The sequence below is a fragment of the Uloborus diversus genome, chromosome 9 (genome assembly GCF_026930045.1).
Source record: "Uloborus diversus isolate 005 chromosome 9, Udiv.v.3.1, whole genome shotgun sequence".
NCBI lineage: Eukaryota > Metazoa > Arthropoda > Arachnida > Araneae > Uloboridae > Uloborus > Uloborus diversus.
The window spans coordinates 82216171-82360349 of record NC_072739.1 but is presented as its reverse complement, the minus strand read 5'-3'; positions in this window follow the sequence as shown (position 1 = coordinate 82360349).

Here is a 144179-nt window from a genome sequence, read left to right as displayed (position 1 = left end):
CGCGTTTCGCTTCTAAACTTTAAAAAAATGCTATAGGATAAATCCATTATACATGCTGCATTCTTTTTTGAAGTCGCCTAAAAAACACATGCTGTGCTGTTTACTGTTAAATAGATAACATATACGATGCGACAAAAAATATATAAAAAATAATATTTCTCCTAAAACCAAAAATTTATCTATAAAGTATTATTACCTAAGTAAAAACCAAAAAAAAAAAAAAAAAACTCAATGAAGCATATCCAGGGTTAAATTAATTAGGGTTTAATAACTTAGTTCACCGTTAAATTTAGCAATTTTTTTCAAACAAAGAATTTTAATTGTTATTTCAGCTGCAGAGTAGCACCAACATATAAGGGATAAGAAAGAAAAGTAAAATAACATTTATGTTGTTCTCTTTGTTAATACACTTTGTCTACTTTGTTAATTTTTTCGCGAGCAAACAAAAAGAGATCGAAAATTGAGGCCTGCATCTAACCACAACGAGCCCATGCAGGCTCAGATTACTCATACGACCAACCATAGCCCAACTTACGGGCGCAGCTACAACACCCACCTTTTATTTCTTTTCAACGTCCCATTAAAAAAAAACCCACTAGAATACAGAGCACGAGTAGATTAATTCAGCTAGAACTTATTGCACCCTGTTCGCTGAGCAGAAAAAAGAGAGGGCCCTAGCAGTGGCACAGCGGAAAAATTTTCATTAGGGGGTGGGGGGTTGATATGACAGTTTTTGAAACTAAAGGCCGAAAAGGCCTTTGCATTTAGTCCCTGACATGTGTGTTCAGACATTATAAGTTTAATTTTTATGGGGAGGGGGTTCCGACCCCTTATTCGTCTTGGTTTAGTCACTGATGCTCTGGATCCGTCCAGATTGCAGGGCTTTAGTCCTTACTGGCGTGAATAAATTGGTAAAGCCTCAGGCCAATATTGTATCATTAGGGTGTGCTCCCTATCCGTAATATTTATTCTGAGCATTTTCCTTTTGAAAAAAGATCAAGTTTTTAGTGACAGGTTCGAAAGTTGCAGTTGATGTATTGAAATATTAAGAGAATAATCCTTTCAGAATCCCTAAACAACGTTTTCCGGACTTCAAATTCGAAAAAATTCCGCCTCCTCCTCCACCCAAACTCTTTTCCTAATGCTATTATCAAAGATTACCTAAAAATAGGACTTTCAAGATTCCAACTGCAAATACATTTCGTAGTTTACGAGATAATCCCCCCCCCTCACCAAAAATATCCGAAGATAGTCTAAAATTGCATTTTTAACGAGCTTACCAAAAAAAAAAAAATGCAATCATTTAAAATTAAAGTACTGTTTTTAGTTCCAAATACAATGAGTGTATTTCAAATTATCTTTTTCATTCGGAGGATCGCATCCCAGACAAACATAATAGTAATAAGTATATTAGATTTAGCTAAATACGAATGGGCAATAGAAGTATTTAATTGTTACATTTCATCTCAAAAAATAGGCAACAAACCGAAAATTAAGAATAACTCAAACTAGTATGTTGTGGCCATCACGAAACTTTCTTCTATACCTTCCTTATGAACTCGAATCCCTCCCCATGCTTGAATTATTGTTGCATTTATAAAACTATTTTCGTTCGCACAAAAAAAAAGAAAAAATCAGCCCCCCCCCCCATGGAGCGATTGGAACCAAAATTGAACCAACGCCTGTTTACAAATAGGTTCACCCGTTCACATTTATTCCAAATTTCATCCAGAACGTAGCATTACTTCTTGAGATATGGCACTCGCAATGGAAAAAAACGAACGTTCGATTGCGTCATCCCCTTTTCAGCTATTGACGTCAAAATAGAATCAGCTCTTATACCCTCTAAGGGCTACTTGTCGATAAATTTTTGTTTGATTCTGTTCATTTTAGATACAGCAGTCACAATTGACGACAAAAATGTTCTATAGCTCAACCCCGTTTGAGCTATTAACAACAAAATTGAATAAGCACCTGCACCTGTTAGGGGCAACATATGGACCAAATGTTGTTTGATTCCGCCTGTTACTTCCTGGAGAATAGTAGGCACGCATAACTCAAGAAACGTCCCATTGCTCCATCCCCCTTGGAGGAATTCGCGCCAGAAACCAATGGGCACAAGTTCACATAGAGGCACATACGTGTACCAAATTTCGTTCGATTTCATGCGGTAGTTTTTGCTGTAGAGCGGCCACAAAAAACTGGTCACACACATACGGACACACACGGACACACGCACACACACAGACAGACAGACGTTTTCCGAAAATGGTCGAAATGGACTCAGCACACCTCAAAACGTTCGAACCCGTCAAAATTCGAAAATTTGCATGAATCCAATACTTTCTTCTATATATTGGATATAGAAGAAAGTAAAAAGAATAAAGATTACATTAACAGCATTTGCCCATGCACCTTTCAGTAAAAAGAAAATCAGTTATGTAGTTTATATAATTACTCGTATGCAAGCATGGCCGAGAAATGCGGCAGACATAAAAACAGACTTCCAACAGTTGCTATTTTGTCTTTTGCGTTGGATGTTACATTTGTTTGGTGCTCATTTCTTTGTTCCAAATTTGTTAAAATGAGTCTGCATCTGAAGTAGCGTAGGTCATGGACCCTACTATTAATGTTTACAATTATATACGTTTTTTAGCACCAGTTAGGGACATTATTGTTCACACTATTGTTTATTTGAAAACTAATTGTTGTTTTCCTTTGTTGCTTTGCATGGTATCGCCGCTTCTTCTGTTCAACAACCTGTGAGAATTTCATTGCCTTTCTACAAATTGTTTTCATTTTATAACCATGTTTGTATTTGTTGTATATATTTCGAGATAGAGTGTAAGATGAAAAATGTAGTTAATAAAGGCGTGCCAAAAAATTTGAATGATGATCATACCCACGTGTAAACTTTTTTTATGGATCCCTTTTCTTGCTTTAAAACGAAAAGAAAAATAAATTTTCACTTTTGTTTACATAAAAACAGCGAATGACTAGTAGTTATGAATTTTTAACTTTAAAAAAATGAAGAAATCCTAGAAACATTAAAATTAATGTTTTTGTTTTCTTTCTGAGCGTTGAAATCTTCAGAATTGTTAAACACGCTTTAGTACCATCTACTAACACGTTTCAGAATAATATTAATACGTGTAGTTCTTCAGAAGTTTTTTAAAGGAAATAAATAAATTACGCTGATAAACGAATAAAAGTAAAGGTTTGTGAAAGTAATTTTGCATTTATTGTATATACATTTACAATAAATGAACATTTGAATCATATGAAGTCTCAGAATCTTGTTTGTTACTTTTAACATTGTCTTTTATCTTACCTCTTATATTTTTCTACAAATTACTTTTGATTGGCTGCCATAATAATACTAAATTATTTTTTTTAAAGATCATATCCCTAAATGTCATTGACTTTCTTGTAACGATAAATAAATGCGTAAAAAATCCATTACCCTAAAACCAGATATGCTTGAACAGTAGCTGATACTTTTGCATTGAGTACTTTAAAATAATGTAAGGCAAAATTGGGAATTTTCGACAATGCATAGAGGATCTTACACCAATTACCACTAATATGTCAAAAAATACTGAATAGTAAATAGTCACGTGCTTAACGTCGAAATTGATTTGACGGCTCCAATACATTTAATATAATTTTTAGAATTTTTATTCACTCGTAGGCTTGTCGTGAAATATTTTCCTCATTACAAAAACCTTCATTTCAAAAACAAACTTTTACTAGGTCCTCAGCGCCCAAATTTTATTAATTGACGTTAGATTTTCAACTGTTACAATTGTGCAGTTTTAAACAAGATTGCTAAGTCGGAGTAAAAAAGACCAACTCCGACTCCTGTATTTTAAAGCCTCCGACTTCAGATTTTGCTAATTTACCCAAAATTAGTCCAACTCTGAATCAGCCGCACTGGCAAAGCTACAGAATCGAGAGAAAAATGACCGACTCTGACACAGCCTCTGACTTCCGGCTCCCACGATTCTGACTTCTCAGCCCTGGTTTCAACTGCAGTCACTCTTTAGACTAATATAGACTTCTCTTTAGAGAAATATTAAATATTAAACATATTAGATGAATAATTACCCTAACTTTTCGATTCAACAGAAGACCTCTTATCATACTTGAACTACAAAGTGTTGTGATATAATAATGCTTATAATCGTAATCAGGGCATTGTGATTGAAATTAGGTAACTCCTAAGTGATTTGTGTGACTCTAAACAATCAAAGTTTTAATTACTGGGAGACTAGTAACATTCAATTTCAACTTGCGTAGTTTAATCCGAGTTTATGGAATCTTGTTGAAATTGCTAAGTATAAGAGATATGGAATGTAAAATGGTTATGTCATTTATGTGGAACGGGTAATCGTCTTACTAACTGGCTATGTTGCTTTAAAATGATACTTTGAAGTTCATAGTTAATATTTCAGTATTATACTCATGATAAGCTTAAATGAAAGAACAGTTGTTGAAACGTGCAAAATATTTTAGTCTTTTATTTAGGACCTTCGTCACCTAGATCATTCTAACTGGTTGAAAAGTGAGATTCGGACTTTTTTTTTTGTGCAAGCATGATTACGTACTGATCTCACTTTACACAGTAAACGTGGTTTAATTTTTTCGTCTTTGCGATTGATAGATACTAGTCGCGTGATCTTTTTAAATTTCATTAATAACTTACATAAATAAACACACAACTTTGAGTCATATGTTAAATTTCTTCAGAATTTCAGTTCTATTTTTCGACACATTTTTTTTTTCTGTCAACAACTCTTCAAGGAGTTTTGAAAAATTAAGCAACTTTGAAACTGGAGTAGGAAATTTACTCCATAGCTGTAAAGCAAAACGCTACAATGTCCGAGCTGTCCATAGCTGTAGAGCAAAATGCTACCATGTCCGAGCCGATAGACGACGTCAGAAGTAAAAATGGGGTAACGCTATAGATTCTAATACAGGTAAACTTTCACCAATTTATCTTTTCCACATTTAAACATACAACATTACATTATGGCTCAAGAAATTTGTAAAGTTTTAACTTTTATTTTTTGTGGCCTAATTTTTGCTAGTAATCCAAAATAAAGTTTGCAGAGGCAGTGGTTACGGAAGACAAAGAAATGTATTAACAGGCAGAAGCATCGAAAAACATACACTTGACATGATAGTGCATTAGAATACAAAATACTACCATGTCCGAGCCGAGAGATGACAGAAGTTCGGCATCCCAATGCGGCTATAAGAATTAGTGATGTGCCGGATCGTTAAAAAAGTAGATCCGCGGATACGGATACGGATCATTAGTGTCAAGATCGGCGGATACGGATACGGACCTCAATTTTTTTTTCTCAATTCAACTATTCAAGTGTAAAATTTATTACGGAAGGTATTCCCGTCACTATAATAACACTTTCTTCAAAAAATGTCATCTACGGCGAAACTATAATAAAGACTATGATTTACTGTTTGAAGAAATCTCAGTTAAAATTGATGGAGAGTTGGAAGGAACGGGTCAGCGCAGCATTAATGCTTAAATAGAATGTGAAAAATTATTTCTTGCTTGCTCGGTAGATGTAGGATACAGGAGCAAGAATGTAAAGCTGCTACTGGATAGGCTAGAAATAATTTTTCGCATTTTATTTCAGCATAAATTCAGCGCTGACCCATTTCACCCAAATTGCTCCGACCGACGGAGTAACAGAGCCGGGAACACCTTTACAAACAGTAAATAGAGACTTTTGTCTCACTTTTCTTGAAGGAAGCCGGGAAAAACCAAAATGAAGAAAAACAGAAACCCCAAATCGATAACAAAAACTAATATTAAACTAAAAATTAAAAAAAAAAAAAAACATGTCTCAGAGGGCCGTTGGCTTCTGAAATGACACCTTATAATTTAAATAGGGAATAAAACCTAATTTTAATGGAATTTAAGGGTCTTTTATTTAAATATTTAAAAAATTTTAGAATAGAAAAGATCCGTTTAAGATCCGTCAAAAAAGTAACGGATACGGATACAGATCTTTATTTTTCCTCGGATATCCGCTGATACGGATATCCGGAACATCACTAATAAGAACAGTTCTCACATTTCTCCAGAGGAAGACAGGGTTTAACATTGCTGCTCTACAATCTTCATTTGACGGAGTTTTCATAACTAACTAGATGTTTTGGAACACCTGTGGTTTCAAGATTTTTTGAAAACTTGCCATGACCACACTCCGTAACTCTGCCTGACATAATAACTGCACCCATTTCTTACTGTACAATAGTTTTTTTTTTTCGATAACTGCTTCTTAGTCATGATAGATTTTTAAAAATATTGCGATTTATCAGCGTTCTTTCTGTATGATAATAAGCATGAGTTATAAATCTCAAAAGATAAGCTAAAATTTACGCAAAATTGTAACTTTATTTCTACTTTCTCAATTATATCTTTTTTTCTTGAAGCATCATTTGGAATCTTAAAGCTGCTGAGCATTTATAGAGGAAATTTCAAAAATGCAGGAGAAAATCATGTTCTAGAAACTTGTTACTTTATGAGGTTAAAGGGATCTCAGTACTTTTTCTTTGTTGCCGAACATACGAAAACAGCTGTTTTCAATTTTTTTTATCTTATTAAGGAAACATTTTGGCAAGTTGAATTTTTTATGACTACAAATACATACATGAATGTATAATGTAGTAGTACCTTCAAATTGGTTTTTTTCATTCAAAGTAATTAAGACTATGATGCAACACGTAATACGATTTTCTTCCAAATCGCAAAAAGTTAATATTTTGCTCCGTGCAGGATTCAGAGTTAAATAATGGGCTTATATTTTCCTAAATTAGCTTAAACTACAGCCAAGTGTCACAGTAAGATGCTATACACCTTTTTTCGAGCTCATAAAGTGGTAAATATTTTTTATAGCAATAAATATTAAAATTTAGTATAAAAATTATAATTGTGATGTAAAACCTATCCTTAAAAAATATTTTTCTTCTAGATTTACTTAAAATGATTTATAAGTCCTAGAATACGTCCCAAAAAATCTGTACACAAAATCTCAGTACAATATAACAATAATTTGTTCAAATATGATGCAAGTAATAAGAAGTTTTAAGTTTTGAGGAAAACGCTTTTAAAGTCAAAATTCACAATGGTCCTAAATATAAACAGCACCTACAATTTTATTAAAAACTTCGGAAGTATTTTGACGCTTATTGAAAGTTTGGTATCAAACTATTTAGAAAATTAGGGACAATAACATATATTTATTTTCAAAACATCAGATTTTTTGAGGTTGAATAGTCCTGAGACCCCATAGAAATCAGTAATATCATTCCTTATTTCTGAAAACATTCATCTTTATCTTCTTTACTGATAATAAAGCTGAAAGTCTCTCTGTCCGGAGGATCTCTGGATGTCTGGATCTCTGTGATGCACATAGCGCCTAGACCGTTCGGCCGATTTTCATTAAATTTGGCACAAAGTTAGTTTGTAGCATGGGGGTGTGCACCTCGCGAAGCGATTTTTTGAAAATTCGATTTTGTTCCTTTTCTATTCCAATTTTAAGAACATTTTCCCGAGCAAAATTATCATAAGATGAACGAGTAAATTACCAAGTTATCATAACGTGGAACCGTAATAAAGGCAAGTCAATTGGCGAGAAATTCACCATACATTATTTGTAAATATACAGGCGAACGAAAAGACCTTTTAAATTTCTACTACGGGCAGAGCCGTGCGGGTACCATTAGTAAGAGATAAAATCGGCATCAGTTATTGTTTGTTTTTTCGAGCAATCGCGATTGCTTATTGCTTTCGTTTGACTGTTTTTGGCGTCCTAAGATTTTATTTTCCAACCGCCACCCTCCGCACCATCACCGTCGACCGGCTCCTCACGATGCTGCTCCTATAGCGGAAGCCGTCTCCAGGTTGCATCCATGTTCTAACACACGCGCATACATACACAACTACACACACACACGCACACATCCACACACATACACCTACACACACAAACACATACACACACGCATACATACACCTACACTTACATACACACAAAAACATACACACACCTACCCACACATTCATGCCTGCACACAGACACAAACAAATATGCCTACACACACATACACATACCCCCCCCACACACACATTCATAGACACAACTACCCACACACTTATGCCAGCACACAGACACAAACGCACATGCCTACACACACATACACATAACCCTACACACAAACACACATACCCCAACACATAAATACACATACACACATACCCCCCACACACACTCGTAATTGCGAAAAACATAATTTGAACTCAAGATGTCAAAATTCAAATTTTTTTTTTCTTTTTTCCACGTTACTTCTTCAGTTTCTGATTTGATTGATTGATTCATTCATTGACCACACACGAGCAAAATATCATTGAGTCAAAAATGCAAAAATCCAGTTTTGTTTTTGTGCATCACAAAACGTTTCACTATGTTTTTCAATTGTATAATTTTTGGATTTATTTCTTTACTTCTGACATTTTCAGATTACTATCAAGCACGCCCATACCATTAATAGTCACTCAGAAACACTAATATAACACACTGGACTTACGAAATAAAAAAAGAAGAAAGCTTTAATGATATGCTTACGGCAAGAAATTGACAAAGAAATATTCAATTCCGTTTATCACTAATGATTAGCATTATTTGAATATCAGTGGAAGTTTTCATTAGATCTAAATGGTTTCATGTAATGACAGAATCGTTTGATTACTTATTCAATGTCTTTTTATTTTCTTGATAGTCAAATTTGCATGATAAATTTTCTACTATTATTTGCTTTTCGTATTAACTATTATTATAATTGTTCCTGCTTTTGGTTAGTTGGTGGGACAAGATTTTAATTGTTTTGAAAAGCAAAAACGGAAAATAGTAATTAGGAAGTTTTTCTTTTATTTAAGTCATTAGTTTAAAAGCTTTTCTCACCATGTACTTGTTTTCTTTTTGAATTTATGCTATTAGTTCGCACTTATATATATATATATATATATATATTTCAACTGAACTTTGACCCAATTCCTGTGATCAGATCCTTTTGAACTTTGGTTTGTAACCTCAGACCCGATGACAATGCAACGTTCTTTAATCAAATTCATCAATTAACCATTTATTATTAGCTTGTTTTATTTTTAGTCAACATTTTTGTGTCGTTACTCTAATAAGAGGTCGAAAAAATGCTCTAACAAATTGGAATTAAATATCCATAAGAAACTCTTATATTTCTGCATCAGAAAAAAATGTTCCAACGTTCCAAGGTAATTATAACGTGAATTATAATTGTTTTTAACAAATGTCTTTCCAAAATGCAGGTGAGTCTTAAATTGAAAGTTTATTTTGTTGATCACGGTCTTTGTTGAACAATGCTTTTGTTAAAATGTTTCTCAATTTTTTAAGCAATATAAATGTTAGGGTGGGCCACCGTATTATGGGGAAAAAATATTATTGATTTTATTTAATTAATAAAAAGTAACTGAAATAAACTTTTTCCATTTTTACTTTAAGTAGGAGTTGACTTACATTTTTTAACATTACGTGTTATTAAGAGCATTACGTAACATCCATTTTAATCTGATACAACTTCGTTTAACCTATCAATTATTTGCTTTTCTTGTCATGTTTGGTGATTTTTTGGAAAAAAATATTCAAGGGTAAATTTTTAGCTATTTTAAAACCTTGTGAGCGATAATTACCCAACTTTTTTATAGCTTTGAACAGTTATTTCTGAAATTTTAAAAACTTTCGCTTTTTGTGTGAATAATTTAAAGAAATCTATGAGAAATCAAAACAGGAATAATTTCACATCAGACATTAATATTTAAATCACGCACACTCAAAAGATGTCCAAATATATACCTCGGTTCATTAAAAATCTTCGAAATCGTTGAAGATAGAAATATTGCCATTAATAAATGACAAAACAGGTAAAATTTGGTAACAAAATTTATAATAAAACTGGTAACAATTCCAATGATTTTTTTTTTTTTTTTGAAATAGCGGCAAATTTTAACTGAACAAAGTTTAAAAAAATACTTTTAAATTGTTTGAAATCAAACAATATTATTTTATTGGTAATGAATGTAAAAATACATCTTTTTTTTTGTGTTCAAATCAAACGTTACTCAACTTTGATCACTTTAGCAAAGATTCATCAGTACTCACGAACGATTAAATTATAAGTGGGAAAGAGTAACAATTGGTGTAATATGTATTGTAACAGTAACAAATGACGCCAAATAACACAAAACATAAGGAACAAAATGACCCAAGAAAATCTCAGAATATAAGAGATTTTGACGCATGTATCTTTAAAATTTAGAATTTTATATTTCCGAAATTATGTAATACAATTTTAGGAAATGGGTACAAATTAGCAAACAGAACAAAATCTTCAAATTAATGTACAAATTTCAGTAATATTTTTTAAAAGTATTTCCCTATTAAAACGATATTGAAAAGATATAATTTATAGCACAGCTATTTCTATAAACTCATGAATGTTAATATTTAAAAAAAAATAAATTAAATAACTGATTTCCAAATTGTATCTGTATTGCTATAGCAAAGTTCTATAACCTGTCACGAACGATTAAAGTATAAAAACTCATAACATTTATTTCGTTTCTAAAACTATGCTTCTAATTTGAGCTACTTTTATCTTTTCTTTGCCTAATTTTCAAATCATCCAGCAGGTTCTTGTATCCATTTCCAAGATTCTTTTGAATACAACACCGTACATTAACTGCCAATCCTCCAACAAGTTCAAAGCATTCATTTATGCAAATCAACGACCATTAAGCTCTAGCTTCAGTACGGTAGAAAAAAAAATGCCCCCTCCAAGAACTGCTACAAGATGTCCATTTATGTTGCAATAAAGGTAACGGATTGAAGTTGGGGAAAAACATTTTATCGCACGAAGAGCATCACACCAGAAGCCAGTACTTAAAGAACGTCAGAATATCAAGTACCTGCGATGTACCAGATTTGGAGAGAAATCGAGATAACAACAGCAATCTTGCAATGGGTGCACCATTTTATTTTATTTTGATGATTCGTGGTGTAATTTTTTGGGCTAGCTCTGTGTTTTGCACGCGTTTTTCGATGAGGAAAAGGTTGAGGTAGAAATGGTATTTGAGATTTTCACTTGATAGCTGTGTCTAGTTCTCGGCTTTGCGTGTGGGTGTGCAATAGGTGTCTCCGACTATCTTAAGAAAATAACCGCGCATGGTTCTTGAATTTCACGAAAGAGTTATGGAAAGATCAAATCTGCTTTGTGGAAAAGGAATTCCACTTTGCTAAACATACGATTTTATGACGGTTTTAATTTGTGAAGCTAGAATGAACGTGGAAGTTGTCTCGTGTTTTAGATTGCTCGAAGGTAAAATATTGAATCCAAAAATAATCCTGGTAGAATAAGCTACCAAATTTATTATTGTTTTAACTGAAATTCGTGAAGATTAAAATTACAGCATTAACAGTTAAACTGCTCATCATTATATTTTTTGTAATTTCTTTTTAATTTTTAGGAACCCAGTTCAGATGAGAGAGAAATATTAACAGCGGACGTTGTGAACAAAAAGCACAACGACACTTCTAAATAAGTTGTTTCGCGGAGTTTGTAAATTATGGATACAGACATTAAAATGAAAGATTTTTTCCGATTTTGGGAGTTGATTTTATTTTGTAAAATATATTAATTGATATCTTATTCTAGAGAATATGGTAGCGGCATTTTTAACCTTTCTTAGTCTTTAACACATGTTCATAGCATAGTGGTTAGCATGGAGAACATCGGATCAAAAAGCAACAGGTCAAATTAAATGGTTGGCATGGATAACATCGAATCAAAAGGAAACAGTTCATACAATATTGGTTAGCACGGATAACATCGGATCAAAAAGCAACATTTCATACCATGTATTGGTTAGCACGGATAACATCGAACCAAATTCTATGCAGTGTTTACATTTCATTTTATTTCCAAAAAAAAAAAAAAAATCACTCTAAACAAGCGGCACTTCCGTTGCATAGATTTCTTTATTCAAAACAAGTATAGCTTGTTTGGAATATGCAAAAATACTGCTGATAATTCTTTCAAAATTAGTTTACCATCAGAAAGCGCAGATTCAGTGGGGGTCATGGCACCCCTTAAAGCTATCAAAGATAGCCTAAAACAACCTTTAGGAGTTTAATTGACCGGGGAATGGTTCCAGAACCCTTATTCTGATTTGCGTTGTCGTATTTTAATAACGACCCCTCTAAAAAACCAGAAGTTGGATCTGCCCTTGACAGACTTGACTTGAAAATGATATTAATACAATCATAAATTCAAACACGATTTAATAAGAAATAATTACTGAATACTTCTACATTCCGTAAACAGAGTATACATGACTTTTTAAAGAGTACTTTTGCTTTAATTTATCAAATAATTGTAGCATGGAAGTTCTGAATCAATTTTGACCATCAGCGAATGAAAAAGCAGTACTCACCAGCAGCAAATCTCTGATAAAGAGTTTATCAATGTATAAGAACGGTGCCACGTAATTACCGCAGAATTGTCAAGATTTTTTTGGAACTGTGAAACAAACAAATATCTATAACCTCAACAACTGCAGCCGAGATCACCGGGGGACCCAGAACTTAATTTTTTGGAGGGGGATTATCCTCAATTTATCGAATGAAACACTAAATTTTACCGAATGTTAAAATACGAGAAATATCTAACGAGAAAAAACGTAAGATATCACCATAAAAAGTTTCAAGTATATTGCATCCAAATTTGCCGAAAACTCTGACGAAATTTGCCGAATAACGATATTTTTCTTAGGTCACAGTGACCTCCCTTGACCTCTCACCGGGACGTCCTTGCAGACCACTTTTCTGGTTAAAACATGCATCTGACGTCAATCGTAGATGTCGAACAGGTACCAAAAAAAAGAAAAAAGGTTTCCATTTTAGGTTTTTTTGGGTGATATTATCCTATTACAAATTTTCTGAGAAAGGCGAATAATTGAAATTTGCTTAACAATGCAACGTGCTAAATGTACTTGAGGAGAGAGAAAAAGCAAATGCCCCCCCCCCCCCCTCCCATCCTCCAAGCATCGAGAGATACTAGGAAAGGGATCAGGAAGATCCGCAATCGGATAAATTACCCGCATTCAGTCGGAATGATGCTTGGCATCATTGAATAATCTGATTTCGACCAAAGGGCTCGAATTCTGCTCAAAGAAGAAAGGTTTACTTACGGGTGTGTCTTTTCGTCTGCTTTTTGGAGGGGACGTGTAGAAATTGAACCCGTAAACAGGTAGCTCGGGGGTCATTGACCCTTCAGACTTTTTTGTGAAAGTTAATTGTAAAACGTTTCGTTTATTTGTCCTAACAAATGATAAATTTATAAGCATGTCTTTTAGTATTTCACGTTAGTCCAAACGCATCAGACCTGTATTCATGAAACTTGGGGCAAAACTACTTCGTTTCGCCATGCTGTGCCCATTTGCAAGATTTTTCTAAATATTGAATTCGAAACATTTTTTTTTTTTAATCGAGAAACAAAATAAATTTGCCAATATGCAGTGGAAGAGATTCTTTTTTCAATTTTTAAATCCTTAAAAAAGAAAAGAAATGAGAAACAAAACCACTGAATGAAACTGATTCGCAGTCTCATAGCGATTAAAAAACAATTGCGATGATTTTTAGTCATTCAAGATTTAAAACGTCAATAATTTATAATATAATTTAAAAACTAATTCATAGTTTAACTTTATTTAAATTATTGATAGATGAGAAGGTATACGTTTCGATGAATCTTCCTTGTCTGTATTTTGAGTTTAATCATAAAAGTTAGTTTAAAAATTTGTTTTAAAAAACAAGTTAATTGTTATAAATTTTTTATGTAATTTTAAACATAATTAATAGTATTTATGATTTAAAAAAATATTTAATTCAAACAATAGTGTATATAAATGTAATGTACCATAGTTAATAATAGTTATATTTTTTTAGCTGACTAACTCGAGTTTTATCCTTATATATAATAGCGAATTCACTGATCGAGTAACACTCTGACGGCATCAACAATAGAACTCGCGCCATAGCATGATAATTTGAAAATATTTTTAGGAAACGTTTGGCATGCAGGGAAATGCTTTATTTTGACAACGCTTAAATGGATCCGGTAACTTAACTGTGTTACTGGTAAGACTGTCATTTTAGGAGAGCAAAGAACGAAAAAGGGGTCAACAATCAACGCTGTCTACTGGAGTTCAGTGTTAATCCAATGGAGTTATGGTTAAATTTTCAACTATTAAGGTATCACCAAACAAGCAATTGCTTCATTCAAATGTAGAAGCAATTTTCACCCGTCATACCTTGACAGGTGGTTTTCTACTTTAAAAATAATTAAACTCGTAATCTACAGTTAATATTTTTGAAGTGTTGTCAATTTTTAAAACTTAAATGCTTTGAACTGATCGTTTTAAGTGAGTTGTAACAGAAAAAAGTAATAATAATAACAACTCATTTCCAAAGACGTCAATGCCATTATTTACTTTAAAATTTCTTTTCTTTTGACTTATCAGTTGTGAACTATACAAATTTGACACGCTGATCAACATAAATAAATGAAGTTTTTAAAAGCTACTCTTTAATGGGTATGTTTGAAGGATAATAAACAACATGATTGATCGCTCGTAATATACATTAACTTCAGAGCAACTTAAAAATATTCTATAAAATGAAAAATATGAAAAATTTGTGAAGTTGGTTTTTTTTTTAGTTACTAACTGACTTAAGTTACTTTTTGAGAGAAGAATGAGTGCTACGTTAAATGGAATATGTTCATACTTGCAGCGTCAGTATTTTTATATTTTGATTTTGAATTTATGAATTCAATATCTTTAAAATCAAACAAGACATGAGGTTGAATTGTTTGGCTACGTTATTTCTTTTGAATAGTTTTAATTGATAAACAAAAGAAAAAAAAGTAGAAGACTTCTCGATTAGTTTGAATTAACCAAATAATGAAAACGAAAGCGAAGTACTCTTTTCTTATTAAACATTTCCCACTTTTCAATGTAAATAATTCAACAAAATGATTTACTAAAGAGTCAATAGGGAAGACAACATGAATCAATTTTTTTTCTAGACTTAACAGCTTACATACAAGTTTCAATTTTCGTTAATTTGTGGTGTTATTTTGAAAAATTTTTTCTTTAGAAAAATCAAATCCAGTTTTTATCGTTTTAAAAATTCACCTATATAGTTTTAAAATTAGTGTACTTCTTTAAAGATGAAAATAATAATAGTAAAAAAGTAATAATAGTAGCAGTAGTAAAAAAATAATAGTAATAATAGTAAAAAAATAATAATAGTAATAATAATACTAAAATACTAATAGTAGTAATAATAATTAAAAGCAGTAATATTAATAATAGTAATAATAAATGTACTAATAATAATTAATAGTAATGGTAACAATAATAGTAATAATAATCATAATAGTAATAATAGTAACTAATAATCATAATAGTAATAATAATGATAAAAATAATAATAGTTATAATATTAATAGTACTAATTATTACTATTATTACTATATTATTACAAAACAACTGAAAAAAAAACCCAACTGGCTTGGGACTTTTCCGCGCCCTAAAACCAAATCCGAAATTTAATATTGATCATGTAGCTGAATAATTAGCTATTTCTTTGTCAAAGTTTTAAATAAATAAATAAATAAAAATGGGTAAAACCCAGAATGAGGATATGTTGCAATTGTTTTAAATCCCATTTGAAGCTGAAGCTAAGTAAACTGGTTGCCCATTTCCGAGGGGAAAAAAGAATGCAGAAAGAAAAAAAAAAATCTCTCATTTGATAAATACACATTTCAAATGGTCCCCCAAGGTGCTTTTTACCCATGGCCTTTATTTTGGACAGTTGAACACAATGATATTTCTTTAATGTTGAGCCCAAATTGCTCGACGACTTCCATTTAGGCCAATTCTAGTTTCGAAGATAATAATCAGTTACTGAAAGTTGGTGTTCTTTAGCAATATTCGTGGCCCAAGTAAAGTGCTCTTGTCCAGGACGGAATACCGGAAGAATTATTCCATTTTTACGACAAAAAGTTTATGAATAAAAGGGTTAAAAGAGTAATCATCACTGTTCTGTACCCATGTCAGAAAAGAGAAATTGCTTGTCAACAAAAGATGGCAGGGATGTCTAGTCGAGAGGTTAAGAGCTCCTGTGGAGTTAATACGGTAGTCTATTTAGAATGTGCACTCCTAAGGCACACACAAAATGCACGTAAAACGTACAGGTTGGCGAATGTATTGCCGCTTTCGACGGCAACCCCATTGCTTTACAGATACGAGGTGAATAGACTAACCAAATACATACATTTAGCTTTTATATGTGGCTTGATGGGATACAGTCATTACAGGCATTGTGTTGGTTTAACAATAGGGAGCTTGCTTAAGGGGCGCATCATTTGAACTTGTCTGCATTTTTTTTTTTTTTTTAAGTCTACATAAGGAGAGAGTGTTAATTAGCACAATAAGTAGCAACAAGAACAGTCGATACGTAGTTCGGGTTGCAGGGTACCGAATCTTCAATGTGAGAAATGAACCTATGACGGGTGAGAACAGATAAGACAAAGTTTCTATTAAATGTCTTTTCGTTAAAAAAAATCCATTCATATTACATGATAAAAAGTGACGAAATACATCATCAGCTCGAGCGCCTTGAACTTGAATTCTTGGGAGGGCAAAAATCTCAATTTGCGGAATAGAACTTCAAATTTTGCCAAATGATGAAATTTTGCTAAATGAAACTCCAAATTTCGACGAATAATGATGATTTTCCGAATAGAACTCCAAATTTTACTGAATGATGGTAATTTTGCCGAATCGTCAGACAAAGTTTGCCGAATGAGGAAATTTTTTGGAGGTCACAGCGGCCTCCCGCGAATTCTCAACAGGGCACTCCTGATTATCAGGCATGTTTTCATCCATTATCTCCCCCTTTTTTGCATTTAAAAGAAAGTTCTTTGTGGCCCTGAAACATGTGCATGCATTACTTGTTTCTATTTGTGCAACGTTGTTGGTCACGTGTTTAATTTATCGCACAAAAGTAAACGATTTTTTAGAAACATAAAATAGTTGCATATCTATAAAAATGCCATGTACGTGAACACAGTCAAAACACTGACAATTATTTAGCAAACTACCCTATCTTTAAAATCTAACCCATGCTCTGGAAGAATAATTAATACATACATAAAAAACATCTCCCTCAGTTATATATATAAAAAAAGAAATAAAACTTAAGACGCTTACAAAATATGACAAGCTTACTGAATCAAAGCGCGAGATTGTTTTTCAACGTTGAGAATAAACCCATGACATGCTGTGTTTACGAAACGAAAATATGAAACAGCTTAACAATGCGCTGCGGAAAGTTGAACGCATATCACGGATACAAACTCATGAAGACAGACAGCTGAATAACAATAGCAGTGACGGGTGCAAAATAACATCTGAGAGCCCTTGCACCCTTTGGCTGAGAGCAAAAAAATGTTTTGTAACAAGAGAAGCAGATGAAAAATATCGAACATTTCAAACTAAAATGTGATTAATATTCACAGCAAGTACGCGTGTGTTTCTTTTAACGGCGAGTTTTGTGTTTTATTTATTGTTCTGTTTGTTTTAATGCATGGGAATATTTCACCCTTGATAAAATGTTTAAAGCTTATGCATGTTGTTCTACTTTTTAAAGATTTTTTGACACAGGCGGCTCGTATGAGGGGAACCAACTTAAACTACCCCCCACTACCAAGAAAACAGAGCCCCTTGCTTCTTCCCTTTTTACTTCCTTTTACAAAAAAGGAAGTATTGCATTCGCGAAAAATATTTCACTCAAAAAGCGGCCTTAATTTCCATTTTGCTCGCACCTTTATGAATATCGAGTGTTTTTTTCAAACCCGACCACACGTGGATATATGCCTAAGAAAGCATAGATAACCGAAGTATCCATTTTGACGATTCCCAAATTAATTACAACGAGTTTTCTCGTGACTTCCGTATGTATGTGTGTAGGTGTGCATGTAGATATGTGCGTATGTATCTCGCATAACTCAAATATTTCGCCAACCTTTGGTCGCCACGTTTTGTCGCCAACTTGGAGACAAACTTGCGTTTTTTTTTTTTAAAGATCTGGTTTCAGTTTTGCCATGTTTAGAGAGTTAACCATAGAATCACATTGAAACTGTCAATATTGGGGAAATTTATCTGTATAAAACGTTTTTTTTTGCTTCGGTTTCTCAACAAACTTGGGGTGAAAATATTTAAAGTGTTACTTTACTTACTCCGAGGCACTATTTATCGTTAAATAAGAGTAAAAGGAAGCCATGTGATGCACAAATCAGCTCGTTTATGTTCAAAATTAACGATCGATTAAAATGCGACAATGTTAATAAATTCACGAACTAAAAAAAAATGAAGACTTGACCAAACAAGTGCGACTTTTTTGTATTTTTCTCATGTTTTCATATTACCAGAATTACAATAAAATTTTGAATTTTGAGATCCGTCCTGATTTTTGAAGTCATGTCCCGAAGTTTTAGAGAAGGTTATTAAAGAATACTATAAAAACCCAAATGTATAGCCCAATTCACCAACCCCCCCCCTCAAAAAGTCAGCTTTAGGGGCGCAGCACACGAAATTTATCTACTCCCGTATCTCTTTGACCCTACATTTTATTGGCACCAAAGCCACCCACGTTTTATATAAATTGAAGTATAATTTACTATTTACGTAAATTTAGCAGCTTTTTATTATAATTAGTCGGAAATATGTCTAAGGGTTTTTGAATGCTTGAAAATATTCCTTGGAATTTTTAGAGCAGTGAAATTTATTTTGGAGGAGAGAAATGCATGAAGACAGAGAAGATCATAATGTTAATCTGTTCCATACAAAAACTAAGTTTCTAAAATTAAAATAGGAGATGAAATGGAAAGAGAACGTACTTGTGTGATCTTCAACATTTAATGTGTTTGAAATTATATATTAAAAAAAAAATACATTCAGATGCAACACTTTAAAAGAGCCCTAAATATTTTCCGCTCTATATTTCACGATGCTAAATTTTTGTTTAAAATGCAAACCGTAGCAAAAAGCATGTCTACAATTTGGGGTGTATTTCCGATTGTCAACGCTTGTAGAGGAATTGGAAATATCTCAGATAGCTATAACCAATACTTCTCTAGAAACCATTCTCAACATGTTAAAAGTACTTAAATATATGCCATTAAACTTTTTATGAATACAATGAGGCAAAAGTGAGACTAGAAATGAAATGGAATGGAATGCAAGGCCCTGGAGTGGAACTACTTATTACTATTATCAGCAGCCATATTTTAAGGACTAATTCCTATACAGGAAGAAACTTTTGCGCATTATTTATTGACTTCTTTTAAGCATTAATGATTTTTATACTATAGTTAAAGTAAAGATAATCATTAACTGAAATTACTCTTTTGATGTTGTAGGAACATTTTGGTACAATTTTGAAGTTTAGCAAATTTTTGCGGCCAGTTTATGCAATTATGCACTCTGTAAGCAGTTTGTCACTTATTTTAGTCAAAACATTTCTTTGGGTTGATATCTATGCGTAGATATTGACAACCACAGCAACAAATCGTTACAACCGGATACGTCTCCACAGATGTTTCCGTCGATTCCCGAGTTTCATTTTCAGAATGTGAACAAACTTTTCAGAAGTCAATAATTAAATAAAACTAAAACAAAACATAACGCAGGTACATTGGTCAATCGTGATTAATTTCATTATTCATTACTTCGTTGCGTTCACTAAATTTCAATTCGTGGTGAATAACAGAACATAACGATCATATATATGTTTGTATGAATTCACCGATCCAAATTGTTATGATCGGTCAACTTTTTTATACAAATTCGGATAAAGTGGAGGGCACGAGATCAAATGAGTAAAGTATCTTCTTTCTGCTGAGAATACTGAGAAATGATTCAATTGGTCACTTGTGATTGTTTTGGTAGAAAGTTCTGATCTAAGCGACTATGACTGAGGACTGATTGCGACGATCCAACCGGTTCGTAACGAAACTTTCTCAGAATGTGCAGGTATAGTAGGGATCTGGTAAGACGAGGGTCCAAGCATGAGAATGTTTAATTCTTCTTGGCGAGTTAAATGAAAAGGGGAAGTATTATTGTCTCGCAATCGAATAGTAATAACTAATACTACTATAAGACTACTCAACTTAGATGAGTCAATAACCCTACCCCATTTCGTTGGTATGTTTCCCAAGAAGAAGTAAACATTTTAAAGGTGAGGCATCATCATACTGGAGCGGTGTTACAATCAGGTCTTTGCGGGGGGTCATTTTGACAACCTATATATAGTGGAAAAGTGATAATTGAACAGTAATAGATAAAATATTGTTGAATATATCCACAAAATTTTGGAGGTTTTCTCACTTAATAAAAATAGAAGAATATAGAAGATATTAGCTGGTACCCGGAAACAGTTTAGGTTTCAAAAGTGTTTCTGTCTACACCTACACAGCTTAAAAGTTAGTTTCTACTGTACAACAGAAGTCTTTTTCCTGTTTATCCATTCACAAATATTATTCTTCTCACCATTTACGCCTTTAATGAACCCACAAATAATATGAGTACATGGAAAAACAGTCTGAGGGAGTTTGCATGGATCACGATTCCTGATTGCACTGATTCCCTATTGCTCTGATGGTTGTGATACGTTGTTTTCCGTTACGTGACGCATGTAGCAAATGCTATAAAGATGCCAGTCGCGGTAGCATTAAAACTTTGAAGTCATTGTCATAAGGTGTTTTTGGGACCAATGGTTATGCCAGAGCGTAATATGGAAGTTTGCAAGCAATTTTTAAGCACACTCAGAATAAATTCCTCTTCAAGAAGCTTCTTTAACTCTGGAAGTGCCAGAATGTAACATATATGTTGCAGGGCAATTTCAAAACACAATCGGAATGAATTCCTCTTCAACAAACGTCCTTAATTCTGGAATTGCCAGCGAGCTGCTTAAAAATTTCACCCAATTTTAAGGCACATTCGGAATGGATTCCTCTTCAAGAAACTTCTATAATTCTGGAAGAGCACAACTCCAATTGATGCCAAGGACACCTAACTCGTCAGATCCTATTTTCGTAGAATGGCAATTCCACTGCTAGAAAACCACTGCTTCGAAACATAAAAGAATTTTGTAAGTGCTTATTACATATAATAGTACATTTTTCCTCAGGCCATTCCCAAGTTGTAACAGGGAGAGTTTTAGCCTTTATGAGTACCAAGGATTGGCGTGATAGGTAGTTGTCATGTTTTGGATTTTGGTACATTTCGCAACTGTATTGTTTTAACAAGTAAAAATACACAAACAAAGTTTGCATAGTAAATTTAATAAAATTTGGAACAAAAATGAAATCCAGTTTTATGTCAACAGCTAATGAACAAAAAATGATTTTATAGCAATGGTTTGAGAGCACGATGAAAACGTACCATGTACTTTGCTATGAATTCCTGTCACGATGAATTGAAGCTTTTAACTCTTGTCATCACTAACTGACGCTGCAATAAAATGACGTACAGCAATTTTAAACGTGAACAATTGATGTCACAAAAGGCTATTGACTATAATAAGTGGATGTTTGATGAATGGCTGTGATAAATTTATCAAGAAACACCAACAACCATTCATATTTGAGACACTATTCCGGACGGCAACTTACCATTTTATTATTGCAATCATCAAACTCTTCAGTTTGCGGAAGCATATCAGCAATTGCAGAACCAAATCCAGTTTCCATTTCAGAACATGTGGATTTCAAGAAACTAGATCCAACAAATTAGTAGAAGTTCAAAACGTCAAATGCTCAACCATCTTAACGCAAATCAACCCTGGAAGACATCTGTAATAATTGCTCACCAACTTAACCAACTCTCCTCAATTCGCATTCAGGACAGAAGTACAGAATTGCAGCACAAAGCAAATGTCTTACGCTTCGCCATTTGATTATTCACGGTGATGAAGTCACACGTGACGTTGCTCCCCGTTCCGCATACTGATGACTTACAGCTTTGAAGTCTGCCGTTCGCTTTTGTTTCATTTTCGGTTATCTCTTATCACTCGAAAGCGGCTTATTTTATGATGGTAAAATGTTTTGACACCCAGGAATTTGTCCATTCAATAGAATACACAGGACATTCCGTGAAACTCTTGAATAGGAAGAGATAGGTGATATTTATTTTAGACGCCTTTGAGTGTAATAGAAAACAATATCCCTCCCCATTAGCAATATTTTATGGCCAAGAAGTGTCAAAATTAATTTCCCTAACGAGAAAAGGACTGCATTGACCTTTGCTATTGTAAGGGATGCATTGACTTTAATTGCTAAGGGAAATGGATACGGGATACATTTACTTTTGTGATAACGAGACGTAGAATAAAATTGAGAAGAGTCATTCGAAACTTTTTGTATTACTCATAAATTCGAACATTAACCCTTTGAGAGCCCAGAAATATGCGGAAAACATATAAGATGGACTAAATAGTTTTTTAAGATAGAAAATCGGGATTACAAAAAAATGGAAAAGCAAAACAAAGACCAATTGTTGAAAATTTTAGTTAATAATTCAAATTAGCCCCGCCTTTCATTAGTACCTCCACTAAACCAGCAAGTTAACATACTATCCGTTGATTGCTTCGAATACTTTTCTGATTAGAGTCCGATTAGTATCATTGACCTAAACATAAATTTAACCAACTATTTATTGGTTTAAAACAGCACTAATTTAACTGGACATATTATGGATCTGATAACAATTAATCTGAACTTGGGTGAGTTCAACTGAACTTATGAAGAACATTATTGTACTGGTATACAATCCGAAAATATCGTAGTACGTTATTAGCAAAGAAACCGGTCTTCTGCTCTATTTTAGAAAATACAGCAACGATTCTATTTATAGAAGCAGAACGATTCTATAAATAGAATCGTTGAACTATATTCGTTCGTCTATTATTGTTCACCTTATTTGAGTCAAACTATACCTTGGCTTCCAAACAAACATTAATAATTAAAATCAATGCTATCTAAGCGGTACTCAACGGCACCGAAGATTTGAAGAAATATCTTCTTTTTTTTCTATCTCTTTCAATTAGGGCTACGTTAGGCTATGTAACCCATTGCAGACTCAGACGATCCCCCCGACACAGTATTACACTGTTAAAAATTTTCCGGAAAATTTACGGTAATTGTTACTGGCATCCATGTTGCCAGTAACTATTACCGTAAAAATCAAATGTTACTGTAAAATTTTACGGTTTCCTCGGTAGGCCACAGCAACCAGTTGGCGCTGGGATCGCTTATTTCTCCGGTATAAATTACCGTAAAAATCAGCGATGCGTCGGCGATGCAATTTTACAGTAACAATTACCAGAAAATCTTCCTGAATTTTTAACAGTGTAGTCTTTCATGTGTGAAACTATTGATTCGCAGATGCCGATGGCACACATAATTTTGACGCCATTTCCACTAGATGAAGGCACCTGGGCTCTCTTCGATGCGAAACTGCACTAGGAATTTAATTTTTCTGTGGGTCTTCAAAGTCAAACGAATACCAAATGGATTTTTTATATGCCGCATATGGCAGCTGACATTTTTCTGCGTTTTGAAAATGCATCTACTGCCCACTGCAGGTCAGAACCCAGGACCACGGAGCAGAAGCAAACGCCTTACCACCGCTCAATCTAGACGACATTTGAAGGAATTAAGCATTCAGAAATGTTGTGTAATCCAAAAGAAATATGATTTTTATTACTTGCTTTAACATGGAGTTACTTTTATATACAGTGTAAAATCTTAGACGTAGGCATAGTTAGACCAAAAATACTTCATCATATTTCTCTGAATTACCGTTAAAAGACTCCAGCATTCAGTCACCTATGACAACTTTGATCTAGTGTGGGTCAAATTTACACCACTTCATATTTTTACTTCCTTATACGAAGTACAGGAAGTATTATAATCACGAAAAGTTTTCCTGATTGGTTATGCATTGAATGAATTAAACTGCAGAGTAAATATGAACATCTTGCCAAGCAGTATTTATGAGAACTTAAAAACACAGAGGAAAGGACATAGTTCACAGATTCCACAGAAAATATATGAAGAATTTGAAGCTTTCGTAACCCATTTCTTCCGCTTTACGATTATTATGAAAAAAAAATTATGCTAAAATTCCACAAAGTAAAAACTGAAAACTTTTACAAAACTTAGTTTTTTCCCATTTCTCACACAGCACTTAGAAAAAAACAATAAAAACTGAACACATGCACTACAAATGATACATGTTTTGAGAAGAAAAATAGAATTTCAGTGTCAGAGACATTGAAAAGGTTTAATAACGTATACATTTAAATACATTGCAAAAAAATCACCCCACTAAACCAAATATTATATATACTGCCGTGCGCAGGTAAGGGGCAGTAGGTGCAAATTTCTCATTTTTTAATTTCATTGCGTTTTTTCGTTGATTGTACGTCAGCTTTATTGTACAGTACAAACTTGCTTATTCGGTTTCCGCTTTAAAAAAAACTACAAAAAAAAGTCTAAGCCTAATATTTCTCTATTGTTAATATTAAATCCAAAACGCATTTCATTAAATACCAATACAACCATCAAAAACTTATCTCTTCAGATACTACCATTTACCCGCCCCCCCCCACTATATTTCTCTCCTCCAATCTACCTGACAATGTAGAACCGGAAACAAAATTTACTAATTTTAGTAATATTTTTGCTAGAAACTTACACACTGCAACACCACTGCGTGCAGGTAGCAAAATAAGAAACGCGCTGCGATCTGAATACTGATGACAGCCTCTTTTCTATGCTTTTTATGTTGTTTTTCCCTCTATATAACCTCCAGGTACATATAAATTTACTAATCCAATTTAACATATCTCAGGCTTAAGTTTATTGGATTTTAACGAGCCCAACCAAAGGCTACTCAGAACATAGAAGAAATAAAGCTACTAAAAGTTTTTTCCAAACATTTTTCTCCCTGGGCATAAATTTTAATGGCAACGATGATTTACGATTTTACTCGGAACAGTATTAAATCGAAATCGCTGATGGTTTTACGAGGCGTGGAAAAGTCACTGATGACCATAGATTAAAACTTTTACCAGAGCTGATGTTAATTTTATAGCCATGTCGCTGTAGTTGGACTGAGCTTGCATTATATCAAAAGCTATGAATACATAAAATGGTATGATACTTGATTAAAATTAATTGGCCGATTGTTTGAATGGAATGGATTGACCTAATTTATGTTAAATATTAAGAGTGGATTAAAATGCACTTTCATAAAATGCCATATAAAAGGTGTGACCAAAACAATTATTCACTTTTTATGGTGTTTTTTATTTTTAGGTTTTATTACAGTGCTACAATTAAAAATAAACTAAATTAAGTCTTCGAACATATCAGAAACACTATTTTACGCTTGTTAAAGTTTTAATGTAACTTCACCTAACTATTTATGGTACTTTGACTAAATTAATCCTTATAGTAAGTAAAATATTTAAAAAAATCTAGAAAAACAGTAAAATACACATTTTCCAAAAAAAGACCAATTGACGCAGAGAGAAGCACAGGGATGTAAGTGAATATTTTCAAGTTTTGAGTAAAACACGTTTAAAGATAACCCTCTAGGTAGGCTTCCATTGAATTTTTTTTCTAAATCTTGCTATACAGATGTACCTAGCCGGGTACTATCTCTTGCCCCAAGACAGAGGTGGGGTTTCCCTACTACTTATACTGGTTATCGCCAAACTTTTAATTTTGCAACGTATATACCTTCGCTTCTCACTGCTTCAATCAAACATAATTTCTAACCCAAGATCTGTATATCTTATGTATTAGTTTCTCTTGCCTGTTTTTCTGTCTTTACGCGAGATCTTCCTAATTCCTCTATAAAATTCCATGATTTACTCCTCATTACAATGCTTATCCAGCCGGTAAATGATAGAAAATAGACCCACGATCTAAAAATTAGTTTTTCTTTCAAAAAAGAAAGAGGTTTTTTTTTTTTTTTTTACACATTACTTCAATAAATAACATCCAAAAATGAAGACATATTTGCTCGAAAGCATGGAGCGTCGTGTCAATAACGGGAAGGGCTTGAGTTCGAATCCGGGCAGAAAAATATCATTTTAATGTTTTTTTTTCCTTCAGCAAAATTCTAATCTAAGTTTCCATTCATGTCTAATACAAGCTTATTGCAGGATTCTGAGTTCTGTTGTTATTAAATTCAGGTAACAAAACATTAATTTTAACGCGGTAAATCGCAGTTTAACTTTTAAAAAAATACTTTAACAAAATACGTGCAAATTTCAATTATTTTTGACTCTTCGCTACGCATTGCTTTATAACTTCTTTCATACTTCATCATCTTTTTTCGTTGGTTGCATTCATTGGTCTCGAGGTTGTAACGAGGTTAAAATATGAAAATCCTTCCTTTGAGCACAAATTCTTCGCGGGTTGGATAGTATCTAATTATTTGAATCAAAAGTCCAAAATTTTTGTGCATCATTTAGGGGGGTTTGTGCCGCAAGGAAAACAAAGAATTGATCCCCATTACAAGGGATCAATTCTTTGTTTTCCTTGCGGCACAAACATTTTGAAAAGTATTTTTAAATAATAAAATATGAAAAGGTTCGGCGGATATGATTTTACCACTCTTCAGTCAACTTCAATGCAAAATATTAAGAAAGTCCCCATTCATGATCCATTTAACTTCGATTTCACGAAAACAGAAATTAATGTTTTAGCTATTATCTGTCAGATTACAATTTGATCCTCCATTGTTTCAAAACGGTTCACTCGTCTTAATTTATTGCAAAGAACATATTACGATTTGCATTAAACTATTTTCCAATATTTTATGCAGTGTGAGTGTTAATGGAAAATTTATTAATACTTTTATTCTAATTGGGATATTCGCATTTGCTGTGTATTAAGATTCGTAGACAAATTGTATGGAATATAAATAAATTTCCACACCATCGAGTGTAAAGTAAACCTTGTAACATCACACATTTTCTTGCAAGTTGTGCTTGTTTAACTCAGAGACCCCCTTTTTATTAAATAAATAAATAAATAGAAAAATTGATAAATACATGAATAGATAAATAAATAAATAACTAGAAAAACAGATAAATAAATATATAAACCAATAAAAAATAAATAAATGATTAGATAAATAAATAAACTAATTTTCTAACAAATTAAAAGAAATTTATCTCTGTTTAGTTTCAATGATTTTTCCACCGAGCAATTAAGTGCAATTTTGTAAATATGGGAAATAATTTAGGATAAAGAGTAAAAAGTTTTCACATTTGTTAAGAAAGAAAAAAAAATGATAATCCAACTGAATTGTAGTAAAAATTTGCAAAAATATTGCATGCACGTGGTTTGAAATCAGAAGAAACTCTTTTAATGACAGAACGTAAAGGGGGAAAAGTGCTAATTCAGAATTTCTGCAAACTAACTCTGTTCGATCTTTTATGGATCACATCGAGTTTCACTAATTGTAGGTAGATATAACAAGACTATGCTGTGGAACGACACTTTGCTTTGATGTTTGCTAAAAGCAATCCTATGCTCAAACATTGCTGTGAGAAACTAAAGCAAACCTCCACACTCAAACATTGCTGCGAGAAACCAAAGCAATCCTATGCTCAAACGTTACTGTGAGAAACCAAAGTAATCCTATGCTCAAACATTACTGTGAGAAACCAAACCAATCCTTACTCAAACATTACTGTGAGAAACCAAACCAATCCTATGCTCAAACATTACTGTGACAAACCAAACCAATCCTATGCTCAAATATTACAGTGAGAAACCGAACCAATCCTATGCTCAAACATTACTGTGAGAAATCAAACCAATCCTGTGCTCCAACACTACAGTGAAAAACCAAAGTAATCTTATTCTCAAGCATTACTGTGAGAAACCAAAGCAATTCTATGCTTAAACCCTACTGTGTGAGATCAAAGCAATTCTATGCTCAAACCCAACTGTGAGAAATCGAAGCAATTCTATGCTCAAACCCAACTGTGAGAAATCAAAGCAATTCTATGCTCAAACCCAACTGTGAGAAACCAAAGCAAAATCCTAGGCTCAAAAATTACTGAAAGAAATCAACTTATTCAAATTTCTCTACAAACTTCAAAAACACAGAAAAGGAATTTTTCTTGCATTATAAAGTTACCGTGATCCCTTTTTACCATGCAGAAGAGCTTTTGTTCCCGTCAATGGTCTTTTAAATTTTCATTATTCAGGCTTAAGACATGTTTTTAAAAGTCTTGTTCAGTCTTCTGCTGTGAAATATGAGCTGCCCGACGAGGTATTTTGGTATGTGTCCAAGAGCATTTCAGGGGAAATGTAACAAAAAATGTGTTGTTTCTGTCGGATACAAAGTCTTGAGGAAGGTTATTTATGTTGATTAAGCGGCTGTCGGCTTCTTTTTGTAACTTTCTTAAATCGTTATCATCTTGCTAATAATTGAGCGCTTATATTTTACATATAATTACAAATTAAAAATGCAATAACATATAAGTGTGCAAAATAAGTACACTCTGAAGTTCAAGGCCTAGTGTCTCGCCCATTTATGATTCAATTGGCTCCAAATTTTGCATATTCATCACATAATTCATAAAAATACTAAAAAAATGATAACATGGAAAAATTTAAGTTTTAACTTTGTTTTTCAGGAGTTTTATCAACGAAACGAAATTGGCTTTTTTAGGAACACATGTTCCCAATAAGGTCAACTCTTGAAACTCCCAAAAAGTTAACAAAAAAAAAAAAAAAAAAAAATCTGAACTGTCAATATAAAAGCATTTTACAGCACATGAGATAGACTCAAAAACATTATCAAAAATTCCATATTTTTTTAATGGAAAGGAGAAATGTCCGTCGTCACATTCAGGGCACTGATAAGTCGTTAATTTCGTATATTTTTAATAACTACTACTCACAGTTCGTGCACATACAGGTAGTTATCAAAATAATGGAAACACCTGTGAATAAAAGTGACATTTTTGAATGTGCTTCGTACGCAATAAAGAATTAAAACTAGATATCTGTTTTTTTTTTTAATACAAATAACAATGTACATATTCTGGTAGTATATGGTGAATTACCTAAAGTTCTGGACGTCTTGGATTTTTTTCAAACGCGTGAAATATCGGACCTCTCAAATTTTAAAAGAGGCCAAATTGTTGGAGCGCGTCTAGCTGAAGCAAGTGTGACTTAAACATCTCAACTCTTTGGTGTTTTTAGAGGTGCAGTATCTAAATCATGACAGCATACACGCAGCGCGGTAAGACAACTCGGCAAAGCAAAATAGTAGATGGAAAGAGAAGCTTAGTAAAAGAAACCGACGGTATTGAAGAGGATTGAAATGTCTAAAAAGCGAACAATATTAGCAAAAATGACCAGAGAACTCAACCAACATCTGGATTCATCAGTGTGAGTGAATAGAGTCAGAAGGCACCTTTATCAACAGAACATTTACGACAGAGTAGCGATTCCAAACACACTTGTCACAGAGTGTTTCCATTATTTTGATAACTACCTGTAAGTGAAGCATATGCAGCACAGAATCATACCCTCAATTAGATCATTCGGTGTCTAAATAATGACACTGGAGTCTTAATAACTCCAATCATGACCTTTTTAGTCTACAATCTACTTTTTTGGTGTTAGGAAATCACAGGAAAAAATGACAGAACTCAACGAAATTTTTCTTTTTCAGTTTGCCTACTACATAAATTAGACTTTCTAGAACAAATTTCTATTTTTTTCACACTAATAAATTAAAATTAACCCTGAAGAAATAAAATTTATTATGAGATAAAAACAGCAGTCTTGACAAGACTCTTTTGTAATGACTGTTGCAACACTTTTACCTGTTGATGACAAACTGCTTGTTAATAACGTTTTATCATAAACTAGGTTTTCTGATGATGATGATAAAAAGCAGATCAAGTGAGGTTTTGCTATCCTGCATGAAAAAACGGGGGTGGGTCAGTCTCATATTTTTTATTTTTATTTTTGGAAGTCATACATTAAAAAAGTAAAAAACAAAAACCTTTGAAAAATGATTTTACAAAAGGATACCAAATGTGGCAAGAGATTTCTTAATACATTTATTTTTTTAAATAAGCAAGATTAAACCTTAAGTGGTATTACTTAAAAAGATTTCGTTTTGTGATTTCAATTTAAAAGAATTTTTCAGAAGTAATTCCAAGCTTAGCTTTTCTTTAATAATACCTATTTTAGTTCCCAGAATATTTATTTACAATTGAAGTTAATGTTTAATACCATATTTATTTTATTTTTACTTTATTTCTTATTTCTCTCTTTATTTGTTTTTACCACTTTTATTTATTTATTTTTTATTCTTCATTTGGTTCCTATTTTTTAAATAAATGTATTTAACTACCGTTTATCTTTTTTTTTTTTTTTTTTTTTTGCATGTATGTAATTTATGGTTTGTTGACTGCTTGATTAAACTCATTTTTAAATGAACACATTATGTTTTAAGTAGGAACCAATGAAAAATTAAAAAATAAATAAATAAAAATGGTAAAAATGAAGAAAGTAAGAAATAAGAAATGAAATAAAGTAAAACCAAGTAAAATAAATACAGTATTAAACATTAATTTTAAACGAAAAGTAAACATTCTGGGAACAAAAATAGGTTTTATTAAAGAAAAGCTAAAGCTTGGAATTATTTCAGAAAACTTCTTTTAAATTGGAATCTTATTAAGTAATACCACTTAAGGTATAATCTCGCTTATTTAAAAGAATAAATGTATTAAGACATTTCTTGCCACATGTGTGTGAGAAAAGACAGTAAAGGGAGCATTAAAATGCTACTGTGAAATATTCTCGAAAAATGTTTGGGTAAGATTAACTTAAGAACCGTAAATGAAAATGCAGACTTATTGAAACAGGGACGCTTATGGAAAAAAAATAGCAGTTTAAATCATACGAATATTTTGGAAAATTACAAGTAACTTATTTATTCATTTATTTTTTGTCAACTTGTTTTCTAGCAATACCGCTGCCAATTTTCAGCAGAAATAATATAATAATAAAACAACCGATACATTTTTAAAGCATAAAAAAATAGGAATTTGAGTTTTACTTTGTATTGCACAACAAAAAGGTGATAATTGATTAGCTATTGAACACATTTCCTGAATATATATATGTGTGTGTGTTTGTGTGTATGTGGGTATATATATATCTAATTTTAAATCTGATACTTTGAATTCGAATTATGTTTTTCACAATCACGAGATGCCACAGGACCCTACTCATTGGAGGCTATTGTTTCTAGAAACGGCTCACATGTCCTCCTAAGCCTGCCCCTCCTCCTGGACGGTTACGTGTGTGTAAGTGTGTAAAGACTTGTTGGTGTGTAGACGTGTGTGTATGTAGGGGTGTGTGTATGTAGGAGTGTGTGTATGCAGGACATGGACGCCACCGCCTAGGAGGAGGGGATTCCGGTGGACAGTGCTGTTAGTGGAGGCTATGACCAGAGGAGCAGCTCCGTCCTCCGGTGGACGGAGGTGCTGCAGAGGTCCCTGGTCCATTCTGAAAAAGGAACCGGACATCAAGGACGGTCAAATGAAAGCATAAGCAATCGTGATTGCTCAAAACAACACATTATTTTCAGACTAAATTTCTGCCTATGAACTGGCAACAACTAAATTCTGAATATTGTTGATATACTAACGAATTTTTTAAAGCTATTTTGGGTTGTATACCTTAGCAATTTCTACGGAAGCGGGAGGACGGGGTGAGAGATTATCTGATAAAAGAACCAACTTTTTCAACATTGTTCAGAAACATTAATATTTTTTTCTTTTACTATTCAATTTCTAAGCATTTACGAAGTCTTCTTATGTATGGAAGAAGTGTAAAGAATACCATTGCACTAAATATATTATTGAATTATTTTATAGCATACTTTACCGCTTCCTAAGCGATTGGAATCTTTGAAATTAATTTTAAAAATACCTTTTCCTTTTTTCAGGAGACATTTTATGCATGTTTATACGCATTGAATATGCCTAAGGCGAGAAATTTTCAAGCACCAGTGCTGTATATAATATGTAAACATACAAAGTATTGCACATCACTTTTTAAAATACTTGTCTCACTATAAATCTAATAAATCATTTTTTTAAATACTTACCACTATAAATCCAGTAAATCACTTTAAGAAAGACTCGCACTACAAATCGTTTTCTAAAACACTCGAGCTACAAATAACTTTTTAAAATTCTCGCACTACAAATATAGTGCAAGTGTTTTAGAATGTTATTAGTTACTTTTTTGTTATCAACAAGATTATTTTTACATCTAGAAAGCAAACTTTTAATCTCAGATAGATAAAAATCTGAACGAAAATTTTGGATAAAAGTGTATCTGTAAATGTTATTTGGATATCAACCAAATTTTAAGTTTTTGTCACGTAATGACCAGAATAAAGGACAATAAAATGGCACAATGTTAGGCGAGTTTATACCAGCGACATCAACAGAAAAGACAGTTCTGAAACATGATCATGCAAAAGCACGCTGCTCAAAACAAACCCTGGAAAAAATTGAGGAATTGCGGTGGGTTCTCTCACAAACTACACTCACCCAACATTACACCATTTGGTTCTCTTGTATTCCGATTGCTATGCGACAATAATTTCAAAAATAGGCTGATATCTAAGATTCAAACACTTTGCTTCAAAAGTAACTCATTTATTATTATTTAAAATTTATTTGTTTGAAAAAAAAAAACATATTACTTTCCGGCCTTCCGAATAATTACCTTTAAATTGCCTTTTGATTTAAGTAACTTGATTGACTAGTCATCAATAATTCTAATTGTTCTGCTTTACGTTATTCTGAAAATCCGAAATCTGGTGAATCATTCCCGCAGAATCACCATAGCAAGTCGATGTTCTCCAATTTCGGTCCTTCGCGGTGTTATATATGCTTACATTTTTAAGGTTACCTATTAAATAAGTCGAAAAACAACCCCATTTTCTAAGAAGAGGATATTCAACTTACACCCTAAGAAAACAACAAATATTTTCAAAGAAATTTATTTTATTTTTGAACCAAAAAAGTAAATTGTTAAATTTAGGAATTATGTTCCATTATGGACACGGAATGTGCAAAGGAGTTGCTGGAACCGTCACATGATCCATTCAAATTGGTGAATTTTCAGACAGAACATGGCCGTATGCTAATCGCAAATGGCTAGGGTTCCAGACAAGTATGATCCCATATTTAAAGATTTTCTCTGTCAACCGGAGCTATTGTAATGTTAGTGATGCTGTCTTGGGTAATAAAAACGTCCACAAATCACATCACGTGGACAAAGTTCAACTGAAACCACCAAGTTCTCCATTTGTTTCTTTTTCCCTACTGGCCAGTCTTCCGAGTTTCTTCGGTCTGAAATGCCCCCGGGGGGTTAGTTGAGGTGTACGTACTTCCTGATGCTTTGTCTCCTAAGGAGCTGGCACAATTCCGACTGTATTCTCTTTGGAATCGAAAGTTTAATTTTCTAGTTTTTCTCTTGCATTCTAATGATGTTTGTTATTGCATTGCGAACAAACTACACTAATAGCTATAATTCTTGTGCGTTATTGCCCTTTATATATTGTATACTGAAAAATAATTAATTTCTCTAGCCTGACATAATCGCAAAAAATAAGCTTCATATATATATATATACATATATGATGATTATATATTATATATGATGAAAGTGAAATATATATATATATATATATATATATATATATATATATATATATATATATATATATATATATATATATATATATATATATATACTGGGTTGTGCACAGAACTCCCCCCCCCCCTCCTTACATCCCTCATATATTTCCCCCATCATTTTAAAAATCCCGGGCCCCCTTCAGGCTCGGACCCGGGACAACAGATTCCCTTTCTCGCCCATGTGCACACATATATATTACACTTTTGGATGGGTTGATATAAAATTCGTGAAACTTTAAGCTCATAAAATCATTATCAAAATTTGCGAATATTACGGGTTACAAAAACAAGTGCTTTTACAGGAAATTAAAAGCGAATCAAAATATTTTTCTTTGAACAAACATAGATTTTGCAATACTGTTTATCACTAGGTTTCAGCTTTCAAATAATTATTTATTTCAGTTGCAGGAATTACCGTTCGAAAATATTTACATCTCTTTTACAAAAGAGAGAAAGATAATACTTATGATGAAAAAACTGCTTAATTTCTTATTTAAAATTCAGTGGTTCAACCATCTTATCACTCATTATTGTAAAAATTCAACATAAAGCAATGATAATTTAAAAAAAAAATTGAAGTCCGATGGAAAATTTAGAGCGATATTAGCTTTTGATTTGCGCTGGAAATTAACTTAATAGTATCAAATTTCGTAACGGGTGATGTTTTAATCACTACTTAAACAAGTGACTAAAATTAAAAATTAAAAAAAAAAAAAAAAAAAAAAAAAAAAAAAAAAAAACGACTGAGTAGCAAATGTAGAATTAAGAGAGGAAATTGAAAATCATTTAAAAGCTTTGTACTATTAAAAATCAATTGCAAGTATTTTATTTGTTTACAAATGGGAACTGACTGCAGATAAAAATTTTAAATCATGGCATTTAATTTCTTTGTCAGCCAACAATGAATTCGGTTACCAATCTCGTGAATAAAGTCTTAGCCATGTTTAAAATCTGCTTTGAAAAAAACATTATAATTTGAATTCGATATAAAATGGAAGTTTCAAGCACATTCTAACAGACGCAGAAAAAAATACTCTTTATTTTGTTGTTACATTTTTAAATTTTTAAATATGTTTTCACTGCAAAAATCGCTAAAAATCTTTTAGAGATTTTAATTAATATCTTCGTTAATTAGTATCATCTGAAGACGCAACCTAGCTTAGAACACTTTCGATCGATTCTCCTTTCGAACATTTTTTTTTTTTCAAAATCGGTCCATCCGCTTAAGGCACTAGAGTGTCACAGACAAATACGCAGACACGTCAAACCTATAACCCCCTTCCTTTGTGCGCCGGGAGTTAAAAAAGGTATCCAACTTCAATCTAGACTCTATATCAAATTTAATCATTTTCCCGACGAATGAACACTTGAATAATGTGTAAAATGGTCGGGTCCAAACCAACTCGATTTTTTTCAGGCAGCACCAATGGCACCATCTCCTCATATTGCTTTAAAATGAAAGCTTTCTAATGGCATATTAAGCCGTTCTATGTTTAATATATAAGGCTTTTAAAATAATTCAATATATAAATAAAATAAATATTAATTTAAGTCTAAAATGCTAAGATAAAGTTTTGAGAAAATGTATACACCTTCTTAACAATGTAAAGCTTCTGAATATAGAAAATAAACACATATAACAGAGTAAAGCAATAAAGGCATCCGACAAAAGGCTTTTGAACTTGTTTTGGATATATTTTTATCCATAAGCTCTATCCTTTTGCATTGAAAAAGAGACTCCTTGTTACCCCAAAACATGTGTATGTAAGTGAATCCCATAACATTTTAGATTAAAAAACATGTATTTATTGGGCACTCATATAAACACATCACAATCGCGAGACTAAACAAAAACATCATTTTTCTAACATTGTTTCCGACTTAAGCGTTCTCTGGTTTTACTCCTTATTATCTTCACTTTACTTCTTTATCTACTCACCAGCGCCCTCTATTTGAAGTAGGGAAAGGTGGCTTTGTTACAACCTCAATCCTTTGGCATTGAAAAAGAGATTCTTTGTTACCCCCAAAATATGTGTATCCCCAAAATATGTGTTCTTGCAAATCTGAACCTAATTACGTTGTTTTATACATTTTTTAATATTCAGGCACAAAGGTAATTATTCATATATTATCTAAAGTAAAATTTTGGTTTTTTATATTGAATTTTATTTCTCACCTTTTGCCACTTAATGTACATAAACCCGTTACAACAAAACGATCAACAAATTTAAATCGAAAACAGGAGTAACCTTTTGGTTTTAGTAAATATTTTTTTCGTAAGAGAGATATGTAACACATGCTGCTTTTGTCACGTATAATTACTGCACTTAATGTACATAAACCCGTTATAACAAAACGATCAACAAATTATTAAGAAAACAGAAATAACCTTTCGGTTTTAGTGAATAGTTTTTTCGTAAGAGAGATATATGTAACGCATCCTAATACTTTTGTCCTACGTATAATTACTGTGTCCTCTTGAGGCTAAGCAAGTAGTTCGGTTTCATTCTTTGTACCAAAAAATCCACATCAAATTCTTCTTTAGATCAACTTTCTTTTCTGCCATCCCTTGAGAGTACAAAAAGAACAGCAGTCATCAACAATAATTCACAACCTGAAAACTGTTTATATATGGTTAGCTTGTTTTCCACACACATTGCATTTGTACAAAAACGCCAAGGGTATTCAAATGCGAGCAATTCTACCATTAAAATCAACACTTTGCTATTTTTTTAGAAAAAATCCTATGGAAAAATTCCCCTTTGATGACAAACATTTTCTCACTTCAGAGTTGTTGCAAAAAATTTTAAGATGTTCCAGCCCTTAGAGAGTTCATGACGCCGCATCACCGAGAAAAAAATTAAAAAGGGTTTCGACAAGGCATGGAAATATTAAAATGTCTCTATCCTAACTCTTTTTTTTTCTATTCAAAATTAATCCTTTAGCAAAGATTTTGTGAGATTTTTTTTAGAAAAGTAATCAAAATTCAATTAGCTTTTACTTGTTGATCTTAGCAAAATAATCCTAGTGAGTAATTAAAAGTAATTTCTTTGAGGAGTACAGTTTTTATTTCGCTTTTTAAAAAATCTCTAGACTATTGCTTTTATAAAAAAATCTTCCTGAAGTATGGTCTTTTTTTTATGAAGAAATTAAATAGTACACCGCATGGGAGTCAACAGTGCCTGATAACAAAAAATAACACCCTGGAGATAATATTCGTTGTCTTACTTTCTTTTAATTTTAAGTACAAGCTTTCTCTCAACTCAATTTTTTGAAACCTTCTTAAATCTTGTTTATTATAATTGTCTTTTACAAGTCAAATAAAATTTTTGAAACTTGATGTGTGAACGGGAAAATGGCAAAATCCTTTTATTATCAAAGTGTGTTTTTAAACAGGGGATTTATGAAGGAAGTAGGTAAAAAGGTAGTCTGAGGGAAAAAGTTTACTTTATTCATGAAAGCCTCATAGGAGTATTACCGCTATTTTCCTAAGATTTCAAAAAACTTAAGTCTATGCAAATATTAAAGAGAATGTTTCCTTAGAGATACCCGGCTTGAATTTGCAGTAGTACAATTTTTCAATCAGAAGTCATTGTATAAGTACAGTCAGGTTTTAATCAGAATAAGATTAATTTGCTTCACAGAACGGCTGGAATTCTGAACTGGAATTTGTGCATCAATACAAATGAAAACTTCTCGGAATGCAAGTGAAAAAAAAATCAAAAACAAAAAAAGTTCTTTTGAGAAGAGATGTTTTGAAAATTTCAGGTTATATTAAAGCTTTGTTTATTTATTTATATTTTTTTAGTGTGGAAGATTAAACTGCAAAGCATGAAGAGTACTCGAAAAAACATCATTTTCCCCTAATAAACAGTTATATTGTTATTTTTTTTTTTTTTTTTGCAAAATTCAACTTTTTGAAATGATTAAAATGGTCTTTTTGTTTGTTTGTGAGTATGTTTGTGTGTGGCACGCTCCCAGGGCAAGCGGTGAGGCTTAGAAATAGGGATTGCAATACCAGACCAAAACTGCAATACCGGTATTCGGTATTTTTTGAAACGCTATACCGGAATACTGGTATTAATATCGGTGCTAGAAATTTCCAAAGAAACATTCAAAAACATAATGCTTTGTTGCCATATTTAATTATTTTGTTAAAAACGTGCATTATTTACTCATTGAGAACAAATATAAAACGAAGGGACAAATATCTTAATAAAAAAAAAAATCAATAATATCAAAGAAGCACAGTGCATCTATTTAATTTTCACGAAGCCCGGAACTCATTTTAGAGAACAAATTTCCTGCAGTTAAAAATATTCTTTCTGAATTCACACTGTTCGGTGGTACTGTTAATAATGCGCGATACAGCTCCTGTAGTTGTTTGGAAGCCGTTTCATCTCGAAATAATTCGGTCTTTCACTTGTTGGTTTTTAAAAAAATCATTTTTGTGAGGCATGTCTTGTGGGTAGTTTTTTTTTATATTTTTTTATCATTATTTATAGCTAATTGCATTTGTCTTTCGAGTGACAATTCTTTTCCTGTATTGACAGTGTGTTCAGCGATTTCCCCTTGGTCAGAATAGATTTATGTTTGCTTTTTATTAACAATTTGATTTAAAATTTAAAATGAATTTGATCTTGTTAGTTTCTTTGTTTTCGTTTTCTTTTCGAAATTATTTGCAATTACGTTAAATATTTGAAAATATGTTCCAACTGATTATGTCTTATTTCTTTTCAAAAGTTTAAGGCATTATAAATATTATCTCGCTTAGTTGAAAACTGAATAACGAGGCAAAACAGCACGCTAATAACGGAGACAACACGTTACTGTTTGTTATACTAATAACAGCAGTTTTTCTCAAAATTCTGTACAGTTGAAAAAAATACTTTAAAAAAAATGCCATAAAGAATTGCAGTGTTTGGAATAAATTGCTTATAACACAACATTTGAATTTCAACACTTGATTGCTCTTAAAATTAATTTTCACAAGAGGTTCAGTGGAGGAAATGGAGAAAACAAAAACGTGGTTCACAGAAACTCACAAAAGTACGATTCATCCCACCATCTAGTGATGAAAATATCATTTTGTAATCTTTTCGCTACTTTTGTTCATTGATGGTCTACAAATTCGTGCTTTTGAAGCTAAATTTTTACTTCAATAGATTGATTTTGGTACTGTAACTCTTCAAAAAAGAAATTTTTATTTAAAATAACAGTAAATATATAATTAGTTAAATTGAAAACTTTTTAACTAAAAACTATTTATTATTTTTAGCTAATACCGAAAATACCGGTATTCTACCCCAGCAAGTACCGGTATTACAAAATTGCAAAATAACTCCAAATACCGATGGTATACCGATATTGCAATCACTACTTAGAAACATTAAATTTGGCACACCCAAGAATATCCAAATTTTGAAAACAAAATTGGATATCATTCAGACTTGGGTATAAATTCAGAATAATACCCAAAACTACCCCTATTTGGTACACCCAAAAGGGACCATCAAATTGGTCCCAAGAGATATATAGTTTGCCCTTAGGCAAAAGAGACCTAAATTCTTTAGTAAAAAAACCCAAAAGGGTTTTTGATCTAAACTTACAAAGGTCAAAATTAGAGACACCCCGATTAATCAGCAGTCATTAGCAATCGACCACTTATCGATTTTCTGTAATTGGACAGTTTCAGCCAATTTTTTGGAAAAAAACAATTTTGAAACTAACTTTTTTTAAACTAAAAGTTATGCTAATCGAATTTTCACCGATTAATCGGCTGATTTTTTAAAAATATTAAAAAAAATTTCTTTTTTTAATCAAAATTACTTTTGCTTAGAACAAGAAATGATTGTGTTACACTAAAACTATTGTTTCATACTGTAGCTATCACGCCCACAGTTGGTTCAAAATTTACGAATTGTATGATCAAGGTATGAACAGCACATTCATATTTGTGTTAAAAAATTGCAAATGAAAGAAGAGGTTTGAGGTAAAAATCAATTAGCAACTGAAATGTTCAAGAAAAAAGAGACCAAATTTTCAGAAACCCCCAAATTTTCTCTTTTTTTATGGGGGGAGGGGGCGGGACTTGAAACTAAAAAGGCGATTTTTAGGGGACAAAGGGAATCAGCTGAGAAATCTAGATTATAGATACAGTTTTTGTTGACAATGTGCACCTTTTCGTCAGATTTTCGATAAATTAGTCATTAAAAAGTTATTTGATATTTTGAGGGGTTTTTGACTTTTTTTATCCAATGAAGTCTAAACTAACTGCATTGCTTATCTATTGTTGTAAATAGCAAAACTTAATTTTAATACCTTTCCAAATTTTTAAGAATTTGTTACTGTAAAATTGTTTGCTAGAACTCGGTTTAGGATTATAAATAACTAGGCATTGTTGTGAGTTATGCTATGTATCTAGAAATGTTGAAACAGATTAGACTTCCACTTTTTCCGAATCTTACACATAGATGTATTTCTTTAGAAATAGTTATTTTCACATGAACGGAATAAATCAATAAATAAATCGTTTAGTAATTGAGATCAATGATGATGAAATCGATTGACTCAAATCAGATGAGTTATGTTCTTTTTTAAGAAAATTATACTTTGAGTTTTTGAAAATTATAACAAAAGCTAATCATAAAGGAAGTTGCTAGCGTGATACACACAAAAGTATAAATAACCCGTCTACATGCCTAGTGGTTATTATTTTTTCTTTTAGATATCAAAAGAATACTTCTCCAAATATAATATACTCCCAATTTTGTCCAAAAATCTTAACCCCTCTCACCTATGACATGTATATCTACGGAATATGATAAAAAACACAGTTACACTACAAGAACTTCGTGCAGTAAAGTTGTCTTTTTAGATGTACGAATTATATATTTGACTAAACTCAAAAAAAAAAAAAAAAAAAACATATCAGGCCAGTTAGCCTGCTAACGTAAGAGTCAGTGAGAAGCAAAGGGATGTTAGTGGAAAAATTAAAAATTTGGAGATAACCAGTACAAATAATAGGGAAGCCTCTCCTCTGTCTTGGGTCAAGAGATAGAGTACTAGTAGCCCTGGTAGGTGCTGCTGTACAGCGTGATTTAGAAAAAAGAAAATCAATGAAGGCCTACCTAAGACGTTACCTTTAAACACGTTTTACTCAAAACTTGAATATGTCCACTTACATCCCTTTGTTTCTCACTGCCTCATATGTATTACAAACAATTCATGTCACAACTATGTCTTTCTTAATTTCTATGAGTAAAAATATTCTGCTCTTTATGTATCGAATTCAAATAGTTTTTAAAGCAAACTTATTTACAGAAAATTGAAGCAAATACATATTTCCTTCATAAGGAAGAGACTGAAACTTGAATAATTTGTCCTGCTTTCAGTTCAGTGCCTCCAAAGCTTCCATATATAATGTAAGATGATTGGAGCAAGCTTTGGAAAGAGATCAGAACATTTTCTCAATATTTTTCAGCATATATATTTTTTAAATTTATTTCTTAAATAAATTATCATAACTACCGAACGGGAACTCGAAAAGTATAAGTATCTTATTTCCATAAAACATTTTTACCTACCATATCTAACCTTCATTACAGCACTACCAAATCTGTAGATGTGCAAAAACTACTTATGTCCGATTACCTATTTACCACTAAAGAACATTTCCATTTTAAGTACCCCTTCAACGAAACAGTCAATTTTTATCTCCTATTCCCACGTTGCACTTAAAGTTTCGACGAGAGCTGCATAATGTCCAATTAAGACTAGCCGTTGATGGCTTGAACTGTGACAGTTGATGACAGTTTCGTCAGCCGTAACTGTCACTCTTTCCCATGTTAAGTATTAGACATCGGTGATTGGCATGCAGGACCATACAGCGGCAAATTGCTTTTTGGATAGTTTGGGAGAGTTGATTTTTTTTATTTAACTTGCTTTAGTAGATGTATGTATTAGCAGATTTTTCTGCGTGTTATCAGCCTGTTCTAATTTAGATTAACGGACATTAAGGGTTAGGATTTTTATCATGTATCAACTTTTAATTACGTCAGCTGAAAGGCACTAGTGAAAAAGGCCTTAAATGCGCCTTAATTTTGAAGCTAATGTGCAGTATATGTAGGAATTGATCAATTTGTAATGAACCTCACTCATGTTTATCCTTAAATGCTAAGCAAATTCCGTTGTTGGGGGCTGTTTAAAAACCGCAGAGCGAATTATTGAATTTTTTAAAGCTTCTCTCTTCTACTTCGGAGATACAAGCGGTACCTACCCAGGAAATATCTTCAGGAGAGGTAAGGCATGTCAGAGCAAGTATATAACGTAGTGCCGTTCTGTATAATTTCGGGGTGCGGGTTCGGACCCTGAAATCCCCCTTTTGGATCCAGCCTTGCATCCAGTGCGATCTTGGTTAAATTCTTTACAGTTGTCGAATGGAACACATTGACTTGTTTGGTAGTGATTGATAAAAGAATTATTTTTATTTTCGTTTTTGCATGTAGATTTCCTTTACATTCCTTCATACAAAGAGGCCTCAAAATAATGGTGAAAGAAATTTAAATTATTGGTTATCAGTATGACAGAAATAAAATACAAATTTACTTTCACTGCATGATTCAAAATGAAAATGCATGCTCTGCAATCTAGATAGGGACATGGACTCAGCCCATATTCTTGTTGGCCCTGCACTTTTCTCCTCGTCTCTAAACGGCCGTAGTGGGAGGCCAAGGCCTTTATGGGCTAAACAATTTACTATGCGACCTTCTTTGTTTTTCGATCCTATTTCTATTGTTTGTATTCTTATATTGTCTAAGTTGTAGAAAAAATGGGGGAAAAAACAAACACGATTCATCGTCAGTAGCTTAACGAAATAAAAAAGAAGATCATAAATAAAAAATTTGCTTCTAAATTCTTATTTTAAACTACTCAAACTTTCCCCCACCTTCATTTTATTGAAAAAATACTGCGTGCTCAAATGTATGAATTTCATACTTGCTCTAAAGTGAATGTATGCATAATTTTCTCAACATTTTAACCAGTTCGCTGATCATAAACGTTCTTTTAGCTAAAAAGCTTGCAACCATTGCCAACCTTGTGTGCAGATCGGGGATGCCCACAAGAGGAAGGTGGTCATGCTGGACTGCTCTATTGAAGTTTTTAGGAAGAAGATCGTTTTAGGAAGTTTTAGTCTTGGGGAGGAGGGGGGGGGGCGTTCTTGAAGGGTACTCCGTAGCATTTGAGGTCTTTATTATCGTTCTTGGTGCGATTTATCCCCCTGTAAAAACAAAAGCTTTTTATAAAAAAAAATATTTTATTTTTTCAACCACGAAAGATTTGCCATGAAAAAGTCAGATGGAGTGGTAGGTAAAACAAATTTTTACCTGCATAAACAAAAACAAACCAAAAAAGATTATATATATATATATGAGCTTAATTTTGAGAAGAAATGAAGGATATATAGATATTTAATGAATGCGCAAAAATTTTTAAGACAAAAATTTGGGGAAAGATTACAAAAAGGTAAGGAAAAGTTATTTACTTATCTTTAACTCAGGGTATGGCGGAATTTTAATTTAGTCTTTCATTTCACCTATTTTTTTGTTTTTAAACAAATATCTCACTCTTCATATATATTCTGTCTCTGTCTATTACACTTCTTGAAAACACGGGTGAAACTTTAAAGATTTTTTCTTATGACATTATCTTAATGAAATTAAGCAGATTTCCCTTTTCTCATTTTTTATCTATGCCCGTCCATTATTACACAAGCATACGTAAATTACCAACTTTACATATATATATATATATATATATATATATATATATATATATATATATACAGTGGAAACATTGCAAAAATAATTAATTACTGTATGATAAAACAGACGAAAGCGGGTGTGGGACGTAAAATACTTTCACGACCATTTACATCCTTATTTTTTATTTATCAATTTTTTCTACGAACTTTGAACTTTTACAAAAATATACAATGAACGAGTAACGCTTAATTAAAATTAATATATTCACACGAGAAAGTTATACTTTTCTACCTTTAAATATAACTGAAGAGTAGGTTTTTCAGAAAAAAATTTTACTGAATGAAATTTCTAAATAAGGCTCGGGAAACAGTCATAATGTTTTCATTAAATTGAGTCTATTTTTTTAATTAAGAACAATCCAATACCGCAAAGTAAAACATAAAGAACTGCGTTTACAGAGTAAGTGGAATTAACACGCTCCGTCTGGCAAAACGCACCAGTAACTATATTTCACTTTATCAGCGACAGAGTGAGCCTATGTCGACTTTTTCAAGAGTATTTGTGAAAAAAAAAAAAGTTTTACGCCTACACTACTGCCATTTCAGTGACTGTTAACGGGTAATTACCGCTCTACAATAAAGTGAAAGGTAAGACTGACACTTTTAATACAGCTTAAAAACCTTCGCATTTTGATTTTGCTTGAATAAAATTGATTTCCATTTTTCATTTCGTTGCTCATATTATGATTTGTAGTGATCTATATTAATTCAGTTAATTTTGAAAATGTTTGCTTATAAAACAAATTTGGTAATTTTACCTATTTTACCTCAAGTAGGGCATATAACTTGATGGAGTGGAGCGTTACTGCCGGACTGTCAAGATAATCTGCCCCAAAACTGCATTTTTCAATATATATATCTTTTGCAATAAAAAGTTGAATTCGTAGTTTTTGGTTCTGATAGATTTTACTCAGCATCTAGATCTATATTAAGAGAAGAAGGAGATATTATCTTTTGTTTTTCGTTAACATAAAATATTTAAAACAAGTTTCTGCTTAGCGGTGAGGGGGGAGCGGGGTCGATTACTTAATGCTACTTAAAAAAATTGATAACGGACGGTGTGAATGAGGTCTTTGTTCTAGAGCAATTACGAGCAATTACGCAAAAAGTACGAACGTTCTGTCTTTCCATCTTTATACCTTTTGCCTTTAACATCGATAGAATATTTTTTCCTTAAAAAAACATTCTTAGTTAGATTTTACTGCTCAGACGATTTTTTGCTTCGTTTATTTAACGCGACGACTTGTTTGCTAGCCGACTTGCTTGGCTACATTCTACTCCTATTGCTTACGCTTACACTTTACACACAGAACGTCATTTAATTTCCTGAAATATCTTTAGATTTTCTATAATGTCCTCCTCATTTGCATTGCAAATATAATGATTGCTCCAAAGGACTAAAAACTTGTTAATTTCATGACGACAATTTTCTAAGCTGTCATCAATCAAATCGGAATTACAAGCCATGCATACGCGTCTGGATAGCTTACAGATTTTTTTTTTCTTTTGTATTTTCTTAACACTATAGGGGAGAGGTGGGAGGGGGAAAATCAGTTTCACATGTTACTAAGTTGGTTGTAAATTCGTTCATGATGGCGTTATCCAAGTATAAATATGACGGCAAGACTTTGACTTGCTAAATAGAGGCTTGAAGACAGAATTTCTTCCTAGGGAGAAGAAAAAAGAAGCAATCGATCCTTCCTGACAAGAATTAGAAAGTTATCTTGTTTCTGTAAATAAACTCACCAATTATGATCAAGTTTCTGGTAGCTTATCTTTAAATTATGACTAAGCAAGCTTTCCTTTTTGCTTTTTAATCAGAGAAATTCGTTGCAGATGGATTATGTAATTCAAAAAAGATAGGAGTCAAATTAATGATGAATTAAAAACTGTTTCTACACAGATAGTGTAAAGAATCTTATTGTCTACTAGCTTCATTTCATTTACTTATATTTATTTATTTATTATTTTTTTAAAGAAAAATCTAAGAATATTTGCCATATTTTCTTTTCAAATTATTTATTTAGGTCAATTTAAGATTTTTCAATATTTTACCATCATATCAGTTTTTTTCGTAGTGATTATCGGTAACTTAACTACGTGATGGAGACATAAATGCTATTCTAATGCGCAAAAAAGGAAATGATTTATGCAAAATTATTTTTTTAAGGTTTGTTTTTCTTTGTTACACAACATTTTAATTTATTAAGAGTTTTTTTTACAGAGATTGCTAATGCAAATAGAAGATTAGTTATCAATTTACGGAGGGTAAAGTCACTCAATGTCACAGGGTACCTATGTTCTTTTCCATGCATGCATCCGACAGCAATGGGGAATGTCAAACTGTAGTTATATAAGAGTCAATGCTTCGTGTTGTGAAGAAACTTTCTCCCATAGCGAAATACGAAAATATGATAACGTTTACGTGTTTGTGGCGTTTGGTACCTTTTCACTTAAACATCCCTTATAATTTTAAAACTTAGTATTTGATTTTCAGGCATTACTTTGGCATGTTTTATTATAGGTTTGATGTTATAAATGTCTGACTAATCTAATGCTGGTTTAGGGACCATTCATTAATTACGTAAGGATCCCGAGGAGGAGGTCGGTTGGAAAAATCGCTACATTTCCTTACTTGGGGAGGGGGGGGGGGGAGATTTTCGAAGTTGATATTTTATATTAGAAATCGCGCGATCAAGTGGTTTTCCAGGGATCATATTTCATTTGCGTCTGGAAGGTAAAAAACGTATTAGGAAGAGCTGTTTTTATTTGTCTTACAAAGGTGTAAAATATAATAAATGAATCGCACTATGTGGGGTATGTTTTATTTTTAATTAGTACCGCATCATAAATAAAACAAAAAAAAAAAAATATCGAAAAAGCAGCCTAGATTCCAACTTTTTAGTAAATATTTCGTTACACAAAAAGGTTCTTTTTTTTTAATAACGATTCTAGTGATGTATGATTCGTTATTTTATTATTTTGAAAAAAGAAATGGAATCTTACGTAAGAATGGGGGGGGGGTGAAAATCTTACATACCCTTACATGGGGGGAGGGGGTCGAAAATTGCCAAAATCATCCTTACGTAATTAATAAATGGTCCCTTTCTTTGCAGATAATGTTTAGGATTTTTACCTGTTAATTTTCAAAATCCGGTCATCTTTTTGCAATGACCCTGTACTTCTTTTCACTTTTTCTATCCTTAATAGTGAAAACAACAACTCAAAACTTTGACTACGAGAATAATATATCACTTAGTAGCACCCGAGCAAGAAGTGACTGGGGGCGCGGCAACGCATGTAAGAAAACGAGAAGAAGAAAATGGATCAAATTCACCTACCGCGAAACTTTGATGCAGAGGTGTGCCGTGGGAGATATTTTGTTCTCTTAAAATTCAGTTCATAGTTTTAATTCTATTAGAACAGAGAATGCAATGGGAAATTATTTTTAATTGTTCCAGCTAACCTTCAAAAATGTTTTGATTGATATGGTAATCGCATGGGAGTACCCCCTGATGAGCGCCCACACCCAATAGAAAATGATGATAATAATAAAACTCGGTTGCGGCAGTAGGCACATAATGTTGTATAATGAAAGCTGCTCGCAAAAAGTAATTTAGTTTCATATTTACGGGCGGGAGTAACTTATTTGCTTAAAATTTCAATGAAAGTATCGGGAATCAAAATTTGGAGTCACAATAGAGCAGACTTTCTCAAAGTGGGTTCGCAATCCAGTAGCAGGACCACTTCTAAGGGAGGGTAGAAATCTCTCATTTGCCGAATGGAACTCCAAGTTTTGCCGAATGGTGATAATTTTGCCGAATCACCTGGCAAAATTTCCCGAATAAAGAAATTTTAGGAAGGTCACAGCGACCTCTCATCTTTCACAAACTTTAATTAAAATAAACTAATAGCGAACGATTCTTTCTTTAAAAATGCTATTTGATGTGATTAAATTACACAAACCAGACGATTTGCAAGACGTCTTTACTTGATAAACAGTAAGGATAGTCAAGGATATGCGCTGTTCATTACGAACCTATCCCTATATCTTCATTACAACGAGCAATTTGCAATTGAAATCAAAACATCAAGGCATTAATATTAAAAAGTCATTCTGTTGTGACTATTAAAACAAATATTCAATTTTCCACGAAGCGCATTTTTTACTGCATTTTTCCTATCTCTTAATCCACAGGAGCTCTTGATAACATAGAGAATATCAAGAAACTTACAACTTAATCACTACTACACACGGAACCATTCATAGAAATAGGCTCAATTTCTTAATAATTATTCCGCTTTTCGAGTTGCCTACAGCCATGACTTTCTTTACGGCGGAAAACCATGTTATTCCAACGTCTGGGGCGTTCCTAACCCAAGCAATCCCCTAATTATGGGAGTTCGCAATTACTGCAATTAATGCCGCTTTTTGCTCTTATCTGCATCACCGTTGCAAGTCGTTATTAGGATGTGGCCCGTAAAAATGTCTTGGGAGAGCTTTTGGTGGGTTCTATCGCGTGGTTACCTGATATTTGGGTGGCCAGACGATAAAAACTGTACTGACTGTTGTCTGATTTTTTAAATGAGGGATGAAAATTGGTGTTGAAAGTGCAAACGATTTTTGAGAACTGTGGTACTTGAAGAGGATGTAAAATTTTGGTGATAGACATCTGGTTTCGAAGAAAAGGAAAAAAAAAAGCTTTTTTATTGATGGATAGCTGAGACTCGAAAGAACAGAGTACAGTCATTCAGGGTGGTAACTTCGAGGGGAGTCGTTATCCTGTACACGCTAAATGTTGAAATGCTAAACTTTACAATAAACATCTGATTATCCGCCAACAGATTATCTGCGGGGCGGATTATCCGCAATCAATCAGGAACATGTATTTTCGTAGCAAAAGGCCGATGGCTGTTTTTTTTTGGTCAAAAAACTGCAAATTTTAGTTGTTTTTTGTTTTATTTCTTTATTTGCTTATTAATTTAATTATTTATGTATTGAGCTTTCTCCATCGTACATTCACTTGTTCTTTATTGATGTTAAGCTCCATTAGGCAAGAATGTAAATCATTTTTACTGTACTGAAAAAAATTCACTGTTTGTGTAGAAAGTATTATGCATCAATGCAGCCAAAGTTTTTGAGGAAGAACAATTTTTTTCTCATTAGTTCCTCATTTGAACATTTTTGCAGTTTTTCCACAATTTTTACTATCCACGGCACTCATGCCACTCGACTCCACGGATAATCGGAAGTTGAATGCGTGTACCTTTTTCTAAAAAAGTTTTAGATAATCATTGCAAATTATTTTCGATAAAATAACGCTTATAATTTGGTAACGTTATTCGAGAGTCTGCTTTAGTAAACTTTTCCTCCCTCAGCCTGCAATGCGCGCGAAATTATGTTTTTATGCGGCTGAATGGAATAATAAAAGAAAAAATTATATATATATATATATATATATATATATATATATATATATATATATATATATATATATATATATATATATACACACATATATATATATATATATATATATATATATATATATATATATATATATATATATATATATATATATATATATATATATATCATAGTTTTACTTGATTAATGTTACACAATCGTCGCTTACTTATGTATTTTTTAAAGTAATGAGTATGCTTAGAATGTGATTAAGCTATAATGTTTAAATTAATGCTTTTAAAAAAAGTTGGTACCCTGTATACGCTTAATGTTAAATTGCTAAATTTTATCTACCGTTTTCTCACAAAGTTTTAATGATATTAACTTACAAATTTTTCAAGGTTTTCAAGGGATGTCTTTGTTACTTGAAAGCTCTTGGTTTTAATATTTTAAATTTATAGAAACTATAAAAAAATTTTTACAAATTCGAAGTTTTAGGATAATAATTCCTTGTATTATATTCTATAAATGCTTCAAACGTTTTTACTCATGTTTTAATTGTTTCATTGCATTCGTGGGTTTAAAACTAAATAAATATCCCCTGTTGCACTGAATTTTCTTTTAAACTCTGAAAAATAATTTGTCTGGAGACTACATGTTTTTCCTGGCTCCTCCAAATATTTTCGGACTGTAGTCATATTTTTCATTGAGTAAGAGCCATTGATTGCACTGAATGGTACCATCATTCATTTAAAATCCTACTACTGTAAAAATAACATTTTATTCAGTTTTCCTAATGTATAAGTAAAATATAAGAAGCAACGTAACAAACCCGGAAAAAAAAATGCGTTAAATATTCTTGTATAGCTTTTCAAAAAAAAAAAAAAAAAAAGTAATTTTCAGATAAAAGAAAAAAAAAGAACACGAGGAGAAAAAAAGCCATATGACATAAATACAGCTAAAGAAGATAACATCAACATCTCATTCTGAATAGCAATTCTTTTGAACCTATTATAAAAAAGCCTGTTGTCTTTAAATATCATATATGTTGCGATTAATTGTACCCACATAGCACAAGCGAAACGCACCCTGCTTAAACATATCATGACTCGAAGCCTTACCACAATCAGCATCGCTGCTACTCATAACTCAAACTCGGCAAACATTTTCAATGAAATTTATAGCTCAGTAAGAATAAAACGACTATAAATATATCCCAGATCAATGCCGAAGCCGCACTGGAGTTGAATTGCAAATGCTAAAAGCTGGAGTGGTATTTCTTTTACTTTCCACCGAAGTGAAAGCGAACATTAAAAACTCAACAGCCATTCTCCCGGCCCAACCACAAAGACATCTTCTGGTATTCAAGTCACAGGCTGCGTAGCTTGCTTGACATGGAATCGGTACCAATTAAGATCTGATACATCTTAAATCACCCAATCGCCGAAAAATCAGGCGATTTCTATGATCAGTAGAGCGCCATTAGACACTCCAGAAAGCCAATTATGTCGCCAAGGCTGCGCCATTTCCCAAAGGTCCATAACAGTTGTCGCACTCCTGCGATGGTAATTGGTAAGCCGCATCACACTTTCGCGGCCTGTAAATGATCGGAGTTAGTGAAATGAGGGGTGGAGAAGGGGGACGAATTTTATTAGATCGCTTGGGTGGTAAAATTAGGCTTGGTTCAGCCACATAAATATAAGAAAACTAAAAGGCATTTGAATCAACTCCTATAGAGTTGTTTACAAGATAAGAAATGAGTTATTTAACGCATAAAAATAATAGACTCATTCTCACTAAAGAAAAATGCTTTTTTTTTAAAGAAAAATCTCTTGAACTCTAAATACTGAGCTACGAGAAAACAAAACACAAAGAATTAACAATGAATCTAACCACCCGCACTCGAACATCCTTGTTTTAATGCGTGTGTTATCTACGAACATCGTAATTAAGAGATAAAGTGCAAATAAGTAAATAATTTTTTTTCCCCAGCCGGCATGGGGGTTTGGCGATAGAGGTGAAGTACAAGTTACAACATTAAGAAGTAACAATTAGCTTTATGTGGATAAATTGAGGTGAAGAGAGCTTACAAATTTGAGAATGAGACAACAAATTTATCTAAAAATAATCGCGTTTACATTTCCAGGACTAAATTCGATTCTATAACATTAATTCACATTGATTCTCTTCTATCTATTATCACAGTTCCTTGAAATAGTTTAACCAACCAATGAAATAAAAAAACTTTTAACTTTTATGCGCTGGAAAATTATCTATGGAAAAAAAGAACCTCATTTAATTTCTGAATTACAACTAAAGTTAGGGATGTAGCAATATCGACAGAATGGGAAATAGGAATAAAATATTTTAGTTTAAAAAGTTCCTTTTTTTTTCATTTACCTACAATTTCTCTGTACTTCCGCGTCTGCAACACAACTTTTGTTCCATTCCTTATTTAAAAAAAGAAAGGTTGCGACAACAAAAACTAAAATATAGCCTTTTTAAAAAGAAAAATGAATAAAAGTAAAAATACGTTAAGAATGTTTTCATTTCTTTGTTTTTTTTTGAATTTTTGATGAAAAATGATTTGGTTGAACATTGGTATACATTCCGTTTCTGCAACCACTTTTGTTTTATTCCTTACTTAGAAAGATAAAGATTGCGGCTACAAAAACTAAAATATAACATTTTAAAAAGAAAAGAAAAATTAATAAAAAGTAAAAATACCTTAAGAATGTTTTCTTTTTTTTTTTTTGAATATTTGATGAAAATCTTTTTTTTTTTTTAAATATTGGTACACATGTAAAAAAAGTAAATTTCTATACACATTAATGTTGAATACGTTCAAATTGTTCAAAAAAATTTCAATTAATTAATATATTCATTGGGATGGGTTTTGGATGAGACAAATTCGTTTATTTTATCAGTTTTTGTAAAATTGTTTTAGGAAAGAACAGGTAAGCGTGAATCGTCACATTTTAACTTCTTTAACAGTCTAATTAAAGACTTTTTCTTTATTAATTGTATTCATTTTCTTGATGCTTAGTTTTAATATTTTTTATTTTTCTTAAACATCATTATTATTAGTAGTTATATTAGCAGTGGTAGTAGTGTATTTTTATAATAATAATAACAGTAATTATTATTAATATTATTATTCTTAACATTACTATTATTGGCAGCAGCAGTAGTAGTATTTTATTATTATCATTTTTACTATTATCATCGTTTATGGCAGTTATATTTCTTGTATTTCCATTCAGTTACGGGCACTTCAAAATATACTTGCCATTCGGAATAGAACTTAGAAAAAAACATTAAAATAAATAAATAAATAAAAAATCAGAATCATATCTGCAGAAAATGTTTCTTTTTTCAATAGCGAATATTAACCCCGTAAGCTTAACGCATCATTGTATTATAAACCTTATTATTCAATTCCCAAAATTCTAACACACTTAGAAATACATAACTTGCTTCATACTAACTCTCTTTTGCCCATGTTCTTCTTTTACCCTGTTATTAGAAACTGCGGCTTACTTTAACCAAACTTGAGCTAAAGGTTACAATAACCAATGTAGATAGGAACGCAATAGCTCAAAGGCTTAAAATACTTTCTATCGCGCTAATTATTGGTTAGCAACGTATTTAAAAAGCTTTTTCCTTTCATATACACAATGCACGCGTACCTAATATTATGTATATTTGTTGTTAAAAGAAGCATGCTTCTATTTATTAATAATAACAGTGTTGATATCATATAAAGCTCACACCCTCGCTCATCTTAAGTAAAAAGATGTGTGAAAACGCACAGCTGAAACAATATTTTCACAAAAACGTGAGTATCACAGCCGTTGCAGTGTTATTTCGTCTTTGTTGCCATTTCCGTAGAGCGAATTATGTCGACACCCAAAGCTCGTGGCGCACCTGAAAAGTGATGCCAAACCAGGGAAGACAAAAAAAAAAAAAAAAAAGATTCGAATAAAAGTACGGATTTGAAATGAGTATGTAATTTAATTATGGTGTTTTGTATCCTTTTACATCTAGAGTTTCTTTTATGGATGCATTTTTTCGAACTTATTTTATGAGTCAAAAGAATAAATATTTTATTCTTTTTTAATTCATAATTTTACTGCGCAGAAATGTCGAGGTCGTAAAGGTTTTGGAAGATGCAAAGTAAAAAGATGTTATGAGTTTGAAGTGCCTGGGATGGATAAAATTAGAACGTTGGTTATGTGGGGGCAATGAAAAGGATGAAACTTTTGAACATTGCCTTTCGAGAAATTGACTTTTCTTTCAGGAAGTTCCTTCCGCCCACGGAAAATAAAAGAACAATATAAAATTGCCTATGTACTCTGTAAAATGCTTCGAGTAATATTTTCTTTCACTGGAAAAAGAAGTCTTCATGGTGAAAAATGCAAAAATAACTTTTTAGTGAATTGCTTAGTTTTGGAATAAAAAAAATCCTGCGAAAAATAATCAATAAATCTTTAATATTCATTTCTATCTTTTAGTTCTGAAAAAGAAAAAAAAACTGAGTTAAGGTATCTGTTTATGTTATGCATAGACATTATTACTGGTAAATTCTTATTTATAATCTAAAGAACTAACAATTACTATGATGTATTTGAACATGAGTACAATCGATTCAGCATAACATAGATCACTCTAAATTGGGATTGTTTTCACTAACTAAACCCCTATTTAGGTATAATACTATTTCAAATATTTATAAGAGAGCTTCTCGTTTACTATACGAGTTAACTACAAGTTACAGTTTACTATAAGTGGGCTTTCCAGATTTCTGAAATGTTCAACCGGGACACTGGAATGCCCCCCCCCCCCGCATTGCTAATATTCAAAGGGGTACACACCCCTGGCTAATTTTTGGAACGTTTTTTAGGGCAGTTTATTCTTAATGCTATGAATAAATTGTTACCAATTATGAACCTAAAACAGGGGTAATAAAAAATGACATAAGCAGATAAAATTTGGTTATTTCGCTTCCGAAATGTAAATATTTACAATTTATTTCAGTTAGAAAAAACACTTTGAATTAGGAAAAAAAGAAAAGTTGAACAATATTTAGGTTTTCTTTTCATTCTATTAGACTTTAAGAGTTTTTTCAGCAATCACGATTGCTTACTGTTCTCACTTGACCGTCCTTGATGTCCGGTACCTTTTTCAGTTTGGACTAGGGTCCTCTGCAGCACCACTGACCACATGCCCCTCTTCCTGGGCGGTGGCACGCATGTCCGCCAGAATCGACTTCCTTCTTTCTTTTCTTTATTTCTTTTTCGCTTTGCTTCTTTTTTTTTTTTTTTTTTTTTTTTTGATTCCTCTAGACCACTAAACAAACTCCACACTCATTAAAGCAACCCTTGAAACTATTAGGGATGTATAGGAACATTTCTCAATAAAAAAATTTTGAGAAGTAGATAATATCCTCTTTAATAACTATAAAAACAGGAACATTAAGAAATGTTTTGAAAGAAATTCGTAAATCAAGAAGAAAAATAACATTTTCATCATCAATAAAATTATTGAAATAAATTGTTTAAGTATTAGTACACTAGAAAATCGCCCGTCAAGGTATGACGGGTGAAAATTACTTCTAGATTCGGTAATATTTTGATAGTTGAAATTTTAACCTTAACCCCAGGGGATTAACCCTAAACTTCAGTAGATAGCGTTTCTTGTTGATCACTTTTTCGTTTCTTCACTCTCCTAAAATGAATCTAACCAGTAAAACAATGAAGTTACCGGATCCAGTTCAGCCTTGTCAAAATAAAACATTTCCCCGCACGTCAAACATTGCCAAAAAATATTATCAAATTATCACTCTATGGTTCGAGTTCATTGTTGGTGACGTCAGGAGCGTTACTCGATCAGTGAATTGACTATTATAGATATGAGGATGTATTCATGTATCCTTAGGCATCAAAACTATCTTAATGGTCGTTTTTCTAACTGGATATATTGCAACCATAGTTATTGGGAAGTATTTTATTGGTTCCCTAAAGTTGTCTATTGTTCTGTGTGTACAGTTTTAATCTTGTTTTAGAAAGTAATTCAAAGAAAAATAAGAAAGAAACTTATCAAAAAGTAAGATTAAAAGTTTGGAGACCGCTGAAATATAACTTTTTTCTTTCTCCCACGATTTCATTTAAATCCGTTTCCACAGTTATAGAAGAGAACCGACTAAATTGCCGCAATAAAGCACCAAGCTGAATCGTTAACTGTTTGGTTGGAGGTCAATGTTTCCGTTCCGCCACTTTACGAAATTGTTAGATGAGGGTTTGAAATTAAGTTAGTCGCGTGGGCAGTAGAAACGAACGTGACTGTAATAACCACCTGTCCACTTTTGCATGAGATCTTTATCACTTTTCGTGTCTGCGAACATAAGAGCGAGAAAAGGATTTTCTTTTGTTTACTTTGGACTTCATGCCATCTGCATTTGGATTGTATCTTAGGAGTACGAATTTGTCTTCCAGAGTTAGTCAAAAACTCTGTTAACGTCTTATGATTGCTCCAACTAAAATCTCTTAACATAAAAAAACGACTGTTTTAGAACTAACTATGCACATTATAAAAATTCATCACAATACTGCAGTCGGCAAGTAAACGGCAGAAAGTGCAAAAATGAGTTTTTGAGATGGTTGAAGAAACGCGTTTTGGATTCAATATTAACATTCGGAAAATGTTGGCATTAACCTTTTTTTTTCGTATTTTTTTTTTTTTTCAGCGGAAACCAAGTAAGCAAGATTGTACTATAAATCTGATGTACAAAATAGATAACATAAATACAAAAAAGGTCTCTAAAAGCAATCACAACTGTCAGAACAGCGGAAAAATGTGAACAAAATGTCATAAAATTAAATTTAAACCGCCGATTGAAAAAAGGCAATTGAATAACTTTTGTTTTTAGCCCACTTTCCGTTTAAAAGTTAAAAATTAAAAAAATATAATAATCAAAAAAATATAATAATGTAATAAATGGAAAAGATCAAATAGGCTTTGTGCTACGATATGATTAAAGTGAAAAACCAACTTAAATAAAAGCACAAATTCGAGAAAATACTGCAAATAGCTATTTCAAGGCTAAAATAGAGCCTCTTCATCAGTGCAAAAAGCTCATCACACAACCAGAAAGTTGTGAGAGAACTAACGTTGTTGGACTTCTGGCCACTGTTTTGATTTTTCATTTGCCAAAACTATTTGTAAATGTTCTCCGGTCTATGATCTTGATTTCTGGGAAACTTTCAATATTTTGAATTCTCCTTGTCTAGTCAATAATTTTTCCAGCACTCCACTTTTTTTTAACCTACTTTCCCAGTAAAAGTCAGAAAAAGAAGAATAAAGCATGAAAAAAGGCGTAATGCATCTTAAAAATATCGCGAAAAACAAAAAAAAGTCAAAAAAAAAATTAATTTGAATTTTGACATCTTGAATTCAAATTATGTTTTTCGCAATCACGAGTGTGTGTATGTAGGCATGTGTGTTTGTGTGTGTGGGGGTATGTGTGTTTGTGTGTGTGGGGGTATGTGTGTTTGTGTGTAGGGGGTATGTGTATGTGTGTGTAGGCATGTGTGTTTGTGTCTGTGTGCAGGCATAAGTGTGTGGGTAGTTGTGTATATGAATGTGTGTATGTGTGTGTGTAGGGGGGGGGTATGTGTATGTGTGTGTAGGCATATGTGTTTGTGTCAGTGTGCAGGCATGAATGTGTGGGTAGTTGTGTGTATGTGTGTGTGCGTGCGTGTGTGTGTGTAGCTGCGTATGTATGCGCGTGTGCGTAGGACATGGATGCAACCTGGAGACGGCTTTCGCTGTAGGAGCAGCATCGTGAGGAGCCGGTCGACGGTGACAGGGTGCGGAGGGTGGCGGTGAGAAAATAAAATGATAGGACATCAAAATAATCAAATGAAAGCAATAAGCAATCGTGATTGATCAAAAAAAAAAAAAAATAATAATAATATTAATAATAATAAAATAATTAAATTAGTATCGAAAAATTAAAAATTTGAAAGTAGGGTATTGAGATGGGGAAAAATGTCTGTCGGTCTGTCTGTCGGTCGGTCCCCCCCCCCTCCCTAATAACTTTTGAATGAATAGCCCGATTCGAAAAAAAAAGTTTTGTTCGAAAGATCTCGGCGAGGGCACCTCATTCCCATATTTCACTTTTTGATTTGAACCATTTTTTGTTCAATTTTGAACAGTTCAAAAAAACTTAACATTAGCGCCTACGGGGAAATTCAAGGCAATTCCGATCTCTGAGGCGAATTTGCTTCAAACAAACTTTGCAGGAAAAAGATTTTGATGAAAAACTTGTATATAAAATATTTTTTGATTTGAACAATTTTCCGTTCAATTTTGAACAGTTCAAATCCCTTAACAATAGCGCCTACGGGGAAACTGAAAGTCAATGTAGATTCCGTACTTGAAGGCGGTTTACTTCAAACAAATTTTGTTGGAAATAACTCTTGACGCCAAACTCCAGACTTCGATTCCGAGAATTTAGGGGTACTTGACTCCGACTCCTGTGCCCGACAATTAGTGGGACTCCGACTCCCCGACTTCAACTCTGACTTCGTAGTTTTGGCAAAAATTTATACACGGAGGACAAATGACTAACTCCGATTCTTAAATATTCGACTCCGACTCCTTTATCTCAAAATGAGATTGTCTCCGACTCCGACTCCGCAGCTATGGTTTTAACTGTGAAATAATTATTGTTGATATGACTTGTTTTTATTTTTACGCTAAAGTTTCAATTTAGGTACTCAGTTTTTGGCGAATAAACTCGAAGTCATTTGTGTTTCTACATAAAGATATGCGCAGACGATTTTTTTTTTTTTTTTGAGAAAGAAAATTATTTTTTTAAGTTGACATTTTATTGTTTTTTTTTTTTTTTTTTGGTAAGTGCATTAATTCATTTAAAAAAATGTTTTTGGCAACAGGGGAAAAAGAAATGATTTTTTTTTTTTTTTTTGATATGATGTATTTATTTTAAGGAGCTTATTAATTTTAATTATTATTTTTTCGTTTTGAAAGCTGTTAAAGATTTTTTTAATGGAAAAAAGTGTATTATTTGATCGTATTTCTTTATTTTATTTATTTAGTTTTTTATTTTTTCAGCATCTAATTTTTTAGATGAGTGAGGAATATTTTATTCCTAGAAATTAGCTTAAAATATTTAAAAAATATGTTTGAAACAATTTAGCTATTTTTGAGAATATTGATCAAGTATTAGAAAGTAGTATGGGTATACGAGAAAGTAGGCTCGTCTAGTTCTAGACAGAACTTCTTGTTTAATATTAGGAAGCAATTGTTATAATTGCTTTTTCGGTTTCTTCGTTTTCCTGGCTTCTGACTAGTTGTCGTATCATTTAGCTTAAAACGATCAGTTATGGTGGTTTTGAGTGATGTTAAAGCATATTTCAGTTACATGATTTTTCGAAATTTACATACGATTTAAGAGTGTTTTTCAACCTTATAGCACGAGAACAGCCATGCGGGTACAGCTAGATATTAATAATAAATTCAGAAGGTAGAAAACTTAAGTTGTTGCGCTATACAGAGAGCCGGGATCGAGTTTTACCAAAATTACGAGACTTTTCTTCCTTCTAGATATCTTAAAATTTATTCGCATCGGAAAACTTCATTTGTCTGATACACGCCCTTCAAATTAAACCCTTAAAAAATCCATAATTCCTGTCTAGTATTTTATTGAGATATTCAAAAACGTTCAAAAGGCCGTTTTTTTTACAAAGTTTAACAATTTTTAAAAAGTTAGTTAAGTGGAATAATCATTTCCTTAGCTTTACAAAAAGTGATTTTTGTCTCTACGTCCATTGAAAAATATATCGGACATTCCATGTGCGTAATATTCAGCAAAAATCTAAAAGTTTAACCTTAAAATTCATTTTTCTAGAAATAAGTTTTTATGTCAAATTTGCTCACTTCAAAAATGACACATTAAATTATTATCATCTTATTTTTGTGAAACATTTCAAACTTTGTGTTTGAACTGTTGATGAGGGAATATACTAAAATGTTAATCATTATGACAGTATCTAATTTGTAACGGTGTAGTAAATTTTCCCAAATTCTTACAAAAAAGAAAACCTTTGATAAGCTCTGAAAACTTAGCATATCTTCAAAATGTTTGGTATATGCCTTAAACTGGTGTCAATATGTCGTTTTGGTTGTAATTTTACCTTCATGAATATAAAAAATATATATTTTTCAACATTTTTGAAGTTTTGAAATATGTCTTATAAGGTCAACAAATAACCAAAATTTTTATAAAATGTTTTCAAAGTTTTTTTTCTCAGTGGTTCTTCTTAATTTTTCTAAAAAGAAGAGCATCTGAACGTGTTCGAACAAACGTTCTAAAACTTTCCAATGAAAATATTTGCAAAAAAGAAAAAAAAAAGCAGAATAAAAAGCGTTTTATTGTTTTTGAAATTTAGGCATCGCTTTTTGAAAGGCTAAAATAACCAGACCTCATGGCAGAAATATAAAAAAGCGGAAAATTCTTTGGGCTACCTGAACAATAATTACCACCTGCACCCAAATTTCCTCCGTAGTCTATGGTAGCTCGCCCACGACCTATTCGGATCCCGAGTTCAACACCTGCTGCTGCTGAATGGAGCAAGTGGACCAGAAAAGAAAATTATCGCCCTTTTGAGGGCAAAACTTTATTTTTCTCAATCGCGGTGTCTTGTGGTTTACATAAAACTACACATTTTCAACTGCACTTAAGATGTGAAAAATTCTGAAAATTTTGAGGCGGTGTAAAAAAACTAGTTTTTTTTCCGAATCTTTTCTGAGAAAAATAAAAAAATAAAAATAAAGATAGAATTTTTTTTTTATGCGTTAAATTGTAGTTTCTTAATAGATACTTTTTCTTAAAATCATGAAGTGCTTTTATTCATGTATTAACTTTAAAATATATGCTATCAAATTATTACACACTACATCACACAAAATTATCTACGCATTAAATAAACATGCCTTTCACTTAAACATTTTCACTAATAGATATTAGCATTTACATAACCCTGTCCTGTGCGTGTGCATGCATTTACGGTTTTAGTCGCAAAAGTTACAAATAATACTTGAGCGTACAGGGAAGTTAAATTATCTTACGGCTCGCATTATCAAAAGTAGTGTTTTCGAGTAAGATACTGAGCTTAAAAAAATATTGAAAAAAAGCATTGGAATGCAAATATTATAAATTTTTGCATGCATTTACTTGCACTAGAAACTTTAAATTTCTGTTTGTTTTTCACAGTGGAAATAAAACACTTTGGAAAAAAAAACCGAAAATGAAAAAGCCGCTAAAAAGGCTAACTAACTAGGTCGGAAGCTCATACATTTTTACTGCATTGAAAAAGAGGAAATCAACAAATAAAATGCATGTGATTTATTTTATTTTTTAATTTATTTATTGTAGCAAATTTGTGCTTTGTTGTCGTTGTTTTTTACTGTGTGTTGCATCTGCACAAAGTAAGTTCTTTATTTCGCTATAAATCAGCTTTAGCTTCCCAATGAGACGTTTCAGATATCAAAACTGTATCTGAATTAACAGATACAGTCTCTCAATAACGAAGTTCTATGTTATGGTCCAAAAATTGGAAGTCCGTAAAAGGATTAAGATATTCAGGCAAGTATTTAATTAGCTATTTAAGTCATTTAGTTAGCGCGACAGCTACACGACAGTTTATTTTACGAAATTTCAGTAAAAATAAAATAAAATATTTCAGTTTTGCTACAAATATTGCTTTTTTTAAAATATCTAACAAGACATGCTCAAAAGTAGGGAAAAAGTACTTTAAAACTAGTGTAGCATTTCCAGTTTCATCATTCCTTCCCAGATGTTTTGAAATACTTACCTCGCCCAAGACTTTTATAATCAATATTTTCTTAACCACCATGAAACAAAAATCAACTTCCAATATAGTACCGATCAGCTGAGCTAACACAAGTTCAATCCCATTGCCATGCGTTACAATTTTATCAGACGAAAACAAAAGCTTAATAAAAGACCTCCCACTGATTCTCGTTCTCAATCATTTATTTTCTGACATAATTAACTTTAAAATCCGAAGCGTAAAGAGTTTCAGATTCCTTTTTAATCAACACTGTATTACCGTGTAATCGCAAATAGCACTCCACCAAAGAATATTCTTAAAGTACGATTACAAAATCATACGTTCTGTGGCAAGTATCGCCAAACCGTATTACTTATTCATAGAATTGTTCTTTCTCTTTGGTTGGTTAAGTGCTATGCGTCAATCAAATCTATACAAATTAGACCAAGCCCATAAAGATCGACACGAGGCGTTTAAACCTTGTCTGTGCCATTATGCCAAACAAATTGCCTATCAATGTTGAATGAAGAAACATCATATAGATTCTATGTTATGCAATAAAATCTCATTGCAGCGAACACCAATGCAACGAAATATCCGTTTCAGAGAGACAAATACTCGGTCCCATTTTAATTGCCATTTCATTTCGTGAATTCCATTACAACTACAATCTCATTACAAAGAAAACACTTTGCGGTCCCTTGAAGATCTTTGCAACGGTACTTCACTGTACATACGTTGAGCCTTGGTGGTCTGTTCGATAGGACGTCGGACTCGTAACCGAAGGGTCTTGGGTTCGAGCCCAGCCGGTTGAAGATCTTCCATGTTGGTTAATGGTGACTGGAGCACATTAAATGTGCGTGGTCACAAAGCCCTTCAAGTGATCGACTATACCTCTGGGGGTGCTGGACCAAGGATTGCTCGTCTTCAGGTCTGGATTAAAAAATCAAAGCCGTCTTCAGGGCTCCATCCAACCGGTTAAATCACAAGTGTGTTAAGTACGGAGGACCGCGAAGCCGTAAAGTATATCTATGCTACAGTGAAAAACGGAAATTGGTGAATGTCGACTTTTACTGGTAACTCCCCGGAAATATTCGGTCTTTCGACAATTTATTTTGAATTCGAATGCCAATATTCATCTTATTTAAAGTGACGGTATATTTTTCAGTAAAATATATACAAGATGCTCCAGATGAAAAAAAGGGGAGAAAATTTCAAAAATGTTGAAATTAAATCCAAGTAAATCAGGCCACTTAATAAGTAAGATTATTCAAAGCATTCTAAGATAAACTCGATAAAAATCACTTTTGTAAAAAATTAATTATAAAAACGATTTTAAACGCACAAGATTAAAAATTCAAGAGTAAAAACTTTCTAAAACTTATTTTTTTTCTTAATTTAAATATTTTGACAATCTAAAAGTTGTCAAAAAAGTTGAAAGTTACACATTAGAAGTAGTAATTCTTTAGAGAATTACTATTTAGTGGCCTCAAATTGTAAGAAGATCATGTGTTTAGTATATAAGCCCTCTGGCTCTCTAATACTAAGTACAAGCATCAGTATTAATATAGTACTTGAAACTTGCATTTACACCTCAAGTTTTGTACCACACATTGTAAATACGTACAGTTGCATAAAATATAATTTTCTATTTATACATATTTCGCATTTACGGTGCCAGGTGAGGATTCCTTCATAGATAAATAAACTGTTTTCACTGCAAATTAAGTATTTATGTACAAACTTCTATCATTACATAGAGTCTTTAGAAATATCCTGCCCTACTAAAACCAAAGTCCAACCTTTGTGAAGCAATGGCGATTTATTTTCCATGGATAATGCAAAATCATTATAGGGGTATGAAAAAACAGCCAAATAAGAAGCGAACGTATATAAGTTGCCAAAACTACCCTGAAACAAACCGAAGATCGCAGCAGCAATTCTCAGCACTTTTGACTGCATTTGAGACTATTTACATAAATTTTTATATTATTTTATGTATTTATTAGTTTGTATTTTCCTTCCACTTATCCATGGATAAGAATGCAAAAGCCTAATTTTTCTCGTGCAATGGGGTCATTTCCAAAATTTTAAAAGTATTTTTTTCTGAAAGAGCATGCTTAAAAACATAGAATCTGGCCATTTTTAAACAATTTGTTCAAGTTTAATATTTTTAAAAAAATACTTAAATCGGTGTGCTTTCATTGTTTACATTTCTTGCCGATGACATCAAAAATGATGAAATGTCATTCGATGTTGCCATTCACAGTGCAAAATATTTAATTCACCTCTTTATTTACGTTTATTGGCAACGATTATGTTGATAGCAAGCGCAGAGCGCAATTTTAATTCGCTTCTCGATTATCATAACGGGGACACGCGGTACAAAGATGCGCCAAAGAGCATCATTTCTGACGTCATTAAGACCACGCCTTGTTTGAAAAATCGGACATTTAAAAAAAACAATTAAAAAATAAATGTTGGGGAAAAAAAAAGAATTTTCCGGGGTCCATGTTTTTTCCACATTTAAAAAAAACAATTAAAAAATAAATGTTGGGAAAAAAAAAAGAATTTTCCGGGGTCCATGTTTTTTTTTTTTTTGCTTATTCTATCAATTTCAGTGACTACTTTTGACTGAAGGAAACAACCCCATTGTTCAAATCATTGTGTGTGTGTTTTTTTTCTAACTAAGGTTGGAGTATTCCGCCAATATAAATTTACTTCTTGCTACTGGTTTGTAGATTAGTTATTCGTACCAAATTTTATAGTTGAAAGCATACTTTATCGGAAATATTAAATGTCATCTTTAAAAAAAAATAATGCAAAAATTTAAAAATAAAAAGAAAAGTAAGCGAAAAACAAATTATAAAAAAAAAAAAAAAACGCAAATCACATTTTGAAAAAAAAAAAAAAAGAAAAGAAAAAAAAAATTGCAATTAAAATTGCACTTCAAACAGTTTTTGCAATTTGCTTTTTGACAAAAAATAACATTAATAAAGGCTTGAATATCACGCTTACAGCTCTTGCTGCTAGTTTGTCGATCAACCTACCTACCAAATTTTATAGTTGCAAGCATAATTTGCAAAAGGAATTATGTTTCATTAAAAAAAATAATAATAAATGCAAACATTTTTAAAAGGAGCTTTTTTTACACATTTTTTCATAACTTCAAGTGAAATTTTAAAATATAAATGAAACTGTTTTGCTTATTAATAACAGTAATATTAATAAAGATTCGAATATCATGCTTACAGTTCTTACTGCTGGTTTGCCACACAATCAATCGTACCGAGTTTTATAGTTGCAAGCAGGGCTGCGGAGTCGGAACAGAAATGGCCGACTCCAACTCCGACTCCTGGATTTTGAAACCTCCGATTCCGGCTTAATTACTTATTTATTTATTTTGTTTTTCAAATTCCCCACCCTAATGGAAGGGGGGAAAAACCACTAAACAGAGATTGAAACATTAATTCCTTTTTATGAAATTTTCGTGTTGTATTTTACTGTAAACTTAAGATGCATACAAATTTAGAAATTCAATTTGAAAATCAAATTATCCAATAGTTGCGATTTCTAAAGTGAGATTACTTAAAAATCCCTTTTTTTTAATCTATTTATTTATTTTATTTATTTATTTATTTTTTAACCGGAAATGGATTAATTTGCTCCCTTTTAATTTTCATGAAATAGATGTTGATCAAATCCTGTGCTTTCAATTTTTGAAAGCTGTAACTTGAGAGAGAAAAAAATCTTTTTCGCTAAGTCAGAAAACTTTTTTTTAGAGGGGGCGGCCCCCTCCCCGTCCTGGGTGACACTCATTTGTGGGTAACACCTCAACTTAATTTCAGAGTTATAAAAATTTATATACTTTAATTCTGAAAAATTTCCCGAATAATAAATCTTAAATTCCATCTTAAAAATTTCAACGAAAATATTGCACTATATTGTGGGGAGAGGTCGGGTATATGTACATCTGGAGCAAATCTCACTTAAAATGCGGCGGTATACAGCTTTGTACGAATAGCATTTACTATACCTGCATTTCTTGGCTCAAATTTTAATTTTAGTTTTATTGGCAGCTTTAGAATTAACCTTAATAGGAAGATTTTAGGATTAACTACAATTATTGAGTGCTGTAACCAAGAAATCATGTACTGATTTTATTTTGAACATTTTAGTGAGAACCAAGCTTTCTTAAATAAAGTCTTCAGATTAAAAAAAAACACTTATATTTTATCGGATCTTTTGGATTTGCGCTTTCGGGCCAAGCCAACACTTATTTGAATTTATCAAGCACCCTCAGAAATTTCCCAACTTGCTCAAGCGATTCATACATTCCTTTTAATATTTTATAACTGAGATCGAGGTAAAAAATATATTATTGTTTTTGTTTGAAAGTGATTACTTAGAAAATGTTAAGCAACAAATCCGTTAGCTAACAGTTTTTATAAGTGAAAGAACAAGAAAACTAGGTGATGGCGTAGACAGTCTATTACAGAGGGTTCGATAAACAAGCAAGCCGGTTGGTTGCCAATGACAGTTATTTTGTTATTATTGGGCCTTAATACATGTAATCAAACCAATTGGTAGTCAGTTTTTTTTTTAATGCAAGGGGAGTCAGTGAAAATTTAAGAAAAAAAGAAACCCGGAGTCGGCATCTTTTCGAATGACTCCGACTCCTTTACCCGAAAATCAGTCCGACCCGACTCTTCGACTCCGACTCCACAGCCCTTGTTGCAAGTAGTGATGTGCCGGATATCCGTATCCGCGGATATCCGAGGGAAAATAAAGGTCTGTATCCGTATCTTTTTTGACGGATCTTAAACGGATCTTTTCTATTCTTAAATTCTTAAATATTTGAATAAAACACTTAAATTTTGTTTAAATTAGGTTATATTCCCTATTTAAATTATAAGGTATTATTTACAAAGCCAATTTGTACCCCCCGTCGCAAAAAGGAAGCGGTAATAAGTTTTAAAAGTGTATCTGTGTGTGTATTTCTGGCGTCGTAGCTCTTAAACACATGAACTGATTTTGATAGTTCTATTTTCTTTCAAAAGGTGATTTTGATCGAAAGTGTTCTTAGCTTGGCCTCGTCTTTGCTGAACTTTAATTACCAAAGATATTAATTAAAAAACCGACTTAACGTTTTTCACACTTATGGTAGTGAAAACTTATTCGTACATAAAAAATATTGGCACTAATTTAAAGAACGAAGTTTTCTGCGCTTAATATTCATTTGAAACTTTCAAGTTATATACGATAGGAGTTTTAATCTTGTTATGTAAATTTTAAATGCAATTCTAAGCCGTTATATGCGAGATTGTTAGCGATTCAATAGTTGGAAGACAAGAAGAAAAAGCTCAATGATTTAAAATTTCTATCTGCTGTCAGTTCATATTTGTTAACAAAGTGTGTTCTGACCCGCAAAATTCATCTTAATCTGAGGTCGGCTCTCTGGGACATGTTTTTTTTTTTTTTTAAATTTTTATTTTTAATTTAATATTAGTTATATTCTTATTGATTTGGGGTTTCTGTTATTCTTCATTTGGTTTTTCTCGGCATTCTTCAAAGCAAAACCGAGGCTAAACTGTCTATTTACTGTTTGTAAAGGTGTTCTCAGCTCTGTTATTTCGTCGGTAAGGGCAAGTTGGGTGGAATAGGTGAACGCTGCATTTATGCTGAAATAAAATGCGAAAAATTATTTCTAGCCTCTCCAGTATCAGCTTTAGACTCTTGCTCCTGTATTCCCTACATCTACCTAGCAAGCACACATTTTATTTAAGCATTAATGCACCGCTGTCCTATTCCTCCCAACTGTCCCTCAATTTTAACGGATATTTCTTTAAAGAGTAAATCATAGTCTAGATTTTATTTTCGCCGTAGATGACATTCTTTGAAGAAACAGTGCCGTTACCCTGACGGAAATCCCTTAAATTACGCATTTTACACTTGGATAGTTGAATTGGGTAAACAAATTTGAAGCTCCGTATCCGTGGATCTAGACACTAATGATCCGGATCCGTATCCACGGATCTTCTTTTTAACGATCCGGCACATCACTAGTTGCAAGCATAGTTTATCGGAGTTTCATATTTAAAAAATTGTTACAAAAATTTAAAAAAAGAAAGTCTTTATATATCCTTATATATATTTTTAAAAGATCCAGGAAAAATTTTAAAACAAGAATAAAACTGCAATTAAAATATTTATTTTTTTTTTTTCAATTTGCTTATTAACAACCACAACAGTAATTAAAGAAAAAAAAAGTAAAAAGTTTCAAGGCAGAGAAATTGAAAAAGATTGCTTTTATTATTTTCAAAGTAATTTTATTTACTTATCGCTTTCACGAAAAACCATTCTCCTAACTAAAAAATAATAATTACTTGGCGCAATTCTGACCGTGAACTATACAAATTGTGGCAACCCTTATTGGCTGCACAGAGCGATATGCAAGTAAGAAGATCGCTCTAAAACCTCCTCCCTGTTTGTCCAAGAGCACGTTGAGGGTGTGTGACGGTAATCGCGAAGAGGGGGTGTGAGAGGAAGCCCAAAGCCATCTCACGTATCTCATTTTATTTTTCGCCATCCATCATTACTCGAAATTTTGCCCGCGGAAGAGTTCACTTTTTGGCTTCTTGTTTCCCCTTACGAACGAGTGTGGGAGTGGGTTTTCTTTTACTGATAGTGTGTGGAGGAAATTATGCAGGTAAATGTGAGATGAAATTCTAATTGAATAGAAGTACTTGAAACAAAATAGTTTTTGCAAACTGTTGTTGTAGCACGGGATCTGAAAACGGTTTTCAGTTACAGCAGGTTTAATGCTTAATTTTCTATTATTTCTTACATAAATTTGCTACAGAAAATTTTCCTTCTTTAATGATAATAATAATTTTACAATTGTTTCAATCTTGGAGTATCAATGACTTTCAAGAGTTTTTTTTTTTTTTTTTGCAATTTAAAAAAAAAAAAAGAAAAGAAAAGAAAAACCACACACACACACACAGTTCTCAACATATAAGAGGACGAGAAAGCTCTAAACTTTTTTGACTGAAAAAATTCTTTTGTACTGCAGCGATGTCAATATCCTCAGCGCATCACTGTTTCAATTACACTATAAAAAATTCTTAAGAATGGGAAATTTATCGCCATTTTGGCACGTTCCAAGTTGAGTCCCCCCTTGGATTCTCCATCAACAACAGTCTTTGTTGTTGTTTCTAGTGTATTACCTCCCCATTATTTGCAGTTCAAACGCATTCTCCAAGGGCTAGACTCCATTCTATCATGTGGCATCATTATGCACCGTCGGCAGACCATTTAAAAATTGTGATGCATAAAGTTTGAATTCCTTCTGGATGGAGGTACCTCGGCTGTTATGGTTCTTATGATATGAAATTGCTCTGCGAATTTAATTTGGCCGAAAGTATACGAGCCATATTGATGCTCAAGGTATCTTTATATAGGTATTCCTAAGAATTCCGCAAATTGTGGCGGTTTTGGAATTGGGAGTAAGAAGTTAGGGCCTAACCACTCCGCAAATCTGCCGGCGATGTATCAACCATTTGCAGTTAAGATGATTGCCTTCTTGCAAAAAGATAAAAACATTATAACAATTTCAAAATTGATCTAATAGAAATATAGGCACACGCTTCTGAGTAACAAAGACCTTCTTTTTCAAAGCAAAAAGGATATGTGTGTGTGGGGGGGGGGGAGGAATGAGAATGTGTATGCCAAAAAAGATATTTGTAAAAGAATTGTCATTTACACTGTCGATATATTTACTATACCATTGACGGCGAGGTTAGTAACGCATCAATGATTTGCTATCGATGTTTTCCCGATGTCAATGTTTCATACATACCCAAAATTAAAGAAATAAAGGAAAAACAAAATAAAATAACTAAAAACAAAATATATAAAGGAAAATAAAATATCTAATAATTATTCCTGTGAGAATACAATTTTGAAGAAGATTAGCATAACGTATAGCCCGAATGTTCTCCTGGGGAAAAGGGCTGATCATTGGAGAATTTTCTCCTGAAGCGGTTGATCATAACAGTGCATACACGTGCATACATTGACATACTAGGATCAGTTATGAAAATCAACTATGAAATAATAATCCCAACCTAGGACCCATCGCAATGCTCCTGAAAACGAAAAACGAAAATGAGTACTAGAGAACACAAATGTGTTGAACTAGGATGCTGTGGAAAGTGATTAGAATGGATAATCCTTTCAGTTTTTACTAAGTCGTCCACCTTATCTTTTCTAAAACACAACCAAATCATACAAAAACCATTTTTGATGGTTAAAAATATCAAGCTGAATGCAGGGGCGGACTGGCCACGTGTGAGATGTGGAAAATTCCACATGGGCCGTCCTTAACTCGGGCCGTTTTCTGTGCATTCAAGGTGTACGCACCGTTTTCCTCAATTTTATTTTTTTTAAAAAGTTCTTAGCTAGGCCGGCCGTTCTTGTGTCGAGGGCTACAGCCAGAACTGCTCTTTTTTGGATGGGGGGGGGGGGAGAGGAGGATAGCCGCTCCTTTTCCAACGGTCACTCTCAGGACGTTACTCTGTTCTTGCCTAACTATTACCGTATCTTGTTACGTAGGGAAAACGAAACAATGTCTTTGTTGGGTGGTCTTCGTCCAAAGCGAAGCCTTCAGGGTCCATGGGTGTCTCTCGTATCTGTTCGGGATTGATGTTTCCTGGAATTCTGGTAAGGAGTTTTATTGGGGGTGGGGATCTTTTTTTGTGGCTATCTGAGACTGTCTGGGAAAAGATTACATTGAACCTTTTTCTGATGAAAGAAGAGAAAGGCGCCATTCTAAGAATAGAATGTATAGGAGCAAAACGACTGCTAAAAAGCTTTTTTTTCCCTTTTCATCCTTCGTTTTCTTGTTATGTTTCCCAGCACTTTGCAATAGATAGATCCATGACTTTCTCAACCAATTAGATAATTTTGAGATCTCCTCAATTTCGTCTCTGAAGAAAAAAACGAGTCATTTGTTATACACCGTGTTGACTGCTCAATGGGATTGCATGTGTTTTAAATCCAAGGGTGACAAGAATCTTTTTTAGGTAAGTTCTAAGTTAGTTAAGTAAGTATTTTTAATCATCATGTTTTTTTTTTTTTTTTTTGGTCATCAGCACTTTAAATAATAAGAACTTGAACTATCGGTTATAATTAAAACAAATTGACGTGTTACACAAAAATGGGTCAACCCACCAAGCAGTACTTTTGAGTAAATTGAGTTCTAAGCTGAACTTCATAGATGGCATATTAATTCAGAATTTGGGCTTAAATCGTCTTTGTATCCCCGTTGTGTATCAGTTTATCTGCCAACCTATGTGAATAACTCATTATTTTTTTGAAAATTTTTGTTGGATAGCTCATTTTTGTATAACACCGACCAATTCATCTATTTCCGTTTAGCAAAGATAAAATTCACAAAAGTACAAACAGTATAAATATTTAAAACAGTGGTTTCCAACATTTTTTTATGCGTCGCTCGCCTTACCTTTTTCCTTGAAAAAAGCAAATTTTAGAGCAACGTAAAATCAATATTAGGTATTTTTTGCATGCAGTGAAACCTTTGTAGGTTGACCACTCGCGGTGCAGTACTTTGGTGGTCAACTTAGACCGGTGGTCAACTCATAAAGGGCAGTAATGATTTTTTGAAATATTTTTTGTTATTTCTTGCACCGTGTATTCATTTTTCGAGGAATTCACCCTTATTACTCTTTCTGTTCAACTAACTTTCATTGCTTAACATTATTGAAAGTGAAACCATAATTAAAAATACTATTCAAATAGTTTTGTTATTTTCTCTTGTTTTAAACTATATTAGACCCTCTAGTTTTAGAAATTCCATACGTGCCAGTTAATTTTCTCTGGCTTTCTCCTTTTTCAATTCATTTTAATATTTCCTACTTTTTATTAATTTCAAGTTCAACTAACTTTCTTTTTGAAGCCTTTTTATGTAACACTTATAGCACAAAGAACAACAAGCTCGACTCTCTCAGTTCATAAAGACAAAATTAAAATGTCCTATATCTTAATCCCTTGCACCCGAAATAAGCCAGAAGGGCTCTTTAGCAAGCCCGTATCTGCGTACCCACAGTGCGGGGGGGGCTCACTTCCTCAAGGGAGCTAACGACCCTAAAAATTGAAGAAAAAAAGCTAGCATTAAGTAGTTATTTAAAAAAACTACTTATTAACTTTACAAATAGACACTGCTGACTACTAGGGAGATGCCCTACCCATTTTGTTGCAGAGGGCCCAAAATGTACAGATCCGAGCCTTAGCACAATTCCAGTATTGCAACAACCTATTGCAACTGAGAGGAAACACTTTGTACTTTTCTACTGACACCTATTTTTATTGAACAAAGTACAAAAAACTAGCTCAAATAGAACAACAAATGAAAAACAAGTTTGAAAAAAAAGAGCAGCATAAGCTTTATGCTGCTGTTGAGTTAGTAAAATGCTAGTCCGTCTCCAAAGCATTAAAAACATTCTTAGAAAGCTATCAAATAATAATAATAATACAATAATAATAAATCGATAAATAATAAAATAAAATAATTTACTGAAGAAAGTTTTAAAAAATAAACGAAGTGGTAAACTTACAAAGGTTTTTTTTACAATACCCTAAACCAAATTTGGCGTACATTGGTGGTCAAGATAGACAGGTAGTCAAGTTACAGAGGTTTTCCTTCATTATATAAGATAGGACTAATTCCGTTCCTGACAAAAGAGGTCAACTTACAAGGGTAGTCAACTTTACAGGTTTTACTGTACTTAATTTTAATTTAAAGCCTAAATACTTTACCAATTTTATCCACTAATTGTTACACACATTTTTTATGTTTTTTTTCAAGAGTAATTAATTTTTGAAGGGAGATAATAAACTAAGATTATTAATATCCTTTTCAAAGACAGCAAAACATTTTTATTTATTTATTTATTTATTTTTATTTTTTTATTTTTTTTTATTTTTATTTTATTTTATTTTATTTTATTATTTTTTTTTGTATAAAATTTAGGATTTGGAAGAATAAAAAACTTTGACAGTTTAAACTTGAAGAAAAAAAAAGAGAGAGAATGGTTTGTTCCGGTATCCAGAACCTGCCCTGAGTACAATTTGTATGCTTGTCCAAGATATGAGGATGTGCATGGCCCTCCTGAACTTAATTCATTTCTTTTTTAAACTTCATTTCTTTTTTAAACTCTTTTTTGTCTAAACTCTGGACCATCGATTTTGCATACGTTTTCAATTTGAATATTTGCTGTTTTGTTTCAATTTTTAAATTTTTATGATTAATGTTTATTAATATTAATAAACACAAATCATTAGAATTTAAAAATTGAAAAAATATAATGATTTATGTTTATTACTTATGTTTATTATTATAATTATCATTTAAATTTTTGTTTTGAATGTTCATTGCCCCCTGGAGGAACCAAATCAACCTTTTGGGGGTAATCGGTTTTAAATTCTAGTTGAACATATTTACTTACGAAAAAGAATACGCATATTTTATTGCTTTTCCCAATATATTTCCCCGTTTTCACTTTAAATCTTGGAAACTGATAAATAAATTGTTCTTACTTGGAAACGTTGTGAGACAGTGGAATATTATTATTAAAGGCAAGTTAATATGTAGCATAGGCCACACATATACCTTAAAGCACAAGCGCGGCCAGAACTTGCCTTCTGTGGAGAGGGGAGGGGAGTTTGATCATAACCATCTTTACATGCATATAAACTACCGTATTAAAATTATTGGCAATCTAAATCTACGTTAAAACCAAGGGCCCGGGGATGAGACCGCAATCCCCCCACCCCAAGTGTATATCCCATGATTTTCACTTTAGTTCTTATAAATTTCATTCACTAGATAACATTTTGAGAGATACGTTTGAAAATCAGTTTTCTCACTGAGACAAATGGCGACTTTTTCGGGCGAAACTCTTTTTTTTTTTGGTAGAGTAATTCGGGCTTATCCGATATTTCCGATTGGTTCTCACTGTCTCATGATCTGTAATGTATTCATTCTGAACGGATATATTACGTTTGGTTTACATGAAAATTTTCATTAGTTTGAATACGTACAATACAATTTTAAGGAAAGACGTTTTTAAAATAAAGAGTTTTTTTTCTAAAGGGTAAATAGTACCGCTCATGGCCATATGAGGTAGTGAGAAGCAAAGGGATGCACAAGAGGTAAAATTAAAAATTTGGAGATAACCAGTACGAATGGTAGGTGGACCCCTCCTCTGTCTTGGGGCAAGAGATAGTACTAGTAACCCTGGTTGGTGCCGCTGTACAGCATGATTTAGAAAAAAATTCCATGAAAGCCAACCTAGGATGTAATCTTTATACGAGTTTTACTTAAAACTTGAAAATGTCTACTTACACCCCTTTCCTTCTCACTCCCTCAAATGTATTACGTTTTGTTTTAAAATAAGATTTTTATTCACTTTTTACATAAACGAAATACTCTTAAATGCGGATTTTCAAAAAAGCCACACAGTTTTCAGTGTTTTTTTTTTTTATTTTTTATTATTTTTTTTTTTTTTATTGCGTACAGCAATTTAAGCTTGCAAATATTTTTGAGAAAGTTAGATCCTTGAAATATCACCTGTATATTATGGGCGTTTGCTGCATGCTTGTTTTAAATCAATCTGCCCACTAGTTTGCTTGAAATGAAAAGTTAAATAAGGATTTCTGAAAAAAAAAAATCTTGCTATTTCAGCGGGGGGGGGGGAGGTGAGGGATGCTGGAGGAACCTTTTTTTTTTTTTTTTGAAAAAACACACTAGACACTTTTTAGGTTTGGAAAACTATAGCCAAACTTTTTTGGATGGGGCCGGCATGATTTTTTTTTCCACATTAAAAGTTCAGAGCCAGTCCGCCCCTGGCTGAATGCAAACAAAAAACACACGCTCTCCTTTGCGCATTACACAAACATTCACTTCTTTGACCCAGACTGCAAATAAAACCTTTTCTTTTGACTTATGCGACCGTTATAGCGCTATTAAGCGTAGGAAAACATTTCCTTTTCGTTAAATAATTAGTCTAAGTAATGGATTTCGTGCCACAACAGATCCCTTCAAACCCAGTAGCTCGAAGCAGACGCGTGACAAATGGAATTGACACTTTTCAGCCCCGTTTCTATAAGATCAGCAACGATCTGATGAGCTATTTATGTTCTGTCACGCTTTGTTTCTATCCTGATTTAATACGACTTTTTTCGTTACTGGAAGCTATTTAGTTCGTGCTGGACGATTCACTATCTTAACTATTTCACTTCGCCCCACATTCCCCTACGGAAGTTAATCTCTTATCTTTTAAAAACTTTATCAAGTTCATAAATATGCGTAATTAGTGTTTATTTGTGCTCTGTTTGAAGCGGAACCATTTAAAAATCAATCATTTCTTTTACTACCTGATTTATTTAAGTAACACAATAATATACTTTTTCGTTTCGAGTGCTTGTACTTTGTTGCAATTGTCACTCTTTTTTATGTAATCAAATTATGTGTGAAAAGTTCAATCCTACGCACCTAAGATCAAAATATAATCTAAAAAGCTGATCGACGCTGGAGTAAAAGAAAGTAATAGAAAACGCCTCCGAAAAAAAAAGTTATCGATCACATTTTTATGCCAACTCGATAACATGGCGATAAAAAATGTCAAAACTTTAATCAAAATCCCAATTCGTCGAATACATAGGGTCAAATGCCACCCTGTGGCGATAGGGAGCAATTTTACTCCTCATTCGTAGGTGCACGTCAGGTGTCTGTGACATGTGACCTTGGCTCATTGTTCTTTAGGGACACGCCCTATTTTAAAATGTCTGCCCGCCATCTCATCGTTTGACAGCTTGAACGAATTGCCGATTTTGATCGCGAAAACATGACGATTAGGTGAGGGAAATTGTTACTGATGATGACTCAATACTTTTCCAAGTCCCATTTTGTGGTGTCACACGTTTCGGGAGCAAAAACAGAACTGTTGCCATTTCATGAAAGGGAACTTTTTGACGACAATTTCTTTTCTATTATCTTGAAGTAATAACAGGGTTTGGACTACATAATGAAGCTTAAATGAAGTGGGATTCAGGATAATTTTCTTCAGACGTTGTTACTTGAATGATAATTATACTAGTTTTGTAATAAAGATGCAACTTAAGTTCAAAGGCATTGTGAGGTAATATAAAGGACCTATCACTAGAGTCAAAAAGGTATAGTAAATACAGCAATCATTGATACAGATACTACTCTTGACCTATCGATTACTGGTTATTATTATTATTAATCCAGTTATTATTAATAACTAATGTAATAAAGTGTTATACAGGGTGTCCAAAAAGTCTTTGACACATTTTGAAAGTTATAATAAAAAAGCAACAAATTGTCGTTTGGATATGCGATTTGCGCCAAAATACTTAACGGGTTCAAGACTTTTTGTATAAATTCGTTAAAAACTGAGAAAAAGAAAAAAAAGTATAGTTATAAGTAATTTACATTGACGGCTGTATCGTCACCATAAGAAAAACAAACGTCATTTGAGGTGCTTGATCTTTTTATTAAACAGAAAGCAATACCTTTCATTACCCGAGTTCGATGAAGGTCCGTTTGTGAACATGGGATGAACTTTACATGTGGTTTAAGCAATATACGATGCACACATTAAACTTTAGTGATGAAAGGTATTGCTTTTGTTGAAAATGATTTAACACTTCACTTTATGTTTTTTTTCTTGCAGTGACGATTCAGCCTAAAATATATATTACTGATAATTACGTTTTTTTTTTTTTTTTTTTTTTTTGCTTTTTTCCCCCTTTTTACGATGTCATAACAAAGTCTTGAGCCTGTGAAGTATTATGGTGCAAACCGCATATTCATACGACAATTTTTATTTTCTATGAATTTACAGGAAAAAGTGTTATCAAGAGTAAAGCGTTTCAGTGAATCAGGGGAGGGGGGGAGACAGAGACAGACAATTTTTCAAAAAAAGTACTGTTTAGCATAAATAGTGCCTGCTTCAGAAGTCAGTGATATTTCTGACCTAAATTAAAAGTTTTACTGTAGTTACGGTTGCTTAATAAGGATTTACCGAAAATGAAGGAATGAAAAATCTTGTAAATAGCTCCAACACGTTATTAAATCAACCACGGCTCTGTCGATAAACTATCAAAATGTGTCTTTTTTTTACCACAATGTAACAAACTACTACCAATTACTTATTTGATTTTCGCCCAACAATAATAGTTATATTCTGCTGTTGTTATACAATTGTCTAACTTCCAACATATGTGATAGGTCGTAAGATGGCTCAGGCCCTTTTTTGATTCAACAAAATGAATTCCAATTGCCTCTATCTTGCTTGATTATAATAGGGACTCATCTTGGTACATTCAAGAAATGAGCTAATAAAATTAAAACTGGTGTAGTTTACTTAACTTTTTTTTCTCGTTAAAATATAAATGTTTAATTTCGATCTTTTTAACCCTTTCAGACCTGATATACCGGACACGAACTTGAAATAGTTGCTAATCATTTAATAATTGAATCTTATATTTCAAAAACCAATCAAACGACGAAATTCCTAATTTCAGGAAAACATTTATATCACCATATTTAATTATTTAATTATGATTACAGAATTGTTTATTGGAAGAAATATACCTAAATATGTATCCCTTTTTGTTTAAAACATTGTAATCCTTATAGAAAAATTTAGTACGAAATTAAAGATGGTACTTCAAACTTTTAGTTGATCGCTTGATGGGTTTTCGTAATAAACGGTTCAATTCATGAAATCCCCCCCCCCCACTTTTTTTTGTTGTCGACTCTTTACATTCTGCTTATTATTAACTATGCAAGACTTTTCGTTTTGGGATTGACAACGTTAAAATACAATGATTGGGAGATTGGGACTGGCTCATTTTTCTAACCATACAATCTCGCCATAAAGGCAAGCATTTTTTCTGATTTTTTAAAAATATATAGTTTTTTATTGATTATTTAAAATGTTTATATTATGATTTATTATTACTTGGAGAACTTTTTACAATGAATTTTGATGTTTCATCGTTTTTTTTATCTGAAATATTTATTTCAAAGATCTATCTCCGGTGTGTTGGATGTATCATAATGCCTTTATTTTTTCACTTACAAACTTTAAATTTCTACCAAATAAAAACATTTTCGGTTAAGACTTTCATAGTTCCAACTAAAGGGGTTAAATATATATTTCCAAAGATAAAGCCAAAATCTGACACACGATGGACAGCATGACGTAACGATGCTGGACTTACACCATTTTGACCTTTCCTAGTTTTTATATGAATGAAAAATCAAATTTATTCTATCTCGTAAATGAGTTACCTTAACCTCCATCAATAAATGTGAACAGAAAAGAAAAAAAACTTTTGGTGCTACAAAGCTTTTTCCACATAATGCATGGATTATAAAACTAAGTAACCCAAGTGATCAATCTTAATACTCATCCACCTTTAAAAGATAAGTATAAAAAGAAAAAAAAAAAAAACCGCCATTTCATAATTGGCGATCAAAGAATCAAAAACGCCGACAATGTCGCCAAGAGCAGAGTTTTCTAAAGAAAGTGTTTGCTAATATTTCTTAGAATTAGGTGGGCTGTTTGGAGTAAATTAAAAGAAATGCCTTTTAAAAAAAGTTCAATCCGTGGGGTGTGGCAGTGTCCTTTTGATGCGCAGTCTTTAGAAAATTATGAAAGAAAAGGGTAGAAAAGAAGGGTAAGAAAAAAAAAGGTAAGCTTAACGCTGTAATTAATCCTTAGGCAATGCTTAGGCTGTTCTTCAGTGTTTTGCTTTTTTTAATTCTTTTCATATCTATATTTCAATCTAGATTTCTCTAAATGGATTGCTAAAAGATTAAAAAAAGAAGGCACGGAAGGGGTTTTAGATCTTTTATTTCGTCTGAAAGTATGTTTTCCCAGGCTTGAAAAACTGCAACTAACCCAGTGATTTTTTTTTTTTTTTTAGTTTGAGATGCAAATTATGTGAGAATTAAGTGGTGGAACCGAATTACCCCATGTATTCTGCTTGGAAAATTCCATTTGGTAGGGCAATGTACTTAAAAGATTAAAATAAAAATGATTTCGATTGATTCATAAGTGATTGGTTCTTAAGTTAAAGGTTGGATTGAACCTTTATGAAAAATAAGAAAATGGCTGAAGAATTCTGAAAATTTCATGCAGCATTTTTCGATTGGTTTTTGACAAGTAGATTTCTTTCTTTGCATTGAAAATTATTTTACGTTCAATTAGAAAAATTAAACATGAAATTTTAATTAAAAAATATATTGTCAGTTTACCAAAAATCCAAAATGAACTCATACAAATAAAAATCGATTAAATTTTTTGAAAGATCAATAAATCACTCTTTTAAAACCTTCGTCTGAACATGAAGGAAAATGTTTTCATGTTCCATATTCCACTTTCTCACATTTTTATTCTCACATCTTATATTTTTCAATATTTATAAACAAACTGCATTAATTTTTAAAAATTACGATGCAAAATTAGAGCTTCAGACTCTTCCCCTTATTTAAATTTAAATATTATACTTTTCTGTAAATACCTTCATACATTGTATATTTAAAGAGCATTCTGCATCGCTTATTTTTGCAAAAGACTATAAATAGAAATAATGTTACATTATGACAGTTTAAATTAATTACAGTTTACAACTTTTTAAGGATGAAACAGAAAATTGTGGGAAAAGATGAGATACGTCCCATTTAGATTTTTAACACTTAAAACACTTGTAATTTTTTATTTTGAAAAAAATGCCAAAAATATTCAAATGTAATGATTTAAAAACTCCATGTGTGATAATGTCATTTATTTTTAATTTTACAAATTTTCATTTAAAATAGATAGCGTAAAATACGCTGGACAAAATTTTCGAGATCATTTTCCAATTTTCACCGCGTGAAATACGCTTGTAGAGAAATGCATGCGTTAGAAATATTCTTGATATTATAGTGTGGCTCTGGTACATTGAGTCATGAACTTGACATTGTTTGCTCTTTTTGGGGGATGATAGAAAAAAAGTAATTGGCGTTTTGTTGAGCTATGTTACTTTTGTGAGTTTTCCAAGAGTATTCCATCTCAAATTCACGGCAATAACGCATTCCCTTTTCACTGCACTCCTCAAAAAGAGTTAAGCGTTATCCAGGTCATAGCTCAGTTTGTCAGAGTCACAATATACATATGGAATTATGCTGAATAATCGATAATATAAAATTAAATAAAAAAGTATTTATCTCAGCCAAAAAAAAAAAAAAAGAAGGAAAGAAAGAAAGAAAAGAACAAAAACAAAAACCAGTACCACTTTCTCGAAATTTATTCCGTATAAACTGATTGGGTGGTATTGTAAGCTTTCTATAACTTCTTTGTGTAATGAAGATTCGTAGTTATAGATAAGCTGAATATAATAATAACGCTTTCCAACGCTTTCCCATTCAAAATTAGCGCTTAAGAAGCCTGTTTCTTGAGGTTAAGAAGAACTAAACTCAACATGTCTGTTTTTTTAAAGATCAGTAATTATACTAATCATTGTATTTCTTCCTTTTTTTCCATCATTGTTCTACGCCTCCCTTCTGTGCAAAGATTTATCTAACGATTCATTTCAGCCTATGATAAATGTTAGTTATTTCTTTTACTTTTAGTTTTACTTTAAGAACAGTTTTAAATTACGTCGGCCAAATATCATGGGCGTTTTGAGACATCGCACTTTTAACTCAATTTGAGGAATGTTTGGCAAAGTGAAATAGTTAAGATGTCTGAGCTTTTTCAAAATGTGCAAATTGGAAATTAGTTTTGAAAAATATGGTACATTAAGAAAGAACATTGTTCTTTATAATAAAACATGCAATTAAATATTATTTTTCATTTTTTGCAGTAAATTTTGCGCCCTCAAAAAAGTGGGGGCGGAAAATTTTTGCTTTTTTTAATGGGATGAAGTGAAAAATGAAATATTTTTGTAATGAAATATTTTCTATTCGATTATAAAACATATTTTTCATCATATAATCAGTAAATAAAAGGTTGAATGAATAAATGAAAAGATAATGAAACAATAAACGAATAATTAAATGAATGAATTAGTTAAAAAGTGAAGGAAAAAAATGAGTGAGTAAAAGAGTGGATGAATAAGAAAATAAGTGAATGAACGAACAAATATAAGTGAATTACTTAGTGAAGGACCGTAATTAAATTAATTAATAAATGAATAAGTAATTGTATATGTAATAAATAATTTTGTAAATGATTGAATGAGTAAACAAAACAAATTTTAACTTTGTCCCACTCACTTTACCCCACATGTACTTGACTAATTATACAAAATATTTCGAATACAAATGAGCTTAACACTAGCAAGTCAATATTGCACCGAACATTAGAAGGTGTCAATTAATATTTGAAATGTCAAAAACTATCATTTTCTAATAACAAAAACAATCTTTGACTTACAGTAGAAAAAATTAGAATACAAGTATCAATTTTTGAAAATTGCCTGTATTATCATATACTTCAATCTTCGGCAGTGTTATTTTCCTGACAGGAGCACTGCATGAGCTACTATATAGTTAAAATGTTAATAGATAGGTGGCGCTAAAAACAGAATAAATTTCACCATTTCACTTTGCCCCGCATTACCCTACGTCCCGCATAATAACAACTAATGAAGTTTTCCACAGAAAAACATTTTGATAATAACTTAGTGGATAAATTAACATTTAAAATATTTAAATAAAATAACAAAAAGTATAAAATTATTAAATTCGTTTTTTAAAATTAAGTCGTCATTCATGGCAACTTTGAGCCATGCTGGTTACCTTTGTGCCACTTTAAGTTTTCACATGAACTTGTATTTCAGGAAGAAAAACTTTAAACCGGAACTCTTTCGGCATAGTTATTTCATAACCATGCCGGAATTTCTACTCTATATTTTGAAGGAAAAAAAATTTCAATATTGTAAACAGCAAATTTCAATATCTAATTATTCTGAATTTCCGGTTTGAAAGATATTTTTAAAGTTGTTAAGGGTGATCTTCCTACATCAACATATAGCAAGCAGTGTTGTAAATAATGGCAATCTTGTGATTTTGTGAAGTATAAAGGAGCCGTTTTTAAACGTTTTGAAATTTTATTTTGCAGCATGCAAGCTACACTGCCATGGGAAGATAAAACGCAGTATCTGCAAATTTTTCCCTTTTTTTTTGCATATTTGTCATCTTTTGTATTTTAACTTTATTGTACAAGCTTGCGTATTTGGTTTTTGCTGAAAATAAAGCACGAAAAGAACGTCTAATTAAAACATTTCCCATTCGTTAGTATAGAATTCAAAACGAGTTTCTTCCAATATCTCAAAATCACATTTCTGCAGATACTGCATTTTACCTTCCCACGGCAGTCCACAATTCTTATTGCCTTTATTGCACTTAGTAGTGAAGTAATAGCCACTGTTTTTATTTACAAAAGTTTTCTTCTATAAAAAAAATGCATTTATTTAACTCAGTTTTATTGTTATTTCAAGCACTAGAGTGTTTTTAAATTTCTACAGGTATTTTACTTCATGGTTATCTAAAATGTTATGATTTAACACTGATCGTTTCTGCGATTGATATTAATTAGAATTAAATGCAAATTTTAAAAATTGTGCAGCAAAAACACTGAGAAAAAAAAGAAAGGAAGGAAAAAAAATACAGTGTTTTGCGTTATTAAAAGTTGATCTGATATTTTATGTGATTTTGAGGTGACTGTTAACGGTTGCTTGTTTTTGAAAGAATGATTTTTTTTTCGATACTTTCATATTCATTTATTTACTGGAGTCAGGAAAATATGGAGAGTGAATGCAAGAGACTTTGAATTTTATATGGTGGTATTTTCTTACAACTAATTAAAACTGATATAAAAAGTACTATTGTTATACAAAGTTATCAGAAGAAAAAAAAAGATTGATGTGGCTGTCCTTGTTATTTGACGCTTTGCTTCAAACACATAAATAGAAACAAAAACTTTTTTCTCCATTTTGTCCCTTATTCTGTTTTCTGCAGTACTTCTTATAATCAGCTGGTGCTGACATTGAGCGTTATGCTCCAGTCAGCATATGACAGCATAGCGGAGAGAGAGAAAAAAAACTCCTATTAACTTTTGGTTTTACTAAGGCTAATTTTATTACTTTTGGGAGGCTTTCGGGGCAGATTCACGGAATCTTGTTTCTCATAATAACGCAATTAATAAGTGACTTAACTGCTGTTACCTTGAGATCTTCACTCTTCATGAAGATTCTAAAGATTCCATCATTTCACTTATATGCCAACCTCGTCTACTGGAAGCTTTAAAAATCTCGGTAGTTGTGTGGTCGATTTGAAACAATTTTCATCGTCAACAATATTTTAAAATGCTAAAAGTTGCTCCCATTAATTTAAGCATTTTTTCAACACTATTTCGTGTTTTGTTTCCTTCAAACGCTTGATTTTCGCTAAAACTCTAAAATTAATTAACTGCAAGAATTTATATTTATTCCCAAAATAGTTTTTCCTCGTGCTATTACTTTCAAAATGACATTTGTCTAAAATTTGAAGAATAAACTGGGATTGAGCATGCTTCAGTAAAGCAGTAAAAAACAGTATAATTTCGATAACTGTGGTAAAATCTAATTACACAGTTTAAAATTAAATGAAAAGCTTTACTTTTTAATGTACTAATGCATTTTTTAATTATATCACTGAATCATTTGATACAAAAATTAATCTTTCTTGTTAAGAAAAATAATTTATTAATTTGATTCAATTACTTCATACTTATTGAGAGTGTTTTAATTTACCAGGTGTGATTTCTGTAATTGCATGATTTTTGATATATTTCAAAAAACAGAGCAAAAAAAAAAAAAACATAAAGTGCCAAAATGCATGAAACTTCCTATATTTAATGCTTCTACTTCGAAACATCAATTGTCCACTTAGTCGATATTTAATCTCTTTTAATTGAAGTAATTGCATTAAAAGCGTTTTAGTGAAATAACTAACAGTGTTCTTAATTAACAGAAATGTTAATTCAGACGAAGAAAATCGTGCTCACTCTTTTTTTTTTTTTGCTTATAAATGATTGGAAGGTAAGGATGAAATTAGTAACAATTTTGTCTCAAAACTTAGCAGTTTTAGATTATTTTTCTAATTAGAGTTAATGTGATTAATAATTTTGTACTTATTTATACAAGTCATTTATTTGAATAGTTAATTACTACTCAAAAGTGATAGGATTTAGCTGATATTAAATGCACTAGAGATGCGATATCGATGGTAAAATATGGACCTTTCATTACATCGATGTTTAAAACTAAAAACAAAGGATGGAATCGATATATCGATACAAAACATCATCAATGTTATGGCAGTGCTTGATCATCAGATAAATCAGCTTAAATGAAGAAAATCGTGTTCACTTTATTTTGTCTCCATAATGGTTAGAAGGCAGAAAATAAATTAGTAGCAAATTTCTCTTAAAACTCAGCACTTAAAATTCCTGTTCTAATTAGAGTTAACTAATGTGATTAAAATTTTTATACTTATCTTATATAAGTCATTTATTTGAATAGTTTATTAGTATTTAACAGTGATAGGATTTAGCTGGTATGCACTAGAGTTGCGATATTGACGACCAGTACGTTTAATTACATCAATATTCAAAATCAAAAAAAAAAAAGAAGAAAAAAGGATGATATTGATATGTCAAGAAAAAAAAAACACCGTCAAAGTTTCGAAGCATCGAATTTTTACTGTAAATTTCGTACACTTTAAAAATGTTTTAAAACGGAGAAAGGAATTCACAGCCTATGTTTATATTCATTCGTAATAAAGCAAAGCCAAAAACAAAACAATTACAATAATAAGTACGGCAGTATTCGTCTTGTTCTTCTAAGCAAAAAAGTCGTATCTGCACTTTTCATCAAAATTAAGTTATTGTAACTAGGTTCTATATTTTGCCTATACACAGTGTTTTATGGTAATTTATAAAAAAGAAATAGTTTTTAAAAACTTCTGAAAAAGTGGAGATTGAATCAAATATATGGAGGCGCAAAACTTTAAAAGCAGTTTCTCATTTTGAACCCAGCTGCAGATACTACATTTGTGCTTAGCATGGCCGATTATTAATATCGATGAATGATTAAAATACCATTTTTTTTCACATTTAGTAAGGCAAATTAATGTGTAACTCATACGTGCATTTGAAATACAAAACATTGAAGGATCAATAAAAATTAAGATTTACATCATATAAATTTTCACTTGAATACGAAAAAAACTGAAAATGAATAATTTACTAATTAATGTAAAGTGATCAGAAAAGTTGGTAACATTTTTCAAACAAGTTAACGTGAAAAAATGAATGAATTATCAGAATAAAAAAGTGTTCTAGGAGATTCACCTGTAACTGAATTAAGATGAAGAACTATGAAAATAAGATTTAATTACGATGAAGAACTGTACAAATCGTATTTACAACGCAAAACATATTTAAGAAATATAGAATATTCATAGCGAGTCGGAATATGTGTTAATAACAGTATGGTGGATACTTAAAATGATATTATAATTTAAGTAATATTTAATTTAGCGACATTTTAGGGAAACTATAAGTAATATTGAACCTTATTACATTTGCGCTAATTTTATCATTGATCATACTTGCAAGTCGACCAAATGTCAAAGTTGGATGCTTTTACCAGGTAAGAATAAGTCCTATATCATATATAGAATAAAATTATATAAATTGACTACATGTCTTCTAAGTTGACCACTAATGCACACTGCACCACAATTAGTCAACTTACACAGGTTTCACTGTACATGACAAAAATATTTCTGACGCAATTCAGGATTTCAATAATACATTAACTATCTGCTGATATCCCAGCTGTTATTTTGTCAAAGTTGGATGCATCTGCCAGATAGAAATGAGACCTACTATATCTATATATATATAAATGAATGTTTGTCTGTATGTCATCCATGAACTCAAAAACTACCCGGCAGATTTGGCTGAAACTTTCACCGTTTGTTATTTTTGGTACTGGGAATGATTATAGACCAGTTCGAAAAAAATCCGATCGATAGTTCCCTTTTTATTCTAACTTTCTTTTTTATTCCAATTTAAGTCACAATCCATTGGATAAATACGAATAAAATTATCGGCTGCAGAAATTAATTCGCGTGAAAGATCTCATTCAGAACTCCAGCGCTCGAATACGCTACCTTGCGGTGATTTACATAACTGCCGAAAAAACTAAAACATGGCGTTCCACGTATGTCTGTTGACGTAAACATAGGCAGTTTGTTATGAGTATTTATTAACGCATTCGATGTGTCTTAGATTGCTTTCAGCAACAGAAAGTGTTTTGTTCCTTAATTGTATTCTCGAGCTCCTCAAATAATGTTAGTTTTCATTATTTCCCTCTAAAAAGTGAGTTGACTGTCGTAAATGGAATGTCATAATGTCTTAAACACAAGAAAATTCTGGATCAACAAACTTCGCATTTGCAAGTCTATTCGAAGCATTTTTTTTTTCGAAGAGGATAACTTTATGTCAGGTAATTTTTTTTTATTGTTTTGTGTGAATTTGAAAGAATGTTTTTTTTTTCTTTTTAAATCTTAAGCTCAAAAGAAGAATAGTATGCAAAATATTTTCTTGAATATATTATCGTAGAACGGAATGAAAAATGTTTAACGCTGAGAATTTTCATCGCCAAAATAGTGGTATTTTAGTTTAGGGTTATAGTTTTAGTATTGTGCGTGCGGAGAACAATTGGCGAGATTTTGCATGTCAGTTGTTTACCATTTTTATTTTTTATCCTGTGTGGATTAAAATGTTAGAAAGATAACAGAATTCGATAAGTTTAAAGAAATAATGGAAGATCAATTAAAAAGAAAACTACCTCTATGTATCCGTGCGAATTTTATTGATGATGCATGACAGAATTAAATCATAATTCAGAAATTAGAAACATACGAAACCGAATGTAAAACAATTAGCGCTAGCCAAACAAAACAAAGAACTTTCATCTTCCTCTTTTGATAACACTGATAAACAAAGGTTTATTTACATGAAATATTTATAGTGTTCATATGGCTACAATAAAAATGTAGTTTCATCAAGAATTGTTGAATTTCGAATTCAACATCGTGGAAATGGCTGCTTCAGAACAACTTACTGTGTGTTCTGCGTTAATTTTTTATTTTCGTAATACCTTTTGATTTCTAATCTTTTTCTACATGGGTCAGAATAACCAAAAGACTTTGAAAAATCTTTTCAAATGAATAAAGAACAAAAAAATCATGCTTGCGAACAAAAATTACTCTCATTTTCTAAGTTTAGAAGCAATTTATACGTTACAGCGTGCGTTTGTTTTAGTTTTTTCATTCGCCATTAGACTGACTGCAGCACCCCCTATAGTTTGTTGGAGTTGCGAATTGATAAGAAGTTAGCTGTTGCCATTTTTTCTTGAGTTTGAACAAATAAATTCTTTCTTTATTGTTTTATGGCTTTTCATGCAACGGGGGGATTTAAAACTTTTTCTATTTGATATTTTTAGCGATTGATTGATCTTGCAAACTGCGTGAGTACAAAATTTGAGTATAGTCACGGCTTCACTTGATACCTGGACCGATTATTATGAAAATTGCTATATATATGTATTTTTCCACGGAGAAGGTGCATAATATGCTCATTGAAGCCACTCGCCACCAGGTGGCACTGCAGAGTAGCAACTTCTGCCCCGTTCAACCGATTGTCATGAAAATCAGTATAATGATGTATTTTTTTGTTGGCGTAGCAACGCGCGTCGGGTACAGCTAGTCTTTTATATATACATATAAGCTGTCTACCTGTCTAATACACACTACATTACAAGTGGTCACCTTACACAGGTTTCACTGCACACGACAAAAATATCTTTGTTACACAATTCAGGATTTTAAAAACATAGCAATTATATGTAAATGGCCAAACCCATTGCTATTTAATTTCGATCATTTTCAGTGGAAGTTAATTAAGTTCGAGTATTTTGGACCAAGTACCATTTCATCAAATTCCCAATGACATGAATAAATTTGCAAAGTTATTTAAAATAGATATCAAAAGTCTCTCTAAAGGTCCATGCTTTAGCCAGGTAAGAATGAGTCCTTTATCATACATATCAACTTACATAAGTTGATTACTTGTCAAAGTTGACCACTGATGCACACTACACCACAAGTAGTCAACTTACAGAGGTTTCACTGAAAATAACAAAAAAAATTTGTCACAATTCAGAATGTTATTAATATATTCATCATCTGCTAATGTCCTAACCCATTGCTATTTAGTTTCGATTATTTTCGTTGGAAGTTGCTTAAACCCGAGTATTTTGGACCAAGTCCATTTCATCAATTCCCAACGACATGAATAAATTTGCAACATTATTCAAATGATTATCAAAAGTCTCTCCAAAGGTCCATCACCACCGGGCCCATGCGGAACTTCAAACATTTTCAGATTACCTCAGCAGCCATCCACCCAGCAAATCTTCCCTACAACTCTTATCGCGTAATTAGTTCAACCCTCGTGCAAACAAATCTCTTTGTCTCTTCAAAATGTCAGAGTCTGGCTGTCCCGCGAGGATTCTGTCCCACTTCCCTGGACCTTCGACCTCAATGTTAATGATGACCCACGGGACAATATCCGGAATTAGCACTTCGGTCTTCGCCGGAATTGTCGTTTTGATATTACAACAGATGGATGGTCCGGGCTGAAACTCAGACCTTTTCTCACTCGAATTGAATCTGCGCGGATTAAAGATCCGAAAGTAATCGGGATAAGTGGTTTCTGTTATGCGAATGGTAATTTAAATTTGAAGATGCTGTTTTCGAGACGAGGAAAGTTTCGAAATACTTGAGATTCCTGTCGTAATTGGAAATCTAATAGAAAAGAACGAGTGGGATAGTTTTGAGGAATAAAATATGAGATTAAAAATTATTTGATTCTTCCGCTTATGAATGGCTAAAGGCCACTTCGCGGATGAAACTTAAAAGATATGTGACATTCAAATGAAATCCGGCCACTAGTGTAAAGTAACAGTAACGATTTTATTAACTCAAAAGTGTTAGGATTTAACTGATATAGTTTCCAAATATAGTTTCAAAAATAGTTTCCAAAAATGTTGGCACATTTTATCCCTTTGTGACATTAATCGGTCGATTCCATCTTTAAAGAAGCAAGTAGGCTAATGTCGAACCCAGGCCTGGACCCAGTCACACACTTTGTCGACCGTTGTGAATCGATGTCCGCGAATAGCTAGTTTCAGAGGTCCAAAAACATCTGACCTCTGAAACATCTGCATTTCTATAACTTGATATTTCACCGTTAGAGAGCAAAAGTGTCGTATTTGCATTTTCAAGTATTTTCGGGATGTTCTTTTCAAGAATGTCACATCCTGGGTTGTGCTTGATCCATTAGGCATGAACCATCTGTGTCGTTTAGTGAAAGGTGGTATTTATTCCTAAAACATTATTGCACACAAAAAAGAGCATTTTAATCAAAAAACTCACAATTTGCATTTATATCGGAATTGTAAGGAGAAAAACTAGTAACAGTAATGACATAAGGTAAGTTGACCATGGAAGGGCTAGCTCTTTTGAAGGCCAACTGTAAAAAAGTCGTAGTTATTTTCCTGTGGTGACCAATTCCTTCCACTCACACTTAGCTCCATCAAACTCAAGGACACAGACGCAGCGGCGAGTGGTTCGAGTCCCTAATTTGGTAGTGCGGGCCCTTGATTCGTAGGTATTGGTCGTCGACGCCAAAATTTCAATTCGCACACACAGAAAAGGTAACTTTTTACGTAAGTCCCCTATCTTCTTTTTTTAAACTGTAAACTTTCATAAGAATTTGCTATCGTACTAAGGAAAAAAATAATAATTTTATTTCGATTTTAGTTAAAATAATGGAAGTGTTCCTATGAAAGCCGGTAAGATCAATCAAAATTTTGACGGTCAGCCTTGCTAGGGTACATGTTCCTTACTAGGAACATTTACAAATCACCGAAATATGAACACTTTGTTTTTAGTTATAAATACGTACCGGGAAAGATGAAAAAAGGTTTTATGCTTGTAATATTATCATTTATAAGGGTTATTCAACTTTTTCACTCAGACTGAATTAGATGTTTCTTTTTAAATTATTTTATTTCAGATATATCTTTAAAATTTCTTCATGGAAAGGTTATTTCTGTAAATATGATTATAAGAAAAGTCGATAATAGTATACATGATTAGATTTTATACGCATAATTTCAGATTTCAAGAATGACAGGATCAAAACCTAGAAAAAGAGGATGTGCAGGGGATGAAGCTAGTTTAAGACGCGCCATGGAAGCAGTGCAAAATAATCAAAATAATTTGGCATTCTTAGGAACATTTTGGCCTATTAAAGAACGGACTCATAAGAAGGCCATTATGGGTTAATTCTTTTTTATACAGTTTCATTCTAAAATGCATTGGCTACTAATTTGTTATGGACATAATACTTTTTACTTTAATTTTTAAATAATTTTCATTAATATATTTTTAGTTATACGATGGTGTTGAAGAAATATGTTGAATTTTTTTCCAAGAAAATGTTAAGCATTTGATATTTCGTTTAAATGAAAAAGCTGTTTATGTATTTTTTGTAAAAGTCGACACTTTGATCATTACAACTGTATTTTGAAGTTGAACGACTGATTTATAATATTGGCCTTTTATTAAGCCCTGTGCTTTGCAAGGTCGTTTGGAAGAGCTTAACAAAAGTTAAGTTTAATAAGTAGAGATTGTTTCTAGAATAAAAAGTACTTTATATGAAACACAATAAGTGCTAATTAAGAATTTGTTTCCTTCATTTATGCAGTAATTCAACTCATAAAAACATTTTATTTGTTACAGTGGCCTTCCATGGTAAACCCACCTTATTTTGAAATTGCTTCAAATAGCATCTTTGAAATTTAGCGTCAAAAGCGGCAAGATCGTCATAAATAAAGCGCAAGTTTTTAAAACTTGCAATTTTTGCACTTTTTTTTTTTTTTGAAACAGAGAAGAAACACCAGATTTTCTTGAAAAACCTTATGCACAAGAAAAAGTTCAATCAGCGGCTTAAAATACAGTTTTACTACATGACATCTTACTTTTAATTTTCGAAATCTCTCTCCTGAAAAATCACGTTTTTTGAGATATGACGTTCTTGAAAGGAGTGAGCGATTTGTATTTCTTAGATTTGATACGAGTTTCAACGATTTGAAATTTCCATGACATACCAGTAAAGATTACATTTTAAATCGGACGCATATATCACCATTACTTTGACCAAAATAGGAGCTATAGCTAAATAGCAGACAAAGCTCTTCAAAGCATTCATTAAAGCTCTCTTCCAAAAGATTAATTACAATGTCTCATTGGGATAAGATCTGTTGAGATCTGCTAGCAGTCTGTATTTTAACACCCGAAAAGAACAAAGCAATCAATATTGTAACAAAAGGATTTACTTTACTGCTATTGATTTCGTTTATTGTAAAAATGAACACAGATATAAAAACATTGTATTTGATGAAAATATACTAAATGTGTGAAAAATAAAGTGTCATCTCCATTGCAATTCCAAAGATATGAAAGTAATGATTAAAGCACTTCTCTTCATTAAGCAAAGCAAGCAAAAATCTGTTGGAATCATAAATGAGTACTATTCATTTTGAATTCTCTGGTTCAAGTAATTATAACTTCATAAATGATGCAACATTAGGAAAAGTTCTCGCTCTGAACACATGGGAACGTTTTATAGGCACCCGTTGCATGAAACCACGTAAAGACTTGTTTTAAATTATTTATAAGATATTCAACTTTGAACAGTTCAAACTGAAATATATATTGAATAAACATGTTTTGAGGGTACATGGAAATCCTTTTTCCCACATGAAAACATTTAAAACTTCTCAAAGTTAAGCAGATAAAGGTACGCTGTACCAAAAACGGAGAATCTCCACAATAAAAATGATTTTTTTTTTTTTCGAAAATATAATTTTTAACCCTCACCACAACTTAAAAACATACATTAAAATTTCTGCTGAAGAGGATGTAATGTTTTTTTGGTATTCCCCAGAATTAAATGGTTCACATAAAATTAAACTTTAATTTATGTAATAGAAAAATGGATACTTTCCGATTATATATTCCTACGAAAGTTTTTATTTATTTTTTTTATTTACTTTTTTAAAGTTACAATTGAAACATCACGTCTACGAAAATCTCATATAACTCAAATGACACTGAATATGCATCTGCGCATGCGCCAATTGCTTAAGCAACATCAGGCAATATCATATTTGTCCGCACATGTTGGATGTGCATTGGATCCGAAACGCACTTTTGGCATTGATTTTCTGAGAAAATAAAATTTCCTTATCACATAAAATCCGTTTTAATTGGTTTTGTCTCATTTTCCTTTTAGCTTCAGGTAATCATCTTTTTCCTTTTTATTTGTTAAGCCACGACTTCCGAGGTGCTAATTACCACTAACATTTACTTAAAATGTTTACTGGGTGCTGAATAAACCTATCACAGTTTATCAGAAAAAAAAGAGAAAGGATTAAAGTGGAAAAATTATTTTATCATCCTGTATTATTAAACTACCAGTAAAATTTTTCTATTGTTTATTTGGTTCATTTTTTTTATTTTATTTTATTAAATAGTTATTAATTAAGTTATTTACAGGAAGAACGGGTACAAGTTGGTACAAAGGATTTGATATTCGAGTGTGTGTGTGTGTGTGATCAGAACTGAAGTTTTATAAAGAAGCAACGGATTTATGCTGATTTCACCTACGTACGTTGGATAACCTATGTTTTTCTTGATTGTGAGTTATTCGTAAGAAACTGTTTTCTGTACATTATGATTATATAATAATAAGTAAGATACTACTGCGTTCTTCGAATAGAAGGTACAATTTCATCTAACAGAAAGTTACTTGTATGCGAGGCTATTTTTGAACTGCTTTTTATTTAACGTAATGGCATTGTTTTTGTAAAGTTGATATTGTGTTACAAATTCTTAAGTCACAAGTTTGTAAGTGTTTTTTTTTTTCCTTTTTCGAAAATGCTAAGAAATCCCCCCCCCCTCCACCAAGGTAAAGGAAATCCTTCTTAAAACAGAGCTTATTTTAAGGAAGACAACCATACTTATAAAGGATGGAGGGGGGGGGGACATTAACTGTAATTCAGATTCACATTTACCCTCTAACTCGGATAAAAGCTTCAAACATTTTGGGAGAGTCATCTTTCACAATATTTCTTAAAAACTTCTTTTGTCCCTTACTACGTCATTGTCAGCTTAACAGCAAGTTCATTTGTGTCTCAACTTGACTCACGTTGAGTATAGCTGATACATTTTGAAAAACATTTTAGAGATTTTTTAATGCGAAATAAACTTATAATAAAGGCAATGAAATCTTGTTCTGATAGAAGAGCAGTAATAGCATTGCAGTATTTTTTTTTTTTGGCACGTAACAGCAGTAACACAAATTTAGGAAAATCAAATTGTAAAATGTGTATTAACTATGCCCGGTGTCCTCTACTTAGTTTGGTATTTTTCAAAGAGAAAACTAGACTTTTCTATTGGTCCATACCACTGTCACGTGAGGGACAAAAAGACGCTTAAATTTCATTAACGTTTTGTCACATCTCTTAATATTTTAATGAAACAGGGGAAAGCACATTTTTAATCTTTACATTACATACAAAGATACTCCTGACATAGTTATATTTTTATTAAACACTTTTGTTATTTAAAATAGTATTTATTTGAATGCGTTCTGTGCGGGACATCCAATCTTGTAATTTGCTTATGAATTAGTTAATATTTTTGTTCTATTAAAATAAATAATTCTGAAATAAATTGTATATTTTGAGAGCAGAGGTTCCAGTTGTAAAGGAAACTTATCTCATTTGTTGAGAAACAATAGTTTAAACCGTTAAAAAATTATGTATTGGGCCATTCCACGAAAAAGTAGTCACTTCGTTCCGCACGTAAAGGTTCATATATTTCATTAAAAAGTAATTATTTAGAAAAGTAATGACAAAATCTTTTGTTTAAGGAATCACTGATTCGTTTGTAGTTTGTTAAGCAATAAAATTTTTATCATTACGCATTTAAATTATTATTTACAATGAAATATATGCGGTGTCACGGAAAATTGCGGTTTTCCGTGGAATGGTCCTACTACGCAAAGTTATCTTTTATCTCCTAAACAAGACCAAATCTTAAGATATACTTTTTATGCTGGAGTTTTTTTTTTCTTTTTTGTACCTGCTAATGTTGTGGAAAGAATACTTATTGCATTGAATCGTTAATCCATCATTCCTTACGTTTATGTTATCAGAGTCCAACTAAATGTCGGCATATGTGTGTGGGACCTAAGTTATTTTTTAACTCCTTAAGGAGTTAAAAAATAACTTAGGTCCCACAGCTATTGGACCTCCCCTACAGCTATACCAGAGCACTTGCTATTCACTTGAACATATTTGACGTTCATATAGCGTATTTTAGTCCCTCCCAAAAGAAAGAAAATGTAATCATTAACTATTTTAATGCCATTAATTTTTTAATACCATCAGCTACTTTTTTTCCAAAACATAAGAAATTTTTTTAAAACTATTACTTTCAAAAAAGACACCCCCCCCCTAACCCCACACACAAAGCATATTTGAAAAAAATCACTTTTATTTTTGCTATGGGAGCAATATTGCAGCGCTCGATCAGTGTGAAGAATGAATAAAACGAACTTACTTACTCACTAGTTTTGAATTCAAGGGTACACAATACCGCGATTCGAATACTAATTCATCCTTGATGGAAAATAAATGATCATCATGTTACAAATCCTCTTGTTTTGATCATTATGACAATGTTTCTAAGTAATATCGTGCATCATGATGGCATTTTGGTGAAATTATATGAGTTTTGGTAGCTAATTGGCTAAAAATGCTCAAAAAGATATTTTACCTCATTCGAAGTAAAGTAGCATACAATATTCCTACACTTGAAAGTGGATTAATTGGCTTTAAGGGTTCTTTAAAAATTTTTCAAGGGAATTTCATGAGAACTTTTTAAAGAAAAACTTGCATAATGGGAAGGGAGGGGGGACCATTTTACTTTTCGGATCCCTCCAGTAAAACTATTTCTGTATTTGCACCTGTGTATGGTCACCACACATTTAAAAGGAAGTTGAGAAAATATAAATAGTTTTCACTAAGAGGCATATAAATACTCAAGTCACTATGTATGTAGCCCCTTCAATGATCGGTACTAGAAGTCGCCGAAAAAATTTCGTTCAGAAAGACTTATTTTCTCCAACCCAAATTCCTCTGTGTGCGAAAAATGTAGCACTCCTTGTGACACAGGTGTTTTTAAATCATTTAGCTCTTCAAATGTCATTTTACTTGCCTGTTGTTCAAGATCAAGTGACATGCGAAATTCTGCTTAGTATTTTATTTTTTGTTCGAAAGAAAGATATTTCTTTTCTTTCTTTCTCTTTGTGCAATTTTAAATCAAATAAAAATTTTAATGACAAATGAAGACAAAAGAATTCATGGCCTATATTTTTTTGCACTCAAATTCCTCTGTGTGCAAGAAATATTACCTTTCCTGAGATACGGATCAATGAAAGGTTTTTTTCTTTCTTTAAAATACTTAATCCTTCAAATGTCATTTTATCTGCCTATTTTACAAAAGGAAATGTTATAAGAAAATCTTTTAAGTATTTTTCCCCATATGAGGCAGTGAGAAGCAAAGGGATGTAAGTGGCAAAATTAATAATTCGGAGGCAACCAGTACAAATGGTAGGTGAACCTCTCCTCTGTCTTGGGGCAAGAGATGGTACTAATAGCCCTGGTAGTTGTTGCTATACAGCATGATTTAGAAAAAAAATTCAATGAAAGCCTACATAGAATGCTATCCTTAAACGCGTTTTACTCAAAACTTGAAAATGTCCACTTACATCCCTTTGCTTCACACTGCCTCATATGAAGAAAACTTTTCTTTAACTTTTTTTTAAAAATCAAATTTATACTTTAGTGAAACGGAAGACAAAATTGTCAGCATATTTCAATCACTCAACTGTTGAATTCCTCTGTGGCCACATGTAATATAACGCACCATGTGATACAGGACATCTCTTGCTATTTCTAACAGCATTTAACTTTACAAATTTCATTTTATTTGCATGTTATGAAAATTCAAATGGTCAGTGAAATTCTTCTCAGAATTTATTTTTCATGGATAAAAAATATTTTGCTTTCTTTAATTTTTTTAAAAACTTTTATTATATTTTTGAATCAAATAAAAAATTTAAAAGAGGACGAAGACAAAAAGAGGACGCGTATATTTTTCGCAATCAAATTTTCATTCTTTCTTGCCGCAGAAAATATAACTCACCCTTTGACGTAGGACACCGATAGTATTTTCGCTCTTTCTATTTTGAATAAGAATTTAGAATTGAGAAAAAGTGAGAAAAAAAAGTGCTGGTATTTTATTTATTTTATTTTTTAAATTCAAAATGTCAAATATTTTATAAGTTAAAAATCAAAATAGTGCACATCTATTCGTTTTTTCACATCTCACAATTCATTCTAAGAAACTATTTTTATGGAATTGTTCACCGTTATGATTTTACTGGGTTCTTTTTAATCTATTACTCCTCCGAAATGAATTTTATGCCTCTCAAAAATGACAAGGAAAATTTTTACGCTACGGAAAAATAAAAACAAATAATAATAATTATAATAAAAAACACTAAGGGGAAAAAACCAGAAAAAACGTCTATCTTTCGGCATGAAGTCAAAATTCCCCGAGTTCCTTTACGTCAACTTTTAAAAATAATTAGAGTAAGAAATATCTTCATTCCACACAATAAAATTATTTTTTGCTTAAATTAGGGCTTGTCACCCAACGGAAGTTCGTTAAAAAAGCTACAAGCGACCGATCTTTTATGAAAAACTCATTTATTGTCTTCCTGTGTTTTCCTCTACTAGAAATTAGATCTCATTTCCTCGGAGTCGATTCTTCAAAGTGATTTTGACACCGACTGCTGCACACTTTGACGTCGAATGCTTAATTGAATACCAACAAAAGGTCACAAACAAACGAGTTAAAAGCAGCAAGAACTACTGGCACCTCCATTCAAGTCTCCTATTTCATAAAATGTCAGGAAACATCAATACAATTTGCCACCTGTCGACTTGTAAGGCTCTATTTTTCTTTGGTGCACAATGCAGACCAAGGGGAAAAAATCAAGACAAAAGGATTCCTCCGCTACAGAAACATTCTGTCGGCGGCTGCTTTTGATGTGACAATTTATCAAATATCGTTCCCCAGGAATTGGAAAAATAGTTCGATAGATACCAATTAGATTCAGTTGTATATTGTTTTTTTTTTTCTCACAAGTGAGATTTCACGAGAAGGCGATAATTTTCTGTTTTGTCCACCTACAGGTGTTTACAAGGGAAAGGAATTTCATAATTAAGACGTTGCTCGTTATTTGACGTTTTGTTGAATCCTATATAATTAAAAACTTCCGAAAATTCGAGAATAGAAAATGATGTTCTGTTTGGGGCTTTTCATTCTTTGTTTATGAATGGAGAGAAAAATGCAAGACTATTTTTTTCTTTCTCATGAATGAATACTTTTATTTCTACTTATTTATTAGTTTTACCATTTGAGATTCGAGCATGTGCTATAAATGGAGTAAACTGGTTTAGTATTCTTTCAAAACAAAAAAAAGAGAAAAAGATAGAAAAAAAAAGCTCCATTCCTCCAGCTCATTACCTTAAACATAATGTTTGTAGTGCAAAAAAAAAAAAAAAAGATTTAATGCTTGTGTGCTCGACATTTTTGATAAATGTATTATCAAAAGACCTGTGAAGTCAGAGTCTTTAATCGATCATTTTTCCACCAATTCCGTCAGGGAGCCAGTTTGATTTTGGGGTAAAAGAGTCAGAGGATTTTAAATTTCAGGAGTCAATCACTGTCTTTACCACTCCACAGCCCTGACTGTCAATGCAACATGTGCTTTAACTGATTGGAAATATCTACCGATAGTTCCGTTTTTCTCTCTCTCTCTCTCTCTCTCTCTCTCTCTCTCTCTCTCTCTCTCTATATATATATATATATATATATATATATATATATATATATATATATATATATATATATATATATATATATATATATATATATATATATATATATATATATATATATATATATATATATATATATATATATATATATATATATACTATGAATAACTATGGTTTTGCATGAGTTACAATAGAAGTTTTATTATTCGTAAGTTTTAATTAAATCATAAATAGTGCCATGATCATAGCTTTACATCGTTATGTCATATATTTGAAATAATATTCAAACAATGTGTTGTTTTTGTAATGGGAACGCGAACAACCTCCGCTGTTTGTGTTCCAGTTAATTAAAATAAATAATAATAGGGAAATAATAAATAAATAAATGATAAAAGTTTCAGCAGTAACTAACTCTCAAGATACAGAAAAATCTGCATAAGTTTTTGCTGCTGTTGAAGTGGCGTTCACCGACAAATATTGTTGTAGTACATATTAATTGCGGAACTGCGTTTATATGATGGTGGGTTTCATTTTAAATAAGTCGCTTGAAAGATTTAAAATGGTTAAGAGAAACTATATGAGCGGAAATAAGTGCTTTTGAAAACATACGCTATCTTGATAAATTAATTAAGCATTTTTACTGACCAGGAGGTAAGGCAAATGAAATTTTCTACCTATATACCCGGAGAGCTTGCGATTCACTTTATATAAACTCACGAATAACAGCTCTTCTTTTAATATAACTCACACATCATGTGTTTCGTTGATTCGTTTAGAAAACAAATTCACCCACAAACTTTTAACCAGATAAATTCCTTGAAATGAGGAGACTATTACATTAGAGCTACGTCTGAAAAAAGAGCAGGCAGCCATTTAATAACTGACATATTTAATAACAGGCATTTATCTTCCTTGTCTTGATCAAAGTGACTCAGGACTTTCATCACAGAGTTTTTTTTATTCTCTAATTAACCGTGTCACACCATAGAGGTTGTCGTCGCCAACCATCATAAGATAAACAGCCAACTCTAGTGACCCTCCGTTAGGGTCCCATGGGAAAACCCCACATAATTTCGCCCAAGCGCCGTCATGGCAACGTGGAACTCCCAAGGGTCCTGGTTTAATCACGTGGTCTCCCTTTTGGTGCTCTACAGAGAAAGGCAAATAGAACTAAGGCCTGGAATTAGAGCAGCACAACGTGGAGTTCGCAGATAAGAGGGGGAAGGGGTGATGTCTCCGGGGACTGTAAGAGAGCAAGTGCCTCCCATCTCTCCCACCCTCTTCTCTTCCTCTTCTTTTTTCCACCGAGATTAGAACTCTGGCGATATACATATGGGGATTCCCTTCTTCTAGCGTTCGCCCATAGCCATGGGAATTCCATGCTGGAGCACCCAACGGGAGCACGTACTAGCTGCAATGCGTGCTTTTGTGCATTGCAGTACAGGGCTGCTATAGTTCATAAAAGACGAAAAAGTACGGGTGAAAACCGTTAACTGGGTTAGAGTAGGAGCCTAGAACAGTCTTATACCCTAAGGAAGGATTTTGCCCGAATTCTTCTGAAATATCAGCCAATTGTTCTTTCCTGTTCTTCGTTTCGAATGTGAGTTTGTAGTTTCCTACTGCGAAATAAGTTCTTTCAGTGAAATGCTAGAAGCATTTAAGTTTTTTACTTTAGTCAGCATTGAAGCTTAGGGATCAACTTATGTTCAAAATTATTTCATATAAATAAATACATAATGCATTGAAACTGTATAGAAAGATATTTCCAAAATCTGTAGTAATTCTCATATTACAATATGAAAACTGCAGACTATAGATTTAATTCATTTTTACCTAAGAATGTGCCAGAGCACAGTCATTTTTTTTTCCAGGACAGATGAAAAAAACGTTCTTAACTATAATCTTACTGAATTAATTATTTCCTTTCTCATACTAAAACTTAACCGTTTCAAAAACATTTGCAAATATTTTGAGGTATTAACGGAAAAACATTATACAGTCAAACCTCCATATATCGAACTTCCACACATCGAAATTTTCTATGTATCGAAACCCCAGCAATTTCTATGTTCATTACATAGAAAAACTGTTTCTATATATCGGAAAAATCTCTATATATTGAAAAAAATTTCGAGACATTCATAGGTTTTTTTTTTCTGCTTTAAACTGTTTGTTTCATGAAAAATGAAGGCTAGCGGAGAAAATTATGTTCACTATAGGTTGCTACGAAACTCATAAGGAATCTGGGGTTGAAGGGAGTGTAGATAGGTCGCTGTTCCGTTCTGGAGTTCTTACATTCCCTCAAATTTATTTCAAATCTTAGTTGTAACCAGTAACACTGTAAAATCAGTTTCAAGCTATTTCTTTTGTCTGTTGATTATCATTCCTAATCTTTTTAGCTTCAATAAAAATCATTCAAGATATGTAGATAGATTTTTTACTTATCTTTCAATTGCACTGTCAAAATGAAAATCCCCTAATGTTGCGAATGAAGTTGAATTGCCAAATAATAAAGATGTATGAAGGCGCAAAAATGTAATTTCTGTTAATTTTATAGTTATTAACTTGCATTTAATCCGATGCTCGTTTAAATTAGAAATTGGGTATCATGTACGAAAATTAGCTTTAATTTTAATGTTTTAGGAGGTTTTTATGAAAAAATAACATCATTTCTATAGATCGAAATTTCTATATATCGATTTTTTTCGCCAATTTGCTGATTCGATATATGGAGCTCCGACTGTATTTGGTTGGCTCTTTGGGCTATTTTCTAACAACTAGCGATTTTGACAATGGGTCATTTCACGTCAAACCGCTTAGTGTCTTGTGCCATCATGTCTCCGAATTTGTCCGTTATTTTTTTTTTAAGAATAGATACCTATGATACAAGCTCAAGTTATTATTATTTTTTTTAAAGATTTTTGCTTCGAAAATTTAGTGACATCAAACAAATCCAGGACGAATTACTTCAAAATAATTTCTGTCAGTTACAAACCTTTGCTTACCAAATTTTTGAAAACATTTCACTTTTTATATATGAATGGTTCTGAATTTTATTTAAAAAATATTTTGAGTAAAAGTCTTAAATTCTAAATGTATACGTTTATTATATAACTATACAAAGTTAATATACTAAGATGAACTTAAACACTTCCGAAGAAGAAACATCTCTGTTTAAGGGACAAAAATTCAGTCCCCTTAATATCCCTCATTGAGATTTTTCACTGTATATATTAAATAAATCTTCTCCAGGAGTGAGTTGAAAGGACTGAGCTATAACAGACTACTGCTGCTCGAAATTTATTTTTAGCCTTTATTCCCTATTATCTTTCCAGATTTCCTTCAAAATAAATTCTCTGGTTACCTTCAATATAATTACTTCAAAAGGCATCATACCTCCAGCATGCAGCAACTCCACAAGAAATGATACTAGTTCGTTTTACTGCTATATAATTACTCACACAACGATGATTTACGTCTGCACCAAGGCACTTTCGGGCAATTACTGGGCGAAATGAGAGACTGGGCAGTGGATTTTTCAATCAACTCGAGCATTTGATCGCATCAAATGTCTATGATTATTTGATTGGTTAAGACTCTAAACACGCTGGGTTGGTCCTTGCAATGACAGACCACAGTGGAGGATATTACTTTGCAATAATTCAACTGGCATCGAGATTGACATCTGAGGTTTATTTACATGTGTAGGGCAATTGATGGGCGCTTCTTGCTGCTAATGAGAAGGGGCAAATGGCGAAATGCAACTCTGGTTTCTTCGTGAGCTCTTTTATTTTTTATACATTCCTCATTTCCTGAATTCTGTTCGCTTGATTTTCCGTTAACGGCAGATTAATTCGAACTAGTTTAGGGGAACCACACCTATTATTATATATCAATAAGATATTTTTATTTCATTTGTATGGAAATGTGTGCCACATTGAAACAATTCCCTTCTCGGGATAATGCAATAATCGAAAGATAGTATTGAATAATGGTTACAGAAAGCCTCCCAGACAGAGGATTTCTAAACTTGTTGTTTTTAAGCGAGAAGCATTTTTAACTTTTACACACCTCGAAATGAAAATTGATAAAATCTTTTCAATGTTTTGTTAACATAATTAATTAGTAATTTGCTATTTTATCCAACATTTTTATCTTCCCGAGAGCAAACATGGTTCAGTTTTTTACGAATGCAACGAACTTTTTCCCTTTGAGTCTCAAAGACTTCCCGAAGGGTTGAGCACTTGTGTGCAAATATCTTTGTGTGGCCGTTTATATTTATCAGTCGCAAATCATTAGCTAAGTCAGTAATGGAAAGCTCAACTTCTAATTCGTGTTCTTTTTCCTTATTAATGTTAAGTTTCAATTCTTAAGTTAATTTTCATTTTACCTTGATTAATCATTTCTAAACAGAGTTATAGCAAACGGTTTTTCCACGACTTCAAAAACCCATTGTCCTTTAGCATTTAAATTCATTTGGATGAGTGAAATTCTCGGAAACAAAAACAGTCAAGTTCACAATAGCAATCGATTTGTTAAAAAATCAACTTTTAAAAGTAGAAATGGAAGATGGAAGAGAAAAAGACTTTCATACAGTTTCGATTTTAACATTTAGGATGTTTAACATATTGTGTTTTGAAAAATGTAATATTTTTTAAAGTTCAACATTTTTCCAGTTTTTCACGACGTTAAACTTTTTTTTTCTAATAAAAAATTTAATAATCCACTTGAATACACTTTTGAGGCGTATTTCTGTTTTTTAATGCGTATAAAACCCGTGTAGGGCGTTAAAACTATCACTGTTTAAGTAATAGGATTTTCATAATATTGTTTGCATTAAGGATGCCCCCTCTCCCCGAGATCAGGGTTTTCATTGTTAATGGGGACGCCGCCCCTGAAATATTTCCCCCCCCCCCCCCCACTGTAAAAATAATGTAATTTGGTTTCAAACCACTTCTTTCTTTTGGCGAGTTTCCCGAGTTTTTTTCTTTTTTTTCTAACTTTACCCCTGGCCGACATTTACAGGAAAATTTTTAAATGAAGTTTATCAAGAGAAATCTCCTCTAGATTCCATGTTTTTTTTTTTTTTTTTTTTTTGTAATAAACAGAATAAATTTCTTCATAAAATCTTAGTAATTACTGAACTAAAATTAATGAATTGTTTACATCGTAATTTTTTTACGAAACTTGTTAAACTGAAAAGAGAAAAAAATGTATCTTTGAAAAGACTTTTTTTTCCATTCGTATCCGGGGTAGAGAGGGTGGGGGGAAATTCTAATTAGTTACGTTCAAATACCCCTAAAATAAAACATTGAGATATTGTGTTAGCTTTAGAAAAATCATTTGACAGTGTATTTGCTTCTTCACAGGCAATATTCACTTATAGGATAGCCGGCACTCATAGCGTTTAGGGGAGACTGTTGTACCTTGACCATGGTGTACCTTGCGCCATGCACTCTAATCTGAAAGCGCGTTTACCTAGTGAGGAATCACGGTACTATGTCAGGCACGACAGTCTCTCCACCTGCTAGAGTGAGTTGTAGGTTGAAACTCCAGCTTTTATGTGGATAGTGATTGTTTCGTGATTTGTGCAAACAAAAGTAAATAATTCCAGTGTTACTTAAATGAAATTGGACTTTTAAAGATTAGTGTTACCCCACTGATTAACCATTATATCTATTGCCTATCTCTCGGTAAGTGTATTCAACATTTAGTCTTTACTTTTTATGTAGCTGTTAGGTTAGGGTAGCCACTTTTGTATAAACATGCCCCCTCGTGTACCTTGAAACCAAGCTCCATCTTGTACCTTGAACCACTGGATCAGGATACAATAGGTACAACAGGTTGTAGTGATTGTTTTTTTTAGGTAGGATTTCATCATGCCTCGAAGTAAAACTGGACTCAAGAGGGATCCAGTAAATGTTCAGGCATTGCAAAATGCTATTGAAGCAGTAAGAAGAAATGATCATGAAAAAAAAAGACTTTTAGAGAGGCCGAAAAAGTATTCAAAGTGAGTAGGTGAACCATTACTAGGCATTTAAGAAAGTTGAATGAAAGTGGGTCCAATAAACTTGAATACAACGTAAGTTATGCAGTTAAGCAAGTACAAGAGGTCTGTCTCAAGGTACACGAGCATCATGTACCATGGACCAAATTACATAAAATTTGTGAAAAATATCCAAAAATAGAAAAATATTTTCTATAATCCGAAATATTTTTTTACTTATGCAAAAAGGCTTGAAATTGAGTTTTAATAATTAAAAACCATAAAATCACACATTCTTTTTTTTTTTTTTTTTTGAAAACCGAAAGGTTTTAGAAGTGGTACAAGGTACAATAGTCTCCCGAACTGCATATCAACCAGAGACGGACCGTTGTGTTCCGAAATTATAACAAACCCTTCCTTCATTTTGGAAAAGTGAAACTACAAGACAGAAGCATTACATTGATGCTCACAGGTTGTCGTTCACTTTATTTTAGAGGCAATTTTATTAAAATATCGCACCTAAAAGCTAAAAAAATTTTTTTCAGCAAATCATTATGAAACGAGAATATTTTCAAATGCTTTGCATCGATGTAAAATGGTGCAAAATTAAACTTGCTTCAAGTTATTTCTTCTTATTTGTCTCTTACTTTGGTTTCATTCTTTTATTTTCGAGCAATGTTTATTAACCCGGAGTACAAGCTCCACCCTAAGAATTTTTTTTTTACTTATTTTTGAGAGGGGGGGAGGGAATTACCCATTTAAGTAGGAAATTCCCTTTGTACTTAATAGGAGATCCTTTAGCTGCTAAAAGAAGTGCGGGACCCCAAAATTTAATGACTTTCAAGTTTTCTCATTCAGTGCTGAAAATATAAAGATATTTATCATTTCCTATATCTATAGAGAGTGGCAAAATCGGGATAGGTATAGAAATAACTGAACTATCTTTAAAGATAAACTTGGAGTGTACGAAAGTATTTAATTTTTTTTTATTTAAATAAAAACTATTGGAAAACAAAAATACTTTGCTCAAAGTCAAAGACATTGAACTCTTCAAAAGAGAAAAAAAGAAGAAGAGAAAGAAGACATCTCCATAGATTAAACATATCAATTACATTTATTTTTAATTTAATTATTATTTTAGAGCAGCAGATGATAAATATCTTACAATACACATTTAGCTTTTTTTTTTCTCTCAAATTTTTCTAGTAGCTTTTTAACTTTACCAATTTTTTTTTTTTTTTTCATCTTATACTTGTGAAACTCACTAGCATTTGAAACAACTAGTTTTGTTTTTCTTCAATTTTTTCATTAAAAAATAAATTCTTGCTTCAAACTTGAAAAAAATATTACCATTTTCATGTCGTTCATTCAGGTATGTTTACTCACAATTTTTAGCCTATTCAAATTAACTTGATTCCAACTAAAGTAGATTCGACTACAGAAATAAGAAATAAATCGGAACTATTTAAAGACATTGTATTTCATCGAGTAATTTAATTAAAAGGCTTAATGGAAAGCATTAATAATGAAGTTTTAAAAAGTTACGCTAAAATATTATTTAACAAATCTCAAAGGCTTTCCTGTTTCATGCGACGAAGTGTCGCTTTACGCAATTTCAACCTGCACTACAGACATTGCAATTTGAAACAGCTCCCTCGTTACAGGCAAACGAGGATGCAAGCAAACAAAACTACCGTCAGACGAAGGAGTTTTATCCTTGGAAGGGGGAGGGGGAGACTGGGGGGACGGTCGAATAATTCGTACCCCTTTTTCACTTCCCTGGGGTGCCGACCTAATAAACATATCTTGGGGTAAAATGAACTGGTGGTGGCAGGGGATGCGTTGCCATAGTTACCGGGCCTCTTTTGCATCCATGTAAATTACGGACGCGACAATTGGCACACCCGGTTTTTATTTTCCTGTGGCCTCTCTCTGTCCCCAAGCGCATCCCGAAATGCTGCAAAATCCCTAAGTTTCCTGTGTTTTTCCCTGCCTTCGAGGCGTACTGCGATGTTTTTGTTCCCATAGGGGAGGAAATGTTAGAGTAAAATGTCGTTTCCAGCTATGTAATTTGAAAAATAGCGAAATTGCATATCTTGAGATATCCCAAAGCCAACCACTTTTATTAGACATTTGTCACTAGGAGTTAAATTGGTTCTAACAAGCTCTGGAATGTAATTGCCTTTCAGGTGTTGCCATTTGAGAGCACTTCATGTGAGAAAAAAAACTTTAGAATACATAAATTATTAAAATCGAACAAATTGGTTAGATGCTTCTCTTTGTACCGATAAAATATTTTAGCTTTTAAAATGACTCCTGCGCCTGAATTTATTGTAACATATATTTGAATTTTTCAAAATATGTTTATATGTTACAAAACAAAATCAAATTTGAAATATTAAACTATAAATCGAGTTGTTAATGTTTTTCCAGTTGTAATATTTCACTTAATAGCTTGAATTTTCTTTCCTTTGCTTTTGATTGCAGCACTTACCTTTGAAAATGATCGTCAACAATAGTTTAAGTGCGTTAAAGAATTCAAGTATTAAAACTTTCCTTTTTATTTTTAACGTATTTTGGAGGTGTTATTTATTAATTTGGAGGTGGAATTTGATTTTAAAAAATCATCAAAAGATTAAAAAATAAAATCCGTTACTGATTTCTCGCGTTTTGAAATCACTTCTCGATTACTGATATTTATTGATCATCGGAGATTCATTGAAAGTCATCCTCCAAATTTCTAGTGATAAAAATTTTCTAGAAGCATTTTGATTTTTATTAACAACACTTAATTTATTTCTTCAAAAAAAAAAAGGAAAAGTAGGAAATTGGTTTGAGTTTTCGCCATGAACAGTGATGTTCAAAACTGAGTAGCTTAAAGAAACACCCTTAAAATAGTCAAGCCATCGGGATTTATATACATGCATTAAATTTCTGTAGACGCAAATTTATATTTTTTGTAATGTTCAAAATTAAACGAAAAATCGTTCAAATCAAAAAATGAAATGTGGGAATGAGATGTTGTCGAGATCATTCGATCCAAAAAGTACTTATTCCAATTCCAAAACGACTATTCCCTCACATCTTTTAAGTCTTTCCGAGCCCTCCAATATTAAATCCCTTTAAGATCGAAAGACATAACGATGCACACGTATTTGTTTATCCATTTATTTTTAACTATTCGTCTCTTACAAAAGCTCGTTTTGTTTAAAACACAAGCAACGCGCAAGATAATTAACTATTTATATATTTTAGCAAGGAGACTCGGCATATGATTTCAGTTAGTATACAAAATGTAGTGCCAGTTACGCTTGATAAATTAACAGTTATTTGGCGCAGTTTAGCCTACTAAGGCTCTTGCGCCAAAAAAATCCAATCAAACCAACCATACCTTCATTTTGTCAACAATCAGCAGTATCTTCTTGTACGGCAAAACAAGGTACAGTCGAGTCTCGACTTACGCGAGGGATGCGTTACGAGACCCCTCGCGTAAGTCGAAATTTCGCGTTGTGGAAAAGGGTAATGTGTAAAACCTTTTTGTTAACGTATCCAATTATTTTAGACACTTGTAAACACCCCCCTTAACTGTTAAAACCATTTCTTAGCCATACATTACTATTTCTTACATAAAGAACTGAATATTTAATATATTAAAAAAAACGTTTTATTCAACACTAAATACTGCAAAGATGCACAAAATCAATGATCAGTGGGAAAGAAAGACATAAAATAAACCAGTATACGATGCGTACAGTATACAGTAAGAAAAGCAAATGCGCTATAGTAGTACGGTAAAGTAGATCCAGTAATAATATTTTTAACTTAAAAAAGTGAAGATGATAATGATTTATGCTGCGTAATCAAAACGTTATTCTAATATATTTTTAAGCAGTTGCTTCACTAATTCTTTTATAACGTTTCCATATGTGGCAACACCGCTCTTCCTGGTTTCTTTAATTCACAATACAAGAACAGCTTCCATTTTACTAACCAATTACTCGGTAAACTTTTACGTGTTTCCTTTTCTTGATTTTTAATTTTATGCATGGAATATGGAAGATTCACTCATACCTAATTGCAGTGATGTTCCAATCGAATTTTCTGAGGGTATACTCCCAGTAATCAGTTATGCACAATATGTGTATGTGAACATGTACATAATATGTCATGATATGAAAATTTTTGAAGCTTGATGGTATACGCTATATTTCTAAAAAATGTTTGAGAGTATACGGCGTATATGGAGTATATATACCCTATGGGAACACCACTGCCTAATTGCCGTGCTACTTTCGACACATTTTCAAGTTGAGATTTAGCTTTTCAAGAAGCTTTTGCTTTCCTTTAATTGTCAAAAACTTTCTCTTTTTCTTTCTGTCTACACAAACTTTAGAGGAAACAGCGTTCTATGGTGTCATTATATTTCATCAACTTTCTCATTCGGAATGAAAAAATAAATGGAAAATAAGAAGTGGTTATTTGTATAAGCGATGTTAAGACTAGTACGGTATGGGAACTTCCGCTCTCAGTAATGCTAAAGGGAGAAAGGACTATTCACGAAAAAAGCAAATATATATAGTAGCCAATTACAAAGCCAATACTTACACATCACGATTTCCCACCGAAAATTTTTGCGTTGCGGGTGAGGAATTCGCGTTAGACCTAAAATTCTTTACTGGTGAAAAAATCGCCATTTCGCGTAAGTCGGATCGCGTTGTAGCGGGAGTCGACTGTAGTTATCTTTCGCATGCGAAAATCGTTATTGTTGTAAAAAGCGTGCACTAATTTATTCGTAGAAAGTTCGGTAATAAATATCAAACCTAATATAAACGGAATGCTATTGAAGGCAGTGATGTGCTTGTGAAAAAAAAACAATATGAGGTTTGAGAGACTTTGCATAAAATAAAGGACGACAATTAAGCAAGTACTATTTGACCACCTATTAGATGGAAAGGCAAACTTCCGGTTTAGCGGCGGAAACAGTCGCATCTATTAGTTTTCAGGGATGCCAGCTTTTGCAGATTTATGTTAGCCTCTGAATCAAGCAGAGTCACATTCAAATGAGCGGAACGCGCCCATCACATATTTACTTTTCCTCCTCATTCAGATAGACTTGTCTTAACTGGAAGTTTGCCAATTTCATACAATCCGTGGTCAAACTGTATAACATTATTGTAGTCGATTTGGGGTTTCTTAAACATAAATTACATAACATTTAAGCACAAATAGTTATTTGTGCTTAAATGTTCGAAAAAAAGGGGGACTTACCCGTTATGCAATCTTGGCTCAAATGCTCCAACAACTCAGATATGCTGTAAAACTGAAGCTTGCAGTGATCACAACAATGTTGTTGTTCACCGTCCTCTGGATCCAAAAGCGATTCAGGATCGTCAGAAACTGCAAAAGAAAGCATCAATTGTTTAAAAAGTAGGCAGAGACATTTGGTTTATTTTAGTGGAAAAAGAAATGTTATGAATAATTTTATTTTCTCAAGAGACTTGTAGGATACTTAATGCTCCAACCCAGTCTGCTGATCTTCTTATGAGCAGAAACCGAAGAAAATAGTAAAATCTTAGGAGCCATGGAGGAAATTTAGGTGCCAAACAATGTACAGTTTAAATCTCTTAATGCTATCACTGTTAATACGAAATCAGGCTAAAACAAACTTTTTATTTGTTAAATTTCGTTTCCTTTTTAATTGCATAAAAAGTTTCAGGTATAAGTCGTACATTAAAATTAAATTTTCGGCTTCACAAACAATAGCTACTGACCACTTCACAGAATTTTTTTTGTGATTGAATACCGTATTTTTTTTTTTTTTTTCGTTTTGGAAATTTTTCTATGAGGTTGTAGAAAACCCATTATGTATCGAGGAACATATGTTGAATCTTTTGTGTTGAGAATAAAGCCACTAGTTTACCCTTGAATATTTTAAATTTGCGTGGAGATAAAACTGTCTTCCATTTTTAGTTACATAGTCATATATCTCTCAACTATAGATTATCTCTCTTTTCCAATTGTTTCGAAAAAGATTAAAATTTAAGAAGACATTTTTTCTGACTGTAGTTAGATTAAATTAGGTATCATGTGTATTAGAAATAGTAAGTAGTGGTATTTATTTTAGTTTACGTAAGCATCCCTTCATTCCTCAGCCCAAATATCGATTATTCATGGTTGCTACGAATAAGGGCTATTAGGAACAACTTCATTTATATTTGACAGTTCGTTTTGACTGAGTTTAACTACTTTTCAGAGTTTGTAGAAATAATCAATGCAATATTGTTTCTGAACGATTCTCGATTGTTGTTCAGAAAGAACTTGTCGTCAAGATATATCTTTCAGTCGCCAGGGAGACTGAGCGTCTTGTATTCGTCATCCACCCCCTATGAGGTATATTTGTTCCGATGTGAAACGTTACCAATGTCAAGTCGCTTAACAGTTTGTGTGTACTTAGAAATTATTTCATTTCTATGTCAGTAAAAATATCCCTTACATCTGTTTTAAAGCGTAATTTGTGGTGTCATCCCCCCCCCCTTACAAAAGCAAAAAAAAATTAATGTTCTATGTAAACATGACATTCATACCACTTTCGGAAACAACTACATTTCTGTTAAAACAAAATTTTTAGATGGTTGTTGTACAAAAGACGAATAAAAAAGAAATGTTTAAATTGATTTAAAACATTGGGGGAATTTTTCTGATTTGAACTATTAATTTTTCTCTATTAATTTGAACTATTAATTTTTCTCTATTAATTTGAACTATTAATTGGTCACACCCAAGTTGCAACTGTACTTTGGGTGTGACCCCTCAGACGGGTGACACCCGGTGAGGAGCGCCACCTCCGCCCCCCCCCGTAGCGACGCCACTGTCTTAATGCTGTTTTGCTGCTTTGTTTGTCTCGTGACATATTTGTCTGCAATGTATAAGAAGATGGTGTTTTAATCAAAGAAATACAATAAAGTAATAGTTTTAGACACTACTAACGATAAAAGTTTTAAACAGGACAAGAAAACAACATTAAAATATACCTTAAAACTTGTATGAATGAAAAGATGCACTACGCAGACACTATTCCTACCATTATAGGGCATCTTCAACTGTACGCGAAGTTTTATTTAAGCAACGAAGGAACTTAAAAACAAACCGTTTTCCTCCAAAGAAAATAAACTGAAGGAAATGTTGCGAAGCTGCTATTTGAAACTAACAAGCAATGGAAAAAAGTAAACAAACATGCTGCTCGAGAATTGTTTAAATAAAGGAAAAGAAGAAAGAAAGAAATAGTTTAAGCAAATGCTGTTAGTTCCACTTGAGAAATATGCTTTTTTGTAAAAAGTCAAAATTATTCAACAAAACATTTATGAATGAAAGAACAATGCCTGAAAATAAAGGTTTTGTTTTTATTTGAGGAAAAAACAAGATCAATATTATCGTGTACTTTTCGCAGATTATGAAACTCGTGTTTCAAGTTATATGATATGCTGAATTTTACAGTTTAAAGGAAATGCTCCTATTGAGCTACAACCAGTGAAACTGGCACAATAGTTTCAGAAAATCCGGGTTATTTTTTGCAAAAGGAAAAGTCAGATTTACAAAAGAATTTTCCCACAAAATCCTTCTGGAATCTTGCATAAATTTTTAGGCCAATTTTCTCCCAATGCTAAAAATTTAAAGTTTCTCTTTTGCGCAAATTTTTAGAAAATAGTAACATGTTAAAAGATAACACACTGAAGCGAGTATCATGAAAAAGTGAACATTACAGAAGATGCACGTTGAATAGAGAAGTCTTGAAAAAAGAATAAAATTATTTTGATGGATAATAAAATGCTCGAGGTACCGAAAACTTGTACCCTAACTTGTTTTAGAAAAAAAAGGTTTACCATTGTACAGAAAGAGTCACTTAAGAATCAATTTAATGCTGCTTTTTTTTTTTTAATTGTTCCTATTTGTCAGAGCTACGGACTCTAAAGGGAAAATGATCGACTCTGACTCCAGGAAAATTAAAACATGCGACTGCTTTATCCCTAAAACCAGTCCGACTACGCAGCACCTATGCATAGTAAAAAAAAAAAAAAAAACAAACTAGGCCGTTAAATTTCAATGAAATTCACTTTTGATTTCGTGAACACACCATAAAATTGCTAAAAACTTTGAACCATAATTTTTGTTTTTAGCTGTCCCATTTATGTGCTAATAAATATTATTTCGAAAGTATTTTCTATATTATTTCGAAAGTATGGTATAGTTAAAAAAAAAAGTAAGAAATAATAATTATTACAGAAGCCATTTAAAGTGAAGAATTAAGTTGGTTTAATGTTATCCTGCTACGTCAAAGGACTTAAAACCTTGCTTGAAATGAGATTTAAAAAAAAGTTACAGTTGGGGAAAACCCAACCTCACAGCATTGTGAGTGCTACGCAGATCCTAATCACAGCATTACAACACTTCCATGTTAGATTTGCCCAACTGTACTAAAGTAATGCAACTTTTAACCAGGAGAAAAATTCTTTGAATGAAATCCCTTTTTTATTTCACACCATCATAGCACTTCTATAACTTATTGTAATGTATTAAATATTACTTTGTAGTACGAGAGATTTTAACAACTTCAAATTAGCATTCAAAGATAGTTCTCAAACCGTAACTTCAGATTTAATGCGAGATACACTATAGAGTTGCCATTTCATATTCTGAAATAAAGAGTAGAAAATAGTTTTGATAACTTTAACATCATAATTCAACACTGGGCCACACACTTATTTATTCCTAGAGATAAATATACAAAAGAATATGAATGTTTAAAGTATCCCTGCATGGCTGTAGTCTACAGGGTGACTAGATGAGATTTCAGTGCGCAACAGTCAAGCACTTCATTCGCAACTTCAATAAACTATAGGGAGCGCTACAGCCACTGTCTAATGGCGGATGAAAAAGGTAAAACAAACGCATGCCGTAACTTATAACTTGCTTTGACGCTTAGTGAATGACAGTAATTTTTCATCTTGTTTGTGGAAAGCTTTCTTTTCTATTCTTCTGAAATTAGATTACACCACAAATTGTCAGAAGCCTGTAATTTACCCCAAAGAAAACACGTGGAATGGAATGTTTTACCTTTCTCTTTAGTAATGTTAATCACCGCAAGGTAGCGTATTCGAGCTCTGGAGTTGCGAATAGTATGGCAAAGAACTTGTAATTTTCAAATATATATAAATTATCACAAGCAATAAAAACGCATTAATTTAAATGTGAAAGAATGTAATATAAATCCACTTAGCAGTAAAATTGAAAAAAAAAAAATGGAGGTAACTAAAGCAAACGATTCCGGAAAAACAATCTATTTTGTGGTAAGAGATGTAGGTAATTGCTCTTAAAAAAGGTGGCTTTTTCCATATAATTCGAACTTTGCACGAGTTCAGGAGCCTACACATTTAACGTTTGACTCCATTTACCGAACGCAAGAACAGTTGAAATCTTACCAACTCATCTTGCATTTTACCTGCCTGCCTCGGGATTGATGCGCAGAACTGCACAGGGGTTAACACTGACACAGGGGTAGACACTGACTTGCGTTATCCAGTTATCCTATGTTTATACTACTAACTTAACTGCTATTTATACTGAAAAAAAAAATCAATATTTTCTCACTAACACACTTTTGTATCTCAATGTATTTTGAAACACAGAAAATTAATTTTGCCAACATTCCATCTAGTTTATAGCCAGCTTCCGATAAGTGTACAGCAGTAAACCTCAGCTTAATTCACTTCACTTGAAACATGTTCCAAGTTTAGTTGTTTAGCACTGTTATACATAAGAAAATAAACAGCTAATATTTAAATAAAAGTTTCGTGGCTTTTTAGGTTTGTTCCTTTGCTTAACAGGTTGCAAAAATGCATTTTGGATAGAGTTGTATTGTTGCAAGAATGCTTTTTTTTTAAGTTCCCCCTCACCCCAGCTCAAAAAAGAAAAAAAAAATCAAGCATTTCCTATTTGTAACACATCAGAATCTCCCTTTTCGTGAATGTAGCGAATTTATCATTACATTCTGCACGTAATGCATCATAACTACGGATTTACCAAGTAAACTCTCGAGATTATGCAATAGGATTCCTTGAATTTCCACTTCCCTGGCTTGAAATTCCATACCACTAGAAGGTTAATATCTTTACCCTCGAGATTGTGCAGCCATCCTCTGGGGAAGAAGAAGAATCTTCTTTATAGACTTAGTTTCATCCCGATGTGATCGTCGGTCAGCCATTCATGACGTCACCAGGGATAGGCTGGACAGTTTACGGTGATGAATGGGGAAAGGTTGCTGTCTGGGGGGAATTCGGGTTTCGGACACTGGCATTGCCTTGATTGGGTAAAGGTCAGTTCTCGGTCATCTGGAGGAATTATTAAAGTGGACAATTTATTGATCGTAGACATTGAAAGTCTAGAAGCAAGTTCTGGTTGCTGAGTAATGTGTCAAGTAGTAAGTGAAGCAGCAATATGTTACTTGGTTCGGAAATGGATTTTAGAACAGTAAAAAAAAGAGAGAGAGAGAGAGAGAAAGAATGTAAGAATGGCAATGAAGTAATGAATACTATTAAAAGCCAAATTTTAACTTACGCAATAATTTTTTAGACAATTGATCATCAATTTTGTCGTTGTAAAAATAAGCAGGGGTGTCCACCAAGAAGTGTGTGGGGGGGGGGAGTCATGGCGCAGACTGTGCCGTTGAAATTTTTTTTCCTACTTTTTTCTTAGTTTTCAAGCACAAAAGTATTTATTCAATTCCTATACTAAACTAGTTTCGAATACTTGAAATTTTTCTAGAAACATCTGTAAAACAATGAGTAATGCTTAAATTTTAATTTCAAACGAAAGATTTGTATTTGAACGTACTTACTTTTTTTTTTCTTGATTATGCACCAACTTTAATGCAAAGTTACTTGTAACTTGTTTTAGAGAAACTTTTTAGATGATTTAGACCTTTTACACACGAGGCGGTTAGTTGATTCAACTTTTCGAAAAAGCTGCATGTCAACTAGTTGACTGACGTTTTTCGTTGTCTGCACGTGAGGAAGCTTAGTTGACTCAACTTTTCTTCTGTTAAGCCGTTCATCAAGTGACAATGTTGTTCAAAAATTTGAGCACCCTCTTCCCATCTTTTTTTTTTTTTTTTTTTTTTTTGTCACAAAGCGTCGCAGCCTTCCCTTTCCTTGTCAGATGTCACGCTATTTTTCATAAGAATATTTTTATCAAAAGGACGTGTGATGTCACACTTCGTGCCACCCCCTCCCTGCCCTTTTCATAAACTGTTACAATTTCGTGGACCCTTCTCCCCCTCAAAGCATGGTATCATTTATAAAAGAAAGTTGAAAATTCGTTTCAAATAAAGTGATTTCAAAAATAAATTCAAAAACTATAACTTCTAGCGTACGCATATATGTAAGTAAGCTCACCCTTTTTCTCCCCTAAAATTCTTAATTATTGTATTTTCCAAGAGAAAGTTTAATGAGTTAGGCACTGAAAGAAAATAAGAAATATAAATATTTAATCCTCAAAACTAACGAGAAATTATATCATATTTTTGAAGGGGTAATAACTACTTAAATATTAAAGAAAACGATAGTTAGCATCTAAAGAAGTCGATGTTAGGAAAAAGCTTGACGGCACTCTAAACCAAAAAATATTCCCAGGCAAACACAGTATTTTGTGATAAATATTTTTTTAGTAAAAACTTCTGGTTATAAGTTTTCATTATATTTCAGTTGTGGTTTATGTTTGCCATTTTCCTTTAATTTTGAGGACCAGACGAATTTTCTATTTTCTTAAAATGTTTAAGCTTAATACAGAAAAGTTTCTTTGTGCTGATGTGTGCATCACATGACTTCCTTTAACACCAATTTAATGTTATTTCCTTATTATTGGCAATTTTAATATGATTCAATAATTACTCCCTCTAAATATCACCAACATTGGCCAGATTAAAACCAGATTTGAAAAAAAAATCGCCAAATTTCGCGCCAAATTGGCGAGAAAACTTAGTTACCAAAAAACTGGCTATATATCGCCAAGTGTCCGTCAAATTATAACACCACTTGCGTTTGCATCGAAATTAATAATGATTTCCCACCAAAAAGGTGCAAAATACCCCTTTAGAAACACCCAAATGCAACCAAAAGGGGAGGTGTACAATTAGACCCCACTTGGAGTCTACGTACCAAATTTCAACTCTCTAGGATATACCGTTCTTGGGTTATGCGACATACACACATACGCACATACATACGTACATATGGACGTCACGAGAAAAGTCGTTGTAATTAACTCGGGAATCGTCAAAACCAGGGCTGTGGAGTCGGAGTCGGAGTCGGAGTCGAAGAGTCGGAGTCGGACTGATTTTGGGGTAAAGGAGTCGGAGTCGGAGTTGTTAGAAAACTTGCCGACTCCGACGCCGACTCCGGGTTTCTTTTTTTCTTTCCTTTTCACTGACTCTCCTTGCATTTTTTAAAAACTGACTACCAATTGGTTCAATTACATGTATAAAAAGATACTAATGAGAAAATAACTGCCATTATGGCAATCAGCTAGCCTGAATGCTTACCGAACTTACTGTAGCCGTCCTCTAGTTTGCTTGCTTTTTAACTTAACTAATAGCGACTGTCAGCAAACGGTTTTGTTGCCTAACATTTTCAAGTAATCACTTTCAAATAAAAATAGAAATATAGTGTTTTGTTCGATCTCAGTTATAAAATAGCGAAAGAAACGTAACAAATTAATAAGTCGAGGCCCGTAGCTAAGGTTGAAACGTTTAAGGATGATCGACAAATTCAAAAACGCTCTGGCGCGAAAGCACGAATCCAAAAGATCCGATGAAAAATAATCTAATGTTTTTTCTTTATTAAGACCATTTCTATAAGCTTGGTGCTCACTAAAAAGTATGGAACAAAATAAGCGTAAATGATTTCTTGATTGCAACACTCAATAATTGCAGCTAATCTTAAAATCTTAATATTAAGGTTAATTCTAAAGCAGACAATAAAATTTAAATTAAAAATTTAGCGAAGAAGAAATATAGGTATAGTAAAAGCTATTCGTACAAATTTGTATACCGCCGTATTTTGTGTAAAATTAGCTCCTGGTGTATATGTGCCCTATTTTCGTTGAAATTTGATTGATGAAATATAATTTAAAATATATTCGCGAAAAGTTTCAGAATTAAAGTATTTATAAACTCTGAAATTAACTTTGGGTGTCATCTACCAGATGGGTGTCACCCAGGGCAAACCACCCCCTCTCAAGAACTTGGATTTAGAAAAAAAAAAGCTTTTTTTCTCTCAAGTTACAGCTTTCAAAAACTGAAAGCACACGATTTGATCAATATCTATTTGTTAAACATTAAAGGGGGGCAAATTACAGATAATCATTTTCAAATTTTTTAAAAGGGATTTTTAAGTCATCTCACTTCTTAACTCGTAACTGTTGGAAAATTTGATTTTTAAATTGAATTTCTAACATTGTATGCGTCTTGGGTTTACAATAAAAAACAAAATGCGAAATTTTCATGAAAAGGAATCAATATTTCAATCTCTGTTTAGAGGTTTTCCCCCTTCCCCTGAAGGGAGAGAGGGAGTTGAAAAAATACAATTAAAAAAATCAAAAACATCCGGAGTCGGAGTCGGAGTTGGAGTCGGAGTCGGGCGTTTCAAAATCCAGGAGTCGGAGTCGGGGTCGGTCATTTTCCTTCCGACTCCGCAGCCCTGGTCAAAACAGTTATTTCGAGGTTTATACGCTCTTAGGTATGTATGCACGTGTAGTCGGGAGGAAAAAAAACTCAACATTCATTCGGGGATGAGCAAAATGGAAATTAAGGTCGATTTTTGAGTGAAATTTTTTTCGCGAATACAATTTTTTCTTTTTTGTAAAAGGAAGTTCAGAAAAAACTCCAAATATACGATGTATTTTTTTTTTTTTATTCATCAAAATCATTTTTTTGTTTTTTTTTACATTATTATGCAAAAAATTTTATTAAATTACCCTAACATTAAGGTAATTTTATGTAAAGTAACCTATCTAGTTTAAAAATCAGAATTAACGAAGAGAAAAAAAAGAGAAGTGTCTCATCCGCCGTCAAAACTATTCACACAACAGATTTTAGCAAATTTTTAAAACAAAACCCTCATCTTGAGGAAGATGGATTATCTCATTGTTCAGCGTTGATAACCTTAAGCAACGGTAGCAGAGGGGGGAGGCATATGAAAAGTTACCCCTTTCCTCTGGAGAGATCCTATCTATTCCTTAATGAATCTGTCACGACACGGGGGATGAAATTCTCAGCTTTTCCACTCTTTTTAATCAATCCCAGCTACAGTAATAATTCCCAAGAAAAATTTGCTTCTCCAAGAGCATTTCCTCATGTTTATAAACAAGGAAGAGTTAAGTGGCTTTCTTTTTAGTTCCTCTGCTGTGTGTTGGCGAAAAAAAAGTGGCATTGTTCTCCCAGCTTTTATGAAAATTAGCCACGACGTGGGTAAGTAATTGGGGTGCCTAAAAAAGAGCAATAATTAAAACTTTACGTAAATAATGGTTGCTCCTGTGAGGAAGTTCATTAATATTGTTCAAAATTGGCTCGTGCTCTTATAGATAAATGGCCCGACCAGAGTTCCAAGCGATTGTTTGCCGATGATCCACAAGTGAACGACCCGGTCATCACGTGCGTTCGGAAAATCGAACGAGCTTAAGAGTTCATTAAGGAATTGATGAAGTTTGAGTTTCAAATGTTTTAAAAAGTACACATTATGTTTTATTTATGAGCTATTTATCTTCATAGAAGTCGCATATCAGTATACACAAAGGATTCGCTTTGGTGAAAAGACTGAAAACAATGCTCGTTTCAAAACTGAACAAGAAGATGCTGATTAGCAGCATTAAATTGCCTTCAAAGTCCAAAGAAGTTCTTCAATTATCTGATGTCATAAAAGTGATACATCAGAGAACCCCTTGCTGTTTTGTAGCAGGGTAAGACAGATATTATCGCATCTGCCCCGAGATGACGAAAAATGAAAGCTTGGCCTGATGAAAAATTGAAGTGTGTGTTCATTACACCTAATCTACAAATTTTCTTGCCGATTTCGTCCCGAAAGAATCAATGTTTAATTTTGCCAGTTATTTTTCTTTCTGATCATTTCCAGTTCTGGAGCATTCTAATTTCGTCCAGGCCAGTATTAGCAATTGGTTTGTTCTTTAAGTCGTGTAGAAGTTCTTCAGTTATCTGATGTTGTAAAAGTGTTGTACATCAGGAGAAATCATGCGGTTTTGTAACAAAGTCAGAAAGATCATATCGTATCAGAAGAAAATGGTTAAAAGACTAAAGACAATGCTCGTCTTTTAACAACTAAACAAAAAGATTCTGATTAGCAGCACTAAATTGCCCCCTCTCCCCAACTCCCTTCAAAGTCGAAAGAAATTCTTCAATTATCTGATGTCATTGAAGTAGAACATCAGAGAACTCCTTGCTGGTTTGTAACATGATAAGAAAGATATTATCGTATCTGCCACAAGATGTCGAAAACTGAGGGACCTGATGAAAAATTGAAGGGTCTGTTCATTTACACCTAGCCAACAAATTTAGTTACAGATTTCGTCCCGGAACAATCAATGTTTGAGTCAGCCCTCAGAATCCGGGGGGAAAAATCAAAGGACGCGGACGTCATTCAAGTGAAAACAATAAGCAATTTGTGATTGCTCAAAAAATGGAGGTCTCAAACGAAACCACTGCGCTTTGAAGCATTAACTGAATCTTTTGGAACACAGAAACATTAACTAGCTTCCATTAGTATTATTATGGGAATCATTTTGCAGAATGTTTATTTAGTTAACATTTTTCCGTATATTAATAATGATACAAATAGTTCAATGTGCCCGCTTCAATGTGTAAATGATTAGATTTCAATTAAGAAGAAGGTGCCATTTAGGTGGCAGGAAAAACTAGGGACGGTTAAACGCTTGTCATCGACTATAATGACTTCTTGGAAATTCCAGCTCAGTAAAGAGGGAATCCAAAATAGGAAAGCTTGGTCTGCACGCAGAACAGTTGTTAGGAGTTTTAATTAAATGTAAGAGAAATCATAAATCTTCAATACTGAATAGAATGATTTCCAGATTATATCAGATAAATTATGTTACGATAATTAAGAATAGTTTGGTGTATTGACGTAAATCTTGGAAGTGGCAAGACATTGTAGCAAGCTAGGAGGTGTAGGTATTTCCATGAAGGTATTTCCCCAAAAATATTTAAAAAATGATCCGAAACGATTTTTTTTTCTTGGAATTAATGACAAATTTTCACTTGTTTTTTAATGTAAAACTGGAGTATTGAACTTGCTCCTATGAGCCAGATGATAAATGTTATGCGATAAAAAAACGTCACGAGGTAAAAAATTAAAATAATAATAATAATAATCCTCACATATATTCCTCAAATAATAGCCAATTCACTGATCGAGTAATACTCTGGCGTCATCAACGATGAAACTCGCGTCATAGCATGGAGTGACGGCATTACTTAATTGTTGAAGCACCAAAAATTTAGTTAGTAACTTATAATTTGATAATAATATTTGACACGCAGGGAAGTGCTTTATTTTGACAAGGCTGAACTGGATACGGTAACTTAAGTGCTTTACAGGTAAGACTCATTTTGGGAGAATGAAAAAACGAAAAGATCTTCAGATAGCAGATCTTTAGTAAAAAATCTTTCCGTATTTTTTTTATTTAACTACGCTCACAGATATATTTATAATTAAAAATGAAATTAATTATGCTTATAACCTAGCATTAATGTATAGTTATATTTCTGGGAATGCACTGCATCTATCGCTTATCACTTTTTTGAACAGTGAAATCTGTGTGAATTGACCAATTGCGGTGCTTTTTTTCTAGTGGTCAACTTAAACAGGTGGTCTAATTTTTATGTTTCTCTGGTTTGTGATTCCAGAGATCAGTTTACAAAAGAATCGGCAATAATGGTGTGAGACGCGTTTTGAATTTTTTTTTTCTTGCCGCGCAGAGTATAAATTAAATTATGAATAAAGACACTTGTGCCAACTCAGAAAAAAAATCATAATAGTATTGGCGAGCACAATATAAAAACACCTATCTTTTTTTTTCCTTTAATAAACGTATTTATTGCTGAAAGAATTCCTTTTTTCCCTATCTTTATCGTATATATATATATATATTGACAATTAAGATTACTAATTGTTTTCACTTGACCGTCCTTGATGTTTGGTTCCTTTTTCAACCCCACCGTCCTCTGCAAGCGCGGCTCCTCCGGTCCTGAGCACTGTAACCCGGAATCCGCTTCTCCTGGTCGGTGCGTCCATGTCCTACCCACACGCATGCTCATACACATACACACATGCACGTGCCTTTATACACACGCCGATGTATATACACACAGGTCTAATCAGACACACAAGCCTACACATACACAACTATACACTTGACACTCTCAGAGACCACCCGTACCTACCAATAACTCGATTTATCGGCTTTAATTGCTCAGATAAATCTGAGCAAGTGGGTCTCTGAGGAATATTTAAATATATAAAAAATTACATTATTATCAGTTACAATTTTGATTTGCTATTGACAAAAATTCTGGTAATTTAACATCAATATATGTAATAAAGTTGACAAAAACATTACATAAAAGCTTTACAATAATACAATGAAACATAATACTAGCAATATAACATAACAACATACTATATAACATAATACTAAAGAGTTGTTACTTTACAGAAGATAACGCATTGAAGTGTAGAAAAAAAACTAAATTTAAACGATGTCAACTATTGAAAATAGATAAAATGTATGTATTAGTCAACGTCTTGAAACATGAAGCCTTCTTTAGCCAACAGATTGAAAATTGAGTTAAGTCTGATGCGGTATGATGTTACACATAACTATACACACGTAACCGCCCAAAGAGGAGGGGAAGGTTTGGGGGACAGGAGTCGTTTCTAGAAACAATAACTCCAATGAGTAGGGTCCTGTAGCAACTCATGATTTCGAAAAACATAATTTGAATTCAAAATTTCAGAATTCATTTTTTTTTCTTTTTTAAAAATATTTTCCTGATTACACGTGTGTGATCGACTTATCGTCGCTTCAGAGCAACAATAAAGCATCCGAGGAACAACAGTAGGATATCCTACTGAGTATTGCTTAACTACTTAGTCATTTAAAACGTGAAATGTTAGGTTTGACCGCTGAGATTTTCTACCAAAAAAAAAAAAAAAAAAAAAAGAAAGAAAAGTAGCAAAACGGAAATGCATGTATCAATTAATCGGTCAAAAAGTGGAATCAATTGACAGTATCTGAGCAAAGCGGAAATAGCTAGTTAAAAATTGCAAATTCTCCTGCCTTCGACCCTGAAAACTATTCATGATTTAGAGCAAAATTTGGATCATTTCCTGTCGTCTTACTTCCGTTTCTAGTTTGTTGATGATATTTGCTCTCTGCATCAACGTGTTAAGTAACTATTTCAATATTAAGAGCCCTTTGGCTGTATATAAAAAATAAGAAACTTACGATTGTTATCGGAAACTAATCCCCTACTTTACTCCGGGGTATTATTATGCCAGTTAAGATACACATCTTTTAATCACTAGTTAATATTTCCTCATTCCTATTTAATTTGAGCTTCTGTATTTTCAAAGGCGCCGCTCATTATAAAGGAATAAAAATCAATATTTGCTGACAGTTCACCATTCAATGATACTTTGGAAGCACGTGTCAATTTTTCAGAGGATTTTGTTCAATCGTATTTGCTATTTTGTTCATAATCCTTTAAAGTAAAAATTGTATTTTTTAAAAGTCCTCTTAAATAATTGCAATACTTGTGACTGCTATTGCCAAAAGGGCAAGAAAAATGGGCATTTTTTTTAAAGGTTGCATTTATCTTGAGGGAAATATCTGCAGGCAGGGGGAAGGGGGGGAGACTTTATTTATTTTTTCGAGTATTCGAGTATTTAATTTTTCTAAAATTATCAATTTATCAGAGCGAAAGTGTCCCAATCTTTGTTTTCTGAGTAATGAATTTTTTGGAGGTTTTTTAAAAAATTATTCTGTACCTACTGTTGTTTAATGGTTATGGTTTATGGTTAAAATGTTTAAGAAATGGAAAAACACCTGGCCATATTTAAGGGGTAAGTTTTTGAGTTTAAAATCTCTTCGGCTTTTCAAAACTATTCCAAAATTTCATTTTTATTATATGTATACTATATATATATATATATATATATATATATATATATTGCTGAAAAACTTTTTTTGCTGATTTATTATTTATAATTGTTGTTTTTTTCTTCTTCAACTTCATTTAAAAAATGAAATTTTTGTTATTGACAAATTTCACAAACTCAAAGCTTCAACTCCAGTCTTTATTTTTATTATAGTTATTGCAAAAATAATTTCTAACAAAACAATAGACGTTTTTGTTAAGATTTTGAACAACTGAGGCTAACAAAAACATTAAAATACTTGGAATTTTAAAATGGCAAATTCTATATTTAACACATTTTGTAAGTGTCAAAAAATATGAATTCAAGAAATATTACTTCGAATACGCGTATTGGAATACACGCGTCTATTTTTAGTATTAAAAAAAAAAACAAAAAAAAACGAGTATTTACTAGAGGTGAACGTATGAAGCGTTCATATCAGATTTGTTCACATCAGGTCATCTAATAAGCACGTCACCTTTTAATGTTGCTCATTTTAATTCCCTTAACACGTTCGGGACGAACGACGCATTTCTGCGTCAGAACTAAATGCTCTCCAGAGACGAACGACGCATTTCTGCGTCAGCACTAAATGCTCTTCAGAGACGAACGACGCATTTCTGCGTCAGCACAAAATGCTCTTCAGAGACGAACGACGCATTTCTGCGTCAGCACTAAATGCTCTTCAGAGACGAAAGACGCTTCCCTACGTTACAGCGAATACTACCCAGCCATCCGAACGACGCTTTAAAGTAGCCTTCCCTTATTTAAATAATATATTATAACAAAAATCAGTTTTATTGATCACATAGATTTCATGAGAAATATGCTGGTAAAACATTCCCCTAAACAAAAGTCTGGTTACGGTCCTCGGTTAACACTAGATTTTTGATTATAGTTAACCCGTATAAAGAGCTTGGTACTTTTTTTTTAAATCCCCTTTCTAAAGTTTAGAATAGTCAATTTCATCTGATATTAAATTGAATTTAGTCCATTGCTTTCAGAACTCAAAGACTAAATGAATAAAGACAAGAAAAAATTCCGAAGCAGTGACAAATGATCTAACAAACTAAAAAGCAGTAAACTTTGTACTGAGTCAGAAGCAATTGAGGACAAAAGCAGAAATGTTTGTATTAATCATGCTAACTGAATTAAAGGGGGGCTAGCAAATGAAGATCTCTTTTTTTTTTTTTTAATGAGAGGGTTTTTCTCTTGTTTTTCTTTTCTTTTCTTCTTTTGAAATGTCGATTAACTTCTCACGGTGATTTTTTCTCTAATAATAATCCATATTTCTTTTTTTTTTTTTAACTGGTACAGGAAATTTAATGAAATAGTCATTTTTTTAGTCGATCCCAATGTAACATCTGAAAAAAAAATTGAATGATATTTCAAACTTTTATCCTATCTACTAGATGCCAAAAGATATCCATAATAGAAGATATTTCTGGACTATTTGCTGAACAGTTTATTTAAAACAGATTGAAAAATCGGTTTTACAAAAAATATTTAAAAAATCGGATAAAAATAAAATGATATCAAAAAATAAGGGAAACCAAAAGTTAATTATGCAACTGCCGGCCAACGATACGAAATCCAAAAAAAAAGTTAGAAAAATATGTTAAATATATTAGCAAATAAAAAATAATAATGGAAGAAAAAAGTTTAACACAATAGAAAAGTAATATTAGAACGGATGGTGCGCAGGTCAGTGCGCCAAATCACTCTTTCTACCTGCTCGCTCCCTAACAATGATCTGAAAAATACCCGAGTAGAAACGATTTTCCCCCCTTTTGTTTACTCTAAACATATTCATCACATCCAATTTTAATTTGTTTCTTTTTTTTTTCAAGCTGAAACATTGAAATTTAAATCTATGCAAAAACATTTCAACAACATTCTTTTATATAAATTCTGATTGATGTAGTAGGTCAGGTCAGTGTGAGAATCAAAAAAGGGAGACATTAAATTGGTTGAGCTCATATTGGTGAGGAAGCACTTTTGAATTTGATATGTATACGAAGAAAGTATTCCTTGCTTTGAAGCATCAAGAAGCAAAGGAGTGTAAGTGCCAAAACTAAAAATCTGGAGATAAATAGTACAAAGAAACTCTTATCTGTGTTGGATCAAGAGCTGATACTCGTAGCCCTGGTACTATTAGCTGCTATACATCATTATTTATAACAAAATTTTAATGGAAGGGTTTGGACTTGTCATGAGTATTATTCAAAATTGAAAAGAAAGTCCACTTACATTCATTTACTTATCACTGCCGACTTTGATGACATTAATGCTATTTTTTTTGAACAGTTCAACTTTTACAAAATCTAAAGCAACCGCAGAGTTAAAAACTTATGCTCTTTCACTTTTATTTCGTAAAATTTGTGCATAGAAACTAGAAACAAGCAAAAAAAAAATTCCACAGAAACGTGAGGTATATCGTCAGTTCAAAAATTCACGGTTGTTTACATTTTTGTTTTTTTCCTCATTATACCATTTTTAAAACTCTTTATCTCAGACCCAGAATGACGTAACTCCAAAAACTGCGATTTTCCGTTTGTTAGTGCATTGTATGTAGAAGCTTATTCCGTATCGAGCCACGTAAAAGTAATTCTTTAAAAAAAAATCCTTTTTTTTTTTTTTTTAAACCAGAGTGAAAAGAGTGCGCGTCTCCATCCTTGCTCCAAAAATTTTTTTCCTCTCTAGCAAAACTATCATAATGTGACTTACGTTCTTCTGGCTCTGAGGTACCGAACTAAGGTTGTGATATAATTTTTGGGAAAAAAGTTACAGTTTTAGGAAGTAGTTGTTTTGTTGTGGCTTCCTTGTCCATGAACAATTCCGCTAATTTATGACAGCTTTAAAGAATATATTCCTTGCAAGCTGTATTGCTTTCAAATAATATTTTTTTCCCAGTGAAAAAGAATGCGTTAAACAACAAAAAGCAGAAAATAGCGAAAATAAAGTATACGAGCTGATGTGTGCATCACATGACTTCTTTTAACACTAATTTTCTGATAACATTGCCTTGGAGTAAGCAAGGGAACACTTCAACAAATATTTTCACGCCTAGGTCGTCACGAACCGATGATGTAAAAAAGCGTTTTACAGAGTTTAATTTTCCCAGTATCGAAAGATTTAACATGATTCAATGGAAAACTCTCTAAATATCGCCAATAGCGCCAAATTGAAACCAAATTAGAAAAATACATTTTTTTTGTCAAATGTGTCGCCAACTTGGCGATATATCGCCAAATGTGAGCTAAGTTATAACATCACTTGATTTTTCATTGCTATAAACACTGATTTCCCCCCAAAAAGCTGTGAAAGACCCCTTTTGGACCATCCGAATACAACCAAAAGGGGAGGTCACAACTTGACCACACACTAGGATTCCACATAATAAATTTCAACTTTCTACGACATACCGTTTTTGAATCATGCGGAATATATACATACATAAGTATAAACATACGTGCAAACAGATGTCACGAGAAAACTCGTGGTAATTCACTCGGGGATGGTCAAAATGGATATTTTGGACTTCCATGCGTTCTTAGGCATAGATGCACGTGCGGTAGGGTCGAAAAAACAACTCAATATTCATCCGGGGATGAGTAAAATAGAAAATTAGGCCCAAATTTGAGGGAATAATTTTTCGCGAATACAATACTTCCTTTACTATGTAAAAGGAAGTAAAAAGCGATAGTGTTTAGGAAAACATTTGGTTAGTTCTGGAAAAACGTTGTTTATTTCAATGCAAACTCTCCTGAAGAAAACTTTGAATTCAAGTTCAAATGTCATTCCGACTAAGCTTGTGGCTGTTTTTCTTCCTGATTCAGTGCCATCGGCAACTTACTTAATGATACTCAACTCACCTCACAACTGTTTCAAAACCATTACGCTTCCAATTACTGAAGGTTATGAGAAAGTAATAAAGATTTTGTGTTTAAAAAACAGAAACTGGAATTCATTATTCATCCGCTCACATTACGTGATGGAAATGTTTGAATTCTTATTGTCTTAATTGGAAGATGTCTTCTGTTAAAACTTATGTTTTGCAGATCGCTTGAAAATTATAAAGAAGGCTTTGCTTAGTGACAGTTGAAATTTAAAATTAATAAAGATATCACGAGTTTGTTTAAATATAAGCTGAAAATGTTTCTAATGATAAGCTTTGAGACTTTATTTATTTGAATACGATCTGTAGTAATTAATATTGTACTTGAATTAAATCATAATTATGGGTGTATTCAATGAATAAACTGATATGCCGCATGACTTATTGCTACTGCTGGAAAATTTATTTCAAGAAATCTGATAATAAATATTTTGATCTGCTTTTTGCGTATGTAAAAATACAGAATCTATTTTTCTTTCTTTCTGATTTTTTAAACATAAATTTCTTTCGAATTAGACATCTTTGCGCTTTTTATTTTAGATCTGAATATTTTTCGGGTATCATCCAAGTTTAAAAGCTTTGACATAGGAATTATAAATGATTATTTTTGAAGTCATACATAACTTAAGAATTTCTTGTACAAATCATATTCAATTGAGTTTATTTTAGGTGTGTTCTTGATTTTCATTTTGTCTGCTTTAAACAATAGTTTTTTTTTTTTTTTTTTTTTTTTTTTGCAATATGTTTTTAACAGTATGTTTTATTTTATGTTACTAATGGGCATATTTCTAATGGCATAGATACTTCATTTTTTGAGGATTGTGCTTCATGTATTATGATACTTATTTTTTAAGAGCCATTGTCTGTAAGGATCAGGCAGGTTGTGATTGTTGGGATTTTTAATTTTCTTTATTTTCACATATGTTGTTCCTTATCATAAATGTAATGTAAATCCGAAATTTGAGCTTTGTCTGACTTACCGTTTTTGAGAAAATAATTTTAGTTTAGGGGGCGTGGCACATTTTTGCTGGTTTTTCAAATTTGCAGATTTTAATGTGCCTGTCGCTTGAAGCGCCCTTATAATGACATGGATTTCTTAATTCCATATTATTATATGGTCTTGTTAGATACTGTTACAGCTGTCAAATCGGTGTCACTACGAGGGTGACACCCACAAACTCCGTTTAAAAATGACCGAAAATGAAGTTTTTTTCTATATTCAACGCCAATTTTCTCAAAGCGCCTTCATGATAGCGCCAACGTTTTTAGATCATTTTTTAGCCACACTTACATACATCAACTATATGTAATAAAATAGGTGTCAATATAAGGGCGCCAGAAGATATTCTAACTTTTATTTGATAAATTTCACAAAAACACAAATATTTAAAACCTAACTACAACTGTCGCCCTCATAGCAGAGATCTGATACTAAATAAGTTTGATAACCAACATGTTTGTCTAACATTTGCACAAAAAAAATCGGTGTCACTCTTATTATTTTTGCAAATATAATCATTCGAAGTTAGTACGTTATGGCGTTTTTTTTATATATTAATTATTTAATCTTTTCACACCCAGATAGTTTTTTGAACATATTTATTTTTAATTTAATACAAAGAATTGTACCTTTTAACGTAAACAGCTTTGGGCAGTAAGAGAGTCGTTTTCTTGAATGGAAAATGCCCGTTTTGATATAGGTACAAGCGGATCTATTGTGCAAAATATGTCTAGATTATCATACCAATGCTCGTCTTATTTTTTGGCCAAACAAATTTATTTATTCGAATTTTTCTTGACACATATTTGACCTTAACTTGCAAATGTATTGTGTACGAAAGATGTGCAGTGAGAAGCTCTTACAAACATCTTATATAAATGCTTCAAATTGTTCAACTCTAATACATACCCCTGCATTGCCACAAGTTCAGTTTAATGAAATATTGGATAGGTCCTATTTATACGAACTCAATTCAAGTTCACTTCAAAGCAGAAATAGTATTTATGAGAACAATTTATGAATGGTGAATATACTGGGATAAAACAACATCCAAGTCAAGTTGCACACTTAATGAGAAATGCAGTAACTGGAAAAAAATTGTTCGCTACTTCAGAGTATTGTACTAAGAACTAAATCCTATCTCTTTTTTCTCGATGGAAGAAACAAAAAGAAAAACGAAGGCATTCTCAAACACATCAAATGAGAATATTTTGAAGAAAGCGAGCATTCAGATTCTGAAATATAACTTGAGGATAACTTAGATCAAAACGAAGAAAACATTGAGTCAAATCAAACAGTTTCAGAAAGACGGTCATCTCTAATTGAGAACTGGTAATTTTGTAGAACTAAAGCATGGGAAAACATAGTATCCCGGAAAAATAGTAGAATATGACCATTTGCAAGTTAAGGGCAAATGCATGTCAAGAACAATTGGAATAAATAAATTTGTTTGGCCGGAAAAATAAGACAAGTATTGGTATATGATAATCTGGACATATTATGTACAATAGATCTACCTGTACCTATATCAAAACGGGCATTTTCCATTCAAGAAAAAGACTCTCTTACTGCCCAAAGCTATTTACGTTAAAAGGTACACTTCTTTGTATTAAATTAAAGATAAATATGTTCAAAAAACTATCAGGGTGTGAAAAGATTAAATGATTAATATATTAAGAAAAACGCCATAACGTACTAACTTCGAATGATTATATTTGTAAAAAAAAAAAAAAAGAGTGACACCGATTTTTTTGTGCAAATGTTAGACAAACATGTTGGTTATCAAACTTATTTAGTATCAGATCTCTGCTATGAGGGCGACAGTTGTTGTTAGATTTTAAATATTTGTGTTTTTGTGAAATTTATCAAATAAAAGTTAGAATTATCTTCTGGCGCCCTTATAGTGACACCTATTTTATTACATATATTTGATGTATGTAAGTGTGGCTAAAAAATGATCTAAAAACGTTGGCGCTATCATGAAGGCGCTTTGAGAAAATTGGCGTTGAATATAGAAAAAAACTTCATTTTCGGTCATTTTTAAACGGAGTTTGTGGGTGTCACCCTCGTAGTGACACCGATTTGACAGCTGTAACAGTATCTAACAAGACCATATAATAATATGGAATTATGAAATCCATGTCATTATAAGGGCGCTTCAAGCGACAGGCACATTAAAATCTGCAAATTTGAAAAACCAGCAAAAATGTGCCACGCCCCCTAGACTAAAAAAATTATTTTCTCAAAAACGGTAAGTCAGACAAAGCTCAAATTTCGGATTTACATTACATTTATGATAAGGAACAACATATGTGAAAATAAAGAAAATTAAAAATCCCAACAATCACAAATGCCTTAAACTGCCTGATTTTTACAGACAATGGCTCTTAAATAATACGATTTATTAGCATACCTGCCATTTTTGAATGAAGCACAGACAGTAGATTTCAAAACAATGCTCTTCTGCATTGAAAATATTTTTAGCTTAAACGTTTTTCATAAAATTTTATTCATCATTTCACTTCACAAAATGTGAAAACTCGCGTTCAAAATCATCACAGAAATTTGTTTAAGCAATGTTGATTCAACATTTGATGATCCTGGAAGAACGTTTTAATAAAGTATTTCAAGCAATGAAAAAAGCTTTATGCTTCTTGTTCGCATTTTGTAAAAAAAATAAATAAAATAATCATCATTAGTTTAACCACTGTCATATTCCGGCATTTTTAATTTTCAAACATGATTTGAAAATGGCTTGTGGATAATGTAGATTAATGATCGTCTAAATAGCTATGATATTTCTCGACCACTTGGAGCAGCACACATTCATTTGGCAATACAGTGAAACTAAATTTAGGTTTTATTCACCTCTTGCGTAGATTTTGATCCTTCATTAGGTTTGTTTTCTTTACTGCTACACTGCTTGTGAAAAAGGCATTTAAGTGCAATTTATTAATGATATCTAATAATAAAGTTATAAAGAAGAGAAGACTAAAAAATCTTTTGATTTTGAATTTTTTTCTATTGTTTATGATAGCAAAGTATCACGTCAGAAAACCTTAAATCCAGTATACCCTGTTTTAGAATGCGCATTTTCAAAAACTGTGTCTATGAATCTGACAGTTTGCGAGAATTTTGGCTTGAACATTAGACCATCTAGCGACAACAAAGGTCCAGAAAAGACTATATCTTTAAAAAAACTAATGTTTTTTTAAACTTTTTTCAACATGTTTTTTTCCTCTTTCCCACTTTCCTTTTTTTTCTCCTCGAGGAGCGATTTGGATAAAGCAATTTTAATTTTTAAGTACAGCTTTCTCAGTCATTCGATTTAAAGCTGTAAATAATTAAAATTAATAATTAATAATTTATTTAATCGGTGTAAACATAATAACTAATTCAACCTAGGACTAAAAGGATTTTTTAGAACACTTAAGTCTTGTTACAATGAAGTACAAGAGACCGCAAATTTTGTTAGTTGTAATGAAATTCGAGTAATCGAGTGGGAATAAAATCGGGACTGAAAATTTATTTCATTGAAACAGGCATTTCCTCCTATGGGTATTCGTTGTAACCGGATTTCAGAATAGTTGTTTACCATAAAAGTACTTACTGCTCGGGCTTACACTATACTCCCAATTATTCTTACTCTATTTCAGATTTTTTCACCCATCCCTGGAGACCTCAAGCAGATTAGGTATAGGGGAAAGGGAGAGCACGGGGCACATGTGAACAAGGTATGTTTTACTATGATAACACCAGGCAAAAAATCATGAAAAATTCTCAAGTAATAGCAGTACCTGTAAAACTTCTTATCAAAACTTATAGAAAAATAATCCAGTTTATGCTTACATGGTGACAAATTCTTTGTTTTAGCAGGTGCTATATTTAATTTTATCGTTGTCTTCTTCACGTGAAAACATGTTTTAATTTATAACAAATAAGCTGAACTTAATTGTTGCAAGCCATTATATGAAAATTCAAGTAAATTTATGACAATGTTCAATTTTTTCAATAAAATTAAGAATTCTTCATTTTTGAAAATTGGTTCAAAGTTAAATGACGGGACACTTGTGAACACAGCACATTTGAACAGTTCCCATGTCTTCTCCGTAATAAATATTAATGCTAGGTTACAATACGTTAAAAAATTGTTAATATTTATAATTATTATTTTGCAATAGTCAGTTTTTAAATTTAATTGTTAGTTGTTATGAAATACTTAGTAATTAACTAATTAATTAATTATTTTATTATTTTTTTATATTTTAAATTCTTTTGTTACCAAATAGTGAGTCAGCAATTTAGTGTCACATTACATTCACAAGAAAAAAAAAGAGACAAAATGTTTTCCTTTAAATAAAAACTGGAGTTTAAAATAAACTGATTTTTCAATTCATCATCATATTCTGTAAAAAGCTTAAACATGCTATATAATAAAAAAAATATTTACATAATAAAATTCTTTGTATTGTTTAGTCTTAGAAGTTTTTTTCTAGTCAATCCAGTGCTACGAAACGTTAAAATTTGAGAGTGAGCACAATTATACAGTTCGGGAAAAAAAAGTATTTTCCTGTTCCTGTACAATTTAATTTGACACAGAATAGGTTACAAACCCTTTAATGTACTGGTACATACACATATGTTTCACATTGAAGAGTTTTTCATTGAAATATGATGCTTTTCTTGACTTTTTTAATCATGTTCTTATGTGACCCACGCTTGTTCCCATGTACTCCCCCCTCCCTATAGGGGCACATGTGAGCGATTGAAGACATTTTTTTAAAGTTCCATAAAGTAAAAAAATATTTTTTTTGTTTAAATCTAAAAAAAATTCCAGGGCTCAAAGAAAAAAATATTCAATCATTGGGACACTTTTGCTCTGAGAAATCAATAATATTTTTTGAGAAATTAAGAAATGAAAAAAAAATGTTCACATGTGCCCCCCTTTCCCCTACACGGATTTCAATAAAGAACATGTTATTCCAATACAATCCGAAAGAGTATTCGCGGCTATTCAACGCAAGGAAGGTTCTTATAAGGAAAATGATTTTGAAAATTATTACCAACTTTTCCGGCACAAAACACTTCATCTGAAAGTCTTCAAAAGAATTAAATTAAATTTATACAAATCAAGTTAAATTTGCACAATCTTGGGATTCTACTACACATTCATTTTTTAATTGAAGGTAAAACAACTATTCAGATAAAAGATATATTTTAATAAAGTTTCCATGTGTTTTTTTTTACATAATAATCCCCTTATTAATTTTTTAGTGAAAACAAAATAAAAAAATAGAAACAAAATAAATAAATAAATTGTAAATGTTGCTGATTTTTTATGAACTTTCGTCGCTTTTAATAGAAACTAATATTCGGACGCCCCATTAATAAAATTACTTAGGTGGTGTACGAAAACTTGTCCAAGAATAAAAGAAAAAGTTTCACGTATGTAATTCAGTAGAAACTGGTGTAGGAAAATTACGACGAAAATGAACTGTGACATTAAGGTTTCCTGCAATAAAAACTTTCTCTCCCTATAGCTAATTGCGAGTGTTGGAAATGCATTCTATTTTCGCTTTTATTCTGTTTTAATTTAAAATTTAATCAGTTCAATTTGGCAACCAGAGGGAAAAAAACGATTTTGGTTTGAAAAAAATCTTACAATGAAACTCATTTTCTGAATAAAACAACGAAAAGATTTTTTTTTTTCTTTTTTTTGAGTAAAGTTTTTACTGTTAGGTGCAATAGCTCATATGCTTTTGTTTTGTTTGTTTGTTTATTTTCGAAAATATTTTTAAGTGATTTTGAGTTAATGATTGTTATTTCGAAGAAGTATGCCTCAATGTTCAGGGTGAGGGACTTGATTTCGAAAAATCGTATTTTCGATCAATTCAATGCTTAAGATAATACATAATCAACTGCATATTACTGCTATTTTACATGATAAAGAGCTTTTACGGAACCACGTTCTCTAATAATGCCGTAATAAGACTTTCACTGTACATTGGGGAGGGTCAAAAAAAATCGAAATGTTAAGGGGCAGGGGATTAAAAAGGTGCTAAATGGTCTCAAACTAACATGTGTGAAATTTTATTCCATTCTCAGAAGTCTTTTTGCCTCCGGATTGAATTTGAAGTTTGGATTTCCTTACCCAAATAGGATACATTCCATGTGAGATTGCAATAACAATAAATGTTACTTCGTTGACAGAAACAAGTGATGAAACTTTAAATTTGCACCTGGTTTAAATTCACACTTGCCATTTTAGGTGTTAGAATTGACTAAAATGAGTGAATTATGGCAAACGCTCCCTGCCTACTGTTATGTGCAACGTAAATGAGTAAGAGACGCTAAAAATCTACCTCTTAAAATGCAGCAACAATCTTTTGGAATCCTATCCGAAACTAACTAAGAAAGTAATCAGAATCATTTTACCAAGCTAGTAAATTGCTATTTAACACTTCATCTTGCAAATGCAAAGATATTAACGAATACTTTTTTCCGAAAAAAAAAAAAACATGAGAGACGGGGAGAAATTGCAGTTTCAGCCTCAAGAAGAAAGTGAATAAAGACAGTTTCAGTATCATTACTTCATCGCATCTCTTCTATCGAATACGGACAGTGAGGATGAATTCAAGGGAACTTCACGAGCTTCAAACTACAAACGCTTATATCGATAAATTTACTACTTCAAGCAATACAGTTGACTTTTTTTTGGAAAGTGTGGAAAAGGAGTGGAATTTGCTTTCACGGACATGTGATAGATACGAAGTATCCGACAGGGCTGCAGTAGCTATTGCTTCAGCAGTACTTTACCCCACCACTTCAGACATTATTGAGAAAAACATGCTTCGTCAGAAGCGCAAAATAGCATGAAAATCTGCTCTGCCAAGAGCTAGAAGCCTAGCAAAAAGTCTCATGTTTCTATGGTTAACTCATACGAATCGAATTCTACGTTTGTGTGTTTCTGTGGAATCTCGTTCTGAAAATTTAATAATTCTTGCAATATAATACGTCAGCGTTTATGCTCCAATCTGGTTTGCTATCAAAAGTTACCCTTCATGTGCAGATTGGCTCGACAGTCGTTCAAAATCACTGCAACTAGATATTTATCCACTGAGTTGAAGTGCAAAATAGATCCCGCAATCTAAAGAAAGTGTTTTCGTGTGTCCTAAAAATTAATTTATTACAATGCTGACAGACTTGGAACAGCACATCTTTGAATTGGCAGCCTGTTGGATTTTAGGAGCTCGTAGTGTTCAGCAAAATAAACTCCCAAAAGACAAATTTTTCACATTCTTATTCTTAAGTTTAATGCAAAATCTTACATTGGTCTCAATGACTGGAAAAATGTGTCTGGCTCCACCAATACTGAAATCAATCCCTGAAGAAGATATTCAACTGTTTGTTTCAGCAAAAAAGAACTGTTTACTATGCCTGCCATGCCATACACACAGGCTATTGAAAGCCGGGGGTGCCCACCAGTGGGGTTCATGGCGCAGACTGTGGCCTTAAAATTTTTAAGAGGATTGATTTCACAGATTTTTGACCTTATTTTTTTTTGGGGGGGGGGCTCTCGCTCTGGGGGGTACTTTCCAGCATGTGGTGAGGAGGGGGCATCACCCTATGGGGACGGGCAGTCCTGTGGAAGGGCAGTAAAAATTGAGGTAAGTTTCAACTACATTGTACAAAAAGAGAAGCTTAAATAAAGAACCAATTGGAGTCCCGGAAACTTATGCCAAAACTAAATAGTAAGGACTTTCAAGCTATTTTAAGATAAATATTTTTAATTTTGAAAATTAATGGTTATCATAAGCGTTTTTTATAAATAAATGATTAATACTCGGACAACCTTAAGTTGTTATATACATATTTCTGATTTTCTTCAGTTCTAATTCAGTTTTTTGTTATGAAAATATTTTTTTCCTTAAATACGTGTTTTTCAAACTCAATCCGGAGGCAAAAAATGAACTCCTACTCAAATGAAATTTTATATATAACCTTAAAACGTCATTTGGCACCTTTTTCTTGCCCTGCCCGATGGAAATCGGTAACTTTTTTTTACCATAGGACGATGACCCACCCTACTGTATATTCTCGTAATTGTTAGCAAATAATTGATAAGCATTTCAATAAATATTATTTACAAAAAACTTGTACTGATTTGTTAAATTGCAAAGCATGAGAACGCCACTCCCGCTTCATAATATTAGAACTGAATCTGGCTTAATCTTGACTTAGGTGCGTAACTTACTGATTAATTAGAACTGAAGATTATGTAATTAATAATCTTTACTTAAAGTAGAATCAAGTTTTGTGCATAGTTGCTTAAGCCTCATAATCTTTGACTAACTTTAAGATTTGTTTTTTTTTTTTTTTTTTTTTTACAATTAGAAGTATTAGCGATTCACTTATAAAGGGATTTTTCAACATAAAAAAACTTCTTTAATAGATTCTAATGCTGAATATTTCTGAACTGTTCAAAAAATGGACGTAATATGATCTAATCAGAAAATCTATTATTTTATATGTGTGTACCGAATATTATTGTTCATCGCCCCTGACACAAAAAAGACAATTTTTCTTTTTATTCAATTAATTTTGCAAAGAAGTGGAACCCCGATTTTACGTTGTCCGTTTCATACATTGTTCCGCTTCCGACGTTATTTTCAGCTGGTCCCTAAAAAGGGCTGTACTGATAATCTTAAAATTTTTCGGATTTTACGATATAGTTTTTCAGAATGTCAGTTTATTACATTTTTCAACAAGCAGATCAAAATAAGTTTTCATCCTCAAGACTCTTACAAACTTTCTTCAGTTTTTTTTTTTAGATTTCTATTTTTTCAAGATATTCCTATAATGCAGTTGTTTAAAGCCTATGAAATCTTTTCTATTCTTTCTAATTGTCTTTCGTTTGAGAGGGGGAGGGATTTCCTCTGATCATCCAATCGTCCTTCTGACAATTGAGGACTAGAGCTGCTGACACTCTTCTTGAAAATTTTCTAGTGGCTGGTGACGCATGTATCATCTCATCAGGTCACGAATTCTTTCAATATCAGGTTTCGGGGAAAATCATAAATTCGAAGAAGAAATCCTTGAAGGTGTCCCCACAGCTGATCAAGCGATTCCCATCATTAAAACTCTAAAAATATTTTTATTTATGAATGTTTACTAAGAAGCTACTACAATGGAGAGGAGTCAATTTTTAAACAATATACTTAGATTTTTATCACGGCCCTCGATTTTCCACTTTCCTGCTTGGAACGTTTTTTTTTTAATCACTGGTCGACAGAAAACGTAAAATCGGGGTTACACTAGCAATAGTTCAAACTACCGAAAAATTATAATCACTTCACGAAAAATTGTTTAAACATGTGTAGTTGAGCGCTATCCTGACTGTTTCCTGTACAGCAGTGCTTCTCAACCTTTCTGACTTGACGGCACACTTGATAGTTGGACTCGATCCTTGAGGCACACTAAACCAAATTTAATCTCTCAGTATGGACAATGTTTTCCTCTTTCACTAGTCAAAACAAGGAAGAGAAAAACAAGCGCTCCCTTATGGATAGAACAATTAATCTTTTAATATTTGAAATTATTTAATGATTTTAGTTTCTTTAGAAATTGAATTTAAGTTCATCATGAATTTTAGTGCTTATTACTGCCAGCAAGTCCCTTACTTTCACTACTTCATCGCCTGTTGCAAGCTGAAAAAGTTCTTTGCAGAAAAAATAATGATTTTGAATGACGTCCTCGTTAGCAAGAGTAGTGCACCTTTTAGATCCGTTGATTCATCAACTTGAAGACAAAAAATTTCATCTCTTTGTAGTTTATCAACCAGTGTTTTCTAATGTCAATCGTTATGTCATTAATTCGTCGACTAGTAACAACTAGTGGGGAATAGAATTGACACTCTGACCATCTCATACATTGCATTAGAACCTTTCGCTCCCAGTATGACTTCTTTACTCGCTGTCGCAGTTTTCAATGCATTTTGGCAATTAATTAAACAAACAACATTGTATCTGATCTCCTTGCGCAGAAAAAATACATCTCTGTTCCTCGTTTCTACAACTCCAAAAATACCGTGGCACACCAAGGACTTTACCGCGGCACACCAGTATGCCGAGTCACACCGATTGAGAAGCACTATTGTACAGGTCAATTCATTTAATTTTCTATTTTGTAAATTTAGTAGATTTTTTAAAAATAATTGCAATTTAGGAGCTATACTGAAATCATTTTTTTACTTTCTTCTATATCTAATATATAGAAGAAAGTATTGGATTCGTGCAAATTTTCGAATTTCGAATTTTGACGGATTCGAACGTTTTGAGGTGTGCTGAGTTCATTTCGACTATTTTTGGAAAATGTCTGTCTGTCTGTGTGTGTGTGTGTGTATGTATGTATGTGTGTGTGTATGTATGTGTGTCACGTCTGTGTGTGACCAGTTTTTTGTGGTCGCTCTACAGCAAAAACTACCGCATGAAATCGAACGAAATTTGGTACACATATGTGCCCCTATGTGAACTTGTGCCCATTAGGTTTTGGCGCGAATTCCTCCAAGGGGGGTGGAGCAATGGGACGTTTTTTGAGTTACGCGTGCTTGCTATTCCTCAGGAAGTAACTGGCGGAATCAAACAAATTTGGTCCATATGTTGCCATTAACAGGAGCAGGTGCTGATTCAATTTTGGTGTCAATAACTCAAAGGGGGGTTGAGCTATAGAACGTTTTTTGTCGTCAATTGTGACTGCTGTATCTCAAGAAATAACGAACGGAATCAAACAAAAATTTTTTGACAAGTAGCCCTTAGTGGGTATAAGAGCTGATTTTATTTTGGTGTCAACAGCTAAAAAGGGGGTAGCGCAATCGCCCGTTCTTTTTTTCCATTTTGAGTGCCCTATCTCAAGAAGTAATGCTACGTTCTGGTTGAAATTTGGAATATATGTGAATCCATACGTAAACAGGCTTTGGTTCAATTTTGACTCCAATCGCTCCAAGAGGTGTTGATTTTTTTTTTTTTTTTTTTTGCGAATAAAAATAGTTTTATTAATGCAACAATAAGAAAGATAAATCGTAATAGATTGTCGTCTGCGTATTTCTCGTGATTTTAATTGTATGGAAATGATCGGAAATATTATCTCAATGATTTAAAATTTTTAACTGTTGCCATCTTATGTTTGTTAATAAATAAAATATTTGTAATTAATTCAAGTAAGGCTTTTAAAGTAACTTTCAATTTTCGCTCTTTGTTTTGTTTTTACAATAATTCAGACATTGGGATGGTCGTCAAGTTTTTGCATGTGTAATTTTGTTTCTGTTAGGAATATTGCTTCCTCGTCAAGCATGGGGAGGGATCAGAAAAAGGAAAAATATAGAAGAAAGTTTCGTGATGGCCACAACATACTAGTTTTAAACTTGTCAAACCCATCTTCTCTTTCTCTCTTTATTTTGTGTAAAAGCTTATTAAAAAGTTTTTTGAAGTTGACAAACTTTGCTTTTGACTTTTTTTCCTGAGTTAACAATTAAGCTTTTGTTAAAAAGCTAAATTGTTGCACTTTGTAAAGCAAAATAAATATATATTTATGTATCAGCGTGCACTATACATTGGGTTGCGTATTGCTTCAAAATTATATCAACTCATTTTGTATGAAATTGTATAAATTCGTTTGATGAGTTGTTTGAACAACGGAAGTTTCTGGCCAACATTCTGGTTAATGTCCCGCATACGTACTGATCGTATTTTACATGAACATCTTCTAACCGTGAATTGAGCGCGGATAGTTAATTTTCAATACCTCATAAACTGAAATTAACCATTATTCTTTCATCGCTCTCTACACTCTGTTCAAGGAAAAGATTGACCGAAAGTAAACAAACCAGGCTGCCAGATAGTTTGCCACTATGTCACTTTTGGTTTGCTTGTTTTTTTTTTTTTTTTTATTACAAAAAAAAAAAAAAACAAATTAACCAATTACGTTCCTTTTCACCGTCTACTTGACACCAATTTGTTCTTGTCCTAGACAAACCCGGTATTGAGATCGCCAAATAAAGCATTTCTTAGTTTATACCTAGCCAACATTTCCTTTGAGCGCAGTATGGAGATAGACAGCTTTTTACATACTATGTGAAGAGACCGGAATAAAATCAAATAACGTTTACAAATCGTTCCCTTTCAACTTAAATAGAATTGGAAAACTTCAACAATAATTGCCCAACGAAGTAAAAATTTCGTTTCAGAAGATTTATTGCATAATTTCGTTGTGTAACAGGCAACAGGGTACTAATCATGTTCTTTTACCATAATGAGGCATGAAATTTCTGAATGTGTGTTAACGAAAGTAATTTGAAATGCAAGCAACTAAAAGAGAGTTTATCTATTTCATTGCCTATCAGTTCCTTTGAGAGCAGCCATCAATCTCAAACATTTCTTTTTTATGTCTTTGAAACAACGTCTTTATAGAATGCATGCTAATTTCCATAATGAAATGAAATACCATTTGTTTTCTCTTCCCTTACGCAAGAGTAACGGTGGTAGTATTCTTTTCGCAATGACTTTTCGTTAAACGAAGGCATCAATTTCATTTTTGTTTGTAGTTTGCTCTGAATTATTTTGATAAATACAAAAGTTTGAAGAAGGGCGATTCTCGAAAAATTATCCCCGTGCGTAACGCTAAGTTTTTTTTATTTTATTCAAGTAACTAATTATTAAATATGGGATTAACTGTTATGTTTTTATATTATATTGAAGCGTATATTATTCCCAAACAGCATTATTTTTTGAAGGCTTTGGTTAGCTAGAAAAAAACAAAAAAACTTAGCGTTACGCCCGGGACTTTTCTTTGAGAACTGCGCAGAAAATATTTAAAAAACTAACTTCCAACACCAACACCTGAAAAGAGAAAACCATTTTTTAAACTTATACTCAGAGCCCGATCATTCTGATATTGGACAGGGGACTCATTTGTATTTCGGGCCCCGGGTTTGAAATTCATTCTTTCCCTCCCCCTACCCCCTATATTCCCGCTTATTCTGAAGCTATAAAATATTTCGATACTTAAGTATTAACACAACCATGCTAAATTTGGTGGTAACCTCGTATCACAACGTTTAAAAAGTAGAAGAGATATAGTATACGATAATTATATAACATGGGGTTAAATTTTCCCAGTTTACCGTAAATATCAAAGATACGTATGATATAACTTTAAAAGTAAATACAGACAAAACTTGAAGTGGTTTTGAGATTTGCAAAGAGCTCAACTTTTTAAGGGGAATTTTTATCAACAAATAGAGATTTTTTCCTTGTCTTTGCATTTGCAAAAACATCAATGACATCCTCGTACTCTAGATTCTGTGTGAAATCATTATTTATTTTTAATTAGCATGATTAATTAAGGAGATTTTGGGCCCCCTGAAATCTAAGAGCAGGGGCCTGTGCCCCGTATGCCCCTGCGGTAATCAGGCTCCGCTTATACTTGAAAAAAATAAAAATCTCATCAACGGAATTTGAGAAAAGTAATTTTGACTGCCTGAAAGTTTAACACAGTATAGTTTTTAAAATGATATCAAGAAAATGTTCCTTGGTCAAATTAAAAAAATGTTAACATTCCGAAGCTAGATTTTGAACTCTAGAATTACGCCGGACTTCGCATACCTAGAAATACGGCAGGGGTCATTTTGATCCTCTGAGAAGAAATCTACATAGTTCCCTGCATAATGTGATAGATTTGGGAAATTTTGTTAAAAATAAAAACAGTTATACGAAACTACTAACATATTTATACTGATTAAAAAAAAATACATTTACACTAAAGACAGTTTATTTAAAGAATATAGAGATTTTAATTATGTGTAATGAAATATTAAAAAAGAACTTAAAATGCCATTGAAATTACCGGCGCTGGTTCTGTTGCATTTTAAAAAAATAGTGGCTAATACTCCCTTTTATAAACAAAAACATTATGAATGCTTCAAATTCGTGCAGTGACATATTTCAAGAGACTGTTTTGAGTTTCTGTTCTATTTCAGCATCAGTAAATGTATTTATGTTCCTTTTTTTCTTAAGGGGGTCTGGGACACATTTTGAAATTTTTTTTATTATATACTTTAGAGTTTTGAAATTTTTTGCACTGATTTACCATTTTTTTAATAAGCAAAATCGTAACATAAACATGAAAAAAAAATTTTTATTTAAATTTAATTAGTTTTTTTTTAATGGAGTTGCTTTAAATTGATATAACTAAAAATATTCTTTATCAATTTTCAATTTTTTTTAAAATAAATTACGCACAAATATCTAAGCTTTAATTTTTATTCGGCGATTTTAAAAAAAATGATTCAATAAAAAAAAAATATTTGAAGAAAAATTTCGAAAAATTCGAAGATACTTAAAAAAAAAAAAAAAAATCATAATTTTTGCTGTAAACTTCTTTTTTTTTTAAATTCGCCAAATAAAAATTAAAGTAAACTGTTTAAAAAAGATATGCTCCAAGTTTCATTACTCTATCGGTTCCTGACTTATAAGAGTTTGCATGCAAGAAATCGCGAAAAATTGCATCATGGAGAAAAACGCGTTTAAAGTTTTAAAGTTAAGTACACATTAGTTAGGTGCATGCAACAAAAATAATTATATCTTTCGTTCTATTTAAGATAGAAACAAGATTTAAACGTCCTCTTAAGCAGAAAAAAAACTGAGTAATTTTTCACATGATAAAAAAAAATTGCAAAATTTGACGATTTTTGTGTCCCGGACCCCCTTAAAGGGGTCAAAATTACACTTTCCCACGCTTTTAAGTATAACCCTATAGTTCGAATTTCAAAAAAAAAAAAAAAAACATTTTTTTTAACCATTATATTATTACACAGCTCAGTGATTTAGGAAAAGTCAAGGAAAGATTAAGCTTTTTATGAATGTACTGAGAAAAGATTTAGCAAAAAAAGTGTGCTAGGGGTCAAAATGACCCTCACGTAATTCTAAAGTTAATATATATTATACATACATATAGTATATACATCCTATTCTATACAAAATATAATTTTTAACTAAAAACTGTTTTGATGAACTGAATTCATTAAACTTGTGCTCTTTTTTACCTAGAAAGTAGCTCTCTGAAATGGACGAGTTGCGAGCAAAAGTTCACATCGGGAGTCATATGTATACTAACTTTATTTTTTTTATTCGTTTCTTGCAGTCTTTCTTTAAATTTAGTTGTTACAGTTCGTGATAAGCACTCGATCACATAAGAGCGTTTCGTGCCAAAATTATTCAGCAACCTGTTCTAGCAGGATTCATCTGAATCCCGACTGGTGTTCGATTCCCTACTTCTTTGAAATACTAAGTATATTTAGCGATAAAAACATTTGATTGCATCACCCCTTAGACTATTAGACGATTGATGTCAAAATCAATCAGCACCAGTAACAATCCAGGTATATTAGTGCTCTGAATATCGTTCGACTCCTAATATATTTTTCAGTTGGAGCTCGAACAAAGAAGTGTTCACTCGAACGAACACACACACATATAGACAAATCGCCAAGAATTGTCAAAATGTGTTCAAGGAAATCCGATCAATTTCAAAACTTCAAAAAAATAAATCGACAGATTTTATTTAAAAAAAAATCACCGTAAATCCTTTTCTATTCTAATATCCCTTAAATGCGTACTATTTTCTTGGAAGCACACTTGAGCTGTCAGCTAATCAGATAGATAAGCTGAGATGTTTTCGCCTGGATTGGCAAAATGAAGCAAAGTATGAAAACGAGGCAGAGAAACAATGAATCCAGATCCGTCAGTTCGGGCATTTGGGTATTTGTGGTAGCGCGTTTGAACTGTGACCCGCCACGTAGTGCCATGACCGAACCGGACCCAACAATTGCTCGTCGAGCTTTTTGCCGGCTTCCGTCTCGAGACCCACACGCTTTGCCTTCCGCAGGGATCGTCTGCAAATGACAAAGGGGATACTCCAAAAAATTTACATCTAAAATGAAGCAATAAGCGTTTTTGCAGTTCACTGCCTAGCAATGTCGGAATGCAATTTTTAATTTTTTTTTAGTGTTAGCAGCTTATTACACTAAAGCCCTGAATCTTAGAATACGTAGCGACAAGTCTGCAATCTTAGGGCTAAACGCTGCTTATGGTGAAGTAGTGGTTTTTGGCTTTTTGATTGTTGTTCTTATTAACTCCATGAATGGCCCCACTAGTTGGCGCTGACGCGTAACGGACCTAGACAATTTATGACTTTTCTGTGTTTAACCGATGTAAATTTGATCCGCTCATGCACCCACCAATCAATGTCAACAATTCAAAGTCTGCTTATTTTTGATTGGACGTCTCCCTTTTTGACCGCAAGAGGCGCTGAACGGAACCCCAACATCCACCAATCGATGGCAACGTGATGGAAACAGGGGTTTTTTGCAGCTCCCTTTTTATTGCCATGAGTTTCAGCGATTGTCATGGCCTATAAGCGTAAGCGAGATTCAGTGGCGCCATACTCCATGTTAATCCACAATCAAAAAGCACCACAATAACGAAGCAAAACATGCTACTCTATTTCTACAGACATAGGAAAAAGCGGCATTTAGCCCCAAGATGGCGGACGTGTAGCTACTTATTGTAC